This window comes from Schistocerca cancellata, chromosome 2 (genome assembly GCF_023864275.1).
Source record: "Schistocerca cancellata isolate TAMUIC-IGC-003103 chromosome 2, iqSchCanc2.1, whole genome shotgun sequence".
In the NCBI taxonomy this organism is placed as follows: domain Eukaryota; kingdom Metazoa; phylum Arthropoda; class Insecta; order Orthoptera; family Acrididae; genus Schistocerca; species Schistocerca cancellata.
The window spans coordinates 1,081,829,424-1,081,973,602 of NC_064627.1; the positions used below are offsets into that span (position 1 = coordinate 1,081,829,424).

A 144,179-nucleotide genomic window follows, 5' to 3' on the forward strand; every position below is an offset into this window, starting at 1 on the left:
GGACGGCCTTGTGACTGTGGATGTGGCGATGTTAGTGTTCGAGGGTGGCCGGATGCCCTACCTGTCATTACCACGTACCCCCTGGGACGGATTTAGTGTACCCCAGCTGCGTCTAGTGTAGGCCATGAAATAGGGTGGACGTTTTGCAAATGTCTGCGAGTCGTGTAACTGAGGAAGGACGTGGGGAACAGCCCGATATCCACCTAGTAGGACGTGGAAAGCCGCCCTAAAACCACACCAGGCTGGCCGGCATACCAGCCCCTGTCGGTAATCCGGCGGGCGGATTTGATGCGGGGCCGGCGCGCCTACCTGAGTCCAGGAAGCAGCGCATTAGCGCCCTCGGCTAACCTGGCGGCTCCTCAACAAATCTGATGAAAGATATTATTGCACAGTGCTGTATTTTTAAAGGGAATTAATTCCTCACTACTAGTGTACACTCACCCTTGTAAATATTAGTAAGAAAATTACATTCCGCTTGAGCAGTTGTTTAGAGGAACTTGAAGCAGTTGTTTAGTGGCACGTGATATGCAACGGTGCGACAAAAAAGTATTAAAAAGGAAAAAATCTATTTGTATTATAGTGCTTCCCGAAAAGCCAAGTGAGACACAGTACACGTCATCCACCTTTGACACCGACTGAACGTGGTCTGCATATGTGGAATACGATACTGCAGTGCCTGTGCTAACTTCCTCTGAAGTTACGTGCATATCCAAAGGAACAGGCACCGCTTCGTAATACAGAAAAACACCGGCACCGCAATATCATATTTATCTGAAGACACCGGGCAAACGACTGACAAGTGAAATGTCTCCCCTGTACGGGAACATACACAATGGATGAACGAATACAAGCTGTAGACGCATGGTTGACGACATGTGGAGGGTTTGGGTCTGGCCATGAGTCGTGAGCGGATAGCCAAGGCAAGCGCTTGCGAAGAGCTGGAACTGTGGGTTCGAGACCCGGTCGTCGACAAATTTTCTTTGTCATCATTCCATTACACAGCTGACGGTTGTCCATATTTACAATTGCCAATACACTAGCTGTAAATATATCTGGAAGGACAGGAGATGTTACGTCTGTTTATGAACATGTCTAATAACTACGTTAGTGCAGTGGTTATAGTGATAGAAACGGCATTTGGAAGAGAAAGTCGTAAGTCGAATTTGGACACTATGCTCAATTCGGCAGCAAAATATTTTACTGAAAACCCTGATACGCTTGCTGAGAGAAAATGACTGAAATGTGGTTTAAACAAAGTGTTGTAGTGAGATATAAGCTAAGAAAAGAATCTGATCTCAAACTAATTTTATAAGTATCCACTAAATAGAATTCAGCGTTCGACAACTAACAGATTGTAACAGGTCCATTTACTGATTAGTAATATCGTTAAATGGCGTTATACAGCACCATCTATGCTAACAGTCGCAGATATTACAAATCTGTGGCATTCTGCGGGGTGCTCGTGAAACTTGCGTAGAAAAGTACATTGAAAGCAGGAAAGTAATACCAGTAACTAGTATGCTGAATGATGAAATACATAGCACAGAATCAATAATGACTTTTGGAGATAGTCTGAAGATTAAAATCAAAACAATAACCGAAAAGCGATTACAGTCAGCTGAACGCGTGAACGAAACAGCCATCTCAAGGTTGCTAAATCCTAGATTCAAAATGGTTTACTATGTTCGAAGGTAATGAAAACGATAAAGTTCAAATAACAGTCCGTGGAAATAACCGGCACATCTATACATTATTGGGAAATAGAGTATTTAATCACAAACAATTTATGGAACGGACATTATAAAATAGAGCAAGAAAAAAGTAAACGCAAAGTGGAACCGGGATGAACTTCCAATCACAGTTGACTTATTATCCGATTGAGTGCTTTGGTTCAAATGGCTCCGAGCACTATGGGACTCAACATCTGAGGTCATTAGTCCCCTAGAACTTAGAACTACTTAAACCTAACTAACCTAAGGACATCACACACATCCATGCCCGAGGCAGGATTCGAACCTGCGACCGCAGAGGTCGCGCGGTTCCAAACTGAAGCGCCTAGAACCGCTCGGCCACACAGGCCGGCTGATTGAGTGCTTTCTAGATCTTAAGTAAGATCAATTAGAAATATGTAATCGCATCATCAGTACATCCTATTCAAATCTACCAGAATTGGAATGAAATATTTGATTTGTAGAGTCTGATCTCCAGCATTTCCACCAACAATGTTTCAGCTGTATATGTGATAAATATTGTTTTTACAGTCTGGACACAACGTTATGGGTGTTTAAAGTTAATGTTACTATATTTACTGATTTGTAAACAAAGATATTGTATGTATTTGTTTGTTTCTATTCAGTCTGGAACCGCGTGACCGCTACGGTCGCAGGTTCGAATCCTGCCTCGGGCATGGATGTGTGTGATGTCCTTAGGTTAGTTAGGTTTAAGTCGTTCTAAGTTCTAGGGGACTGTTGACCTCAGATGTTAAGTCCCATAGCGCTCAGAGCCATTTGAACCATTTTTGTTTGTTTCTATGTTTCATCACGTAACACTGATGTTAAAAATATTGATGTTTTAGTGTCGATTATTATCAGCCAGTGATCATAAGATGTCGATGATGTAATCGAAATCAACATCGATGATGTGCCAATATCGCGCATCCGTAGTAACGACCCGATGGGACAGTACTGCAGTCACAAGGTGTATCACTTTGTGGCCGTCGCACCCGGTACAAACTGTGTGAGATTTTTATCAGTAGTTCGTGGGCAAACAGACAGAGCTCAACAGCGTTAATTGCAACTTTTGCGAGCGGCAGCGTTGAGTAATGGCAGGAGGCGTGACCGCGCAACTGTCGACCTTGATTCCTCCCTCCCTCCCTCCCCCCCTCCCCTGCCCCCTACCGCCCACTTAATTTCACAGTTATTTCCGTTGCAGGTATTCTACCGCTCATCTCGCCTCCCTGGTGCCATTATATACAGCGCGGACGGCGTCTGGTGTCACTCCAGTAGCGACTCGACACCAACATGGACGGCGCCCGCTGTGTATCTACCGTGTCCCTGCTGCTGCTGCTGGTGGTTGTCGTCACTGCTACTGCCGGTGAGTACTGTCTCATGTTTGAGGAGATTGTTGTATACCAAGACAAAAATAATCAGTAAAAAACACTACCAGAAAAAAGTACAACCTCGAACAGTTCATTGTATTGTCGATTGAGGGGACACTGTAGGAGTAGATCATAACAAGACTAAGTGAAACACACCGTCATAGTAAAGGGTACCTGAAAAGCCGCGTCATTACACTCTGCATAACCCCCCCCCTTCCCACCCCCTCCCCCTCGGTCCATCTCTGGGGCCACGAAGGTGTGTATTCTTGCATGAAAACGATCACACATGTACCGAATGGCATCCTGCGATGGAATTTCACCAGCAACTTGCGACTTTTCTTGCAATTCGGCAGTGGTTCTTGCAGGACCTGGAGAGCGAGTAAGTACATGTTCAACTCGTGATTTTTTTGATCAGTGCACTTGGTGTACTCCACCAAGAGCGCGTTCTGTCGCAGCAGTTGTGTGAGGATGTGCAGTGTCCTGCTGAAAAAGCACACAAACGGCCGTAGCTATGGGATAATAGCCTATGCAGTGTAGCGGGGACTTGTTATTTTACCCTGCAGAAGCACCAGACATGACCGGACTCGCGAAAGGTGGCCCCACGCCCCTCCATGAAGTCTAGTAGGTGATTTGTCGGTGGTGATGTAATGTATACTGGAATAGGCAGCTCTCCAGTTTTGCTACATAGCTGAATAACCATCACCCAGATACAGAGAGAATCCACTCTCATCACTGAAGGCAGCAGAGTGCCATTCTACTCTCCGATCAAGCCTTTTACGACGCCAGAGTACACGTGGTTCGCAGTTCGTGGTGGGAATGGTAGCCTGAGTAGATTCACAGGTGTTCTTAGTCCTATTCCAAGCAGACGATTCCCAATAGCCCCTGATGACACAGCAGGTGGAACATGTGTCAGATTTCTTCAGTGAGTGACGTTAGATCTTGACGTGTGTCTGTACTACGTCGTACACATATGTGGTACTGTTCTACACACGGCTGTAGAAGGCAGCGACCCACCATCAATACACTGTGCCCAACATATCAGCAATCCGTCAGTACGTCTATCCAGCTTCCTGCACGTCCACAATGCTACCCTGTTCAAATGGCTGAAGCTATTCAACAGGAGTATGCACTTGCTGGTGGGCATGATTTTTACCCTTCAATGAATGCTGCAAACACTGTTCACCCATAAAGTCAGCACAGTTACTGTCTATAGAGTAGAAACAGAGTGTACACAGACAAGATTCTGTGCGCCATCTGATCGCTGATGACAAACACAAATGATTCACTAACACCACAATCCCTCCGTACGCGCATATTTTACTCTCCGGTGCCACTGACCACAGTCCCTGAGAGTGCTGCGTCTTTATTTCCGGCAGTCTACAAATGTGGCCTTTTATTACAGCACAGCCATTGATACATTCAGCACAAGATAGCCATTACCATACTCTACAGTCCCGGCTCCAAAATTTCTTAGGGAACCTTTGCACGCCACTCGCTGTCTGAGATCTCTTCGAAAACCCGTAACTTGATTCACACATTTTGAAAACTCAATGGTAATACTTGTTTTGTTAAACGTTGTTTTGCACTGGACATTCCTTATGTTTTAGTACATATGTCTTTGGTTCTTTAAGCGTCCTTCCAATACATAAGCCTAACATTTTTTAACTCCTTTAAAATAGGAAACAAAATTATAAAAAGTTTCTTTTTCACTTGCACGATACTGACTGCCGAAATATGTATGGAACGGATACATTCTCTGAAGAATGCGTGGCAATGATGAATTTAATCGTTTATCTTTCCATAACGACGTCTTGTATTTCTTCTTTTTTCCAGGCATCTCTACAAGACCAACAACACTAATAACTTATCCCGATACATTTGCTTAACTCTGTGTCAGAGTTTAGGACTATGGGTACAGGTGCGAAAGTCTTCCGTGCTACTGCCGTCACAGCCTGTCATCTGCAAGCTGCCACGTCGTTTACACGGCATCCGCGTGTGTTTGGAACGACCCTTACTGGTATGACTCCTCTTGACTTGTAGGTTCTATCCGTCGGTGGCAAGATTTCACTCTGCCTTCAGTTTACTGGCTGAGCTGCCAATTAAACATAATGCGCGTGCTCCACAATTTTCCTCCTTCATTCGTTAAAATTCTTCATTGATACAGTTAGAAACATTGTCTTTTACTCCTGTTCTAAAGCTTTCTTTTGCCTATCTGAGGAACGATTCTTATAGTGATACATTGTTTCCTTAATACCTTCCCGCTATCACAATTTTCTCACCTGTTAACTGAAAATACAATGCAGTTGCCGTCACATAGTATTCCAACTTATTGTGAAAGATATAGATGAGACCCCTGTCATGTTGAATGGTATATTCCACCCAACAGTTTATGTGCAGACTATTTAGCTGATCAGACCGGTGCAGGATGTGATATATATGTGAGATGGCCAGCCAAGTGATCTGGCCGGTACGTTTTGAGAGTGAGTTAAGTTAGAGCAGGAACGCATGTGATGGATGTACTCTTCGTCCTTATTAATTATTTCATTCTCCCCTCGGTGAGGGAAAGGACCAGACAGAGGTTCAGGGCACTTTGTTACCCCTGGGGTGGGAAACTATATCACAAATGCACAAGAAACGACAGTGATCAGCGATATGAGGATGCAGAAGCCAACGGAAACCGTGTATTAAAAGGAAATAATGTGTACCGCAGGACTAGTGATCTGCAATTGGAAAGTATCATGATGATCTCTCCATCTACAAAAGAGTCCTGATTCGCCCGCCATTCGGATCTTCGGAAGGGGACTGCCAAAGGGCAAGAGATGGGATTACCAACGAAAGTGTAGTACTCTACGAGACGAAGAGTCTCATGCCAGAAGTTTGAACCTTGTAGTAAAGCTGTAAATTAAAATGGAAACGCTCATTCCAGATATAGTTGGGCATAGTGAAGTGAAATGGAAGTAAGATGAAGGTTTTAAGTCCGACAAATATAGGGTAACATAAACAGCGGCAACAAATGATATAACTGGAGTAGAATTCGTCATGAATAGGAAGGCAAGAAAGAGAGTGATCTACTGTCAGTATCTGGGTGATAGTTTAGTCTCATCAGATTCGACAGCAAACCCAAGGCGGCACCACTATTTCACGCATACATGACGAAATCGCAAGCCGAAAATGGAGAGGCAGAGGAAGTACATAAGGATGTTGAACGAGTACTTTAGTGTACAAAGGTAGATGATAATCGAATGATCATAGGAGATTGGAACGCGGTTGTGGGGGAAGGAATAGAAGGAATGTTTACCGGTGAATATGCCCATGATACCAGGAATGGGAGAGGAGTAAAACTGATTTCTGCACAAAATTTCGACTAGGAACAGAGAACTCATAACTGCCCGGATAGCTGGACGTATTAAAGCGCCGCTTCCGGGACGGGAATGGGCTTCGACCTTTTATCGAATTAACAAGTAGGGTTGGTGTACCGTCCAGCCTGGTTGTGGTTTTTAGGCGTTTTGTAAAGTCCCGCTAGGTGAATAACGGTCTAGTACTCAATTCTCGTCTCAGTTACACGATTCGCAAATATTGTAAGACATTCGTTCACTTTCACATTAATTAAACTACACACAGACAATTGTGGTACACATATTCAGTCCAGATGCCGACTTGCGCAGATCCCGACAAAACCAAGAGAAAGAGTAGACAGAGAGCAACACAGAATCAACGAAAACAAATAAAGATAGCTGTCACATGAAAACAGAGTGCAAGAAGCAACGATACGACAGAGGGTTATGGTGTTAGTGGTTTATTTTTCACTATCCTTGTTAGTTTGTTACTTTCATGTTCCATGGATCATTTTGCATGATAAATCGTTGTGATGTGGAACGATTCATTTTCCATTCATATTGGAAATTCATTTGTCCATTTATTTGTACTCTAAACATCACCATATACATACACATACACACACACACACACACACACACACACACATATATATATAATATATATATATATATATATATATATATATATATATATATATATATATATATATATATTCCTCGCCACCATATTTTAGACATTTCAAACATAGAAATTGTTCTACGGAATAGAAGCAGTTGTCAAGGGGAGACGTTTATATCGCTGGGTAAGTGGCCAAACATTTTTGTTCCAGCGTTGTTCACTCCTTTCTGTGCTAAAGACAACCTTTATGTTGAGTAATGAATGTCTTTCTTTTCTTCTAGTATTATAATTGTATACTTCATTGTTCCTTTTGAACTGTAGTAGAGTATTAACAACAAACTTCGTGAGGGAATAAAAACACTGTGAAGCAGTAGTCAGAATGCCAAACTCCTTAAACAGATGGCTACAAGATGATCGCGGGTGAGCACCACATATTATTCGTACAGCACGTTTTTGGGCAATGAAGACCTTCTTTCTTAAAGATGAGTTACCCCAGAACATATCACCTTACTGAATGAAAATAAGTAAAATATGTCAACTTACTGATTTCTCCCTCCCAAAAATTTGCTATGATACTAAGTGGAAATGTGGCCAAACTAAGTCGTTTTCGGAGTTCCGAAATGTGTTTCTTCCAATTTTAGTTCTCATCGATTTAGACACCTAAGAATTTTGAAGTTTCCAAGCTATGTATTATTTCATGACCATGTGTTACACATATCACTGGTGCATTACCCCTAGAGGCGCAGAACTGAATATGATGTGTCTTCGTGAAATTCAGAGTGAGACCATTCGCAGAAAATCAGTCAATTATACTTTTGAGAACTTTGTTCAACATGTCTTACATTTCTGTATGTATACTGGGAGTGATTTCAATACTGGTGACATCAGTAAAACGAACGATTCTGCTTATTGTACATTATACGATAGCTGATTTACATATATGAGAAACAGTAGTGGGCCTACGATTGAGACTTGGGGAACCCCATAGGTGATTTCTGCCCAGTCATAATTATGTCCTGGATTTTGTTGGTTGAATTACTATTAAGTACAACTTCCTGCATTCTTTTGGTGAGATATGACATGACCCTTGCTTGGCAATACCACAAATCCCATAATCTAGGATTATACTATGATTCACACAATCAAATGCCTTGGATATGTCACGGAAATACCTATCGGTGCTATTTTGTTAATTAATGTTTGTAATACCTGCTGTGTGAACATGTAAACATCATTATCAGCAGAGCAACACTTCTGAAACTGAATCTGTGAGTTACTGAGGATATTATTGTTGCCAAGGTGAGATACTGTTCTGGAACTGTAGTTCTAGAACTGTAGTTTCTCAAAAATTTTGGAAAATAATATCAGCATTGAAATAGGTCGGTAGTTACTGACGTCTCTCTTGTCACCTTTCTTACATATGGGTTTAACAACGGCATATTTTAGTCTCTCTGTAATAATGCCTTGGCGATCAGATAGGGCTCAGGAGGCCAGTCTGTGTGCCCCCTATTTGGGCTCTGAAGGCAGAGACTGTGCTGAAGAACAGTGTTTGCAACATTCATTCTAGGGTACAATCACACCCCGCCAACGAGTATGCACTCCGGTTGAACAGTTTCAGCCCTTTAAACGGGGTCACGTCGCGTGTCCGGTGGGAGCTGGACGGACATATCGTCGGATTGCTGCATGAGTTGGGAGGAACGTATCGGTGGTGCTTTGCTGCTTTCACCTGGGACAAGAACGCAAAATCCCCAAGATTGGCAAAGTTTTACAGAAGTTCGAAATAAGGCAAGTACTTCGATGCGAGATGCTTTTAATAATTTCCATAACGAAGTTCTGTTTCGAAATCTGTCAGAAAACCCAAAGAAATTCTGGTCATACATAAAGCACACCAGTGGCAAGACGCAATCAGTACCTTCACTGCTCGATAAAAACGGTGAAGTCACTGATGACAGTGCTACTAAAGCAGAGTTATTAAACACGGTTTTCCGAAACTCCTCCACCAAAGAAGATGAAGTAAATATTCCTGAATTCCAATAAAGGACAACTGCCAAGATGAGAAACATAGAAGCAGATATCCTCGGAGTAACGAAGCACCTTAAATCACTTAAAGAAGGCAAGGCCTCCAGTACAAATTGTATACCAGTCAGGTTCCTCTCAAAGTATGCTGATAAAATAGCTCCATATTTAGCGATTATATACAACCACTCGCTCACAGAAAGATCCGTACCTAAAGACTGGAAAATGGCTCCAGTCACACCTATACCCAAAAAGGGAAGTAGGAGTAAAAATGGTTAAAATGGCTCTGAGCACTATGGGACTTATCATCTGAGGTCATCAGTCCCCTAGAACTTAGAACTACTTAAACCTAACTAACCTAAGGACATCACACACACCCATGCCCGAGCAGGATTCGAACCTGCGACCGTAGCGGTCGCGAGGTTCCAGACGGAAGCGCCTAGAACCGCATGGCCACATTGGCCGGCGAAGTAGGAGTAATCCGCTGAATTACAGGCCTATATCACTAACGTTGATTTGTAGTAGGGCTTTGGAACATATACTGTATTCGAACATTATGAATTACCTCGAAGAAAACGGTTTATTGACACATTGTCAGCACGGTTTCATAAAATATTGTTCTTGTGAAAACACAACTAGTTGTTTATACTCATGAAGTAATAAGTGCTATCGACAGGGGATGTCAAATTGATTCCATATTTTTAGATTTCCAGAAGGCTTTCGACACCACTCCTTACAAGCGTCTTCTAACCAAACTGCGTGCCTACGGAGTATCGCCTCAGTTGTGCGACTGGATTCGTGATGTCCTGTCAGAAAGGTCACAGTTCGTGGTAATAGACGGAAAGTTATCGTGTAAAACAAAGTAGTAACCGGCGTTCCCCAAGGAAGTGTTATAGCCCCTGTATTGTTCCTGATCTTTATTAACGACATAGGAGACAACCTGAGTAACTGTCTTAGATTGTTTGCAAATGATGCTGTCATTTACCGTCTTTTAAAGTCATCAGATGATCAAAACGACTTGCAAAATGATTTAGATAAGATATCTGTATGGTGCGAAAAGTGTCAATTGACCCTGAATAAGGAAAAGTGAGAAGTTATTCATATGAGTACTAAAAGAAATCAGCTAAATTTCGATCACGCGGTAAGTCACACTAATCTGAAGGCTGTAAATTCAACTAAATACTTACGGATTACAATTACAAATAACCTAAACTGGAACGATCACATAGGTAATACTGTGGGTAGAGCAAACCAAAGACTGCTATTCATTGGCAGAACACTTAGAAGGTGCAACAGGTCTACTAAAGAGACTGCTTACACCACGCTTGTCCGCCGTATTCTGGAGTATTGCTGTGCGGTGTGGGATCCGCATCAGGTGGGACTGACGGATGACATCGAAAAAGTACAAAAAAGGGCAGCTCCTTTTGTATTATCGTGAAATAGGGGAGATAGTGTCACAGACATGATACGTGAATTTGAGTGGCAGTCACTAAAACAAAGGCGTTTTTCGTTGCGACGGGATCTTCTCATGAAATTTCAATCACCAGTTTTCTCCTCCGATTGCGAAAACATTCTGTTGGCAACCACCTACATATGGAGAAATGATCATCACTATAAAGTAAGAGAAATCAGGGCTCGCTCAGAAAAATTTAAGTGCCCGTTCTACCCACGTGCCCCTCGAATGTGGAACGGTAGAGAGACAGCTTGAAATGGTTCATTGAACCCTCTGCCAGGCACTTTATTGTGAATAGCAGAGTAATCACGTAGATGTAGATGTAGGTGTAGATGATTTGTGTACCATTTCCATGCAGTTAGAACAGGTTGAGTTACCATGAGCCACTGGGAATCGTCTGCTTGCAGCAAGATTAAGATCACGTGTGCCTTTCGACAGGCTATTACTGATACCACGACACCGCCAAGAATGAATGGTTTGGTGTCGTTAAAGAGAGTGGAATGGCGCTCTGTTATCTAGAGTAATGAGAGTACTTCCTGTCTGTGTGAGAGTGATGGGCGTACACGTACGTGGGGCGAGCCTACTCAGCGACTTACTGCAGAGAGCGTCCGCCAACGACAACCAGGTCCCATACCAGGCTTCATGGTGTTGGGTGTCATCGGTTACAATGAAGACGCACGTCAGGTCTTAATGACAAGAAATACACTCCTGGAAATGGAAAAAAAGAACACATTGACACCGGTGTGTCAGACCACCACCACCTAAAGAGAAGTCCGCGGCGCGCTATTGTGACGTCACGCAAAGCGGGCCAGGGTTGGCTTGGCGCTGCGCTTAAAGAAACGAGACGCACGGCCTGCAAATCTTTGTCAAACGGTTTTACAGAACCTATTCCGTAAAAAATAATTAATTTCTGAAATACTTTTAGCTTTATATGGCAGCTTCATGATGAAGTGCCAATCATTTCGATAATGGTCATAACTATTGTGGTATTTCACAGATAAGTATCAAATTTGAGAACGTTGCCATCAAAAATAGGGGTCGCTATGAATTTGTGTTTGATGCATATTACACATTCTATTGCTGAGTATGAAATACAGATGAGGATTTGAAATTTTCGTAAAACTTTGGATCAATATCTGCTTCCAATCTCGACAAAATTGAGCATCTGCAGAAACTTCACTTCCGATCGCAACGCGCGGGAATGAAATATTCATAACGCCTGTCATATCTCGTAAACCGCTGGAGATAACGAAACGAGATCTTGGCAAATGATACCACGAAAAGAGGAGAGTACTTTGCCGAATGGTTAAAATAAGTAACTTTATCAATCGCGATATAGCAGAAACTATAGTTTATAATTCTTTTTTACCGGTAATGTAATTGCATAAGACTTATCAATAGCCAGTGAAAACGTACGAGCGCGGGATGTAAATAATATTGCGATATACATGATAAAACAAGGTACATTTGTGGAAAATACACTGTGATAAAGTACATTCTTTCTGGACCAGACAACTATTATTTACACTCACTTGAAAAATTCTGCACTAATACAGTGTATAATATTAAATTCCTCTGCCTTTAGTATCCTAAATAAATATTGTGTAGCTGTTTACAGAGCTCCCTCAGGAAAACTGAGTACATTCCCCAAGCAAACAATCACTTTTAACTCACCTCACAAAAACAATTATGCGTTGTTATTGTAATGTAAATTTTCTTTCCTGTAAAAATATGGCAGATTTTGAGCATAAGTCAACAGTGAAAATCTACAAACCTTCAGCAGACATTTGCAACAGTTGGAATGAGACAATGTGTCAAGCTAAAAACGTCAATAATAAATTTAACCTATTTCTAGATTAATTTGTTCCATTGTTTGACACATCGAAAAATAAAACAGATATGCTTCATACAGAGAGATCGCCTTTTAAACATGAAAACAGCAGTTTCGACATTCGTTAGCACTCATGCTAACTAATGCGAGAGTGAACAACAACACCCACTCACAAATAGAGAATAAAACGTATCGGTAATGGGTAACAAAATACGAACTGCAGAGAAATTTAAACACGAATAAAAAGTAACACGAGCCACAAATTTATATTTCGTTTTCAAAATGAAAGTAAAGCCACTTGATAACGAATACTAGGCCTATTTACTGCGAACTTTTGCTCACAATTTTAGTCAAATGTATCCAAAATGCAAGATATTCCACCAGAAAAAAATAATAATTGTACTAGGTATATAGTTTTTACATACCTTCGTGTGCTCAGTGGATTGGAAATTGTCCCGATGAATCGCCGAAAGACATTTCCAACGCAGATTTGCATCTTTCGGAATGGAAAACAACATTACTTTCGGTCGAGTTCCGTAATTCCCACGACACCTTGGCACCCAACACTTGTAAACCATGTTCACAGTAGCTTCACTACACGTGAACACTGTAATCGCTAGTTTTAAGCACGAATATAGCACTCGATCCAACAAACGTGTAGATAAACAAACGCTTCGAAACACAATATGGTGGCCCACTTGGAGTGACGTCACGGCCTGCTATGAATTTCGCGCCGCGGCCTTGTCTCTAGGTGGTGATGGTCAGACCCACCATACTTGCTCCGGACACTGCGAGAGGGCTGTACAAGCAATGATCACACGCACGGCACAGCGGACATACCAGGAACCGCGGTGTTGGCCGTCGAATGGCGCTAGCTGCGCAGCATTTGTGCACCGCCGCCGTCAGTGTCAGCCAGTTTGCCGTGGCATACGGAGCTCCATCGCAGTCTTTAACACTGGTAGCATGCCGCGACAACGTGGACGTGAACCGTATGTGCAGTTGACGGACTTTGAGCGAGGGCGTATAGTGGGCATGCGGGAGGCCGGGTGGACGTACCGCCGAATTGCTCAACACGTGGGGCGTGAGGTCTCCACAGTACATCGATGTTGTCGCCAGTGGTCGGCGGAAGGTGCACGTGCCCGTCGACCTGGGACCGGACCGCAGCGACGCACGGATGCACGCCAAGACCGTAGGATCCTACGCAGTGCCGTAGGGGACCGCACCGCCACTTCCCAGCAAATTAGGGACACTGTTGCTCCTGGGGTATCGGCGAGGACCATTCGCAACCGTCTCCATGAAGCTGGGCTACGGTCCCGCACACCGTTAGGCCGTCTTCCGCTCACGCCCCAACATCGTGCAGCCCGCCTCCAGTGGTGTCGCGACAGGCGTGAATGGAGGGACGAATGGAGACGTGTCGTCTTCAGCGATGAGAGTCGCTTCTGCCTTGGTGCCAATGATGGTCGTATGCGTGTTTGGCGCCGTGCAGGTGAGCGCCACAATCAGGACTGCATACGACCGAGGCACACAGGGCCAACACCCGGCATCATGGTGTGGGGAGCGATCTCCTACACTGGCCGTACACCACTGGTGATCGTCGAGGGGACACTGAATAGTGCACGGTACATCCAAACCGTCATCGAACCCATCGTTCTACCATTCCTAGACCGGCAAGGGAACTTGCTATTCCAACAGTACAATGCACGTCCGCACGTATCCCGTGCCACCCAACGTGCTCTAGAAGGTGTAAGTCAACTACCCTGGCCAGCAAGATCTCCGGATCTGTTCCCCATTGAGCATGTTTGGGACTGGATGAAGCGTCGTCTCACGCGGTCTGCACGTCCAGCACGAACGCTGGTCCAACTGAGGCACCAGGTGGAAATGGCATGGCAAGCCGTTCCACAGGACTACATCCAGCATCTCTACGATCGTCTCCATGGGAGAACAGCAGCCTGCAATGCTGCGAAAGGTGGATATACACTGTACTACACACCGGAAGCAGCTACTAGGGTAGCAGAGTACGTGTGGCGTGCACACGGGGGTTTTTTAGGTTAGAGGGACCCCCCCTTGGGCGAAACGATAAAATACCTGACGGCTTACCAGAGAGGACATTATCATCGTTGATAAAGAACGTCCGTCCTCAGAGACCAAAAACAGGAAAAGTTAACGTAATATTGGTAAACTGCAGGAGTATCCAGGGCAAGGTTCCTGAATTAGTATCTCTTATTGAAGGAAATAGTGCGCATATAGTATTAGGAACGGAAAGTTGGTTAAAACCGGAAGTGAACAGTAACGAAATCCTAGACACAGAATGGAATATATACCGCAAGGATAGGATAAACGCCAATGGTGGAGGAGTATTTATAGCAGTAAAGAATTCAATAATATCCAGTGAAGTTATTACCGAATGCGAATGTGAAATAATCTGGGTTAAGCTAAGTATCAAAGGTGGGTCAGATATGATAGTCGGATGCTTCTATAGACCACCTGCATCAGCAACCGTAGTAGTTGAGCGCCTCAGAGAGAACCTGCGGAACGTCGTGAAGAAGTCTCGTGATCATACTATTGTAATAGGGGGAGACTTCAATCTACCAGGTATAGAATGGGATAGTCACACAATCAGAGCTGGAGCCAGGGACAGAGACTCTTGTGACATTATCCTGACTGCCTTGTCCGAGAATTACTTCGAGCAGATAGTTAGAGAACCAACTCGTGAAGCTAACGTTTTAGACCTCATAGCAACAAATAGACCGGAACTTTTCGACTCCGTGAATGTAGAAGAGGGTATCAGTGATCATAAGTCAATGGTTGCATCAATGACTACAAGTGTAATAAGAAATGCCAAGAAAGGAAGGAAAATATATTTGCTTAACAAGAGTGATAGGGCACAAATCGCAGAATATCTGAGTGACCACCATCAAACGTTCATTTCTGAGGAAGAGGATGTGGAACAAAAATGGAAAAAATTCAGAAACATCGTCCAGTACGCCTTAGATAAGTTCGTACCGACTAAGGTCCAAAGCGAGGGGAAAGATCCACCGTGGTATAACAATCATGTACGAAAGGTACTACGGAAACAAAGAAAGCTTCATCATAGGTTTAAGAGTAGTCGAATCATAGCTGATAAGGAAAAGCTGAACGAAGCGAAAAAGAGCGTAAAGAGAGCAATGAGAGAAGCATTCAACGAATTCGAACATAAAACATTGGCAAACAATCTAAACAAGAACCCTAAAAAGTTTTGGTCATATGTAAAATCGGTAAGCGGATCTAAATCCCCTATTCAGTCACTCGTTGACCACGATGGCACCGAAACAGGGGACGACCGAAGAAAGGCAGAAATACTGAATTCAGTGTTCCGAAACTGTTTCACTGCGGAAAATCGTAACACGGTCCCTGACTTCAGCCGTCGCACGGACGCCAAAATGGAAAATATTGAAATAAACGATATCGGAATTGAAAAACAACTGCTATCACTTAGTAGCGGAAAAGCATCCGGACCAGACGAGATACCCTTAAGATTCTACAGTGATTATGCTAAAGAACTTGCCCCCTTTCTAGCAGCAATTTATCGTAGATCGCTGGAAGAACGTAAAGTACCTAGCGACTGGAAGAAAGCGCAGGTCGTTCCCATTTTCAAGAAGGGTCATAAATCAGATGCGAATAATTATAGGCCTATTTCGCTTACGTCAATCTGTTGTAGAATAATGGAACATGTTTTGTGTTCTCGTATTATGACGTTCTTAGATAATACAAATCTCCTTCATCATAACCAACATGGATTCCGCAAACAGAGATCATGTGAAACTCAGCTCGCCCTATTTGCCCAAGAAATTCACAGTGCCGTAGACACTGGCGAGCAGATTGATGCCGTATTCCTGGACTTCAGGAAGGCATTTGATACGGTTCCGCACTTACGTTTAATGAAAAAAATACGAGCTTACGGAATATCGGACCAGGTTTGTGATTGGATTCAGGATTTCCTAGAAGAAAGAACACAACATGTCATTCTTAACTGTTCAAAATCTGCAGATGTAGAGGTAATTTCGGGAGTACCGCAAGGAAGCGTGATAGGACCTTTATTGTTTACAATATACATAAATGACTTAGTTGACAACATCGGTAGCTCCGTGAGGCTATTTGCAGATGACACGGTTGTCTACAAGAAAGTAGCAACATCAGAAGACTCGTACGTACTCCAGGAAGACCTGCAGAGGATTAATGCATGGTGCGACAGCTGGCAGCTTTCCCTAAACGTAGATAAATGTAATATAATGCGCATACATAGGGGCAGAAATCCATTCCAGTACGATTATGCCATAGGTGGTAAATCATTGGAAGCGGTAACGACCGTAAAATACTTAGGAGTTACTATCCGGAGCGATCTGAAGTGGAATGATCACATAAAACAAATAGTGGGAAAAGCAGGCGCCAGGTTGAGATTCATAGGAAGAATTCTAAGAAAATGTGACTCATCGACGAAAGAAGTAGCTTACAAAACGCTTGTTCGTCCGATTCTTGAGTATTGCTCATCAGTATGGGACCCTTACCAGGTTGGATTAATAGAAGAGATAGACATGATCCAGCGAAAAGCAGCGCGATTCGTCATGGGGACATTTAGTCAGCGCGAGAGCGTTACGGAGATGCTGAACAAGCTCCAGTGGCGGACACTTCAAGAAAGGCGTTACGCAATACGGAGAGGTTTATTATCGAAATTACGAGAGAGCACATTCCGGGAAGAGATGGGCAACATATTACTACCGCCCACATATATCTCGCGTAATGATCACAACGAAAAGATCCGAGAAATTAGAGCAAATACGGAGACTTACAAGCAGTCGTTCTTCCCACGCACAATTCGTGAATGGAACAGGGAAGGGGGGATCAGATAGTGGTACAATAAGTACCCTCCGCCACACACCGTAAGGTGGCTCGCGGAGTATAGATGTAGATGTAGATGTACTAGTGCCGACATTGTCCATGCTCTGTTGCCTGTGTCTATGTGCCTGTGGTTCTGTCAGTGTGATCATGTGATGTATCTGACCCCAGGAATGTGTCAATAAAGTTTCCCCTTCCTGGGACAATGAATTCACGCTGTTCTTATTTCAATTTCCAGGAGTGTATTTATCTGGACCTGAAGGACAAATTATTTACGCAAATCATCTTTTCTTTAGATTTATTTTCTCAAGGAAATGTAATTAAATTAAATAATCTGAAACAGTATACAGAAATATTTAACTGGAGTGTGAGGACGCCTGAGGAAACCGCACTGTCACGGATTAAGAACGAGTTACGAGAAGTGTTTGAATAAGATGGGTACATCCCTGAGCAGCTCTTCTTGTTGAATAAAAATCTTTCGGTGTAAATGCCGCGTCAATTCAGGATAAAACTCCAAGCTTTCGACCACTACCTCCATGGTCGTCGTCAGGGCTAAAACTGACTGTCGTGAACTAGCGAGGTTCCCACTTTTATATGCAAAGGACGGCTTCTGATTGGCTGGAATATGTCATAGCAACAGCGATATGGCGCGTAGAGAAGTGGTGCCCTCTACTTCCATAGATGTAGTTACTATCCTGTGTTGCTTGCAGCGCCATCCCTTGAATCCCTGACGACGACCATGAAGGTAGTGGTCGAAAGCTTGGAGTTTTATCCTGAATTGATGCGGCATGTGCACCGAGAAATTTTTTCTCAAGAAATACGTCGCGAAAGACTTCGTAGCTCTTGTTGTTGTTGTTGAGATCAGGCAGACGTCATGGACTGCCAGTCGTGAGTTGTCAGTTAGTGAAGCATTATGGGAATGGTAGGCAACGTTGCATCGTATTACGTACAAATGCAATTGTGCGTTCTCATTATAATTAATAATAAGCGAGTTACAGAAGAGAAAAAACCGTATCAGAAATTAAGTCAAGTTGTGTCCAAAAAGACTCTTACAGAAAAGGAATTCTGCAACAAGGAAATGAAGTCCATATAACTGCACGGTGACCGAACGTCTACACAGGATCCGACGAAAATTTCATACGTCGTCGTCTCTTAGGCAAAGTAAGAGATCAAGGTACTGTCGTAACTGATGAGCATAACTTAAAACAATAGGGAACACTTCTGTAAGATTATCCACAGGTATCACAACTTACAAATATAGGCGTATACTGACATTTACATAATCAAATAACATCTGTTCATTACTCACTTTTAATAATATAATTAGATTTTTTATTAGATCCTGCTACAACAACTAGCAGTCACATTTGACGAGCCTGCGGGATAAAGTAGCAAGTACCCGCTATATTGCACAGGTTGATGTGTATCTTCGATAGAAAGGTGACATGCTTCTTCAGCAGAAGAGCCAATCTGCTCTTCGTTGTGTAAAACAACTGCGCTGGCCAACAAGTTCACCAGATCCCTCGCCAGTTGAGCACGCATGGGGCGTGACTAAGTGGGAACCTCTCCGTTCTCCAGAGCCTGCAAAATTGCAACAAAAGGCGCAAAATGCTTGGGAGGACACTCTACCGCAAGATGCCATCCGATTGTTTGCATGCGAAAATACACGCCTGCATTGCCGCAAGAGTGACGTGCGCCGTGTATTGAGCGACTGTTTGGGCAATCTTTCCTGCGACAAGTCTGTATCATTTTGTGTAAATTTGTTGTCATACTCTCCTAAAATGATGAACTACCTATCACATCATTTGTGATTAAAATGCGGCATTGTATATACTGAAAGGTAGTACAGACATTGCATCACCATGGATATATTGGCAAGTACTTCTGTCAATGGAACGGACAAAAGTTTCTCCTGGCGGATACACTTTTCGAACAACTTACGAGACTTCAGCCAGGTAAAATTTACAGAGATAGTCGATATTTCGGCGTGATTACATCCCGCCATTTTCAACGCACAAACTGCAACGGACAGGCAAATTAAAAACCTCGGTTCTTGAAGTAATTCAGGAAAGATAACACACTCACACTGAGCACTAATGCCGCCAAAGATGACCAAACTCAGAGATATCGATAGTGAAACAACGAACTAGCAGATGGGGTAACATTGACTCCTCCCCTCTGTTTTTTCAGAAGGGAGAGAGCAGCATTCCTAGCAGAGTTCAAACAAAAACCTCCATAACTGTTTACAAGGTTGCTCGCTAATTTAATCTCAACTGCCTCCTTAATAACACTGTCCTAACAGCTGGACGTGCACGCCAATATCTCGGTATTGTTATATAACACAGGGTGACCACTAGCCAAGCAACGTTCGGCAATAGCAGATCTACTTGGCTGCTGTAATCGTGTGTGCCGTTGATGCTCAGTACATCGGTCCTCCACGGTCCTAATAGTGTGACCAATATATGGTACGCACAGCTACAAGGAATGCGATATACACCCACCTTACGCAAACCAAGCTCATCCTTAACCGAAGCCAAAAGTACTCTAATTTTAGATGGAGGACGGAAAACACATTTCACATTGTACTTCGGTAAAATACGACCGATCTTGTTGGAAGTGCTTCCTACGTAAGGCAAAAAGGCAGTAGATTTAGATGTCGACTCAGTTTTATCATCAATCACCCGATACACAGTTTGTCGATAGCGCAACAAATGTTTCACCATATAATTTATTAAGACATACACGCCTAGAGTAAGAAACACAGCTTTAAGACAGGAAAGCTGGTGTTCAGTGGCATACCACGTCAGTCCAAAACATTTCAAGGTTGTATTAATAAAAAAAACCATAGAAAAGCTGAGATGGTTGTTGTAATGATTCAAGCGTTCTGCACAGGCTCCCTCGACTTGAGTACTACACACAGAACGTTCATAAAGCCAAGGGGACCTGACAGCAAAGGCCTGCTTTGGAATGTTGTTCAATTACACACATTCGCACCTTTTTCGGTCTTGGCGAAATACCAGAAACCCATTCCGCACCTTTTTCTTGTGTGGTGGATTGATATTGATAACACTCATGACGATATTTTCCAGAAAAGAACTGCCAGCGTTTTACATTTGAATCCAGTTGCGGCAGGAGTCCACGCGCCGCTGGTTTTCTTCCGGAGACAAAGTGTGAGGGGAAAACTTTGCACACATTTTTCTCTTCTTGAAAACTTTCTAGAGAATTTCCTGAATAGGTGATTGAGAGATTTTCAGTTAGCTGATCCAACGGTTTGTGACATAAAGATATTGACACAATAAGACTGCACATGGATGGACGGTGTGTATAAGAAAAGCTAATACAAGAGCTGCAAGAACGTCACGTAACCCGACAGGTAAATGGGAGATGGCTTTCATAGCATGAAGACCTTGTAAACAAAGCTGGAATTACTCCCGGTAAAAAAGGATAAACCGTGAAATGTCAGACGCTGCAGTGGTCGATTACTCCACAGGTGTTGACTTCTAATTGTGGTCAGATGTACGCTAGAAACAAACTAAAGAGAAGCTCAACAAATATTATCATTAAAGAGTTCTGTGCCATCAAGTACACACAAAAAGGAGTGAAACCATCTCGTGAAGTTCTTCCTAAGGAGCTTGCATATTTCTCAATCACAAACAGCTAAAACAAGCATGTCACGTCAAGATGAGTGGCACACTTTTAAAGTAACATCCGAGTGCGGCAGTGTGGTATCGTATCCAGTTGTGTCAGAAGCACACCGTGTTAATATGGCGATCATTAGGGACGAAATCAATGAACGAGAACGAGGGATAAAAATCAACTGTGTGTCCACACTGAAGGAACTATACCAGCGCTCGTCTGGTACTATCTGGGACCCCACTGAGATGAGTGATCAGTAACTCGATCTCCACCGTTTTCGAATGTGGGTCGAATCATTGGAACAATGCGCTGTCTGTCTCGACAGAGACGCTAAATTGTTTACTGCGAGACCGGAATTTATTGCATATATGCACTATGTCTCTACAAAGGACTAGAGAAGACAAATGAACTGCTTTAATGAAACCTTAAAAGCTCTGTTCAAACTGGCACATTAGCGTTCGTTTTTAACTCAGAATTTTTATTATTCTTAAATTTCGCAAAGACCGTTTTCTTTCATTTGCTCACACCACTTCGGGCGAGCTATACTGATGATCACCTAATTATTTCGTGAATACCACTTCAAAAAATACTAAGAAGGAAAGAACTGAGTCAGAGATTTCGTAGCAAATTGTACTGTTACTTTACACATCAACAAAGCGCAGGGGGTTTCCGCTGTTGTGTGGGTAAACTACGAGAGGTAAACATTCCGTAGCTAATCGTCAAAGCCCACTACTTATACGTTATGCCCCGCTTCGGAAGCTTTGATACTTCATCAGGTAACAATTTAAGTTTTACCTGAGGGGCATTGCTGTTAGAAAACCAATAATATCGAAAATTATAAATAAGATTTAAACATACATCTTTTATTACAAGAACAAAATGAAACACCGCATATGGTGTAGTATACCTATTTTTGCCTGAGATCTCGTACCAGCGTACTAGAAACGTTTCTGATGATTTTGTCTCCAGGCTCACTGAGACGGGATGAAACACTAATCGTAGTGCCTGCAAAGTGTGAACGCTTCGCGGTCCCCAGAGCACAGCCACGATGAACCTGGAAGCCGCGAGGTCAAGCTACGAATTACTGTACGGGCGATGTGACGTTATCAGTATTCTGAGTACAACATATTACGTACGAGTCCGTGGCTGAAATATTCACATGAGAGCAGTACGAACATTTCCGGCCAGATGACAATCTTCTGGTGTCGCGTTGTGTTTGACGTAGCCAAACCGAGATTCCCCTCAACAATACAGTCACCACCAAACAAAGTATGGGCTGCACTTCGAGCGAGTGTACTCTGTTACGACTGACATTAACGACATAAATCAACAAAACACATTCACCCAGGTATCAAATATATCCTTGCTGCAGCGGTGGTCCCTTGATTTTCCATTACTTCGACCGGTTGCCGATGGGACTTATTGAGTGCTATACCACCAAGCAAGCACCGTTAGAACAGTTCTAAAAATACCACTGTGATTGTTTTCTTGAAAAGCAGAACTAACTGTTTTCTAGTCTTCAGTAATTTCTAATTTAATTATTTTACGAAACACGAAACACTGAATATTATTTAGAGGTAAAGCTTCATGCTAAACAGGTCCTGGGAATAATTTTAAGAGCAACATGGTGGCATGTACTGTTACGCAACCTACATTTGACTTCCTTGTTGGCGTTCAGTGGGGAAAGCAACCACTGTTTCAGATTAATGTACGTATCTTTACTGTTACAGATGCCACGGCTACGAAATGTAGAGTAGAGGAGTGCCCCAACTTTAGAGCCATACGGTACCACGAGGAGTTGGGCTGCGTACGCAGTGATGACCCCAGCGAGTGCTGCCCTACGAGCTTCAACTGTAGTAAGTATCGCACTGGAAGTGAAGGCTTCAGCCATTAATGAAGATACTTACAGCGTGAGCCAGGAATATGTCATATTCTTGAAAAGCAGAACAAACTGTTCTCTAGTCTTCAGTTGTGCGCAGTAAGTATCACAAAGACCGCGTCCAGAAATCCTACCGAAACTGTTCTTTGTTTTCCCCTCTGTCCTTAAGCCTCCATATGAGCTAAAATTCCCCCACTGTCCAGTCGCGACATTTTCGCGATATTTGTTTGAAGTAAGATGTGGCTTGACTCTACTCGAACCATACGCTCTCGGAACTTCCAACATTAAATCTCGTCATGATGCACAACACTTCTCTTTTAACGTCTGCCACAGGAGTTGAGTGACCATCTCCTTAAGGCTCTCGCGCTTTCTAAAGAATCACGTGAAAGAAATCTCGGCTGTAATTTGGATGTCTTCTCTTAATCTTACTTAGAGATAGGAGCAATACCTAAGGGCTTTTCTAAAGACAGTGTTACGTGTTGATCCCTTCGTGCGTGCACAGAATTCCAACGAAGGCCAGTGTGTTATCTGCCTTTCCTACAACCACTTCTAGAGAATGCTCTGTACGGAAAGTGACTCATTTAATAGCTGTGACAGTTCTCAGTTACTGACCGTCAATGATGAATTCAAGCAATGAGCCTTACTTCCCATTTACATACGTCACTACGTCACATTTATTTAGGCTGTGCCCGCAGCAAGCATCGATATTCCACAGTTTATTCTGCATTTCGGAACAGTTTTTGGGTGCTGCAACTTCCCTACATTCAACAACACCACACACTTCAAGCCGCATGGAGTAGCAATGTCCTGACACATTTTTTTTTTAAACCGAGTTAAATTAACAAACGTAAAGTGATAAAACTCTGATGTCGTTGCCACTCGCATTATGGTAATAGTAAGTGAGCTCAAACACATTTCAACACGCTAGTCAGGCTACGAGCGGTATATTACCTAATTATTTTATCTGTCTTGACAAGAAAGTGAACTGCACGACAACGTGGTCGAATACCAATGTAGCTTCGTGCACGTGTACAACATCGGCGGCTGGAATGGTCACCTGAGTGAATTAGTGTTATTCGTGCTTGGTTTTGTTACCAGTCCTAGTAAAGCACATAAGTGGCTCGATCAACGTCAGATATTGAGTGATCATTGGGAAGGGCACGGTGACATTGAGTACTCACGTGAGACAGCACTATCAGCACCTGACGCAATTTGAAAGGGGCCTCATTTTCGGTTTCCATTTGGCCAACTGATCCAATCACGCAATACCCGGTTTTATGGATTATTCGCACGTGAGAGCGGCCCGATGTTGGCCTGCATGGTATACTGAGGGCAGGCATCCTCGTTGTCAAAGTTCTGGCCTACCATGTCTGACCACCACCAGGGAGGATCGTGTTGTTGTGCACCAGGCACGCCTATATCTGTCATCCAACAAGAAGTCAAGGACTCCCTAGAACATTCCGTGTCATACCATATCATTGGCTCGAGACTAGCACCTTCCGGACTAGAGAACTGCCGTCCATTGTGTAGGCTACAGTTCATAGGACGAACGGCTGCTTTAGGATTGGCGTCGCATTGTGTTTAGCGATGAATCACGATTCACCACTTCCCCAGATCGTTGGCGAATTGGTGGCGACCTGGGGAAACGTTCCATTCTTCCAGTGTTTCAGAGAGTCGCCATGGTGTGGGGAAAAATCAGCTATGATTTCACGCCACGCATGATGGAGATTGAGGGAACTCCATTGGCATAATAATACCTCACTAGCATCCAGTGTTCTCATGTTCTTACCTATACTGCGACAGTATTGTGGCGCCGCTTTTCAACAGGATGACGCTCCATTCATGGTGCCTGTCTCTGTGAACATTCTGCATGTCGCTGAGCTGCTCCAGTGGACATCTAAAACCCCAGATGACTTCCAAACAGAGCATGCATGGGACCAGCTTGGACGTCACCTGTGTCCCAGCGCCAGTATCCAGGATGTCAAGGACCAATTACAACATTTGTGATGAAGCGTGCCTCAGGAGAAGATAGACGGGCTTTCCGACATCCTTCCTAAACTAATCAGTGCATGTATCCAGGCGAGATGGGATGTATTCAGTTAAGTGGGCTCATCAGCAAAATCTTGGTGAATTTGACATCATTTTGCAATCAGTGATGTAACGGTACATTTTATTTCAATACGTGAAGTGTAATTTCGCTTCCTCTTCCCCTTCTGGGTATTTCAGTTCTTTTGTCAGACAGTCTATTTGGGATTTCAGGACGTTTTTTTCAACAGCTATCCCAGTTCACTTTTCCTCTTTGGTGTGTATCGGATTTCGGATTTCTATTTACAAATGGAAAAAGGTAATAACAGTCTTGGCTATCGTAAAAAATGGCAACATTACTGTTACAGAAATGCAAAATTATATACGAGAATCGTAATTAGGGCCGCGAAACTCATATGTTGTTGCTTATTCTGTGATTATCAACTGTCACTATTTATGTCTATATGAAAATGTAAGACAGTAAGAACAGATTATAGGTTCACGACTGTGTCCTGCCTTTTAGCTTGGAGGAAATGGTTCGAATCCTAGTTGGTGGAATAAATTTTGAGTCCTCGTATTTCGCTGGCAGCGAAAAGTTGCCAGCCCTTGACGAAATTCAATCCCTCCTTGTAGTGTGTCATGGACTGATGGCGAGTGACACTTTCGACTGTGATCCAGCACTCAGATAGAGACGTTAAGCATTGTGGACATACTGCTGGCATTCGAAAGGTGTAGCCGATTTGCCAGCACCGACATTGTCCTTTCCTTCTTTCCTTACCACCGCCGACATAAACACGTTACTAAAACCGTACACACGCTCCTCAGAGTCACCTCTAAAGCCAGATACACTGAAGACACAAGCTATACACTTCGTGAATAAAGATGCCATTGTCCAGGAAAAAAGAAAGCCCTTCCAAATAGGCGGCAGATCTACAGAGTGTGCACTAATGAGAATTCTTTACACAGTGTGGTTGCTGGAAGAAAATTCACACAAAATCCTAACCAAATCAGCTGGAGGAGCATCCATTTCACGAAAACAGAAAAAGTTTCTGTTTGAAAAATGTAGGGAACTGGTAGGGAAATGGGACGGTTAGTGATGAAGTCTTCTCGGGTCATCAGCCGAGTCAAGACTGTTTATGTGGTAATGTTTCTACAACTTACCTATTTTAATTTTCAGGTGAAGGGTCAGGCTCGTGTGCTGTCCTGTTCTTTATAGCCGCTGGACCGCTGGTTCCTCTGTCTCGTCTGCGTCGACAGCGCCAATAGCGGCGCGCCCCCAGAAGAGGTTTCGCGGCCCGTGAGTGTATGTGTGTGTGTGTGGGGGGGGGGGGGCATGGTCACATGGTCAGTGGTGGAGGGGGCTCTCTGCATGCTGAGGCGTCCGGGTGTCCCATCCTGGTGGGGACCGACCCATCCATCCACTACTTCTGCCGTTTTCACATCGTCTAGGCCAAATGGAGAGCCAGCCGGATTGGCCGAGCGGTTCTAGGCGCTACAGTCTGGAACCGAGTGACCGCTATGGTCGCACGTTCCAATCCTGCCTCGGGAATTGATGTGTGTGATGTCCTTAGGTTAGTTAGGTTTAAGGAGTTCTAAGTTCTAGGGGACTGATGACCTTAGAAGTTAAGTCCCATAGCGCTCAGAGCAATTTGAACCATTTGAACCAAATGGAAAAATCTGCAGCGTCAGAACACAGTCCTACGAAAACCATATATTTGATTTTGAAAAAACACAGCTGCTGTGCAGGGCGAACAGGTTGTGGGATTCGATCTTTAAGGCTGTGGAGATACGAGTCCATGATGACCTTGTCAACTGTGGTAACAAAATGGCTCTGAGCACTATGGGACTTAACATCTGAGGTCATCAGTCCCCTAGAACTTAGAACTACTTAAACCTAACTAACCTAAGGACATCACACACATCCATGCCCGAGGCAGGATTCGAACCTGTGACCGTAGCAGCAGCGCGGTTCCAGACTGAAGCGCCTTGAACCGCTCGGCCATACCGGCCGGTTCAACTGTGGTAACACTTTCTAACTTAGCACAGCATGGGAAGCAGCGGTAACAAAAATGCAACAAGAATGTTCCAGTGCAAAACCGGTGAAGGCAGCGGATGGGATGGACGGGCCTCATCAGAACGCGACGCCCGGACCCGCCAGCATGCAGGGAGCTCCCACCACCACCGGCCGCAACTGCCCCGCCCCCTGGCACGGGCCACGACACCTCTTCCGCAGGCGCGCGATTGGTTCTGTCCACGCAGAGAAGGCAGAGGAGCTGACGGTCCTGCGGCTATAAAGACCCAGACACGACACGAACCCGACACTTCACCTGAAGATGACAAGGGGGAAACTTGTTGAAATATTTTCTTCACTCGGCTGACAACCTGAGAAGATTTCATCATCTAGATTCGACAAGGAAGACTACATTCGGATATGGGATACTTTACGTTTAATATTTTTTGTAAAATGCTTCTTAAAGGTATAAAAAAAATCTGCTTGTAGTATAACCTTCCATACCTTACATGAAAAGGACTTCAACTGTATGTTATGTACGTCTGACATTTTTTTCAATGAAATGCTTGCTTAATTCCCATTCTGCCCTGCTCGCGAAGCAGAAAGAGAAAAGGCAATTTTGTTGTGAAACCACTGCATATATCTTTAAATTATTAAGAATATAATCTTGAAACTTAGATAAAATTCTTTAGTGATCAGTTTAGACTAAGAAATATGGAATCTTCAAAAATATCGTCAACAATAAGAAAACACTGTAATGTCATCTTGAAAAATGCAGAATTATTTTTAGTGATTACTGCTACTTTTACTCGTATGTTGTTGCATTCCATCTCTCGTTCCCCATATGCTGCGAATGTTCCCCATGTTCCCCATGTGCTGCGAATACACAGAAAGATAGATCCTTTATCATTTAGCTACAAAATAGCAGGTCAGCAACTGGAAGCAGTTAATACCATAAATTATCTGGGAGTACGCATTAGAAGTGATTTAAAATGGAATGATCGTAGCCCGCATCTCGTGGTCGTGCGGTAGCGTTCTCGCTTCCCACGCCCGGGTTCCCGGGTTCGATTCCCGGCGGGGTCAGGGATTTTCCCTGCCTCGTGATGGCTGGGTGTTGTGTGCTGTCCTTAGGTTAGTTAGGTTTAAGTAGTTCTAAGTTCTAGGGGACTGATGACCATAGATGTTAAGTCCCATAGTGCTCAGAGCCATTTGAACCATTTTTTTTGAATGATCATATAATGTTGATCGTCGGTAAAGCAGATGCCAGACTGAGATTCATTGGAAGAATCCTAAGGAAATGCAATCCGAAAACAAAGGACGTAGGTTACAGTACGCTTGTTCTCCCACTGCTTGAATACTGCTCAGCAGTGTGGGATCCGTACCAGATAGGGTTGATAGAAGATATAGGGAAGATCCAACGGAGAGCAGCGCGCTTCGTTACAGGATCATTTAGTAATCGCGAAAGCGTTACGGAGATGATAGATAAACTCCAGTGGAAGACTTTGCAGGAGAGACGCTCAGTAGCTCGGTACGGGCTTTTGTCAAAGTTTCGAGAACATACCTTCACCGAAGAGTCAAGCAGTATATTGCTCCCTCCTACGTATATCTCGTGAAGAGACCATGAGGATAAAATCAGAGAGATAAGAGCCCACACAGAGGCATACCGACAATCCTTCTTTCCACGAACAATACGAGACTGGAATAGAAGGGAGAACCGATAGAGGTACTCAAGGTACCCTCCGCCACACACCGTCAGGTGGCTTGCGGAGTATGGATGTAGATGTAGATGTAGATGTATTTTCTAGTTTGCGAACAGACAACATAGTATGCCTAGTAGTAAGTGCTATAACTCAGTCTGCCAAGCTACACAAGTTCCTTTGTAAAGTCTCTGTGGTAAGCCAATTTTTTCTGCTAGTTGATCGGTAGGTATCAGACAATGAGATGTTTCATCGTTGCACTAAAACGTCAACTTTGTAGTTGGTATTAGTCTTAGCTCTACGACAGCACCTCCAACGTTGATTTGGAAATGTTAAACTTGTTCTTCTAAAAGCCCTGTTTCAGAAGATAATTGAGCTCGAACTCCCATTTCAATTGACCTATTATACGACTGGTGTCAATCATAATTTCTAATGTAAGTTCACACCATCTGAAAAAGCAAGGGAAAAAAGAGATAGGTAGTTTGGAAACTACTTGCACCAAGAAATCATTGCGTAGAACTCCACTCTATCCCATGCTGCCTGTCCCGTTTCACTCCAAAAGCACATTTCAGTTAACAACCTTTAAGGAGCATAGTAACTGACGCATTTAAACATGATGCATAACTAACGTACAGTGAATGTGGAGTACTTTAAGATTACAACCCATTTACGTGCGTACAGTTAAAAATTAACGGTTTATCTTTATCTTGCATTTAAATGCGCCATAAGTTATAAAAACGCAACTGAAATTGTGATGGGAACAATTTACTCCAAGTTGAAATCGCTGTCACATTCGCTACCATTGAGAGACGTAACAACATCTCATTCAAATAGGTTACGGGAATCCCATTTTATGAAACCGCACAAACCTTTCGTGCCACGCTGTCTCGTTGTGCCCAAGATCCCCTAACTGTGTCCAAAAATGTCATTTGTTATTGTGTGAGGCTTAATATTTACAGAAAGTTACTATTTTCCTAGGTTCACTTCTTTCGGCAGACAAGATGATGTGCTACTATAGAGGTACAATGTTACAACTTGGCGCAGAAACTGGGGATGAGCGAGAAGACAAATGCATACCAAGCTGTGAGTGCGCGAAAGACCCATACGGAACAAACGGGTAAGTGGAAGTTCTTATCTGCTCTGACCCTGCATCACTTGTAATTACGCTTTTTACACTAATTTGAGCGTCCCGATACATGCCAAGCAACATACATGTTCAGCCGTCGTATTAGCTGGAAACAGGTCAATTTCGGTAACAAAAATCTTAAATCATATGAGACACTGAGAACACACGACAGCAATAAGCACCGATATCGCAAGTATTGCGCAAAACATGTCACAAATTACGCGGAGAATAATCATTTGTAATTCTTTGGAACTTTATTCCATGACATACAGAGCTCTTTATGATATTGTTACTCATTTCAGTACATCGTGGTTTTAGAAAGAAACGCTCGTGCGAAACTCAGCTCGCCCTTTTGTCAAGTGATATACTGAGAACTATGGTCGAAGTGTAACAGGCAGATCCCATATTTCTACAGGGTGTTACAAAAAGGTACGCCCAAACTTTCAGGAAACATTTCTCACATACAAATAAAGAAAAGATGTTATGTGGACATGTGTCCGGAAACGCTTAATTTCCATGTTAGAGCTCATTTTAGTTTCGTCATTATGTACTGTACTTCCTCGATTCACCGCCATGATTTTATACGGGATACTCTACCTGTGCTGCTAGAACATGTACCTTTACAAGTACGACACAACATGTGGTTCATGCACGATGGAGCTCCTGCACATTTCAGTCGAAGTGTTCGTACGCTTCTCAACAACAGATTCGGTGACCGATGGATTGGTAGAGGCAGAACATTTCCATGGCCTCCACGCTCTCCTGACCTCAACCCTCTTTACTTTCATTTATGGGGGAATTTGAAAGCTCTTGTCTACGCAACCCCAGTACCAAATGTAGAGACTTTTCGTGCTCGTATTGTGGACGGCTGTGATACAATACGCCATTCTCCAGGGCTGCATCAGCGCATCAGGGATTCCATGCGACGGAGGGTGGATGCATGTATCCTCGCTAACGGAGGACATTTTGAACATTCCTGTAACAAAGTGTTTGAAGTCACGCTGGTACGTTCTGTTGCTGAGTGTCTCCATTGCATGATTAATGTGATTTGAAGAGAAGTAATAAAATGAGCTCTAACATGGAAAGTAAGCGTTTCCGGACACATGTACGTGAGGAATGTTTCCTGAAAGTTTGGCCGTACCTTTTTGTAGCACCCTGTATATTTCCGGAAAGCATTCGATACTGTGCCCCATTGCAGGCTATTAACGAAGTCAACGAGAATATGGAATACGTTCAAAGATATGTGAGTGGTTCGAGGCCGACTTAAGTAATACAACCCAGTATGTTGTCCTCGACGGCGAATGTTCGTCCGAGACAAGGGTATCGTCAGGAGTGCCCCTGGGAAGTGTGATTGGACAGATGTTGTTCTCTCTATACATAAATGATTGCCGGCCGCGGTGGTCTAGCGGTTCTGGCGCTGCAGTCCGGAGCCGCGGGACTGCTACGGTCGCAGGTTCGAATCCTGCCTCGGGCATGGATGTGTGTAATGTTCTTAGGTTAGTTATTTTTAAGTAGTTCTAAGTTCTAGGGGACTTATGACCTAAGATGTTGAGTCCCATAGTGCTCAGAGCCATTTGAACCATTTTACATAAATGATTTGACGCACGGGATGGGCAGCAGTCTGCGGTTGTTTGCAGTGGTGTACGGTTAGGTGTCGATGTTGAGCGACTACAAGAAAATAAAAGACGACCTAGATAAAATTTCTAGTTGATGTGATTAATGACAGCTAGCTCTAAATATGGAAAAATGTAAGTTCATATGGACGAATATGAAGAACAAACCTGTAATGTTCGGATACAGTGTTATTAGTGCCCTACTTGCCATGGTCATGTCGGTTAAACATCTAACCGTTACGTTGCAAACCGATAGGAGCTGGAACGAGCATGTGAGAACTGTGGTAGGGAAGGCGAATCGTCGACTTCGGGTTATCGAGAGAATTTTAGAAAAGAGTGGTTCACCTGTGAAGGAGACTACATGTAGGACGCTGCGACCTATTCTTGAGTACTGCTCGAGTATTTGGGATCCGTGTCACGTCAGATCAAAAGAACTCATAGAAGCAGTTCAGAGGCGGAATACTAGATTTGTTACCGGTAGGTTCCGACGATACTTAAGTGTTATGGAGATGAATCGGCAATTCAAATGCGAATCCTTGGACGGAAGGCGACGTTCTTTCCGAGAAACAATATTGAGAAAATTTAGAGAACCGGCATTTGAAGCTGACTGCCGAACCATTCTACTGGCGCCAACATGCATTGCACGTAAAGACAACGAAGATACAGGTGGACCTGTTCCATACCGACGGTTCCTACGGTCTTGCAGGGCATATCAGCTGCGCTTCTTTACCGTCCGTTTCGGTTGTAGCTGAAGCATTATGTTTTATTCCTCTTCACAGAATGTAAGACCTGAGGATGATCTCTTAGAAGATCGAAACTGGTCTTCTAAAAAAAAATAAACAACTTAAATTCGATAACGACTGTGTATATCGAAATAAGTAGTAGTCACAGGAAAATTTCAAATGGTTTTAATGGCTGTGAGCACCATGGGATTTAACATCTGAGGTCATCACTCCCCTAGAACTTAGAACTACTTAAACCTAACTAACCTAAGGACATCACACACATCCCTGCCCGAGGCAGGATTCGAATCTACGACCGTAGCGGTCGCGCGGTTCCAGACTGAAGCGCATAGAACCGCTCAGCCACACCGGCCGGCTGGAAGATTTCAATCAAGGCCGGCCACTGCACACCAAACCTTGGCAGCGTTTGAGCCAAGGTTAGGAGTGTCTTGGTTTTGCTCGTTCCTTCCCGGAAGTATTCGGTAAAGCGCGATATCTCATTTACACTTCGTTCATCATAAGAATAAACCTGGTGTAAACAAACACAAACGCGATGACTGGTCAGCTGCCGTAGCTCTCATACACTGGTGTTGTTCCGCTCTTGGAAGTTGGTCCAACTTATGATTAGATATCTTAGTACTCTGTCGCTTTAAATGAAACTTCAAGACATTCTGGTGTATTCTTAATCATACTTCCACTATGTAATTTTCATTCCTAAAATCGTGTAGTTACAGTCTCTGTAGACGCTACTTGTGCTCTGATTGTCTCGCTGTTATCACGTACCGTCAAAACGGATGACACTGCTTCCCGCTTCGTAGTGAAACACGCGTGCGAGACATCGTTAGTGGCGAGAAAAAGTTGTTGTTAATGTTTCTCACAAGATGACACAACTAAATCTGCTTTGACGTTTCCGAGAAACATTATGTACTAAAAATAAGATACCAAATTCATAAGGAATGCGAGGTGTAATTGGCAGCGTCCTAGATCGACATTTGCGTTTACTGGAAAGTAGTAGTTCAAATCGTCTTGTAACCTACAATTTTTTTTGTTTGGTTTGAATACCTAAGTCGTTTAAATATGTAATTCATCACATCCATGGTAATAAACTCACAGTTAACCATTCCTTTTCAAGAAAAGCTCTCGTCTTCTAGTTCCTGGGCCGGCCAGTGTCGCCGGGCGGTTCCGGGCGCTTCAGTCCGGAACCGCGTGACCGCTACGGTCGCAGGTTCGAATCCTGCCTCGGGCATGGACGTGTGTGATGTCCTTAGGTTAGTTAGGTTTAGGTATTTCTAAGTTCTAGGGGATTGGTGACCTCAGAAGTTAACTCCCATAGTGCTCAGAGCCATTTGAACCATTCTAGTTCCTAATTACCAGCGCACGCGAAATTTTGGTTTTCATTGGAAATGCACATTCTTAATTGTCAATATTTTATGAAAGATTGTTGAAGTTAAGAATACATTACACAATTAAATTTTTTGGAGGAAAATAAAAAATCTAATACATTTTGTTTGCATTATCCCATTGTCTTGTAGGACAGATTTAGTCTTACACGAGCCAGGGTGATACGCGCCGTAGAAACACGGAGGACACACTGTACAAATGATGCATTTTTACTGCTGTCACCGTAACACTGCAATCTGAACCCAACAAAATTGATCTGCAAACAAGTTAAGGGATTTGTCGCGAGAAATAGCAAAACATTTAAGCTGCCAAACTTACTGGACCTAATGCACGAAGCTTTGTGACACGTCACTGCCGAACGATGGCGAAATACAGAACAGCACCTCACAAAATAATAGGAAACGTCGATTTTTTGGTGGTTTGGGATTCTATTGCTGAACGCCTCGTTATCAACGTAGGAGTCCGATATGGAAGGAGTTCCGAATTTACCGGACGACTGTAATCTATTCAGTGGTTTCAATATTTAACTACATGGTGAAATCCCAGTAGTGCGGTTTTACACCACACATAGACAACGCAAAAAAAAAATTACCCTTGTTAAATTCAGGATTTTTTATCACTCTTGTATTTAATTACAATACCGTTAGCTAAGATCGAGAGCATGTTATGTTGTCCGTCCCGACACCTAAGAAACACATCGCCTGAGTTTTACCACATATTACTTACTTCCGTTTAAAAATTAAATCACATTCAGAGCTGTTCTCTGCTCGCATCTTTTGACGTCTTTACTGCAACTGCTCACATCACTGCAGGTTAGTTTGGTCGCTTGCCTGGCCAGTGCTGTCCAAGTTAAATGTGCTAGTGAAACTGTTGCCCGTATTATAGCTGAGTCGATGTATGCGTAACGCACATCATAAAACGTGTCCTGATTATCGTAATTGACTGTACGGGGGACAGTTTACCTTCCGCTCCTCTTGAAACGATATCCAAAGAAGTTCCAGGAAAGGCGGAAGAATACATAGTATAATGTATACATGCGGTTTATGCTTATGATGAACGGAATACGGTACTGCGGTGTGGCATTTTTCGGTCGGCACAACTCTCTTCAGCTCGGCCGAATCCTGGTACCAGCGCTATTTACCATTCGCAATTTGCTCGTTGTGTGAAGAACGTTCACAGGTCCAGTGGATGTTTCCGCAAAAGGGGGCAGTCCAGCGTTCTATCGTCAGAAACCTTTAAAAATGAGTGGGAAAGACAGATGAGAGGAATGAGATCTCTCAGTAACTATTACTCAGTCACCTTAGAAACGGGTACTGCAAATTTCCTATGAAACGACATTGCAATATCAAGCAGAAAGAATTCAAACATATAGTTGACAATGAAATAGCAAAAAGTTACAACAGTTGACTGACGGGATTAATCGTTCAGTAAATCAAGGAGCACTTGAAGCTAAATTTTCAGGAATGCAGCACGAGAAGGAATTGGTGACACGAATAGGACAATTTACGACATTGGACGCATTATTCCACTGTCAGTTGCAAATGTTTTCGATGCAGTTTATGGAAGAATATGGAGACATTATAGATTACCGAAAAGTATGTTCCTTACGTCAAGTGACATTCCTGGAAAGATTTTTCCGTATAAAACTCGGTATTGTTGAATTAATGAAGGAAGAGAGACGCAGGAACGAAGACTACAACACCCTGAATCAATTATAGACCCCGCATTTTAAGTTTCCTTGACTACCCAGGTGCACACGATAAGAGATTCCAAACAACTACTTTCTGATTTGTTGGGGATACACTTAAAAAGAAATTCTTTTCATAGAACGGATGTATTCAGATAAACACTATCCTGTTCCATAAGCTCACTAACTTAAAAGCAAATGGAAGGTTTGAAGAATTAATTGGAGCCTTGAAAGAATTATAAGGATAGTTTGCTTTGAGGATACTCTCAGTCGTACATCTGTTTTCGAGGCCGATTCCCATTTCCGTTGAGATGGACTTGGGTAATTCCAGTAGGACAACGCGACTTCCCACACGTCCATAATTTCTACAGAGTGACTCCAGGAACACTATTCTGAGTTCAAACACTGCCGCTGGCCCCAAACTCCTCATACATCAACATTATTGAGCGTATCTGGGATACCACGCATCGTGCTATTCAGAAGAGATCTCCATCCCTTAGGGATACCCTTAAGCATTTATGGACAGCCCTGCAGGATTCATGGTGTTAATTCCCTCCAGCACTACTTCAGACATTAGTCGAGACCATGCCACGTCGTGTTGCGGCACTTCTGCGAGCTTATGGGGGTCCTTTACGATAGTAGGCAGGTGTATCAGTTTCTTTGGCTTTTCAGTGTACGTGACTGCATGTGGCACTCAATTTCATTGTAATTGCTGTCATTATTACATCTTCTGTTTCTGATCCATTTACTTATTTTACTGTCTCTCCTAATAACTGCCAACTTTCTTCTCTTTATTTGCAGCTGAACAACCATAAGATTTTGAATTTTGTATTTCTCCACCAAAATCAAAAGTAGTTAATGCTCATTGACTTACACTTTCTGTTTCACACACAACCTGTTTACATAGAGCCTATTCATTTTACGAAATGCATTGCACGGCCATGTTCACTCTGCTGTTTACTTTGTCTGTATTGTCCTCAGCTGCCCTACATACAGCCATCCACCTGTTCTATGGCTTAATTGTCACATTGTATAATTTTCCATATCTTGCTTATAGAATATTTGATGTCAGTCATACTTTAAAACGTGTTTTTTGAAACTGGAGTAAACAATACAATGGGGGTCAGCAAGTGAAGGTGGTTTAGGTAAATTCCATTAAGACGAAATCCTTTTCCCTCAAATAGCTTAACTTTGTTTATGGTCGTTGATAACTATTTTGCTGGTATTGAACTCCTTGTGTAGCTCTTCTCGCAGTGGTTAATTACTCATAGTCCTGATAAAACATACGGAAAGTACAACACTGTTTATACTCTTCAGTAAACTATCTCACAAATAGTCACATCTTTATTTCTCAAGCGCTGTTGATACAGTATTATATGCATCCTATGTATATGAATCGTCGTATTCCATAAAAAGTGTAATTCATATTTATTGCGATATTATTTCGTTCACTCTGTGAGTAGTAATACTCTATACAGATTGTTCAGAAATTCCCATTACGAGCTACTAGGACACGTAAGTAGAGTGAGTTCATAATATTTTGCATAGGAACGAATGTCTGGAAACATATCTTTTTCGTGGTACAACAGTTTGAAAACATACTTTCCGGGTAGATATTCAACAGGGTAGTGATAGTGAGGAGCAGTTATGTCGTATTGGCTGATGTCACTTGACATCCATACTACCTCTCTGACCTGGTTCGAGCCTCATTCACATATCTGTGAGTGTTAGAGTGACATGACTGAGTTCACCTTTGCAGAATACATCAACATGACTCTTCTGAACGGCGAAGAGTTGCTCGTCGCCTTTATCAAGATAGTTCTCCACAGCGTCCATCTCCATCGCATATCCTTTTCACCACAGGTAAGTAACGAGAAAGGGAACCTCAGCAGGTTCCAAGGAGATGCAACACACTCAAATTGGAAGAAGCCGTATTGCATCATGTTGAAGAGAACACGTCAGCTAGCTAGTACACGAGCAACTGATGTACTGCGTTACGCCTAAACAATCAAAGTGGTCACGTTACCAACCTGTTCTCAAATGCTTTAGCACGTAAGCGGTACTTTCCGGGATATGGGTTCCCATTCAAGATAATATCTATTCACCACTCTCAACAATTTCTATAATTGTGTAGCGGGAATCTCCGAACACCCTGTATGCAGTAGTCTATCGTCGCTTCAGTATAGCCACTTGTGAAGTGAAACTGAAGTAGAAGTTAAGAAAACGGAGATATAAGAAAGCCAAATAAAACCACACACGGATTACGCTAACATTAAGAAACTCAAAGGTCAAAATGTTTGTTGTTGTTGTTGTTGTGGTCTTCAGTCCTGAGACTGGTTTGATGCAGCTCTCCATGCTACTCTATCCTGTGCAAGCTTCTTCATCCCCCAGTACCTACTGCAGCCTACATCCTTCTGAATCTGCTTAGTGTATTCATCTCTTGGTCTCTCTCTACAATTTTTACCCTCCACGCTGCCCTCCAGTACTATATTGGTGCTCCCTTGATGCCTCACAACACGTCCTACCAACCAGTCTCTTCTTCTAGTCAAGTTGTGCCACAAACTCCTCTTCTCCCCAATTCTAATCAATGCCTCCACATTAGTTATGTGATCGACCCATCTAATCTTCAGCATTCTTCTGTAGCACCACATTTCGAAAGCTTCTATTCTCTTCTTGTCCAAACTATTTATTGTCCACTTTTCACTTCCATACATGGCTACACTCCATACAAATACTTTCAAAAACGACTTCCTGACACTTAAGTCTATACTCGACGTTAACAAAAATTTCTTCTTCAGAAACGCTTTCCTTGCCATTGACAGTCTACATTTTATATCCTCTCTACTTCGACCATAATCAGTTATTTTGCTCCCCAAATAGCAAAACTCCTTCACTACTTTAAGAGTCTCATTTCCTAATCTACATTCTATTCAGTATCCATAATATTGTCCTCAAGTACATCGCCCTTGTATAGACCCTCGATATATTCCTTCCACCTTTCTGCTTTCCCTTCTTTGCTTAGAACTGAGTTTCCATCTGAGCTCTTGATATTCATACAAGTGGCTCTCTTTTCTCCATAGGTCTCTTTAATTTTCCTGTAGGCAGTATCTATCTTACCCCTAGTGAGAAAAGCATCCTTACATTTGTCCTCTAGTCATCCATGCTTAGCCATTTTGCACTTCCTGTCGATCTCATTTTTGAATCGTTTGTATTCCTTTTTGCCTGCTTCATTTACTGCATTTTTGTATTTTCTCCTTTCATCAATTAAATTCAATATTTCTTTTGTTACCCACGGATTTCTATTAGCCCTCGTCTTTTTACCTACTTGATCCACCGCTGCTTTCACTATTTCATCTCTCAAAGCTACCCATTTTTCTTCTAATGCATTTCTTTCCCCCATTCTTGTCAATCGTGTCCTAATGCTGTTCCTGAAACACTCTACAACCTCTGGTTCATTCAATTCATCCAGGTCCCACCTCCTTAAATTTCCACCTTTTTGCAGTTTCTTCAGTTTTAATCTACAGTTCATAACCAATAGATTGTGGTCAGAGTCCACATGTGCCCCTGGAAATGTCTTACAATTTAAAATCTGGTTCCTAAATCTCTGCCTTACCATTATATAATCTATCTGAAACCTTCTAGTACCTCCAGGGTTCTTCCATGTATACAACCTTCTTTTATGATTCTTGAACCAAGTGTTAGTTATGATTAAGTTATGCTCTGTGCAAAATTCTATCAGGCAGCTTCCTCTTTCATTTCTTAGCCTCAATCCATATTCACGTACTACGTTTCCTTCTCTTCCTTTTCCTACTGTCGAATTCCAGTCACACATGACTATTAAATTTGCATCTCCCTTCACTACCTGAATAATTTCTTTTATCTCATCATACATTTCATCAATTTCTTTATCATCTGCAGAGCTAGTTGGCATATAAACTTGTACTACTGTAGTAGGCATGGGCTTCGTGTCTATCTTGACCACAATAATGAGTTCACTATGCTGTTTGTAGTAGCTTAGCCGCACTCCTATTTTTTATTCATTGTTAAACCTACTCCTGCATTACCCCTATTTGATTTTGTATTTATAACCCTGTATACACCTGACCAAAAGTCTTATTCCTCCTGCCACCGAACTTCACTAATTCCCACTATATCTAACTTTAACCTATCCATCTATCCATTTCCCTTTTTAAATTTTCTAAGCTGCCTGCCCGTTTAAGGGATCTGACATTCCACGCTCCGATCCGTAGTTTTCTTTCTCCTGATAATGACGTCCTCCCGAGTAGTCCCCCCCCTCCCCCCCGGAGATCCGAAGGGGTGACTAATTTACCTCCTGAATATTTTACCCAAGATTACGCCATCATCATTTAACCATACAGTAAAGCTGCATGCCCTCGGGAAAAATTACGGCTGTAGTTTCCCCTTGCTTTCAGCCGTTCGCAGTACCAGCACAGTAAGGCCGTTTTGGTTAGTGTTACAAGGCCAGATCAGTTAATCATCCAGACTGCTGCCCCTGCAACTACTGAAAAGGCTGCTGCCCCTCTTCAGGAACCACACGTTTGTCTGGCCTCTCAACAGATACCCCTCCGTTGTGGTTGCACCTACAGTACGGCCATCTGTGTCACTGAGGCACGCAAGCCTCCCCACCAACGGCAAGGTCCATGGTTCATGGAGGGGGGGGGGGGGGGGGGGGGAAATTTCTATGAAATTTAATTTGAGAAAGGTATAAAAATTTATTGTGATAGATCTTGCTGAGTGATTCAAGTCCACCTAAATGAAACAGTCTGTTGCTGACATTTAAGTAGTTGACATACGAGGCCATGCGCGATGTAAAGCTAATCTTGCAAACCTGTAACCTGTACGTATGAACACTCGCCTTCCAGTCTTGTAACTTGTGTTGCATTTTATAAATGAAGGGAAAGTACAATCGACTCACTACGATCAATTAACAAGGATATTAAAAGTAATGGCTGAATCCCACTGGTGCAATATAAGTGAAGGTGACAATATGATCACTTGCTCTAACGTCTCCTCCTCCCTCTATCTTCAGGTAAATATTTGCTTCCTGGGAACGATCTTCCTGTCTCCCAGACAGTGGCAGCATCGGATATACTGGAATCTGTAGGAGGTGTAGGAACGGGGAAGGTGTATGACAAAGTAGGGAGAGGAAAGAAGTACCAGACAAGCATCAGAAAGCCAAAAATGCAACTAATTTCGGTATACTACCTCAATTAGACAAAATAAATTTGAAGCAGGCTTTTCATTGTGGCAAAGCCAGCAGTCCACAACCCCGGATTTTTCCAGGTAATACTTGTAGTATGTTCTCCACAGGAAAGAGAATTTATATAAAGAAGAACGGAAATTATGGATGAACAAGTTGGTGCCATCCCCTCGCGTTAATGAAGAAAAGACGCGTAGCATCACTCTGAGAAAAAAAAAAATGCACCGCATATACGCTGGCGCGAGTGATCACGACCCCGAATACATCTTCTGGGGCCCTGCTCGATTTCTACCACGACTAAGCAGCAAGTGTGACTGGAAGGTGATGGAGGCTAGAACATACTCTAAGGTAAGTTGGCGGTAGTCTTAGACACCGATCTTGGTAGACGATCAACTCCAACCAGACAGACGAGAGACTACAGCAGATGAGGATGGATATCGAGCCTCCGCTGTTTTTACTTCCAACGTGGGGAGTCTCGACCGTTAAAACATACTTCTCGCCAAAATTTTTCCAGGGGAGGCCCAGCTGCTCTGTCCCGATGCACCTTTGCGGTGGGGCGGCGATGTTCTCCAGGCTCTACGGTTGAGTATTTCATTGCGGCACAACCCGAGTCCGCCGATAAACAACGTGTTCGTTCTGTGACAGCGTGGCCACGAAGCAAATTTGGACAAAATGATTTTTCTTTTGTTCTGGAATTTTCTTAATAAGGTGTTTCGCAGGTACCTGTAATATTAGTATCTGTTTCGATAGCTTAAATATACCTGCATTCGGTAATCTAACCATGCAGGCTCATAAAAGCCATACAATTTATGTAAAAATTTCTTAGATCGTCGCTGAGCAGCGACCACCTGATATTTCGAAGAATACCGTACGCGCCACGGCGCGGAATACGAATTCTTCATAAATTGTATCAATAGAGATATTTTGTTTTTCTTATTTTTTTGACAGCTGAAGAATTGTAACCCTCTTTTGTTAACTCAGTCGTGATATTTTTTTTAAGGACGGCGGACGCGTATATGGTGTGGTCCGCAGTCACTAATTATTTATTAGAAAATATTACTATTGTTCAGTGCTATGTAAGAATTTATGTGAGCATCTAAGATGAAATATCGAAGACGTTAAAGGACTTTATTTAAGAAGACAGCCAGAAAGATAGAAAATTAAAATTGTACGGAGCCTATTGTTAGCAATGCTGACTACGGTAATTAAACAAGTTATTGTGCTCTCAAATGCAGTAGTGCCTGCTTATTACTTAAAGTATTTCTATGATATCCATCTCCTATTAATGGCAACAGAAATAACGGTGTTTTATTTAGTTTTCATACAGCTACCAGGGACCGACTGCATGTCGGCAAACGTCGTAGTTAAGGCAGAAGGCGCATTGCTATTTGCCTTGTTTCTGATTTAATTCCAAGTTCTTTTGATTTGTGGTGTAGTATAGTGAAGAAAATTTCCAGTTCTGTCTGGTCACTTGCCCGCGAAAGGCAAAGGTCCCGAGTTCGAGTCTTGGTCGGGCACACAGTTTTAATTTGCCAGGAAGTTTCATATCAGCGCACACTCCGCTGCAGAGTGAAAATCTCATTCTGGAAACATCCCCTAGGCTGTGGCTAATCCATGTCTCCGCAATATCCTTTCTTTCAGGAGTGCTAGTTCTGCAAGGTTCGCAGGAGAGCTTCTGTAAAGTTTGGAAGGTAGGAGACGAGGTACTGGCAGAAGTAAAGCTGTGAGTACCGGGCGTGAGTCGTGCTTCGGTAGCTCAGATGGTAGAGCACTTGCCCGCGAAAGGCAAAGGTTCCGAGTTTGAGTCTCGATCGGGCACACAGTTTTAATCTGCCAAGAAGTTTCATATCAGCGCACACTCCGCTGCAGAGTGAAAATCTGATTCTGGAAACATCCCCCAGGCTGTGGCTAAGCCATGTCTCCGCAATATCCTTTTTTCAGGAGTGCTAGTTCTGCAAGGTTCACAGGAGAGCTTCTGTAAAGTTTGGAAGGTAGAAGACGAGGTACTGGCAGAAGTAAAGCTGTGAGTACCGGACGTGAGTCGTGCTTCGGTAGCTCAGATGGTAGAGCACTTGCCCGCGAAAGGCAAAGGTCCCGAGTTCGAGTCTCGGTCGGGCACACAGTTTTAATCTGCCAAGAAGTTTCATATCAGCGCACACTCCGCTGCAGAGTGAAAATCTCATTCTGGAAACATCCCCCAGGCTGTGGCTAAGCCATGTCTCCGCAATATCCTTTTTTCAGGAGTGCTAGTTCTGCAAGGTTCGCAGGAGAGCTTCTGTAAAGTTTGGAAGGTAGAAGATGAGGTACTGGCAGAAGTAAAGCTGTGAGTACCGGGCGTGAGTCGTGCTTCGGTAGCTCAGATGGTAAGTTCGGCGCTAGCGGCCGTGCGAAGCGGAGGTCCGAGACTTCCGCCCGTGCGGCGTGTGCGAGTTTTATTTACTTGTGGACTTAGTCTGCGCGCGGGCTAGTAACAACGATCATGGCGAACAAGTACAGGAAAACTACATTACGATTCAATTTCTGCAAAGACTACGAACGACCAAAGGCTTTAGCAGTGGAACGATTCATTCGAGAGGACGTCAAGATACCGCCAAACGATATTGTCGGAATTCATCTGTCCATCGTTAGTCCCACGGTGTATGTTAATATGGTAAATGACGCAGCGTGTGAGAGAATTCTACAGGCGACAAAAGCAGGTCTCCGATTTTGCCATAGTGACGGGAATGTCGGCACGGTAACTGTAGAACATGCTGGTCTGGGTGTACGGACAATACGTGTTTTTGAGCTGCCATTTGAGCTCCCGGCTGACGAAGTTATCGAGGCTTTTAAGCCATACGGCACGGTACATGGTCACACAGCAGAACGCCAGACACAATTCGCCACGTACCCAGTTCTTAACGGAGTGCGACAGATCACTATTGATCTTCAGAAGCATGTACCGTCCTATCTGACAATTGGTGGTTGTCGGGCGGTGGTGATTTACGATGGTCAACCACGTACATGTTCTGGCTGTGGCCAGGAGTTACACCTCAGGTCGAACTGTATGCAACGGCGGATTACGCAACTGCCTTCAGATGTGCGGGAGCCGTCGCCGGCGATGACAGTACTACCGATCACCTATGCCAAAGCCTTCACTGCGTCCGCTGATGACCGAAAAGACACAGCCCTGGTGGAAGAGCAAGATGGCACTCTCCGAAACATTGTAGCAGACGTCGGGATGACAGAGGATGCTGCTCCATCGAGCATACAATCTACGGCGACAACATCAGATGAGACCGAGCTCCCACCAAGCACAACGATAGTACACGAAGCAGTTCCAGCCACTACGGACGCTGTTCCGTCTGGAACGCACTCTGTGACGACAACATCAGTTTCGACCGAACTCCCGCCAAGTACAACGATGGGACTCGAAACAATTCCTGTTCCTACGGATGCTTTTCTGTCGGGCAGCCGTGATTCCCTACAATCTGAGGACACGGAAGGAAGATCACGCAAACAACGTTCCCCGAAAAGGAGGAAACGGCGGCGACGCACGACATCTCCTAGGGATGACTCCCCTTGCCCCGACGACGATGTGCCTGTGGACCAAGACGACACAACAGCTTCTACGAAACAGGATGAGGCAATGGAAACTGTTCGATCAGACCCGCAGCGGTCTGTCACATTGACGGTACCGGGACGTGGTGATGCTGAAGAGGAATCACAACCAGTTGGCTCTCCAGACGCAGAAGCTGTGGCAATGGACACGAATAAATCACTGCCTGCAAAGATGTGGTATGACGATATTGAGGAGGCGCCGGACGTCATACAGAGGCAGCCGGCACTCACGAAGACGGCCTAATAATTGCTGAAGGTGAAGGGAGAGGGGCGAGAGAACGTCTTCTAACTCAGCCCCCAGCGCCGATGCAGGGAGATGTTGTTGCGCATCGACAGAGTGGGATTCAACGCCATGCGAACCGTATTGCGACATTAAATACAAATGACGTGCGTTCACCGGCCAAAATACACCTACTGAAGGAAACGATTTGGGCATCTGATGTGGATATTTCTTTGCTGCAGGAAGTCCACATAGCTGCACTCCCATACATCGCAGGTTACCAATCCTATTCGTCACATGGAGATCACAATGGGAGTGGGGTGGCAGTTTACGTGCGAGATGGCTTCCCAGTGGAAAACGTGTGTTATCTTCCGTCGGCCAGGGGAATGGCTTTCACGACGTTTGGGACACGCATCACCAATCTTTATGCACCGTCGGGAAACAATCGGCGGCGGGAAAGGGCGCGATTTTATGCAGAAGACATTGCCCCACTTTTCCATGGACGTTATGAATGTGTAATAATTGGTGGAGATTTCAACTGTGTTCTCAGCCAGAAAGACCAATGGCCGCAAGCAAACATCAGCCAAGAGTTGCGAATCGTTGTCAACGACCTTGTACTTAGTGACACGTGGGAATTACGACATGGAGATGCACCGAGATACACCTATGTGACAAGTCATTCGGCGAGCAGATTAGATCGCATTTATATCTCACGCACTCATGCAAATGATGTCCAGGACGCGGAACGCTGGCCATTGGCATTTTCCGATCACAGCGCTTACATCTGTACGGTGCTTCTTCCCCGTAGAGAGGTGTGGAACAGTAAGGCCCCGTGGAAATTGAACATTCAACATCTACATGATCCTGAATGCCGTCACCGGATCCTTGAGACATGGACGATGTGCGAGCGAAGGGTTGGAAGGTATGCGACGAAGCTTGATTGGTGGCTGACTTGTGCTAAACCGGCGCTTCGCCGTACGTTCATCTCATATAGCAGGGAGATGGCAGAATGGCGCCGCCGTACGACCGACTTTTATTTTGCAGCGCTGCGCGACCTGGACGATGGTCCGCCAGGGCAGGACGTCTGGATCGAACGCAAAAGGATAAAAGCTAAACTAGTGGCTTTAGCTCGGAAACATCTTCAGGGAACCATGGTGCGCGCCAGATGTCACGATACGATACTGCACGAGATTCCTTCCATGCACCACGTCGTGAATGAACGAAAGCACCGACGACGCGTTTTGGTACGGGAATTAATTACCCGCGAAGACCGAAGAGTGACGCGTCAAGCGGACATTGTCTCTGCATTCGTCGACCATTACCAACACATCTATCGGGAAGAAGCAGCCCCTGTCGATGACCTCGAACGTATAGCCACGTACGTCTCCCGTACACTGACGGTGGAAGCCGCGGGAACCTTACTGGAAGCCATTAGCTGTGAGGAAGTACATGATGCGATCGCAAAGGGTGCGTTGAATCGGTCCCCAGGCATTGATGGACTTCCTGCTGAATTTTATCGAAAATTTCGCAACGAAATGGCACCGCGATGGACGGAAATGTACAACGAGATGTTAAATTCCGATGCGCCTATTCCACCGGCTTTTATGGAAGGCCTCTTGGTGCCAGTACATAAACCGAAGCCAGGAATTACGGTCACACATTATCGCCCCATCACCCTGCTTAATGCCGACTATAAGATCTTTGCACGGTTGCTAGCGTCCCGATGTCGTATGTTAATTCTTAGCGTTCTCTCTCCAGAACAGACGACACCGGGTGGATCGGTGAATGTGCAAACAGCTACTGGCGAATGCCGTGATGTGATAGCGCTGGCGGAGGAGTGCCGGCTTAAAGCGGCGATGGTGGCGGTTGATTTTGACAGTGCTTTTGATAAGGTGCGCCACAACTATCTGTACGCTGTACTGGAACAAATGGGATTTCCAGACCGTTTTACTGGTCTCATTAGAAGGATTTATGAGGGCTCACAATCCTTGGTACAGGTTAATGGGCGTATAGCAGGGCCCATTCAAATTCGACGATCCTTTCGCCAGGGCTGCCCTCTTTCGATGCTGCTGTTCGCGATAGCGTTGGAACCATTAATTGGGAGGCTCGCAAATTCTCTTTCTGGGATGGAACTGCGGGGCTACACCTTCAAATGTCGTGCCTATGCGGACGACCTCCTGCTGCTCGTTCGTTTTGAAGAAGAGGTGAAGACGATCCTTGAACTGTTGCTGGACCACAGTGTGACGGCGGGTAGTGCAGTGAACATGAACAAATCGGCAGCAATGCCTGTTGGAAGGAGCCTTACGCCGGAAGAAATCAGTCCGTTTCCTTATGTGCAACGATTCCGCTATCTCGTCATAGACTTTACCTCATCTGTAAAACATACTGCGGCAGTTAACTACCGACGTATTTTACAGACAACACGTACCATGGTCCGACAACATCTCCTACGGCGCCTTGATCCTTTGCAGCGAGTCGAATATCTGAACACTTATGTGGTTTCTCGAATGGTGCATATTTCGCAGATCCTGCCCCTACCACTCACGCTCGGACGTCGACTTCAATCAGCATTAGGCTATTTTGTGATGATTGGATCGCCCCTCAAGGTGCGATACACAACGCTCACGCTCCCTACGGACAAGGGGGGACTCGGACTTACGAATGTTCACTGCCGAGCGACGGCGCTCCTTCTAGCCACGATGTACAAGCAATGGCGTAGCGGGCGTGATTCCCTTACATCCCGCCTACTGGATCTCCTAGTTCCAGCGTCCCTCACACCTCCGGTAGCGGTGGGCAACATTACGCCACATTTTGCGCATGTATCAACATTTATCGTGGAGCTTAGTTATATCAGAGACGAGCTTCCGCGCACGAGACCACCATGCGCGAAGGATTTTTATGTTTGGCTGCAACGACGGATAAGTCGTAACGTCATTGAACTCAAACACCCCAAGTTGCATTGGCCGAAGATTTGGAGACATGTGCACCAAAAATTCCTTCCTACCTTCGTTCGGGCACTGTGGTTCTCTGTCACCTGTGGCAAGTTCAACACCAACCAACGACTCTATGCAATTGGACTAGTGGACACTCCGTTATGCCCGAAATGTCGCCAAGTGGATGACGACCATCACCGCTTAACTTGTATCGCGGTGGAGGACGTATGGCTCCTAGGAAGACAGATGGTGGCTTGCTACCTCCGTGTGACCCCGCAACATATTACACCTGCTTCCTTCTTACATCCGGAGAGTGACTACTTTCCGGCGACTAAATCACACTCGATCATCTGGGTCAAAGGTTGGACGATCGCGTACTTCTATGGGGACGCTGCCAAGTCGCGACTCGACTTTTGGTATTTATGCAGCAAGCCCACAATGAGGTTTATAGATGGTCACACTATCGGAAAACCTTTGCCAGCTATCTTCAGGCAGTCTTCCTCGACCCCCCACGCAGTTGGGATGTGCCGTGTGCAGTCAGTGTGCACATTTGACAGCTGATACTGAATCTCACGCTTCTCTCACCGCTCCATATATAATGCTCATACTATACCATGAAATGATCTACATGTTCCTATTAACAGAGTGATCTTTATGGAAAATAAATCAATAAATAAATAAAAACGACATCCCTGTATCCCTGTTCCTTTACATTTGTGATTTGTTTTACAATGACTTTTTTTTTGTTTTTGCAGAGGATGCAAAAAATAAAAAAAATAAAAATAAGAAAAAAAAGATGGTAGAGCACTTGCCCGCGAAAGGCAAAGGTCCCGAGTTCGAGTCTCGGTCGGGCACACAGTTTTAATCTGCCAGGAAGTTTCATATCAGCGCACACTCCGCTGCAGAGTGAAAATCTAATTCTGGAACATCCCCCAGGCTGTGGCTAAGCCATGTCTCCGCAATATCCTTTCTTTCAGGAGTGCTAGTTCTGCAAGGTTCGCAGGAGAGCTTCTGTAAAGTTTGGAAGGTAGGAGACGAGGTACTGGCAGAAGTAAAGCTGTGAGAACCGGGCGTGAGTCGTGCTTCGGTAGCTCAGATGGTAGAGCACTTGCCCGCGAAAGGCAAAGGTCCCGAGTTAGAGTCTCGGTCGGGCACACAGTTTTAATCTGCCAGGAAGTTTCATATCAGCGCACACTCCGCTGCAGAGTGAAAATCTCATTCTCAGAGTGATGTTTTAACAAGGGTTTCATCCTCGACGCTTCCTTAGCAAGAAGCAAATAATGCCATTTCCCTGCAAAAATTGTTGATCTGTTAATACAGAAAACAAATGTATAGTACTGTCTTATCATCTACTGTATGAATTGCGAATTAAGTTGTGGTATTTTGAAAAAATTTAACCGTAATAAAATTTCCGTAATTTTACCATTCAGCTACATTCGCTCAGTATTTGAGAAAAGAAGGATAGATTATTTCAAGCACTAAAGAAATAAATTACCAAAATGAGGAAGGACAGGAACTAACAAAATTTTTACATTCCATAAAGAGATCTGATTCATTATCTGCTTTAGGTTTTCGGTTTCATTAGTGTTGATTGTAACTCGAATTTCACACTACAACTTCAGACTATGTCTCTGAAATTGATACATATCAATAAATACAAAACCTACTTCTTTAAAATGAAGCCAGCAAGTAGTTGCTTAGTAACGAAACAGATGAAACTGCCTAAAATGGTGATTCATTTTCATAACAGGGGAGAAGCAGCTTTCAGGTGTCCCCTTACCGACTGTGTAGTATTCGCCGTTCCTCGAGATCAAGAGGATGTCTGTTACGTCACAGACGCTCTGGATGCGTGTTGTCCAACTGGGGTACGCTGTGGTGAGTAACTACAACTAAATAGATTCTTTGTGCTCATTACAAATATGGGGGTTAACTAAGTAGTTCTTCAACTACACTGTTTGCACAACATATTATTTACAAGGCCGCACAAAAAACACAGTAATAATACCAGGAATTTCTACATACGTTCTTGCTTTCTTGGCGACATCAGCCAATCTCTCAATCGTCTTATAGAGAAGATTTTAGGAAAATCCTGTTACACGTTTTCTTAGCACAATAATGATGCCGAAAGGATCATGCAGAAATAGACTTGTTAAGTTTGTCTCTACTAAAATTTGAACACACGTATTTGTTATGAAACGCAGATTGCAGCTGAATACATTGCTGAGAGGTAGGAAATAAAGGAGGTGGGACCTGGATAAATTGAAAGAAGTAGAGGCCGTTGAGGGGTTGGAACTAATCATTAAGCAACGATTGACTGAAACAGGTGAAAGGAATCCAACAGAAATCGAATGCATGGCTTTGAGGGATACTGAAGGATACTGATCAATTAAAAAAACAAAGATTAATAGAAGTCCTTGAAGAAATAACGACATGTTGAACTCAATCGGAAAAGAAAGATGTTTAAAATACAACAGATAAAGCAGGCAAAAGTGAATGAAAATGTTTAAAAAATTTGATCGACAAACTATAAAATGGCCTAGGTGGAATGGGTAGAGGATGTATGCAAGGCTGTATATTAATACATGACTTGAAATGAAACGGAACTTGTTGTCCCGTCCCATATTTTTCTCAGTAAATTCCGGTACAGGAGGATTATAGCGAGAGTGTTTTTACTCGGCAGAAATAAATCAGTGGGTAACAAGCAAGAGAGAATGGATCAAACGGTGTCGATTTATTTATTTATTGATTTTATTACGTGTGTGCCAAGTTTCCTTGTGCGACCTGGGCTGTATGAATGAGAAATTATGCGAAGTAGCAGAAAGATTCAGACAGATGTTGTAGCTCTGCATGAGTACAGTTGTTCTGTGGTAGGATTGTATCAACCCCTTAACGTGAACAAGCTTGGCAAAGAAAGTATGTAAGTCAGATCAGAGAGGTCGCGAAGATACGAGTATAGGTTTTCTCTGGTTGGCGAATCACCCCCTCCACCACCTTTTGAACGAGCAACGGTTAGACGATGTGGCCACAGGTCCACTGGTTCCTGGGTAGCGGCGCTGAGCAGACGTGGAGGTATTACATTGTTTCAAATCTGTTCGTTACTAAAGTCCAGATGTTGAAATCAGGAGTGTGTTTATTTTAGTAATTTGGTGAAATTTCAATAATAATTTTGCCTTTGTGCCTTGGTCAGGCACACACCAAGGCCTTAAGCTCATGGTCGTTTATTGCTCTGTGCTTTACAAAAGTTAACTCATTTAATGTGTTTTAATGTGGTGTTTCTTTTACAGTGATATTTTGGGGGATTTTATTATCTATCATATATTTTCTTTGTGTACTTCGTTTCCCACCAAGTGGTGGGTTGGAGCAACCGCCACATTGGTAATGTGCAGTTTCGGTTTGAAAATGTAAAGTAAGCAAGTGAATAACTATACCGTAGTGCGTGCGTGTTAGATAGGGAAGGAATAATCTTGTATGTCGGTATTTTTGCATTTCTGTTGGCTACCGCAACTTGGCCACATGTGTGGAATAGTATCAAGATAATAATTAGTGAATGTTTCTTGTGCCCTCCATAACTATTTGATTTGCTTACAATGGATTGTGTTACTTAAAATATACGGTTTCAGCTCTCGTATCTAGGAAAAGTTCTGATTTTAACGCCAGTTGATGGAATAAAGCATTACAAAATTTTCCCGTCATATGATAATAAATGTCCTGGTCCCCAGCTCAGTAACGTGGTGTTGTTTCGGAACGCAGGATTAAACAAAAATTGGCAGTCACAGCCAAGTGCAGCATTTGCTACCCCCTCTTCAGCGTACGTTTTAATGAAAATTGAAATATTTAGGCAGATACTCTTCCGCCCTGACCGAGTTCACTTGTAGTGTCTTTGCTGAATTTGTTCTGCGTAACCTGTAGTAATTAAACGTAATATCAGTAGAAGGCGTGGGTTTAAGTATAATTGTATGCCTGCATAAAATTCCACTGAAGTCAGGTCTGCACTCCCCTCTCCCTTTCCATAATTACGCGGCGAAAGAAAATTATGTTGACTAGAGAGACCAGCTGTGATGATGTGTAATATGAGAGTCCCTGCTGTTGCATAAGAATGTGCAGTAACTATTCCAACACATACACGGCTAGTTGTTGAAATGCCATAGGTATTAAATAAAAATGAATTAATATATGTTCTACAGTGAGTATTTCCTTCCTTCATCATAAAGAATAGGTGAAACCTAAAGTTAGTCTCTAATTCAGTGGCATGCTGGGTCGACAAATGAAAGTAAATAAAAGCTCTAATCTACCTATTAAGCCCTGCATAGGTGTCTTCTGTAGTGGTCCTACAGATTGCGTTATCCGTTATCTTGAAATTTTTAGAAGAGCTACAAAAGATAAGTGAACTTCAAGACAAGGTTAAAAAATAAATAAGTAAAATAAAATAAGATGAACTGGATGTACGTGAGAAGAGCGTGATACAGCACTAAAAAGGCACATATTGAAACAAAGTAGGGGAATAGACTACATTGCAACAAATCATTGCGATCCTTTGTAGAGCCACCTATTGTGCAAAATTTACCAGACTGGCGAAATACCCCCAGATTTCAAGAAGGATGTAACTAATCCCTATTCCAAAACAATGCGTTTTAATATGGTCATGGCTGCAAAATATTTACATAATTTATTCAGAAAAGAGTTGGAAATCTTCTGGAAGCCGACCTCGCATAAGGTATGTTTGGGTTGTGGAGAGATGTAAGAGCGCGCAAGGGAATTACACTGGCGTGAAGAAGCTTAAGAACGAAAATAACCTTCGCATGGTGTGTCACTGCAAAGTAAGAAAGCTCGATGATATTTGGACCGAACACAGAAGGAACTGCTACAGTATAGTACAGAAGGTAACTGAAAGAAATACGTAATGACACGTAAGGAAATGGCACTTTTATTCAAAGACAATAATGTCATTGAGGTCATCGCGATTTATGATCGTCCCCTGTACATTACAAAAGTCAGGACACGATTCGGACGGTAATGCACGCTCTGCAACATGCTGCCATAAGGACGGTAATTTCTTACCATAAGGCAATCCGTTCCGCCAGCAGCTCTGATGGTAGCTGCTGAATGATCATAGGAGGACGTTGTCCCGCTGCAGTACGCCTCCTCAACGCATCCCACACGTGCTCATGCACCGTCATGCCTCCCCACACCACAACACCTGGACCACCAAAACGATCATGTTCGACTATGTTCCTGGTGTCATTACGTGTTCCCACTCCTCGCCGTATGCCGGTACATCTAGCATCGTCAGACATGAACGTTATGGTGGGCAGAATGTTATGGTGTGGGAAAGCATAATTCGCACTGGCGTACTAATCTACAAATCCTTAACCTTGTACACACACCGGTCAACGATATTCTGAGAATTTAATCCTTCTCCGTGTGCATCTAGTCGGGGGTGCATTCGTCCTTGACTTCATTTTCGTGGATGACAATGCGCGACCGCTTCTAACAGATCAGGCGGAGAAATTCTTGGAACGCGTGCATCGAATGACTGGCCTGGCCGTTCCCCCGACATAAATCCCATATAGCACATGTGGGATGCATTGGGCAGACGTAGTGCAGCGCCCCCACGTACACCATTCAGCAGTTGGCACCCGTGCTGGTGGATGAATGGAACGGCCTATCACAAGAACTCTATACCAACCTACTGGGCAGCATAGGAGCACGATGCAGTTCATGCACTACCGTCTGTGGTGAAGACACACTTAATAAAGGACCATGTCTCACTTTTCGTAATGTCTAGGTGACCATCATGAAATGCTTTGACTGCAGTGTAACTATTGTTTTGGTATAAAAGTGCCATTTCTGTTCGCCTTGTTGCGTATTTCTTTCAGTTACCTTTGATACTATAGTGTAGCCGCTCTTTCTATACATGGTCCAAGTTTCATTGAGCTATTTTACTTGAGAGCGGCACATCATGCAGAGGTTGCTTTCATCCTTCCGTTTTGTATAGCTAAACTAAAAAAATGTGCCACAGAAAGTACAAAATACTGTCGTTGATGAAAGCCAAATCTACATTTACATCATTTATAGATTTATATAAAGCTTTTGACAACGTTGACTGGTCCCAAATAAAAATCTCAAGCTCATATAGATAAAGACTGGGATCGAAAAGTTACCTTGTACAGAAACCAGATTTTAGTTTCGAGTCAAAGAAAGTGAAAGGGAAGCTGCAGCTGAGAAAGGCGTGAGACAAGTTTATATCATGGTCCCGATGTTATTCAGTGTGACTCAGCATAAGCTTCCCAGCTGTTAAAACAGTCAGAAATGGAAAAATTAGTTTTTAGGTACGAAAAACTTGGTGCTCAGACATCTGAATCCTTCAAGAATGCGTTCTGTAAAATGAAGCCTGATGAATGTAAACCTAAAATGTTAGTATAATTATATTATAACCAAACCCCACCTCTAGCACCCCTCTCCACACCCTCCCCTCTACCACCACTCCCTGCTCACTCAAAAGCCACCGACAACTTATCATTTTAGCGGTCATTAAAATGAAACAGCCGTTACAGCCAGTACAGTATTCTGACGAGCTTTAAAATGAATCACCCAATCACAATGTAGCAGTCAAATTAAGCAAACTTCACTTGAAATTCGTAAAAATTGCATCATTTTCAAATATATTTGCCAATATTACAGTATTTTCATGCTGAAAAATACGCTAATTTCAGTTGAATTGTATAAATATGGTACAATTTTCAATGTTAGTTGCAAATAATACAGTGCTCTCTTGTAAAAAAAAAATGTGTAACTTTCAATCAAATGAAAGTTACACATTGGACAAAAGTATAGAAACATCAAAACCAGTACAGTTACCATGTCCAATGTGGTGTAGGAAAACTCATGTCATTCAGAACACCTTCCAGTTGTCTTAGAATGGGTTAAGACAGATCCTGGATGGTTTTCGAGGGCATATTAGACCTTTCTTACAGCAAAATAGTGTCAGGTTCAGGTAATGATGATAGATGTGGATAGCGCTCATGCAACTTCCTCTCTAAATGGGACCTCAATTTGTTTTGCAATTCCAGCACATCCTCAGAGACTCAGTTATGCACTGGCTATTGATACTGAGATATGGTGACTGATGGCCAAGGGAGATGTGACAATTCATTATTGTGCTCACAAAACCAGTCATAGACAACGTGATCTATGTGAACAAGGGCCTGCTTGTCTGGGAACACAGAATCACATTTGGGAACAACATTGTACTGTTGACTTGATAAACCAAATTCAAATGGTCCAAATGATTCCAAGCCCTATGGGACTTAACATCTAAGGTCATCGGTCCCATAGACTGAGAACTACTTAAACCTCACTAACCTAAGGACATCCACACACCCATGCCCGAGGCAGCATTCGAACCTGAGACAGTGGCAGTAGCGCGGTTCCAGACTGAAGCGCCTAGAACCGCTCGGCCACAGCGGCCGCCTTTTATAAGCCAAAATGGTCACACAATCCTTGCAACTAACGTGACGTTGCAGAGTAACCATGGGGCACATGTAATACTACGATATCGCTGTCCAAATCATCACCAATCCCCAGCTGTATTCCATCCTTGGGACGTAAACTTGGCCAGAAGTTGGGAACTGTGAAACTTTACTCATCCCATCAATTGACTTTCTCCCATTGCTCTACTATCCAGGTATCGTGAATTCGGTTCCACGATTTCCTGTTTGGAATTTACATAACTGGTTTTGGAATTGCAGCTCAAACTGCAATTCTCTGCTTCTGTAGCTCCCTTCGGGTCTTTTAGTGCTGACAAGACTCGTGAGTGTAACATTTAGTTCTGAAATGACTTTTGTAGCTATCTCCTGTGATTTTTCGTCACAGTTCTCTTCAATAATCCTCTGTCACGACCACTCAACACACATTCGTCCCAGTTGTACCCAAATAGAAGGTGTTTTCGCCTTTACCTGTATACGGTGTATATCTTCGATACGGTACCTCTTGAAACACCAAACACTTTGGCTACCTTGGCCATGGAAACACGGTACGAGCACCAACAATATGGCCAAATTCGACGTCACTTAGCTCTCACATAATGCACTCATAACTACACACAACACTGGGAGCACTGCTCTGCCCACGACCAACATTTGAAACCTACTGAGCACACTGCACACGTGCTGTTCATAGTCAAATACAAAAGCGCAACCTGATGGCTTGGCTAGCACCCCCGTTTATGTTGAAGCAGGCATTTAACACATTGTTTCCATATTTCTGTCCAACCATTTTACACTGAAGAGCAGAAGAAACTCGTACACCTGCCTAACATCGTGTAGGGCCCTAACACGCATACGTGTCACAGGATGACCTGGCATGGACTCGACTAACGTCTGAATTAGTGCTGGAGGGTACTGACACCGTGAATCCTGCAGGGCTGTCCATAAGCCCATAAGAGTGCGAGGGGGTGGAGATCTCTTCTGAACAGAACGTTGCAAGGCATCCCAGATATGCTCAATAATGTTCATGTCTGGGGAGTTTGGTGGCCGGCTGAAGTGTTTAAACTCAGTGTTCCTAGAGACACTCTGTATCAATTCTGGACGTATGGGTTGTCGCGTTGTACTGCAGGGATTGCCTAAATACGTCGTAATACACAATGGACATGAATGGATGCAGGTACTCAGACAGGATACTCACGTACGTGTCACCTATAAGAGTTGTTCCTAGATGTGTCAGGAGTCCCATAACACTATCTGCACATGCCCCACACCATTACAGAGCCTCCACCAGCTTCACCAGTCCCCTGCTGACATGGGGTCTCCATGCATTCATGAGGTTATCTCCATACTTGTACACGTTTATCCACTAGATACAGTTTGAAATGAGACTCGTCCAACCAGGAAACATGTTTCCAGTCATCATCAGTCACATGTCGGTGTTGACGAGCCCAGGCGAGGCGTAAAGCTTTGTGTCGTGCAGTCATCAAAGATACACGAGTAGGCCTTCCGCTCCGAAAGCCTGTATCGATGATGTTTCGTTGAATGGTTCGCACGCTGATATTTGTTGATGGTCCTGCATTGAAATCAGCAGCAATTTGCGGAAGGGTTACACTTTTATCATATTGAGCGACTCTCTTTAGTTGTCGTTGGTCCCGATCTTGCAGGATCTTTTTTCAGCCGCAGCGGTGTCGCAGATTTGATGTTTTACCGGATTTCTGACATTCGCGGTAGATTCGTGAAATGGTCGTACGGCAAATCCCAACTTCAGCACTACCTCGAAGAAGCTGTGTCCCATCGTTTGTGAGCCGAATATAACACCACGTTCAAACACACTTAAATCTTGACAAACCTGCCATTGTAGCAGCGGTAACCGATCTAACAACTGCGCCAGACACTTGTTGTCTTATACAGAAGTTGCCAAACAAAGGGCCGTATTCTGCCCGTTTACATATCTCTGTATTTGAGTACGAATGCCTATACTGTTTAATAGTCGCTTCTGTCTATTTGTCATTACTGCGCTATTACCACCATTTCTGTTCTACCCTTGTATTTGGCACCACTACATCATTTTCACATAGAAAAAATACCAAAATTTCACTTGTATAGTGTAAAAACGCCTCGATACCCAAATACATTTGCAAATAATGCAATATTTTCGTGTAGAAAATATACGTAAGCTTCACTTGAATTGGTGCACGAAAAAAGACATTACCAAGCGTCCTGACATTAACAGCCAAGTTATTTCACTTTAACTGTGTAAACTGAAGCCATTCAGCAGACACACACACACACACACACACACACAAAAGAGAGCGTCTGTGAATGTCTTTGTTTTTGTGTCATGTTAGAAAGTATCCATTCACAATACAGTGTTTCCACAAACTTCTCCTTCATAGAGGTATGAATCGATCACTTGGAGATCACCCAACCAACCACTTTCGACTGCTTTGCAAGATCACCATCCTAAAGACACAATTAGATCACCGGAGGCTCTTAGCAAGAATTCTGCTTTGTCAGCAAAGTTCTGCGTCTTCAGTAAAAATTTCCAGCTGTGCTGAAAGTCAGAATTATTATTTACGTCACTTTGAAAGTTATGCATCCATAATTCATATTTCGAAGTGAAGGATGCTCTAAAGTATCTGAATGCTCTGAACTTTTTGCACCTTATTCAAAAGTACGCAACAAAAAAATTACATTAAGCTTCACTTGCAGACATGCAAATTAAGATGGTATAAAGCACAATGGAGCCTCAAATTAATTATTTCAAAAAGCTAAATTATTCTATGATGATTGTCAACGTTTCACAAGGCATCTGTGCATCTGAGAGAGCGAAAACGCTGACTGAGCATCCACAGTTTGTTTTACAGTTATCTCTCTCTCTCTCTCTCTCTCTCTCTCTGTGAGTGTGTGTGTGTGTGTGTGTGTGTGTGTGTGTGTGTGTGTGTGGCTGGGTGTGTGGGTGGGTGTGTTTGAGTGGGTGTGTGAGTGGATGGGTGGCAAATGGCACCAAATTACACAATCGATGTCAAGAAGCTTGCCAACACCTTTTCTTATGCTACTGATTCGTGTTACGTATTTTTATACATGGAAATACTGTAGTATTTCCAAATATATTTGAACATTATGCCAGTTTAGGTGAAGGATGAATAATTCTCCGCTTGAAAATTAGTACTTGGGCATGTTGCCACATTTCACAATTCAAGTGAAGTTTATTTTGGTATAGGAATTCTGTAGTCCCAGGAAATATATATGAATGTGGTACAATTTTTTGTAATGTAAGTGAAGTTTACGTAATTTTCTGTACAATAATAGTGTTTATCTTTTAACGTAACACCAGTTTATGCAATTCCAGTGAATGCTATCTAACTTGGTTGCTACGCTGAAGATGGCTGCTACATTTTAAAGTCCGCTGTAACAGTAGGCTGTGATCGGCTGCTTAATTTTTATTTCATTTTATCGGCTGCTAAAATACTACGCTGGGTGTACCTGTCGGCGGAGACTGGACGGGCGAGAGGGTGGGAGGAGAGTTGGATAGGTAGAGCAGGGGATGGGGGAGAAGGAGGGGTGGTTAGGTGGAGATTACGTAATGCGTTCAATGTTATTGCCCCTTCTCACTGAGTTTCTTGATGTGCTGTATAAAAGGTCGTGACTAGGTGCACTTGAATGCCGATAGATGTACTACTTAAAATCTCGTTTACTTCATTGTATTATTGTGATTAGAAGTATGTGGCACAGACTAAATGGGACCCGAATCTATAACAGCAAAATAACTATTTTAAGTACAATAAATGTACCACTAACAGTGATTAATATTGTTATGAAAAAGCCGGCCGCGGTGGTCTAGCGGTTCTGGCGCTGCAGTCCGTAACCGCGGGACTGCTACGGTCGCAGGTTCGAATCCTGCCTCGGGCATGGGTGTGTCTGATGTCCTTAGGTTAGTTAGGTTTAAGTAGTTCTAAGTCCTAGGGGACTTATGACCTAAGATGTTGAGTCTCATAGTGCTCAGAGCCATTTTTGTTATGAAAAAAACATTGTACTCGATATTTTTGTCCTTATGTACATAAAAGGTAACTGCAACATACTAAGAGGGTGATTTCTTGCCTATGTCATACTAAGCATAAATAAACATTTCATGTTGATAAACTAAATAGATGTGCCACAGAATTATTTGTATAAATGAGATAGAAAAATATTTTGCCCTTACAGTTAATCAAGCAGCTGTTGTTTCTCTTTCTTTGGTATTAACATCGTTGATGTTTATGTAGCTTATCAGATTATGCCAAAATTTGGTGTTTGCCACAGTTTTATATTGGATTTATCAAACGGAGTGTCCTCTCTGGCTCCTTAGCGAAACTAATGTGCTGCCTTGGTGTCGACATAATTTATTGCGGTGAAGAAGGTTCCATTGCTAAAAAGATGTTACTATGCAGTATAAACGACACTATTCGCATTCACCTGACAAATAACACAGCAGTGTAACTCGCCATGTGCTGGTCGCGCTGCTGTCACAGTGGATAACAAATACACTCCTGGAAATGGAAAAAAGAACACATTGACACCGGTGTGTCAGACCCACCATACTTGCTCCGGACACTGCGAGAGGGCTGTACAAGCAATGATCACACGCACGGCACAGCGGACACACCAGGAACCGCGGTGTTGGCCGTCGAATGGCGCTAGCTGCGCAGCATTTGTGCACCGCCGCCGTCAGTGTCAGCCAGTTTGCCGTGGCATACGGAGCTCCATCGCAGTCTTTAACACTGGTAGCATGCCGCGACAGCGTGGACGTGAACCGTATGTGCAGATGACGGACTTTGAGCGAGGGCGTATAGTGGGCATGCGGGAGGCCGGGTGGACGTACCGCCGAATTGCTCAACACGTGGGGCGTGAGGTCTCCACAGTACATCGATGTTGTCGCCAGTGGTCGGCGGAAGGTGCACGTGCCCGTCGACCTGGGACCGGACCGCAGCGACGCACGGATGCACGCCAAGACCGTAGGATCCTACGCAGTGCCGTAGGGGACCGCACCGCCACTTCCCAGCAAATTAGGGACACTGTTGCTCCTGGGGTATCGGCGAGGACCATTCGCAACCGTCTCCATGAAGCTGGGCTACGGTCCCGCACACCGTTAGGCCGTCTTCCACTCACGCCCCAACATCGTGCAGCCCGCCTCCAGTGGTGTCGCGACAGGCGTGAATGGAGGGACGAATGGAGACGTGTCGTCTTCAGCGATGAGAGTCGCTTCTGCCTTGGTGCCAATGATGGTCGTATGCGTGTTTGGCGCCGTGCAGGTGAGCGCCACAATCAGGACTGCATACGACCGAGGCACACAGGGCCAACACCCGGCATCATGGTGTGGGGAGCGATCTCCTACACTGGCCGTACACCACTGGTGATCGTCGAGGGGACACTGAATAGTGCACGGTACATCCAAACCGTCATTGAACCCATCGTTCTACCATTCCTAAACCGGCAAGGGAACTTGCTGTTCCAACAGGACAATGCACGTCCGCATGTATCCCGTGCCACCCAACGTGCTATAGAAGGTGTATTCAACTACCCTAGCCAGCAAGATCTCCGGATCTGTCCCCCATTGAGCATGTTTGGGACTGGATGAAGCGTCGTCTCACGCGGTCTGCACGTCCAGCACGAACGCTGGTCCAACTGAGGCGCCAGGTGGAAATGGCATGGCAAGCCGTTCCACAGGACTACATCCAGCATCTCTACGATCGTCTCCATGGAAGAATAGCAGCCTGCATTGCTGCGAAAGGTGGATATATACTGTACTAGTGCCGACATTGTGCATGCTCTGTTGCCTGTGTCTATGTGCCTGTGGTTCTGTCAGTGTGATCATGTGATGTATCTGACCCCAGGAATGTGTCAATAAAGTTTCCCCTTCCTGGGACAATGAATTCACGGTGTCCTTATTTCAATTTCCAGGAGTGTACAAGCTGAAGTGTCGCGTCTGAGTGCGTTGGACTGTGCTCGTAACCACACACCACGAAAATTTAATTTACTTTAATTCCAATGAGAAAGATTACTGTATCTTTGTCTTAAAAGAAATAATAATTACTTTTACAGTAAACGATATCGAGAATCCTCAGGATGTGGCCGAGTGTCCATATAATGGGAAGACATACCGCGAAGACCAGCGCATAGATGGTACTTATTTTGAGTGCAAGAAATGCGTCTGCAAAGAAGGATTTGACGGTAAGTGAATGACCTCCATCCTGCAGACGTACCACCCACAGTGGTATCGATGTTCTAGAGATTCATTAGATGTATCCAGTCCATGTATAAATAGTGCGACAGTATGTGCTGTGGATATTGAATGTTGATGTTGTTTCAAGTAGTTCTATAAAAGTTTGTCTTCCTCTTTGTTGGTAGTCATATTCGTCTGATAAATTTTTGTGTTTTTGACAAGTTTTATCTGCATACACGTTAGTAATTTTATGTCGTCAGTGAGGTGTATCAGCGCAGTTGTAGTACCACACGGATTGCGTATTTGAACGTAACCCGGGCTTGTATAAATTCTGTCCATAAAATACGAAGTGCGTAAAACAAGTGGGATACGAATAAGCTGTGACCACTAAAGGCCACTGTGACAGGTTTCCCAAAACCTAACTATTATAAAAGACAATGTCTTGACTGACTGATCACCACCCATCTCAATCAGCTAAGGTAAGAAATATGAAATTTGGAGAGGGTGTTGATGTTATACTGTAGAGGTTGTTTAAGAAGTGATGTTTCAAAATTCCTCCATAAGGGGGTGAAATAGGAAATGAAACGTTCTTTGAAATTACATCGATATTAAGGCAGTTTGGAAGGTAGACCTACGGAAATTGGTATTTGGTCTCCCGGTAAGAAATAAAGAAATACACGTTTCAGCGTTTTTAGACATTTAACCCGTATGGTGGTGAAGTAGAGGGTACAATTTTTTTTTAAATAAGCTATTATTAAAGAAGTACTAAAGTATTTTTAAAGCTATACCTATGAAAATTAGTATTTGACTTCTCAGTTACCACTACAAAATACGTGATTCGCTGTTTTTTTAGAAATTCAACCTCTATGATGGTGAAACAGGGGATGATATTTTTATGGAAATATTTTATTAGGCGAGCATTTTTGAAAATAAATCTATGAAAATTTGTTTTTGTTCCCACACAAGAAATACATAAGGGAACACGGACAGCACCAGATGGAAATACAATAAATCAAGAAGACCATACACTAATTGATGCAAGGTACAAGTCAGACTTACTGGATGTAAGGAGTTTAAGAGATTTAGATACAGACACGTATGAATTCCTAGTTTGGACATGGGTGAGAGCAACAATTTCTAACGAAGTGAAAGGAACCTGGCCCGAGACTCAGAAATATGACATCCCAGCTTTAGATTCACAGGAAGCAAAGGAACGATACCAGGAGAGAATAAACCAGGCCCTTGAAAACGCTGGAGAATTTAACAACATTGAGGATCAATGGGAAAAGATCAAAAAGACAGTCCAGACAGTAACAAACGAGATGCCTGGGAACAGCGTAAGGCAAACAGGAACTTCGTAGTTCGATACCTAATGTGAAACATTAACAAATGAAAAAACATATAGTACACAGAAGTACATTACAACCACACTGTACCAGGAAGACAGTAGAAGACTATAAAGGAAAACAAACTGAAAAAAGGACCCGTCAAAGGAAAAAGAGTGAGTAGATGAAAGCAAATATCAAGAAATGGATCTCCCGAGAAGTGCAAACGAGGCAAGGAAATTTTATAGAGATGTGAATAAGGCATGGAAACCTTTCATGGGCGGAACAAGTTTAATAAATGATGAGAATAGCGAAATTATAAGTGAAGAGAAAGAGGTATGTGAGAGGTGCAGTAACTACTTTTATAAACTGCTTAGCCCGAGACCAGCTGTACCAAGCAACCTAACAGGAAAACAGGAGGAAGAAGATCCATATAACAGTATTGACCTACTTAACTTAGAAGAGCTGAGAACAGAAATGAGGAAATTAAAGAACAACAAGGCGGCAGGAACGGACGCTATTCCGGCAGAACTTTATAAGCATGGAGACACTGAATTGGAGATGAACAACCTGAAACTGGTTAATCTAATATGGAAAGAAAAGGAAATACCTCAAACTTCTGAAGAGGGACCTATATGCCCTATATATAACAAAGGAGACCAGATGGAATGCGGTAACTGTACGGGGATCACACTGCTTAATCTGGGATATAAAATCCTCTCTAACGTACTGGACGACGGACTCCTCCCAATAATAGTGAGGGCAACGAGGCCGTACCAGTGTGGATTTATCCCCAGTAATTCGACTATCAATCACATATTTGCCCTAAGACAAATTATAGAAAAAAAACAAAGGAATTTCATCATTTTATTGATTTTAAAGCAGCGTACGATAGCACAGACAGAGAGCAACTATATTAAACTCAAGGTGAACTGGGCATTCCAAAAGAACTGATAAGGGTAGTAAGGAAGACAATGACAGAAATGCAAGGTTGCATAACAACTGGGAAAACGTTGTACAAAATACTTTGGAAATTCAAAATGGAGTACAGCAAGGTGATGCACTGGCATGCCTCCTATTGAACGCCGCCTTGGAGAAGGTGATGAGAGAAGCAAATTTCTTGAATAGGGAAACGATATTTTATAACTCTGTGCAGACACTGGCCCAAGCGACACAGTAGCAAGGGAATGGAAGAAATATTCGCTGCACTTGAACAGGCTGGCAGGAACATAGTGTAATAACAACAACGCTGTACTATTGTACATACAAGTAAATTTTTTTCCATCTAATTTTTCGATAAATTAATGTAATCGATGTTCTGATTTCATTTCTTTTTTGATTCATGTCATTATGTTAAGAAAATTGTAAACAAGTTTCAATGTGAATATTATTGTTCATGTCAAATGTCAAGCAATATTGAAATGTAACAAATGTGGAAACTATTGTAAGATGTTTAAAATTGTAACTGTGCGTCTGGTCCATACGTAGGCAATGTGTTAGGATATGTAGAATGCAAAACCTCGGGTGAATACCCGGCTTGTAAGGAAGCGGTAAAAGGTGGATGGCAGGCGAGCGCGGGAAAATGCGCACGGGCGCTGCACGGCACAACGGGCTCAGCAGTAGTAGTCGGAGTTGGGCAATGGTCTGAGCAACACGTTCTGGAACGAGGAGGCTCTCCTGGAAGACGTAGTTTCATTGAGCCTCGGGTATGCCGCTCCAACGCCCATACAGCATGGCAAAATTCCATAGGCACTAAACGGAAAAGTATGGCGACGCTAAGAAGAATTAAAGTGCCGATACGTCAAGAGCCATAGCTGTGATCGTATGTGTGCTCTGTGCCTCGCCATCTCGCCGCTTGCCAATCGCCGCATCGATACAAACAGGTTGAAACTTTTAGTACTGTGCTAGGTAAGCTTAACGCTATTTTGTCGAAAGTCGACACATAAAAACAGGTTCCCTGATCTCATTCTGAATGAACAGACAGAGTCAGTTAACACCCCCTTCCTAAATAACTTTGAAGAAGCTTTCACTTTTTTACAATAACTTAAGCATAATATTCCTGTAAAAACATTCAGTATACAGGCCCCCAAAAACTGCTTATATGTCATTGAAACATTGCATAATGAAAACATGTGCATTGCTTATCATGTCATACGTATATTAGAATTTATCTTCTAAAATGGTAACAACTAATTAGTTACACACAGTATTTCTGTACTACATATAATGTTTGTAATCTTATTTGCATGTAATTTTATTTATTCCGTTTTACATTAATCTCATACAATAGCAAAGAGATATTTTACTGTACCCATATAGACTATTCAGCAACTGTAAGTTAACATCGTTATGACTGTAAGCTCTTTGCAAATATTGTTCTCGTTTGTAATATGAAGCTGGGCCACGTTTTGTAAACGTTATTCGTGTGTGCTGCGTGTGTAATTAAGATGATGAGGTTGAAAGTGATGTATATTGACTGGAATAGCACTCACATGGTGCATATTGAAAAGTGTATTAAGCTTGCGCTCGAAAACATAAACGCACGAATATTTCGTCAGGCAGAACTACATATCTCGTAAGTACAATAACCTGCACGTTTACTAAGTTTAAAACAGAAAACTATCTCATGAGCAATTAGATTTTGTAAAAGAAGTAAATCTTTTGTAAAAATACCATTACCGATATCACAACAAAAATATTTCTTTTCTTTCCCAGTGCAGCAAACGAATAACAAAAACAAAAGTAGGTCCAACTTAGAATCCATCTGAAGATGGATTTGTAAAGAAAAATCCGAAACCGGTCATGGTCTGAAGATAATAAACCTTTTTTAAACCATACATGTGGCTGGTAGCTGTTTTTTATAAATTATAAATTTTAGTACTGTATTCGTATGGACCAGTGTTACTTTTGTTCCATACTGTTCAATAAAACAACTTAAATTTTACCAGAACTGTCCTATCATTTAATTATCCTCACAACTAACCTAGATAGGGTCCTTTCCAAATGTTGTGCAATCCGAGTGTCCCGAGATGAATAATTAAAATTTGTGTTAATAATAATTACCTGCAGACCTAGCTATGTTAGAATGATGTTTAAAGAACTCTTTTGTTAATGAACCAGTAAATGGATAACGAAGGTCTCACAAAGTTGGAAGATAACTTTAATATTGATTTAGAAATGAAGTTTAATTATTTTGAGACAGGTATAAAGCTATTTAAATAAGCAGGAAATAAGATAAAAAGTGTAGTAACTCATATATTGGAAATCTTGAGCGCATAATGACTTCAGTAATCAATTTTTTTTAGACAGTGATCATAACAGTTTCAGCGTCCCCCCCCCCCCTTTTTATTCATTTGAATTCCGAAGTGCTCTAAATTGATTTAACCACCAAAAGTTAAAGTCAATATAAAAGCCAAAGTTTATCTGTGTTTTATCTTTATTAAAATTGACATTTTGTTTGTGGCTCGAAATTACTATTTCTAGGGTAACCTATGCCCGATTTTAATCAGATCAATAGACAGTACGAAGTTTCGTGGTAAACATAGTGTAGTGTTATGTATTTATGGTTTATCCATATCAGTACAGAAAGTGAAAATATCAGTTCAATAGATTTTCTGGCTCTAAAATTTACTATATTATGCAGTGTTACTACTAGTTGTTTTGCAAGAATGTACATCAACTTGCACAGTGAAGAAACTCAGTTAATGCCTAATTAGGCTGGCGACCGTAATGTTAACAAATTGGTAGCATCTGCTGTGTTGCTTTTTGTCCGTCCTGACGTGTAGTTGTATTTCGGACTTACTTGACGTATCATTGTTATTACAGAGTGGGTGTAAGTCTGATTTGCCTCCATTCAGGTACACGCGGTCAATATCTATACTAAAATCCTTTCTCATAAGGTGAAGCCCGTTAACTTACCATAGTAAAGGCTTTAATGAGTATCGTGTGCCAATATCAATAAACAGAAAACAGTCCGCCACCGTAGCTGAGTGAACAGAATGCCGCTTGACATGCCAGGAGGCCCGGGTTCGATTCCCGGCTGGTTTGGAGATTTTTTTCCGCTAAGGGAATGGGTGTTTGTGTCCTCTTCCGCGTCATCATTTCATCCTCATCAACGCGCAAGTCGCAGAAGTGGCGTCAGCTCAAAACAGAATACTTGCACCAGGCAATCAGGTCCACCCTCATGGAGGCCCTCGGCACACGACATTTTATTTCATTTTCAGCAGAAAACAAAATACCTAGTTGCTGGGAAAACATACAAGGAGAACATGCCAGCCGAAATAACAATAAGAAGAAACACGTTTGAGACAGTCGATCATTTCAAGTATCTGGGCTGGATTGTAATCGGGCTATATGATACCTCATATGAAATTAAGCAGAGGATAATTGCAGCCAATGAAGCTCATTTCGCCTTAACAAAGCTTTGGTCTTCAAGGATCTTGACTAGCACCAAAAAACTAACAATTTATAAAACACTGATCAGACCAATGCTTAAATACACCTCCGAAACCTGCTCCCAAAGACAAAAATGGAGGAGGAGATACAACAATGCATTGCAAGCCATCTACAAAGACGCGCCTATTAGAAGAACTGTGAAATCATCTAGGCCGAGGTTGGCTGGACGCGTGCCATGGACGAATGATACAGGAATACCAAAAAAAGCTTTACAAGGAAAGCCAGGTACACAGAGAGGACGTGGTCAATTGAAAACTAGATGGGAGGACGCAGTCATAGAAGACCTTCGGAAGATGGGCTACAGCAACTGGAAAATGTGCAAGGAACCAGGATAAATGGAAGGAGATAGTTGAAGAGGCCGAGATTCATCATGACTTGTAGAGCGCAGAAGAAGAAGAAGAAGAATACATTACTTCAAAGTTTAGTAATCACTACCTAGCAGCTGTGTAGAGTCTGGCTGAATTCTGTAAACAAGAGAATATACAGCTAAAGTCAAAAAGGGAAAAGTAATTTCAGCAGCACGGAATTCAGTTATTGTGAACGGCGAAAACTCAGCGTCGTTGGATCAATACAAAAACTTTTGTTTTCCCAACTAAATTAGCTGAGCATGTCTTTACACAAATAAACATTCAGAACAGATGAAATGAACATGAGGGGTTCCACAAAGTAGTGACTTGAACTTGCATGTATTGGTAATAATTGAAATTCTTTCAGTTTAAATTATTTTTTCCTGCGTCATTAAATTTACAACAGTTTTACGAACGCTCCACTTTTGCAGGAACCTTGGATGGACCCTGGTGCAAGAGACAGACGTGTGAGTACTCCCTCTTTCACAGGGCTTCTGAACTAAGGGAATGTGCGCCGGTATTCCTTGAGGGCGACAATTGTTGTGCTTCCAGATTTCACTGCCGTAAGTATTACTACTCAGTTTACCGTAAATGCCTCAACTAAAAACTAACCATTAAGATTAAAGTGCCACTCAATATACGTTTGTAAATAAGACTGTTTGTGAAATGAGTCAGTGATGATAAAAGTGGTAATATATATGATAGAATTATCACTGAAAATGTTTTCCAATTATTTTGATATGAAAATTTAGGTGTACCCAAGGTACAGTCATCGGTCTCCAAAGTGTTGACACAAAACTTTTGGAACAAATCAGTTGAGTATTTTCGAAGGCAGAAACTACCCAATGAAAGGATTGGCGTCAAATTTTTTGCTATACATGATCCTGTGAACCCAGTATCGCGGATTAGCAAGTTTACCTACTGTTATCTTTCATTCATGGTTGCATTCCTTATTTTTCAGTTAGTTGTGTTGGCTCACAAATTCTCGGATGCAGGTAACTTGCCTAAAGAAACTGCCCACTTCAGGAAAGTGTTCATAGAAAAATGAATATACCACAGAGCATATGAACTGGGCACCATCAGCAAAAGCCGAAATCCAGATAGTCGATAAAATACAGAATATGCCCTCAAAACCTCTAGATTTTCTTTAAATTGTTGCATAATCCGTGGAACCTTATTTCCACTTGTTGTCATGGTCTGTGTGTCACCATGATCTTTGCGCATGCATCGTTTATATCTAGTGCATTAATCAATTGCGGGACGGGGCAGGTCTTCGTTATCAACCACACCTGCTAGCACATCAATCACCCTACTGCGGATGTGCCACAAGCCACTCCCCCCCCCTCCCCCTGCCACACCTCTTTTACACAGTGTGCTGTACACCTCAGAAATTCCCAGAAGTCTCCCCCCTCTCAACCCTCCATCGTACCTCCGGCAATATGGTGACAACACCCGTTACCTTGTTACTCATCACCCCTCACAACTATCTCATTTCTTCCTCCAACGCCACTTGAGTCTCCTAATCGAGTCATGCAATACGATTTAAGTAAATCCGCAGAACAGCTCTGCCACCATGTTTTGTTGCACCACCCTGATTTCCCTCGTCCAGTTTCACACTTCTCCGTCAACAGCCAACCTTTCGCAATGATTAACACGTAGGTTGAAACTTCCTGGCGGATTAAAACTGTGTGCCCGACCGAGACTCGAACTCGGAGCTTCTGTAAAGTTTGGAAGGTAGGAGACGAAATACTGGCAGAAGTAAAGCTGTGAGGACCGGGCATGAGTCGTGCTTGGGTAACTCAGATGGTAGAGCACTTGCCCGCGAAAGGCAAGGTCCCGAGTTCGAGTCTCGGTCGGGCACACAGTTTTAATCTGCCAGGATGTTTCATATCAGCGCACACTCCGCTGCAGAGTGAAAATCTCATTCTGGAAACATCTCCCAGGCTGTGGCTAAGCCATGTCTCCGCAGTATCCTTTCTTTCAGGAATGCTAGTTCTGCAAGGTTCGCAGGAGAGCTTCTGTAAAGTTTGGAAGGTAGGAGACGAGATACTGGCAGAAATAAAGCTGTGAGGACCGGGCGTGAATCGTACTTGGGTAGCTCAGATGGTAGAGCACTTGCCCGCGTAAGGGATAGGTCCCGAGTTCGAGTCTCGGTCGGGCACACAGTTTTAATTTGCCAGGAAGTTTCATATCAGCGCACACTCCTCTGCAGAGTGAAAATCTCATTCTGAAAACACGTAACTTAATTAAATGATAATTAAATCAAGACCCTACGCTGCCGACAGGCGTTCATATACATCAACGGAGACAGTTGAAAATGTGTGACCCGACTGTGACTAGAACCTGGGCTCTCCTGCTTACATGGCAGACGCTCTGTCCATCTGAGCTACCGAGGGTACAGAGGACAGTGCGACTGCCGGGACTTATCCCATGCATACTCTCCATGAGACCACGTTCCCAACTTAATGTCCACACACTACATTTGTAGTGCCCCTGCCCATTACCATCTTCATATACGTTAATTAAATATAAACCTCGATAGAAAGCTAACATAGAAAGCACACACCTTGTCATCCAGCAGAAAAGCCCAAAACCGACTAAAATTACTAAAACCACGAACACACTATACATAGGGTTTAAACACTTCTACTATTATCTTCATCTAGAAATTACTCATCCTTTCCATCCTAGCTTATGGTAACACAGCCTGGATCTCCACCTTCTCTAAAATCTACACATCCCTTCAAATCGGGCAAATGCATGCACTCCACCTTGCCTTGCACATCCTATACCACCTCATCGACTCTCTACATCTTTTCTTGGGGCACATTCGGAAAAACTCATTTACGACACATAAATCCTATGCACTAAACACCATTCCTGGTGTCCTGCTGTGCCAGTACATCCATGCACCTTCATGAACCATCCGTCAGTATCCAATAACGAATTCCGCCCTTAAATATACCCTTTTTTCCAGTCCTAATCACAACATTCCACCTCACTCCACCTTTCCACTTTCCTCCCTCTGGCTCCATGACCTCCTCTTCCATGGAGCTGCATAGTTATACTTATCAGCCGGCCGCGGTGGCCGTGCGGTTCTAGGCGCTCCAGTCCGGAGCCGCGCTGCTGCTACGGTCGCAGGTTCGAATCCTGCCTCGTGCATGGGTGTGTGTGATGTCCTTAGGTTAGTTAGGCTTAAGTAGTTCTAAGTTCTAGGGGACTGATGACCACAGCAGTTGAGTCCCATAGTGCTCAGAGCCATTTGAACCATTATACTTATCATTCCACCTCCATCATAATCATTTTCATGCACCATCAACACCATCATTACACCACAGCAGTATCAACATTACAATCAGTCTTATTTTTTAACTGTAATATAATATGATCTACAAAGTTTTAATGTTCAAAAAACATTTTGGACGAAAGACTCAGAGAGGACAATCGTCTTGAATCTGCTATTATGTGTAGCCTAATAATGTGGCACATATCTGAGAGAACAGCTATATTCCAAGGTAAAACTACATCTTATCAACTTTAACATTCTCTGTGGAAATAAGTCGGAAGAGGTAAATGTGGGGTACACTTAGACCTACATGATCTAACTTACTTTACGTGGAGCAAAGTACATTTGATGTACAATCCTTTCCTTTCTCTCCTGTGATGTTCTCGAATGATGAGTCGGAAAAAGGACAGTACGTATAACTGCACATGAGCTCTGATTTTTCCGACTTTCCCTCTCATGAACATTTTGCAAGACTTTTGTGGGAAGATAATATATGTTCCTGGCCACTTCTTGGAACATACGTACTATTAATGTTAACGTTAGACCTCCTCATAATGTACAATTCCGCTATTGTAGAGTCTGCACTTCATAATTCAGTGAACATTTCCGTGATGCTCTACTACTTACTAAATGAACTCGTGACGGTAAAGATAGTTCTTCGTCTGTTAGCCCATCCTGGTAAAGAAGCAGTAGATCTATTCGTCAATCGGTCACTCCAGAGTTCATTTTAAGCTTTTCCTTTGTTGAGAGTTGCATTTCCGTAGAGGCCCATCAATGATTCTCTGATTGACGGTTGATTTGGCGATAACTAATTTTATTTGGTACACCATTTATAGTACATCGTCGTTGTTAATATGTCTAGCGACAGATCTCAAACACAGTGATCTAACAGTAATTGTTATTTACGTTTATTTCTACAGATTGCAATACCGTTATTCATGCTGTGGCTTAACTGTTAGGTCCTGCAGCAACTGTCGATTGGCAACATGTGTCCTTCCATTTCATTATAATTTTCTGATGTTACGGCTTTCTTACGCGTAATAGCGTTGCTCATAAACAATTTCACAACATATTTGTTGTCTGCGGAATATAAGTCAATTTCTACATGGATCACTGCCGTTACCTGAAAAGGCCTGGTATTTTGGCGCCAGTCTTGGACTTGCTTGATGCGGGATTCCACGACTTGTCTCCTGTACTCATCTCTTCATCTCAGATTACCTCTTGCACCCAGTGTCTACAATTAACTATATGATGTATTCTCTACTCGATATTCCCCCCCCCCCCCCCCCCCCGCCCCTCCATATAATTTTTACGGTCAACACCTCCCTCTACAACCACGGAAGTTCAAAAATGGCACTATGGGACGTAATATCTGAGGTCATGAGTCTCGTATTTTTTTTTCTTTCTTTATTGTGATTTTAACACGTTATACAAAGGCGGGCTGTCAGCAGCACAATACGCCGCTCTTCAGCCTTGAGTTTGACAACAAGTAGTACAGAAAGGTGCCACAGAGAAGACAGTCAAAACGGTGGGCAAAAAATGTAGACACTAAAATCGAAAAAACATGGAGCCGTTCACGCTGGACGAGAAACAGCACTAACACTAGGCGACACGGTGCACATAACATGGAGGATGGCGACGGCATGTGAACGGTGGTGGCGTGACGGCGAACAACACTACACACAAACAAAGGCACACACACGGAACACTGACGGCGACGATACCGGCGCGCGAATGGTCACTGAGTGTGTACGAGTCTGGGGACCTGCCGAGAGAGGAGGAGGAGGAAGAGGAGGGGAATGGGAGAGGGGAGAGCAGAGATGCCATGGGCAGAGGAGAAAGGGGGAGGGAGGAAGGGGGAGGGGAAGCCTGGGTGAAGAGGGGAGGAGGGAGGGGGGAAAGGAAAGAGAAGGGAAGGGAAGGGAGGGGGGAGGGAGGGAGGGTGCCTAAAGGAAAGGACACAGGAAGTGGGGGGGAGGATCAAAGTTGATAGGAGGGGTAGATGGAGGGGAGGAGGACAACATCAGGGAGGGGGAGCTGGCGGACCTTGGGAGAGGGTAAGGAGGGTGGAGAGATGGAGACCGGGTGGGACGTGTGAATACAGGCACAGCAGCGGGCGGGGGTGGGAGAGGATCGGGGAGACTAGCTGGTGAGGAGGATCGAGTTAACGGGAGGTGTACAGGATCTGTATCCTTTCAAGGAAAAGGAGGAGGTGGGGGAAGGGGATGAGATCATACAGGATCCGTGTGGGGGAGGGGAGACGGATGCGATAGGCGAGGCGGAGAGCATGGCGTTCATGGATTTTGAGGGATTTGTAAAAGGTAGGGGGCAGAGATCCAAGCTGGATGTGCAGAACAAAGGATGGGGCGGATGAGGGACTTATAGGTGTGGAGGATGGTGGAGGGGTCCAGACCCCACGTATGGCCTGAGAAGAGCTTGAGGAGACTGAGTCGGGAGCGTGCCTTGGCTTGGTTTTTTCCGGAGGTGGGGAGTCCAGGAGGGGCGACGGTCGAGGGTGACGCCAAGGTACTTAAGGGTGGGAGTGAGGGTGATAGGACGGCCATAGATGGTGAGATAGAAATCAAGGAGGCGGAAGGAAGGGGTGGTTTTGCCTACAATGATCGCCTGGGTTTTGGAGGGATTGACCTTGAGCAACCACTGGTTGCACCAAGCGGTTAACCGGTCAAGATGGGATTGGAGAAGGTGTTGAGAGCGCTGCAGGGTGGGGGCAAGGGCAAGGAAGGCGGTGACATCGGCAAACTGGAGAAGGTGGACAGGGGTGACGGCGGCGGCATGTCCACCGTGTACAATAGGTACAGAAGGGGGGAGAGGGCGGAGCTTTGGGGCACACCGGCGGAGGGGAAAAAGGTGTAGGAATCTGTGTTATGGATGGTGACATAGGAAGGACGGCGGGAGAGAAAGGAGCCGATCAGACGGACATAGTTAATGGGAAGGGCGAAAGTTTGGAGCTTGAAGAGGAGACCGGAATGCCATACGCGGTCATAAGCACGTTCGAGGTCCAGGGAGAGGAAGATTGCGGAGCGACGGGAATTAAGCTGGTCAGAAAGGAGATGAGTGAGGTGAAGGAGAAGGTCGTCGGAAGAGAAGGACGGCCGAAAGCCACACTGGGTAACGGGAAGGAGGTGGTGCTGGCGGAGATGCTGGTGGATGCGTCGGGTGAGGATAGATTCCAGGACCTTGCTGAAGACCGAGGTAAGGCTGATGGGACAGTAGGAGGAGACGACGGCGGACGGCGGTTTGCCAGGTTTAAGGAACTTGAGGATACGGGAGGTTTTCCACAGGTCGGGGTAGTAACCGGTGGACAGGACGACATTGTAGAGCCTGGCCAGGGTGGAGAGGAAAGAGACAGGAGCTTCACGAAGGTGACGGTAGGTGACACGATCGTGACCAGGAGCGGTGTTGCGTTTTGTGCGGAGTGTAGCAATGAGATCCTGTGGAGTGATAGGGGCAATGAGTTCTGTGTGTGCAATGTTGTCCAAGTACTGGAAACCAGGAGCGAGGGGAGGGACAGATATGTCAGTTCGGTCGCGGATATCCGGGAAGAGGGAGTAATCCAACTGGGGATCATCGGGGATGGAAAACACATCGGACAGGTAGGAGGCAAAGTGATTGGCCTTACTAAGGGCGTCAGGGAAAGGGTGATCATCATGGAGAAGAGGATAGTAGGGGTAGTGTTTAGTTTCCGGTAAGGCGACGGAAGGCTGACCAGAACTTGGACGAGTTGATAGGTTGGGTAGCATTTAAACGGGTGCATGTCTGTCGCCAGTCCTGGCGTTTCTTAGCCGCATCAGTCCCCTAGAACTTAGAACTACTTAAACCTAACTAACCTAAGGACATCACACACTTCCATGCCCGAGGCAGGATTCGAACTTGCGACCGTAGCGGTCGCGCGGTTCCGGACTGTAGCGCCTAGAACCGCTCGGCCACCCCTGCCGGCCCACGGAAGTTATTTTTTCATGTTGTAACACATGGCTTGTCATCCTTTTCCTTCTTCTAGTCAGTGTTTTTCACATACTCCTCTCCTCGCGGATATTGCGTAGCAGCTCCTTGTTACTTCAGCTCGCTTAATAAGAGAGTATAAAATTCTAGCGTAAAACGAGTTCCACATATCGTAAGAGAACTGCCTGAGGTCTCCTGAAAGATCAGTGAACAAATATGCTACTGTACTGTATATTCTAGATTTACATGTGATGAAATGCCCCTAGGGTGAAAAAGTTCTCAGACCTGTTTACATGTATAATTTCTGTTAAATAGCTTGTAAACCTCATATCCTTGCGCCGGGTATCCGAGCGATCTGAGGCGCCTTGTCACGGTTCGCGCTGTTCCCCACGTCGGAGGTTCGAGTTCTCCCTCGGGTATGGGTGTGTGTGTACTTAGCATTAGTTACTTTAAGTTAGATTAAGTAGTGTTTAAGCTTAGAGACCGATGACCTCTGCAGTTTTGTCCCATAAGACCTTGCAGCGTGGCGGGGTTTAATTTCTCATGTCTATTCGTCGTTGTCACTGTGCAAGCTGCAAGTTAAAATTCACCTACCTCAGAGCAGCGTCTGCTCAATGTCCCTTCACTCGGCAACGTAGATACTTACAACATGATGTAATAGCACCTAATATGTATTATTACTGAGGCCACTCAACTCTAGTTATGAAAGAAAGTTCTGTAGAAATATTGTCATCCAATTTTATCGGGCAGTAACAAAATGGATTGGCTTCTGAAAAATAGTGTCCGAAATTTCCACTCAACAATGTTTGTTTTGTCCTTAATAACCATAAAAACGTGCTATTCAGTCCACATTTAAACAATTGGCTATTTCCTTCCAGTCACGGTTCCTAAATATTTTTCACATGCACAGCAGCCAGAAATCTGTCCAAACCCGAACCAAATTAAACAGCGTTTTCACAGTCATTAATTTCACCACTAATATCACTTATTACATTCAGTCCTTATTGTGAATTTCTAAAAAGAAACTGCTCGCCAAAAATTCTCAGTACTTAAATACTGAAACATGCCATGTGGATACTATGGAGGCCAATATTTCACATGCAAATATCTGTCCAACAGATTTAGTGGAAACCTTTGAAATTTCGCCAAGCAGTCCTCAACAACAACTGCTATCGACTTGGCTCACCAATAACGCAAACAATAAGTAACTCTTCATCTTACACATTATTTTTGCTAGCACTAGTAACATGACCATCCGTGTTCGAAGCTAGCGAGCGACTCCCTTCTTCCAGCCTCACTCCCAGTATATCTTTCAGGTAACGAGTGGGAACCGTCTCAATTCTGATTGGCTGACGATACTGACGGCCAATGAGAATACTCGCTCATGATCATCCTCGCGCCAAAACTGGCCTGCACCAATCCTTATTCACAGTCGCATTTGAGTCCATCTGAAATGCATATATTAATGTTCAATGAACGTAAACGAAAAGACAATAATTCTGGAAATATTCTTTAGATACAGATTTTACTCCAGCTGACTTTCTGGCTGCTCTGTTCCAATAGCAATCACACCTAGACATACGTCATCAGCAAAGTGATGATGATGTTTGGTTTGTTTTGTGGGGCGCTCAACAGCGTGGTTATCAGCGCCCGTTCACATCATCAGCAAAGTGGGTAAATCCCCTAGGATCTTTTTCCCACGACAGGCTTGTGCAACCCTTACAGGTTACTTAAGACGGTATGTAATACAATACTGAAATTTGACAAATGTCCCACATACACACTCATTTACTCACATGCTCACATAACATATAATAAAATAAATATTTATTTTATTAGTTCTTTCTGAAGTTACTCTAGATTTAGTACTACGAAAATTGTAAGGTATTTGAAATTTTTATTTATTATTTTTTCCCTTATTGAATTTCGATTCTCCCCGAGGGGAGCGGGCTGGCAGCAGCTTAGTACGCTGCTCTTCAGCCTACAAAATTTTTTAAACATATGAAGATAAGAAACAAGAAAAGCAGGTGATAAAACGATTACTTAAATTATAAAACGGCGGAAAATTGTGGAAAGTTAAAACATAAAACAAAGGGTGGGCGATGCTAATAAAACACGCAGGAAACAGACAGGTGAAATAGTAGACAGACAATTAAAAAACACGGTGACAGTCTGGTTTCTGTTCGCAGGAGATATAAAAATCGCACTCTGCGACAGTATGATACCCGTTCGCAACACTTCGGAAAAGACGCACAACACTGGAAACACTGCAGTAAAAAGGCGGCACGAAGATGACACACCACAGGCAAGAGCAGATAGGGGGGGGGGGGGGGGCTTGAAATTTTTAAATTTCAATTTCAATTAAATAATTCTATACCCTGATACTTCAGGTGACTATTTCAATTGACAACCAAAAACAAGTCATAAATGTTCTCATGTGAATTTTCTTTCTCAAGTGTAGTTTTCCTGACTTTAAAGTAATTTTTCTATCTCCGAAAATATGCCCGCTAGAAAGCTGAGACCTTCACGCCACCATTCTATTAATAACAAAGTGCACTATACAAATATTGAAAGCGATTACACAAAAACTGCTATCCTTTATTAAGATTGTTATAGGTGGTGAATGTACGCGTTCCGTAAGAGACATTGAATAGCTTTCCCACTGCAGGCAGTGACAAATGCACGTGTGTCTCCCGGGTAGTTACATACAGCAAGCTATCCTGAAACAAACGTTCGTTCGGAACAACTTACGATGCTACAACCTTACCGCAAATTTCCAAAAAACTTCTGATTAAATGTAGATATTCCATACAGTAAGCGAAACACCTTTCACCTTGTTTCACAAAACTTAATTTCGTACGACCCAGATTTCATATTGTAAGCCCGTTTTCCAGTACGTAACGGCTGCCAAGCACTCATCAATCTATCGCTTCAGGACTTCCACCCCGCCTGGATATCTGCTCCCCCCCCCACTCAAATTCTATAAGTCCCTCCAGATCCTTGAGCATCACTCACTCTGCCTCGCCTTCCTTATACGCCTCCCATCCCCCATGCGGATCCTCTATGACCTCATTCCTTTCCCCCATCTGCTCCTATTCCTCGAACATATCCACATACTATACACCTCCAGCCACCTCGATCCCCCTCACCCCCTGGTTGCTCCTCTCCTCTCCTCTCCTCTCCGCTCCTCTACTCTCCTCTCCTCTACTCTTCTGTCCTCTCCAATCGCTGCCCTCTGCCACGCCTTTACTGTTGTGTCCCCCCTACCCTCCATCTCTATACCCTTCATCTCCTTTCCCAAGGTGGCTTCCATGAACTCCCCCTCCTGGATGATGCCTTCTCTCCTTCCATCTATCCCTCCTATCAACTCTGATCCTCACACCCCCCCCTCTCCTTTCCTTCGTCCTTTCCCTGGGCTCCCTCTTCCCCTCCTTCCATCCTGTTTTCTCCCCACACCAAACCTCTCCCTACCGTCCTTCTCCCCCCTCCAAAGTCCTTTTGTATTCCTCTCCTCTGCCTTCTCCACTCCCTGTCGTGTCTGCCCAGCACCCCCCCCCCCCCACGCCACTCTTATGGGTCCTCATCCTCCATCGGCTCCTTTTCCCCTTCCCCTTCCCCCCCTTCGCTTTTACTCTCCTTCCCCCCTTTTTATTTTCCCATCATCTGTCCAGTTTCCCCCCACCTGCTCTCGGCTGTGGTACGTTATATTTACAGACTTTTTAGTGCAGTGTTCCAGTGAATGTTCAGTGTTGTTTCGTCTTTCCAAAGTGTTGCTAACAGAAACCATGCTGTTGCTGAGTGTGAATTTTATTTCTTTTGCGAACAGAAACCAGACTGTCACCGTGTTTTTTAATTGTCTGTCTATTACTTTACCTGTCTGCTTCGTATGTATTTTATTCGCGTCAACATCCCTTTGTTCTATGTTTTAAGTTCCACTATTTTCTCGCCATGTTACCATTTAAGTCTCCGATTTTATCGCCTGTTTTTCTTATTTATTCTCTTCATCATTTTAAAAAAAAGTCTGTAGGCTGAAGAGCAGCATACTACGTTGCTGCCAGCCCGCCCCCTTCAGGGGGAATCGAAATTCAATAAAGGAAAAAAAAAGGACTTCCACTATGCCTCCCATCCCCCATGCGGATCCTCTATGACCTCATTCCTTTCCCCCATCTGCTCCTATTCCTCGAACATATCCGCATACTCTACACCTCCAGCCACCTCGATCCCCCTGACCCCCTGGTTGCCCCTCTCCTCTCCTCTCCTCTCCTCTACTCTCCTCTCCTCTACTCTCCTCTTCTCTCCAATCCCCTCCCTCTGCCATGCCTTTACTGTTGTGTACCCCCTAACCTCCAGCTCCACACCCTTCATCTCCTTTCCCAAGGTGGCTTCTGTCAACTCCCCTCCTGGATGATACCCTCTGTCGCTCCATTTATCCCTCCTATCAACTCTGATCCTCACCCCCGCTCCTTTCCCTGGGATCCCTCTTCCCCCCTTCCATCCTGTATTTCTCCCCACCTAACCTCTCTTTGCCTCCCCTCCCCCCAAATCCTTTTGTATCTCCCATTCCCCACTCCCTGTCGCATCTGCCCAGCACCAACCCCCCTCTTATGGGTCATCGTCCTCCATCGGCTGCTTTCCCCCCCTCCCACCACTTCGTTTTTTCCTCTCCTTCCCCCCTTTCCTTTCCCGTCATCTGTCCAGGTTTCCCCCATCTGCCCTCAGCTGTGGTATATCATATTTTGTGCCAATTTTGTAGTGCTGTCTTCAAGTGAATGTTCAGTGTTGTTAATCTTTCCAAAGTGTTGCGAACAGAAACCATGCTGTTGCTGGGTGTACATTTTATATCTCTTGCGAATAGAGACCAGACTGTCGCCGTGTTTTTTTCTAATTGTGTGTCATTTCTTTTACCAGTCTGCTTCATATGTATTTTATTAGCATCATCAACCCTTTGCTCTATGTTTTAAGTTCCACGATTTTCCGCCATATTACCATTTAAGTCTCCGATTTTATCGCCTGTTTTTATTATTTATTATCTTCTTCTTTCTAAAACAAAATCTGTAGGCTGCCAGAATGATAGGGGTTTCTGTCGACTAAACTTATTACGAAACAGAGAAATCAATTTTCTGCAGCCAAACGACATACATTAGGCGTGAATAGTGCCAAACATAGGCTGGAATAGAATTATGTGCATAGCAGGTGGTATCCTTTTGTTAACGATGTCACAATTTACTAAATCTCATTTCTAAAATTTACACCGTCGTATAAAGGGATTGAATAATTAAAATGAGTGTGAAACTTCAGTAATAAGTGCCGGGATACACGCATCTGTTTTTTATTTACTGATGATGTCAAATTTTCACCCGTTCCTCCTATGTGCAGGATTTCTACATTTATTAAATATATGTGTTTTTGACCAACGCTATCTTTAACAATGGATGAAGCTGACTTCCTTAATTTCCAGCTCCTTTGGTGTTCTACTAGCATGCTACAGACTGACCTCCTAGTCTGCCATATAGCACACTCTTGACGTGTCATTTTATAAAACCCACGTTCAACGATGGTAGGGTATTTAACTCCGAACTGAAAAAACATCTACCTAATGTCCATGGTACACATAAAAACACAAATCTTTTTCCTTCAAGATGTTTCTATCAGAAATATTACGAATAAATTGTAAATCGCAAAATTTTCGTTTTGGTCTGTCAATATTATCACTGGGTACCGTAGGAATCAGGCTTGCTTCTTCCGCGTTTTATTCAGAATGTTGTCAGTAACATGGGATTTCAGTTCAGTGCTTGTAGTTATTGTTTTTGTTTTGATATGTTCCTGGTCGTTGTCTCCTTGGGGCACGGGGTTAGAAAGGAAAAGGGCTATTGTGTGGTGTAAAGCAGCGTGTATGTAATCTATTGCATGAGAAGAGGAAGCTGCTTCGAAAGTGTCAGTACAGGAGAATTTACTGTAAATTTTAAATGTGTGGTTCCTGCTTTGTATCTGAAGATTGATATCTAGGAAATTAAAGGTGGAAACCCCTAACTCGATACTGATTTACATCCCAAGCCGCCACTGGCTCATAATATCCAAGAACTTCGGGAGGTACCTAACAGACACTTTTCCACATACGAAAGCTGTCTTCAATATATATGTACCAATAAATTACTTCTTTTGCCAGTGGTTCAGTCCTAGGAAATTCAGAAAATCACTTGTACCGGAAATTTGTGCTAGCAAGCTTCTAGCGATGAGTCGTTTGTCCGACAATCTGATTTCTTGTAATAGTTCTCTGTAAAACAAAAATTATTTTGTTTTAAGCAACATTCTAATGTGCGGAATATGCTCAATTATTCTTCAGGATTAATATTGTGTATGCACAATGATAGTGAGAAACGCCTATCAAATATTTGGAATCAGCTGTGTATCAGGAAACGTACTTACAACATGAAACCTACGTCTACATAAGCAACCAGTTGCACAAAATAAATTTTATTTCGTTGTCGATATCAAAAATACATTGCCCTTCTTCAGACAATTATAACTGTGGTAATTTTTTAGGGCAGATGTGGACTCTGACCAAAATCTGTTGGTTATGAACTGTAGATTAAAAGTGAAGAAACTGCAAAAAGGTGGGAATTTAAGGAGATGGGACCTCGATAAACTCACTAAACCAGAGGCTGTACAGAGTTTCAGGGAGAGCATGAGGGAACAATTGACAGGAAAGGGGGTAAGAAATACAGTAGAAGAAGAATGGGTAGCTCTATGGGATGAAATAGTGAAGGCAGCAGAGGATCAAGTAGGTAAAAAGACGAGGGCTAGTAGAAATCCTTGGGTAACAGAAGAAATATTGAATTTAATTGATGAAAGGAGGAAATATAAAAATGCAGTAAAAGATGCAGGCAATAAAGGAATACAAACGTCTCAAAAATGAGATCGACAGGAAGTGAAAATTGGCTAGAGGACAAATGGAAGGATGTAGAGGTGCATATCACTAGGGGTAAGATAGATACTGCCTACAGGAAAATTAAAGAGACCTTTGGAGACAAGAGAACCACTTGCATGAATATCAAGAGCTCAGATGGAAACCCAGTTCGAAGCAAAGAAGGGAAAGCAGAAAGGTGGAAGGTGTATATAGAGGGTCTATAGAAGGGCGATGTTTTTGAGGACAATATTGTAGAAATGGAAGAGAATGTAGATGAAGATGAAATAGGAGATATGATACCGCGTGAATAGTTTGACAGAGCACTGAAAGATCTGAGTCGAAACAAGGCTCAGGGAGTAGACAACATTCCATTAGAACTACTGATGGCCTTGGGAGAGCCAGTTCTCACAAAACTCTATCACCTGGTGAGCAAGATGTATGAGACAAGCGAAATACTCTCAGACTTCAAGAAGAATATAATAATTCCAATCCCAAAGAAAGCAGGTGTTGACAGATGTGAAAATTACCGAACTATCAGTTTAATAAGTCACAGCTGCAAAATACTAACACGAATTCTTTACAGACGAATGGAGAAAGTGGTAGAAGCCGACCTTGGGGAAGATCAGTTTGGATTCCGTAGAAATATTGGAACACGTGAGGCAATACTGACCTTACGACTTATCTTAGAGGAAAGATGATGGAAAGAGAAAACTACGTCCCTAGCGTTTGTAGACTTAGAGAAAACTTTTAACCATGTTGACTGGAAATCTAAAGTTGGCAGGGTTAAAATATAGGAACCGAAAGGCTATTTACAATTTGTACACAAACCAGATGGCAGTTATAAGAGTAGGGGGTATGTTGAACAAGCAGTAAAGGAAACAAAAGAAAAATTCGGAGTAGGAATTAAAATCCATGGAGAAGAAATAAAAACTTTGAGGTTCGCCGATGATATTGTAATTCTGTCAGAGACAGCAAAGGACTTAGAAGAGCAGTTGAACGGAATGGACGGCGTCTTGAAAAGAGGATATAAAATGAACATCAACAAAAGCAAAACGAAGATAATGGAATGTAGTCGAGTTAACTCGGGTGATGCTGAGGGAATTAGATTAGGAAATGAGACACTTAAAGTAGTAAAGGCGTTTTTCTATTTGGGGAGCAAAATAACTGATGATGGTCGAAGTAGAGAGGATATAAAATGTAGACTGTCAATGGCAAGGAAAGCGTTTCTGAAGAAGAGAGATTTGTTAACATCGAGTATAGATTTAAGTGTCAGGAAGTCGTTTCTGAAAGTATTTGTATGGAGTGTAGCAATGTATGGAAGTGAAACATGGACGATAAATAGTTTAGACAAGAAGAGAATAGATGCTTTCGAAATGTGGTGCTAAAGAAGAATGCTGAAGATTAGATGGGTAGATCACATAACTAATGTGGAGGTATTGAACAGAAATGGGGAGGAGTTTGTGGCACTACTTGACAATAAGAAGGGTTCGGTTGGTAGGACATGATCTGAAGCATCAAGGGATCACCAGTTTAGTACTGGAGGGCAGCGTAGAGGGTAAAAATCGTAGATGGAGACCAAGAAATGAATACACTAAGCAGATTCAGAAGGATGTAGGTTGCAGTAGGTACTGGGAGATGAAGAAGCTTGCACAGGATAGAGTAGCATGGAGAGCTGCATCAAACCAGTCTCAGGGCTGAAGACCACGTCAACAACAACAATTTTTTTAAGTAATCGTCAGTTTTCTGACTGGTATGATGCTGTCCGCCACGAATTCCGCTCCTTTGGCAGCATTTTCCTTTTCCTCTCAGAGTAGCAATTGTAACCAACGTTCTCAGTTGTTTGCTGGTTGTATTCCAATCTCTGCCCTTCTCTACAGATTTTACTCTCTACAGCTCCCTCTAGAACTATGGAAGTTATTCCCTGATGTCTTAACAAGTGTCCTATCATACTGTACCTTCTTCTTGACACTATCTTCCATATTTTATTTGCCTCACTGATTCTGCGAAGAGCCTCGTCATTCATTATTTTATCAATCTAACTAACTCTCAACGTTCTTCTGTAGCGCCACATCTCATATGCTTCGATTCTCTTCCTTTTCGGTTTTCTCACAATCCATATTTCACTACAATACAATGCTGTGATCCAAACGTTCATTCTCAGAAATTTCTTCCTGAAATGGAGGACTATGTTTCATATTGGTGGATTTCTCTAGGTCGGGATGTCCTGTTTGCCCGTGCTAGTCTACTTTTTACGTCCCCCTTTATGTCTGGCCCTTTCAAAGTATATTTTCTCCTCTTGCGATTCTAGAATATAGTGTTGGCTACTACTAGCTCAAACTTATTGCAGAAATCAGTTAGGCTCTCTCCTGTATCTCTCCTCCTACCAAGCCCATATTTTTCCGTAATTCCTTTTTGTATCTACTCCCTTACAACCGCGTTGCAGACCTCATGGCTATTAGATTATCGTCTCCTTTTGGGTACTGAAGTACCCGTTCTGTCTCTCCATCTCCAGCTTGTGATGTCGGCTGTTTGTACTAACTCCTTTACAACCGCATTGCAGACCCCATGACTATTAGATTTTCGTCTTCCTTTGGGTACTGAATTAACAGTTCTATCCCTCCATCTTCTGCTTTCGATGTCGGCTTGTATACTTGATTCTTATGAGAAAAATCCTGTAACTGTCAGCGAGCGTCAAAAGTGAGCGGGCGTGTGCAGCGTATTTCTGTAGTCATGTGGATCATAGCGCGTGTACAAATGTTCTATGAGAAAGGAAAAGAACAAGTGCACACATCATGCCAGAAGTGGAGCCAAACAACTTCAATTTTTCTTCTTTAATTCAGAATTCATAGTTTCATCAGTAACCCAAATTCGTGTAAATTAAAATTTAGAGCTCTATCGAAAACCATTTTTATAAATGTTAGCGTATTAAATTTATTACTGGTTTTTTTCTTTTGTTTTTACAGCTTCAGCCGACGATAGCGTGGTGAGACACTCGGAGTCTACAACAGAGAATGAAGGTCAGTCCCTCTCTTTTAACGCTGACCGTAATGCTTCGAATCGTGCTTTTGTAGTATTTGTATGACATCGGGTGGAGGGCATAATATTGTGTTGCGTGGATTATCCAAACAGTGTTACTATAGCGCCGATTCTAATTAAACTATGCCAACGTATAATGTGATACGGATGCAATCAAATGCTATAAAATCATATTATTAGTTTGTCTAATCATGAGACAACTTGTACAATCATAGCAATGAATTTCATCAGGCATTAGTTCCAATACCTAAACACAGCACACTTTTTGACCTCGTAGTGCGCTTCTATGTTTTTGTACCCCTTGGAAATACACGATAATATTCTGCAAACAGGCACAAATTATCACTGTTTAAATATACATTTATTTCATTAAATCATTTTAGAAGTATCTTCATCATTAATACTCATAAAAAAGAAAATCTCAGTAACTTGTCTATAATTGCATATATACTTTCAAAGCAAATTCGCGATGCTATAGTTCAGGAATGAGTTCTCGGATTCTCAAGGAAACAAAACCTAGTCGTTACCACGTGGGCCCACAAGTACCGTATTTCAACTAATTAAAAGTCTATTTATCGAGAACCAATTTAGAATTACGTTAGTGTAGGGCAAAACGGTTGGAGGGATAGTTGTCACTGTCCTGACGGCTTACACAGTTACAACTGGTAGCATTTGTCCATGAGACATGTGCTACATCGAGACTCCCTATCCAGAATATGCCTCCAAACTCTAGTGGCCGCGACATCAAACAGCCACTGAACTCTGTGAGAACGAAAGCAGCTGCTTTCGTAAAAACGCAGCAACATTACCCAATTCAGCAACGATCTCTGGAAGGCAAATGGCAGCTGCAAGAGTCCGCTGCACGCTACACTCCGAAAATCCAGTCATTTATCCCCGCTCTTTCTAACGATAAAGTCTAATGGACACGATGGTGCGTCAGCAAAAACTTACCCACGAAGTTCTCGGACAAATGGCTAGCATACTGAGAGTGGCAACTAAAGAGATGTTTATGTCACTGGCCCCTGCTCACCAGAGGTGGGACGATTAGTTATTCCACTAACTGCAGCTAACCAGCTCCAAATTCGCGGAATACGGCAATTTGGCGTGCATTAACAATGAACAGAAACGACAAACAAATCAGTGCGAATTCGAGCAAAAGATGACGAAACGTGCCCTACAGACGTACGTCGTGTTTTACGTTACTGTTTCAGTGTATCACTTCTCTTCGCCACTACAATTAGCAATCACTAAATGGTGAATTCAGTAGCCACGTCTACATTTTTCACTAAGACTTTCCTTTCGTAATACATCAGTTGGATCCTGAAGTTAATGTGCTCTAATGGCCCATCCACCAGATGAAATTTGTGTCGTTTATTTCCGCACTCTATAACGCTCGAAGGACCTATAACGTGCCTTTACTCGCCAATGTACATGAAGGTTGGCAATTAGGTCCGAAGAAGACTTTCTAACGAACGAATATAGCTATTTATATCCCTATCGTTGCCGCACAGGTTTCTATTAAGTACAAGAACGATCTAAATATAGAAATGGTAATAAGTTAATTATTCTCTGCAAATAGTAATAATTTTGAATAATCAAATGATTGAATAGATTTAGATTGCAAATAATTATGGTAGCCAGCACAGAAACGAGCACAAGCTAAATTTGGGTAGTGACTGACATGAGTTTGAAATCACGTGATAACTGGGAGGGATTAACAATGCAGGAACTGAACACTCGCAGGAGCTTAGATGTTAAAGCCACGTGTCACATGAACAAAATTATTTTAATTTGAAATACACTGATATTATTTATAGTTACGAACACCAGTTACAGGTAATAATCAGTAAAACTTTGTTTAAAGTTTACTTAATTACAGACCTCACAGTAATGCTCTCTGTTTAAAAATTTGCAAAATCGCTAAGTGCACTACCTTAGTAGCTTCTTCTCAAATTAAAATAGTAAATTGTTTCATGTACAGCAAAAACCTTTTGGCAATGTCAACGTTGCAAAGATATAAGCACATCAAATTCATTGTGAAACACAATATAAAATTACTCTGGCTACAAAAGCATCAATACACTTTTTTCAATTAAATATAAATTGTGTTTAACTCACTTTGGTTTGACTTATTGTCTATAGCAGTAGTGCAACACTGCAAGAAGAACTATAATTACTACTGCCTCTGATTCCAATAATTATCTGAATGAATGTTAACTGCAAAATTTATTGACGTTATCTTCTTTTGTTTACTCCTTTAACTTGTGATTTTCTCGTTAGTTTTCGTAAGAGGGTGGGACCCTGCTAATGGTTAATGTCTTGGGTCAATTAGCTTCAATCACTAAGTTTATGATTTGACTAAACTACACTACAATCTTAAAAAAATTAACTACACCGGCAAGTCTTGTTCAGAACTACAAAGTAACTGATTTCACCTTACGTTGCAATGTGTTATTTCTGGTGCGATGTAACGCTTTTTATTGTATCTGTTATTGTCAAAGGCTCTTCTGTTAGCAAGCAACTTGAATAACCATGAGCGACACAATAATCTTCTTTAATTATCAAATCTTGTTATAAACATGTACTGCGCCCATACACGTGCTCTCTCATGTATGTATTTTGCCTTCCGACATATTTCAAAACCGACTCCAGAGAAATGACCATTTGGCATTAGCTCGCCAACACTTCACGTTAGTATTCCACCAAAGATGATTCGCAACACTCTAATTTGCCTTCCCTACTACGACTGCGCACGCCGTGCCAACGATGCTATTGGTGCTTGAAAAGATATTCATTGGTCGACGTAGACTATGGATTTCCCTGACATCGCCAGCGCGTATACTACAAACCTTTGACAGAATTATTTATTACTTTTTCTTCTAGCATCATTCATAAACACTAAATCTTGACAAGACTGCTAAGTACATATAGTTACAAAAAAATGGTTTTAAAATCATGGAATAAAGCGGCTGTAAAATACACGAGGCGCCATGTTATAGTGTTACAATCTCTCTGAGAAAACTAAATGAATACTAAAGCCTCTAAAGACACTTCCAGTGAGCATACACAATTTGTGCGTAAAACTGCAAGTCTGTTAAGATTATCCTGTTCAGTGACCTACTCTTAGACATGGATGACTGGCAGTTCTTTATGAGGTAGCCTTCCTGTCATTCACCTTAAGCGATTTAGGACTACCAAAGGAAACTTAATTGTGGATGGCTGGACGGAGATATGAACTGATGTGGGCCCAAAAGCGAGTACAATGGCTCAACCACTTTTCCTATAGACACCACGTCGGCAGTTCGTGGCCTCGCGGTCGCGTTCTCACTTCCCGAGCACGGAGACCCGCGTTCGATTCCCGGTGGGGTAAGGGATTTTCATCTGCCTCGAGATGTCTGAGTGTTTGTGTTGTCCTAATCATTTCATCATCATTTATGAACGTGGCGAGATTGGACTGAGCAACGGTTGGAAATTTGTACTGGCGCTGATAACCACAGAGTTGAGCGCCCCACATAGTCATCATCATGTAGACAATACGTTGCAATCAGTCTCCATAATTTATTCAGACGCGTTAATAATTAGGCGACTGTGTGTCTACTGGTGACATTTTCCGCATGTTACCTTCAAAAAAGACAACTCCTGATGACTGTTTTTAATTGGATCTACATTTTCTGGTACAGTACTGAGTTTTTGTAATTTATCGAGTGAAGGGATTCAGTGGTCAGTGGTAAGGCACTGGACGCATTTACTTAGGGACAGTAGTTCACATTCCCTACCGCCCTTTCAGATTTGGGTTTAACATGATTTCTCTAAATTGCCTTAGACAAGTATGAGGACGGTTCGTTAAGGGCACAGCCGGATTCATTTCCACCGCTGCTTACATCATCGACAACAAGACATTGGAAACCAACTTTCCTTCTCCCACCAGTGTTTTAATGTATGCTCAATGAATTGTTTCTTTCAGAAGAAGCTGAAAAAAATACATATCGCCCCATAACATGCCTACCAACAATATACAAAATATTAACTTCAGTCATTACACAGAAATTAATGACACATACAACACAGAACAAAATTATAAATGAAGAACAAAAAGGCTGTTGCAAAGGAGCACGAGGATGTAAAGAGCAAATGATAATAGATGCAGAGGTGACATATCAAGCAAAAACTAAACAAAGGTCGCTACACTACGCATACATTGATTACCAAAAAGCTTTTGATAGTGTACCTCACTCATAATTTCTACAAATATTGGAAATAAACAAAGTAGATCCTAAATTGATACAGTTCGTAACATAGTAATGAAAAATTGGAAAACCACACTCAATATCCAAACAAATTCAAATAATATCACATCACAGCCAATACAGATTAAGCATGGAATATACCAAGGAGACTCATTAAGTCCTTTCTGGTTCTGCCTTGCTCTGAACGCACTATACAACATAATAAATAATACAAATTATGGATACAATATTACTGGAACATACCAACACAAAATCAGATATTTGCTATACATGGATGATCTAAAACTACTGGCAGCAACAAATCAACGACTCAACCAATTACTAAAGATAACAGAAGTATACCAATGATATAAATATGGCTTTTAGAACAGACAAATGTAAGAAAAATAGCATAGTCAAGGGAAAACACACTAAACAAGAATATTACATATTGGATAACCACAGCGACTGCATAGAAGCGATGGAAAAAACGGATGCCTATAAATATCTAGGATACAGACAAAAAATAGGAATAGATAACACAAATATTAATGGAGAACTAAAAGAAAAATATAGACAAAGTATTGAAAACAGAATTGACAGCAAGAAACAAGACAAAAGCTATAAATACCTATGCTATACCAATATTGACCTACTCATTTGGAGTAGTGATATGGAGTAACACAGACCTAGAAGCACTCAATACACTTACACGATCACAATGCCACAAATATAGAATACATCACATACATTCAGCAACAGAAAAATTCACATTAAGCAGAAAGGAAGGAGGAAGGGGATTTATCGACATAAAAAGTCTACATTATGGGCCGGTAGATAATTTAAGAAAATTCTTTCTAGAACGAGCAGAAACCAGCAAAATACACAAAGAAATCACTCATATAAACACATCGGCTACAACATTGCAATTTCATAACCACTTCTACAACCCTTTAGATCACATAACATCAACAGATACAAAGAAAGTAAATTGGGAAAAGAAAACACTACATGGCAAGCACCCATATCATCTAACACAGCCACATATCGATCAAGATGCATCCAACACATGGCTAAGAAAAGGCAATATATACAGTGAGATGGAAGGATTCATGATTGCAATACAGGATCAAACATTAAACACTAGATATTACAGCAAGCACATTATTAAAGATCCCAATACCACAAATAAATGCAGACTTTGCAAACAACAAATAGAAACAGTAGATCACATCACAAGTGGATGTAAAATACTAGCAAATACAGAATACACCAGAAGACATGACAATGTAGCAAAGATAATACATCAACAACTTGCCATACAACATAAACTAATAAAACAACGCATTCCGACGTACAAGTATGCACCACAATATGTACTGGAGAATGATGAACAAATTATACTGGAACAGTATCATTATAACAGATAAAACAACATCACATAACAAACCTGACATCATACTCACCAATAAAAAGAAGAAATTAACACAACTAATTGAAATATCCATACCCAATACAACAAATATACAGAAAAAAAAACAGGAGAAAAAATTGAAAAATACATCCAACTGGCTGAGGAAGTCAAGGATAAAGTTGACATTATACCAATTATACTATCAACTACAGGAGTCATACCACATAATATCCACCAGTACATCAACGCAATACAGCTACATCCAAACGTATATATACAAGTACAGAAACCTATAATTATTGATACATGTTCCATTACCCGAAAGTTCCTAAATGCAATGTAACGTATACCGTACAGTTAAAAGAAAGTCACGCTTGGTCAAGGTCCGCGTCACTTCCCATTTTTAACCAGACATAACGTCTGAAAAAGGAAAGAAATAATATTATTAATAATAATAATAAAGACAATAATGAAAATAATGAAAGTGGTATATAGAAAAAAGAATTTATAGGTGCAGAAAAAGATGCTTTCTCATACAGCGAGTTCAGGTGGAAAAAAGTTTAATGAGACTGCACCACCTAAGAATACTGGCAAATGATGAAGGTCTGGTTGGAAAGAAGTCTGTACGGAGGTACTGAACGTGTACAAGCACAAAGGTAATCCTTATTGTTGCTTCATTAAATACTTCATTATCAGTCTTCCGAAGATGCGGATGTTATCCTCCTCTGATACAATGCGGGAGGTTATTCCCGAGTCAGGCCCCGTCTGCTGAGTGTGGGTTATTCGCAGAGGTTCACGTACCCCAAATCGAACGTTCTGTTTGTTCACAACACCGTTACGCAAAAGCAAGCTTCGTCAGAAAACCATGTGCTCTGGAGCACGGCCTCTTGGTCTTGCTCTATTGCCCACCTTGCAAAATGCAGTATCCGTTCCTTATATCTCGCAGTAAGCTTATGCGACGCAGTCATCTTGCATGGATACAAGCGAAGGTAGGATTGAACAATTCTTTGTACAGATCGGCGAGAAATTCCCGACTCGGCCCTGGCTCTTTTTGTTGATTTACTCGGACTACGAGTCAAAGCCACTCGAACTGCTTCAATGTTTTGCGGCGAACGTACGGTACGTGAATGTCGCCGCTGACACTCCAAAACAGATGCAGTACCTTCGAATATTTATGTAATCTGTATTGTCTGTGGGCTGGAAGTCCACCGGCTGCCGAAATGAGCACGAAATCTTCTCTGTGTCTATGTAACACTGTTTGTCGCCGCGAACAGTAATACAATCATCATCTTTAGTTCGACGGTCAACCGTCCTTTGTCCGCCATCGCGGCAAACTGAAAGGGAGGACTCAGAACGGAAGCAATGACCTCGCAACGACATCTGGCGTAATTTTCACGAACTGCACAAAGTTCAGCGTACAATTTGAAAGCTAATGCCCAAATAGTATACTTGTAGGATCAAAAGACAATCGTGTGACTTATCGTGCGCCACCCTGTGTGATTAAAGAGATCAGAGACTCGAACATCACAGGTATGTCGAACACTGACATACATAACCAGTTCCAGGCGCAGTAAGAATTCCTGAGAGACCTTGCAGGATAACATCGCTGTAATCGATCATTGAAAGTATAAGTGTCTGACAATTTTCTTTTTCAGGTCAAGAGGAAAGAGCTGTTTGTACTTTTGTAGGGCACAGAGAGATGCTGATACAATCTTGCGCATTACCAGATTTAGATTTTCATCTTTTATTATTCCCAGTGTCTTTGCTGAGAGGATGGGTTGATGAATGTCCCATTTAGGATTAAAGATGGTAAGGATTACCTATCTATATCCCTGCCTAATGTACGTAGAGTGATCAGCCGTTACCGCTTGGGTTTTGGATGGGTTGAGACTTAACCCTATATTCTGTGCCCATTTTGATAGTGCACACAGATCACTAGTGAGATTCTCGATAGCTGTCTTCAGGTACTTTGGTTTTGGGCTTTGATACAACAGGATGTCATCAGGTTACATGTGGTGAAATTTATGACACATCATTGACGTAACTAAAAGACTGTAGGACCTTAAGCAACCCCTGTTTCGAGGCCTGAGGGAGAACACTAGTGGCTAAGAAGTAACTGAAGATATTTGTTATAGTGGACAGCAGTGAGCCAATAATAAACTTTATCATTTTCACTCTCAATCAGATGCTGATGTAATAAGCATGATGGCGTTATTGCCGATATCGCAAATAACGAGCTTTGTATAGAGTTTTCCGTGGTTACAGTCTTTTATGCCCATAAAGTAATCAATCAGGTTCTGCTTCGTTGGCGGTTAATTTGTGGTTTTATATAATACGAAGTACCGTTTCAGTTTCTCAGCTGGGACAATGAGATCAACTGCAGGTTTTTTTCCTTATGACACCCAGTATATTTATGTTGTCGGTTAATGTATGGGCATGCCTGAGTATCGCATTTGTTGTATCTGGACTGACTCTGTTTCGGATCTGCTTGTAATCAATGTGATTTTCATATGTAGGGTATAATTTGTTTCCCCATGAGCAGCGTCTCTGAGATTCATAAGCTTTTTTAATCGATCAGTTATGGAATATGCCGGTTGCCTTCCTATTTTCCCGGTCTTTGGGGAAGTACGTTTGTTAGTAAAACCATTAAGTTTCTCGTTCAGGTCTGATAAGAAAATAGAAGACGCCCCCATACTACAAGAGCGATTCAAATGAAAACCTTAAAAGTCACATAAAATATCGGAGAGTAGTGTGATGAGGTTAATAGGTGGCAGTACTGTTCCTGGAGGTCCAGAAAATGACGAATAGGTGGTGGGAGTGATGCTACAAACGCAAGATAATGCAGTATCGTCCACAACAAGATAGCCACACCACAGTCAACATGTAACGTCAGCGTAGAATCTTGCTCAGGATGAACTGAACTTCGATAAGCTGTCTGCAAAATGCGTGCCAGTGTCAAGTGACTGCCTAATTGAAAGACCATCACGTCGACGCCTTAGAAGAACTTTTGCATTATTTCCACATAGCAGGTGATGCGGTTCTGGGAAAAATTGATGCAGGCGATAAGAGATGAGACCACCTCACTATCCTGGAATGAAAAGGTCAAGCAGGGAATGGAATCACAGCTGATCCCCAAAACCTTATAAATTCCACACGAAACTGTCTGTTGGAAAAGTCATGCTCATTCTCTTGTGGGACGCAAATGGAGTAATTATACAGTAGAGCATTATATGCATAGGGGAACGATGGTAACCAGTACTTCTTATTCAAACATGCTGAAAAATCAACATCGTCGTGCAATCAGGAGTACGAGATGAGGACCTCTGATGTCAGAATTACTGCCACAACATGACAACGCCCGTGAGATTGTTGAGACTAGTGACTTTCATCTGTTCAGTGCACTCAAAAAAGCAGTTGGAGGCAGACAGCTCAGAAGTGACGAACAGGTGAAAACTATAGTGCGTGACTAGCTACACACATGAACAAAATAATTCTTTCAACATGGTATCTACGCACTTCTGAACTTGTGGAATATGTGCATTCAACATCAAGGACATCACGTCTAAAAATGACATGTAAGTTTTTTGTTCATTTTTACAATTAAAATGTTATAGTACTTTTAAGGTTTTCATTTGAAACACCCTTTCATTTTCAGCGCCTAAGTTGCAGGTTCAGATAACTTAAGTTTTTGGAAGTCTCTGGACATTCTAATGAGTGAGACTTAAAAACTATGTCATGAGAAGCCATGCCAGGCGCAGATATTTGATACGTATAAATTACTCTCTTTGAGGATTTTGATGCAAATATATCTATGAGAGTGTGACTACAGTTCATATGATGTCTGAGAGCAAGCTGAAGAAGCGATACATTTGAAGAAGAAAGCATCTGCCTAAATTGCACACTGGAACGAGGTTCTTGTAAAAAAATATAATGGTACGCTCACATGTCGATTCGAGACACCAAAGAGATGTTTCGAAGCAGGTCAACTCCTACTGTAGGAAGTTTATAGAAGATTCCTATCACACACTTTGTATTGAAGGATTCGATCTCTATAAACATATATTCCCCCACTTGTTTATCTTTATTTCCGTAGGATGCGTGTAGTAAAGAAGGTGATAAATCGGAGCATATTTATTCCCATACCCCAACGCCTAATCTCGTTACGTCTTTCATGTCTTAGAAAGGTGTAGCCATCTAGATAAAACAAACTTCAGGGAATACCTGGTTTGAGCCAGGTCTTGATAAGGTAGTCGGGATGACAATAATTAAACCACAGGCATTTTTCTTTGTGGCGATATTTTCACGATATTTCAATTGCTAACGTTCTTCTCTGAACGTAAAAATATTTTGTTGTCGTTAACCTACACAGGGAGAAATGATCATCACACTAAAATCAGGCCGGCCGAAGTGGCCCAGCGGTTCTAGGCGCTACAGTCTGGAGCCGCGCGACCGCTACGGTCGCAGGTTCGAATCCTGCCACGGCCATGGATGTGTGTGATGTCCTTAGGTTAGTTAGGCTGAAGTAATTCTAAGTTCTAGGGGACTAATGATCTCAGAAGTTGAGTCCCATAGTGCTCAGAGCCATTTGAACCAACTAAAATCAGAGAAATAAGAGCATGTACAGAAAAATTTAAGTGTTCCTTTCTCCCATACTCTGTTACAGAGTGAAACAGTAGAAAAATAGTCTGAAGGTTATTCGAAGAACCCTCTGCCTAGCACTTACGTTTTAGACGCAGAGTAGTCATGTACATACACTCCTGGAAATTGAAATTTGAACACCGTGAATTCATTGTCCCAGGAAGGGGAAACTTTATTGACACATTCCTGGGGTCAGATACATCACATGATCACACTGACAGAACCACAGGTACATAGACACAGGCAACAGAGCATGCACAATGTCGGCACTAGTACAGTGTATATCCACCTTTCGGAGCAATGCAGGCTGCTATTCTACCATGGAGACGATCGTAGAGATGCTGGATGTAGTCCTGTGGAACGGCTTGCCATGCCATTTCCACCTGGCGCCTCAGTTGGACCAGCGTTCGTGCTGGACGTGCAGACCGCGTGAGACGACGCTTCATCCAGTCCCAAACATGCTCAATGGGGGACAGATCCGGAGATCTTGCTGGCCAGGGTAGTTGACTTACACCTTCTAGAGCACGTTGGATGGCACGGGATACATGCGGACGTGCATTGTCCTGTTGGAACAGCAAGTTCCCTTGCCGGTCTAGGAATGGTAGAACGATGGGTTCGATGACGGTTTGGATGTACCGTGCACTATTCAGTGTCCCCTCGACGATCACCAGTGGTGTACGGCCAGTGTAGGAGATCGCTCCCCACACCATGATGCCGGGTGTTGGCCCTGTGTGCCTCGGTCGTATGCAGTCCTGATTGTGGCGCTCACCTGCACGGCGCCAAACACGCATACGACCATCATTGGCACCAAGGCAGAAGCGACTCTCATCGCTGAAGACGACACGTCTCCATTCGTCCCTCAATTCACGCCTGTCGCGACACCACTGGAGGCGGGCTGCACGATGTTGGGGCGTGAGCGGAAGACGGCCTAACGGTGTGCGGGACCGTAGCCCAGCTTCATGGAGACGGTTGCGAATGGTCCTCGCCGATACCCCAGGAGCAACAGTGTCCATAATTTGCTGGGAAGTGGCGGTGCGGTCCCCTACGGCACTGCGTAGGATCCTACGGTCTTGGCGTGCATCCGTGCGTCGCTGCGGTCCAGTCCCAGGTCGACGGGCACGTGCACCTTCCGCCGACCACTGGCGACAACATCGATGTACTGTGGAGACCTCACGCCCCACGTGTTGAGCAATTCGGCGGTACGTCCACCCGGCCTCCCGCATGCCCACTATACGCCCTCGCTCAAAGTCCGTCAACTGCACATACGGTTCACGTCCACGCTGTCGCGGCATGCTACCAGTGTTAAAGACTGCGATGGAGCTCCGTATGCCACGGCAAACAGGCTGACACTGACGGCGGCGGTGCACAAATGCTGCGCAGCTAGCGCCATTGGACGGCCAACACCGCGGTTCCTGGTGTGTCAGCTGTGCCGTGCGTGTGATCATTGCTTGTACAGCCCTCTCGCAGTGTCCGGAGCAAGTATGGTGGGTCTGACACACCGGTGTCAATGTGTTCTTTTTTCCATTTCCAGGAGTGTATATATGCTCGAAACAATGTTAACACGTTAGTTAAGTTATGGCTGACTAATATCTACAACAACAATATAAACTACTCACTGAACGAGTTTACATGTTTTTATCTCCTAAGTCAGAGACTTCGAGTTTATTTGTGGTCTAAGAATTTTTACTAAGAGTATGTAATTTGACACAATATATGTGCATGTACATTATTCAGTTGTATTTGTGTCGTTATATGACAAATTTATTGAAAGGTCCTCGGAAACCTAACACTTAGATTTATACTTTTGTAGTACCACGATTAACGTGTTAAGTTACAACCTGTATGTTCTGCCAGGCCTACCCAGTATCTAATCACTCTACGCTATTTTTGTTAATGCTATCTTCATTAATGCTGCTAATGCTATGTTAATTGAAATTCATCTACTTTTAAGTTTTTGGGCACTGTTTCCTTTATTGATGCTTACTCATACTGATGTAGTCTCCACAATATTACAGATCATTCCTGTAAATAAACGCACATATGTTTATTAATTAACCAGTTGAAGTTTGAGCAATGTATTCAAAATTATATAATTTTGCCGAGTAATAGCTAGTGTTCCTTACGGGCTCCAATAAAGGTTTTAATGGTTATATTAATCCTGTTCCTAATGTAAAGATAGTTACTGTTAAGTAACTATAATTCCACGCGTGCATGCAGATGACCATCAGCGGTGCTCGGTACATAGCTGCTCGTAGCAGTTAGTTCCGGTGCAGCTCTTGCAGCCTATGGTCTTCGTCTGCGCAGTGGTGCCTGCTGTTTCCCATCAGCTCAAGTGATGTAGATTTATGACTGGGTACTACGGTGCTACAGTTTTCTACTTGACATGGCCAAACTGAAGCATGCAATATTTTAGTGTCACTGGCTTCTGAAGAAGGCCAAATTATTTTGGCTGAAACTTGGGTAAAGATTGGTTTATTTGCAGCTGAGGCTGAAGTGTTACATGTTTACTTGCGGTGCTAACTGATCTTTTTTCCATTTTCGGTACCCACCGTTATCCTACCACATTTGTCTGTACGATTTGTAGCCCATAGCTCGAAATTGCATTGTACGAAATGTACAATCCTCTCGTATCACCAGGTGTGACTTCTGGAGTTTCTTCTTCTCTCTAAAGATTTCAGATGTTTTGCTTTGGAACACAAGCTTCGCTATTACAGGTCTAGGCTTTGTAGATCGTGGCTTGTTATGTTTCCCACTCTCTGACTACTATCAGTGACATGCAGTGTCACCTGTCGGCCCTAGCTTCTCACAGACAAGATTCATCACTCATTCATCTGTATTCTATTCTCTGGAACCCTAAACAGTCTGAGATTATTGGACTCTGATATTCTTGACATTCATCAATAAGAATAGTCTGACTTCTGTAGCAAACTAAATGAAGTTTTTGACAACAATACAGGCAGTTTAGATATGGTAATGATGCTGTTTACTGCCATACCAAAATTGTCTGTATTATTTGTCAAAAACGTGTGTTAGTTCAATAAAAGCCAATATCATAGCCAGTCAGACACTACAGTGACTTCATGCTAGAGTGTCACTCAGCAGCTTGTCATCTACTGGTGATAATGCTAACTGATGTTATTGTGCAGTGGAGACTACATGACCCATCACCCAGCGTATATAGTCATATTAGAGCAGAAGTATAACAAATTGTCCCATAGTTATTCATGTTACAGCAAAATTACAAAAACTGCCCCACAAAGAGCCATGTAATAGGAAAATTCTAACAAATTAGCCTATAAATCATGATGTTACACCAAAATTGTAACACATTTGTCCACACTTCAACATGTTACAGCAAAATTGTGTGATATTGTCCTACACATTACCATTATTAAGTGAAATTATAACAAATTGTGCCATATTTCACAATCTTACTTAAACGTTTTAACAAATTACTTCATACATCACAATGTTAAAGCAAAATTTATGCTAAATTCAGATTGCTCAGAGAGTTATGAACGTGGCAGTAGCTTACACAGACTTTTTAACATTGTGTCAATAACTTAAATTTCAGGTCATTTAGCTACATTAGGACACAGATCTAATATATGCATTATTCAAGCCGATGGGATGCTTTTGAACATAGCAACAATTTATTCAAAATTCAGATTTTCCTAATACTTCTGATCATGGTAATAATTAAAGAAAAACACCATTGGTTCAGATACCTGTAAAGTGTATACAAAATGTACAACATTCAGATACCTTTGAACATGGTCAAGATTGTGATGGCTGTTTCATTCTATTAACTGACGAGTTACTGAATTGGAACGATCACACAGATAATGTTGTGGGTAGAGCAAACCAAAAACTGGGACTCATTGCCAGAACACTTAGACGATGCAGCAGGTCTACTAAATAGACTGCTTACACCACGCTTGTCCGCCCTATTCTGGAGTACTGCTGTGTGGTATGGGATCCGCACCAGATGGATCTGACGGACACATCGAAAAAGTTAAAAGAAGGGCAGCTTGTTTTGTATTATCGTGAAGTAGGGGAGATAGTGCCACAGACATGATACTTGAATTGGAGTGGCAATTATTAAAGCAAAGGCGTTTTTCGTTGTGACGGAATCTTCTCATGAAGTTTCAATCACCAGTTTTCCCCTCCGATTGCGAAAACATTCTGTTGCCACCCACTTACATAGGGAGAAATAATCTTCACGAAAAAAATAAGAGAAATCAAGGCTCGCACAAACAAATTTAAGTGCTCGTTTTTCCGGCGAGCATTTCGAGTGTGGAACGGTAGAGAGACAGCCTGAAGGTGGTTCATTGAACCCTTTGCCAGGCATTTTATTATGAATAGCAGAGTAATAACGTGGATGTAGATGTACTGAACTAGTGAAATATTTTGTCGTGGCAGTATTGTTGCTGATAATGCAGACATTTTTCTGACAATACTGCATATGAGATTATTGCTACCAAAGGATCTTGCTTCTCCATACAAAGGGTGTAAATTTTAAGTTGACAAACCAGAATAGCACGAAAAATAAGCTTCACACGAAAAAATGTGTAGAATCCAAAGTTGTTTATTTTCGAGGGGGACATCTGCTGGTGTTAAAATTAGCCTGCTACCTCAACCCCCTGGGGATGGGGCGGGAGGAAACTTTACAATTTCTAATGGAACCCCCATTTTTTATTGCAGAGTCAGGTTCTACATAAAAAACTACGTGTTTTGTCTTAAACTTTTTTCTATTCTTGGCAGTTGGCGCTGTAATTCTAGAAAATCCATGTTCTCATTTATGTGTGGAAAATGGTTACGGATGAATAAAAAATACTTATTTACTTCGTGAAGTTTGATTCGCTAAAAGTAAAACTCTCCCTCTCTCCCCGTAGGGTGGGGTTTGAGAGAGAGGATTTAGAGTTTTACAAATGTTGATCCAAATACTATATTAATTTTTTCCGCAGATTCGGATAAGTTTTGTTTGTTTCGTGGTCATGAGGCCACACAACTTTTAATTATCAAACAAATCATGTGACTAGCTAACTAACTAACCGAACATCCTACTTACTAAGGAGTGAACTGAGTTTTTATTTATCTGTAACCATTTTCTACGCGAAAATGAGAACATGAATATTCTTAAATACAGCGCCAACTACCCAGAATCATAACAAATGTTTAAGACAATATGTACGTAGTTTCTTATGTAGAATCTGATTCTGTAATACAAAATGCAGGCTCCCATTTGAAACTTTGAAGTTACCTCCCGCCCCAACCGCAAGCGGGCTGGGGTGGCGGGCTAATTCTAGCAGCAGTAGATGTCCCCCTAGAAAATAATCAACTCTGGATTCTGCACATTTTTCCGTGTTAAGCTTATTTTTCGAAGTATTCTGGTTTGCCAACTTAAAATTTACACCCTGTAGTCAACCCATGTGTGTCATGTCATGTGTTTCCCCTGCCAATGTAAGACCTTCAGCCGTAAGTTCAGCATCGAAGAGCGGTGGAGTTGCTATTGCTCTACAACACCTTACATAACTTACTTTAAGTGGAAAGATTCATTGTGCACTTTTTACATCTGTCAGTGTGAGGTAAGCTGTCATGAAAAATTCCTTGTGATTTGTAACTGTATCGATAAATTCTACTCTATTCTGTCAAGTATAAGTTTCAATATTGAAATTACTAAACAAAAGAATAGACTTGGTAAACTGATTTCTTTCATATCGTGTGAACAACGCTAGTAAAAATCAGTAGCTTGCAAGATGAATGACTCAAAATCAACAATACCTCTATCAACAGTCTTTTGTATCTGTGGGTAACAGTCGGTGTGAGTTTTAGGGAAGTCATTTCATGCATAGTTTGCTTTACTTTTAAGTAATCACTTTATTTTATTATTTATTGTTTTCATTATTATCTGTTATTATGACATAGTAAAAAGGAAATGTTGAAATTCATACAGAAAATATACTCCACACATGTGTACTGTGGGCCTAGCGTGTGATGACGTTGCTAGTAATGGTTTCGTACAACCATAGTACTGTAGTTACGTGAATAACCTGCGTTTCGTATTAACGCAGACCTTGAGTCGACTTGTAAAAAGAGAAAACAATGCTACAGTTACGTCGGTTTTGTTACTATGACATCATACAAGACATTGCAATACGTTAGTGTAACTATTTAAAATGGAAATACTGGTGGTGTGGTCAACATCTTAAATAGTTTGCTGTGATTTTGTTTTATAATGCCTAAGGGGGTGAAATTAGCTATTCACAAAATAATTAAATAAACTGGTTGTTTCAAACTGAAGAATACCCAGTCCAGGAGAATGAATTTCGTCTGACACCTGACTCGGCAGTTTTGGTATCCCCAGCTTCCATAATCAGTTTGTATCGAGTATTTTGGATCTATGACAATGTGTGTGTGTGTGTGTGTGTGTGTGTGTGTGTGTGTGTGTTTGCATTTGTGTAGATGTGGCAAGACCAACTATATATGTATAAATGGCAAACGGGTATACACTTTGCTGTTACATTGCAGATGACCGGTGCTCTTTCGGAGACCACAGACTGAACACTGGCGATGAGCTTCTGGTCAGCACCGACGGCTGCGTCAAATGCAGATGCGACGTTCCTCCATTCATAACTTGCACCAACAGAGCAGATCCTGCATGCGAGTGATGTAAATGTGATCTTGTATTACTTACCCATTACAGGGAGAAAAATGATAGAAAGACACGTAATGTCATGAAAACTAAGAATCTAATAAATAACAAACAAACAACTGCATTCTGCTAGCAGTATATTTGAAGGAAATTACCTTCCCTCCCCCCGCCCTGGTCATACAACGAAGGTATTTCAAAAATCAAGGTATGCATTGTTATTCTGGTCCAGTAACTGCATTATACTTCAAAGTGACTCAGACACTCGATATTAATTTTCCACATAGCCTCTGTAAACGACTATCCAAACTCTTTACCAGTCGTCCAGTTCCTAGGAATGCATTACTTGCAGACATTCGAGAACCACCGAGTGAACGTCCTCGTCTTTGGAAAATCTGCTGCTGCTGCGAATCAGATCCTCGTCTGCTTGGACGTTGTCTGTGGTTGACAGCGATGGACTATCTTTCCTGATCAGCGTAACACACGTCTGTGCAGTTTTGGTGAGTTTTCTTTATAACATTTCATTTCAGCTGTAAGTGACACTGCATTTGACCCACACACTGCGGTAATTTCAAGTGAATCTGTGAAGAATTTAGATGTTTTACCCACAAGAGCTACAAGGCCTATTAGAGAACGTTTCCACTTACGGCGTCATTTGATTCAAACCCTTTGATGATTCACATGCTAACCATACCACTCAATAAATGTGTCTGCAGGGAATTCAGAACGTGTACTATCTTCTGACAATGCGGCACACAAGTTGTGCAATGGTCTTGGTGTGGGACATGTATAACTTACCTTTTGATGTCGCCACATGCTGCGACAAAATTCTGTAATACCGTGCAGCTGTAGTAAAGTACACACAGCTTTCAGTGCAAATATAAAATTGTTCTTCCAGTGAGTATACATGTAAATAAAAAAATAGAGTGAATGTGTACAAAACCGTCAATTTACTCCATATTAGCTGACTGACCGAGTCTTCTTACTGGTTACTCGTTGTAGTAATTTGGACACTCAAATTAATGCATTTCCAATCTGATAAAGGAGGGAGTTGGCAATTTCTTCTTCCAAAGGATGTGTAAGATGTAGTGTGAGAATTCCGGTAATCGTGAGTAGTGTTTACATAGTTCTTTGTTACACAGATGTTCTGAACAACGGTGGAAAGAGCTGGTAGTATGCACCGTACTGTTATCTTAAAACAACAAGGAATGGCAGTAGACGGGTTATGCTGCATTCAGATTCTCAATTTAGGTTACCATTGATCGAATAAAAGCGCTGCCTACCTTTATTCTAATAATAATAATAATTAAATCGGTGTTTGCTAAATGAGTATGGGGTACTATCCGTTCCTTAATTCTTCCTACCATTACCTATGACATTGGTTTGTTTGAGAACCCTGATTTTTCAGTAGATGGAAGGAATTCTACTAGTCTCGTTTCTTCCTTGTTGTAATTGTATGTGCAATGACGTACAAAAAATGATAAATTTACTGAGGTACGTGGTGGCCGTTTTGCTAGCCAAACATTAAGACAGGCAGAGGAAAAACGCTACAGTCTCAGCATGACTACACAGTGGCGATCGACTCCATGACGATTTATGATATAGAACCGAGTTAATTACACTCTTTGGATTTCTTTGTTAAAATAAAATACGCAATGAAGTAGGTGGTTCTACATCTGCGGGGATCACAAGGTAAAATAGATCTTGAGAGTGAGTTAGACCAACTGTAGGTCATGTACTCGTACGATCAAAATGCACACAACGAAACTCTTCTTCACAAAACACAGTAGCTATACACCTTCGACAAAAATTGATACTATGCGGCTCATCACACAAACAGGAAAGCATTAATACACTTCGTTAAGCTAATCGGACCTATCGGGGCGATTAAGGACTGACTTTCAGGAGTGAATCAAGAATTAACAATCTGAATTGCCGTTACTTGACACTGCCGGGATGAGATGCCGTGGTCCATCTCTCCCCTGACGTTTCGTCTTCGACTGCAGAAGGCATCTTCGACTGCAGAAGGACAACCGGCGAACTGCAACGAGAGCACGAGTGAGCGCCGTGCAACAGGCACGTGAACGCCGACCCTGGTGTGATGAGTGGCGAAATTTAGTGTTTTAGGATGAGTTCTGCTTCAACTTGTCCTACAGTATGCAGCGTATGCGTTCGGCGCCGTCAACTGTCATTGTGGACGCAACCGGGAAGACTGCATTGCTGGGCGGCATAGCGGACAAACACCAGGTGCGATGGGTCGCGGCGCCATTACTTTTAACATTCGATCTCGCCTACTACGTCTTGAGGGCAATCTGAACAGCTACCGCTACGTCATGGAGGTTTTACAGACCGAGGCACTGCTCCTCCTGCAGGCCGTTCCATACGGATATATTCAGCAGGACAATGCCCACCCGCATGTGGCGAGGAATGTGCAAGTCTTCTTCGAAGGACGACGCGTACCTTTGATTGCCTTTCCTGACCGTTCGCTTAACGCGTCGCTCATCCAACATGCCAGGAACATACGTAATAAAATGGAACACCTACAGCAGTCTTTTAGATGTTACTTATTATATCGCTACCAGTTTCGGTGATTCAGTACACCATCTTTGCCCCTTGACCGCCGCTGACGGGGTTAAATCCAGTCGTGTACCTGATTCGATCATTGACCAACATCTATGAACTGGTTTCTGTAGACTGTAACAACGATGTTGTGTCCCATCCATCAATACATCATTGTTCAGTCTACTGAAACCAGTTCATAGATGTTGGTCAATGATCGAATCAGGTACACGACTGGAGTTAACCTCCTCAGCGCCAGGTGAGGTCTGAGGATCGTGTATTGAATCACTGAAATTGGTAGCCGCATAATAAATAACAGTGAAAGGACGGCGGTAGGTCTTCCATTTTATTGCTTAACTGAACGGCCGAAGCCCGTCAGATCTTCAATCAGAAGGATGGACGCACAAAAACTGTTTGGAATTTGGGCGGTCTGCAACTCGTTCGTTCATGGCCTCTTGCAGCCACAGTTGAAACTTTGTGGACGTGCCAGCAAACCGGGTGGCAGAGTACATCCCGGCAGCAATTCAGGCGCTCTTTGATTCCACGCCGCGACGTACGAAAATGCAACTATTTATTTTCGCCTGGCTTGTTTCTTCTTAACCATTTGTAATTTTCAGAGAAACGTCATGAGCGGCGAATTTTGAATAAAAGGTGCACATTTCTCTGGTTTCCATGTTAAACTTTGCTTCTTTTGCCAAAACACAACGGAGTTTACATAGTCTCACCTCACTAACCTGGTGTGTAGACAGAATTGCGACACAATTCTGAAACAGTGTTTACTAAATGAGTAACTGAGGAAAAATAAGGTCATCAGCTTCACACACATCCTCGGCAGAAAAAACGTGTAACGTCTTCACTTATGGCTCTATAGCTATCATCCCTAAGAGCTAACTATCTGTATCTACTTCATTTATTGATTTACGGCTTTTTTATATATGTTTCATTCTGTAAATGTTTGTCAGAATGTCATATCAGCCACAATTACATGACAAATGAACACAGCATGAAAACTTCATATTTTGTCATACTTGTGTATTTGTTTAATGAACAGTTTAGTATTTTGCCAGTAACTTTATTTAAATTTTGATTGCAAATGCCACTGAAAAACCTGTGCTAATTCAGTATATACTACAGTTGAAAAGGTAACCTAAAGATTCTTCTGAGAAGAAGTCATAAATAATAATTGTTGAAATAATATTTAACGACAATTCGTTGTCGTTTAATGTGAGCACACTTGCGCAGAAACGCTACTTATGAACCAACAGTTACTTATATTTAGTGTAAATGATTTGAAGGTAACCAAAATGTTTGAGAAATTTCTTTATTTGAATTTCTTGTAATATATTATTTTAGTCTGGGAAGTGGTCAAGATCATGTCTGTAATTCATAAGAATGACGTATTTTTAGAGGGGTTGCCTTTCACCCAATGTAAAATCCGATACCAGTGGAACACTATGGGAGTGAAGTGGAGACTGGGACTTTTCGGGTGAAGAGGTCAAGGGAGCGGTTCTGCACTCTATGTGAAGATCTTGAAGAAGGCCCACCTGCCTGCAGTAATATGCCTGACTCAGTCCTATAGGTGACTGACTCTGGGCCGTGAATGGCCACTGCTATTCCCTAATTTCTCAAGGAACTTTAGTTTCGAGAGGTCAGAATGTGCTGCAGACTAGCTTCAGTGTTCATTTCAATGGTAAATATAATGAAGACTCAGATATTTACATACCTCCGAGTTTTTTGAGTCTACCGGTTTTCTGGAGGTTACAGCATTTATTTGTCGCGAATGTGACACAAGGCAAATCGATCTGTTTGTTGTGAGTTGATATTGTTGGCTCCATCACCCCATCCTCTGACATATTATCTATTCTCATAAAAACGCGACGCATGTATGAGTGGAGTGGAGATGGGAGGCACAAAATCCTAATTGGCCAGGTTTCCGTAACAATCCTTCTACATAATGTGATAATATAGTCTAATTTCTTCTTTTCATGTATATCAATATTTTGAAGTTTATGTATCTTTCCAGTAATTACCAAGTCGATCTCACGTCTAATCGCTACCTCTTCATCCTTACATTGTCTTCTCTGACCCTACCTCCCCTTAGTTAACCTTCCACACGTTCTCGTTGTTCGAAATACAGCTTTAATGAGCTGGTTGGAATATGCCTTTGTCGTGGCTACCTCCACTAACGATATTGGAAGTTCTTACGGAATATCGCCTTGTTTCGACTTAACATCTTGTAGCCCTCTGTCAATTTCTTCTTGCAACATCACATCTTTTATCCGACCTTCATCTACGTCTCCTTTCCTTTCTATATTACCTTCAACTACATTTCCTTTATACAGCCCGTCTATATTCCCCAACCATCTTCCACCTTTCCCTCCTTTGCTTAGTACTGGTATTCCATCTGAGCTCTTTATATTGATGCAACTACTTCTCTTTTCCACAAAGGCTTCTTTAATTTTCCTGTAGGCAGTATCTATGATTCCTATAATGGTTTACTTTTCTACATCCTTACGTTTGTTCCCTAGTCATTTGTGCTTAGTTATTTTGCTATCTTTCTATTTCATCCTCCGGCAACTTAACTATTTCGTCTCTCAAAGTTACCTATTCGACTTCTAAAGTGCTTTCTCTGTTGTAGCCTATCATTTCCTAACGCTCCCTCTCCCACTCTCGACAGCCTCTACTTCTTTCAACTAATCCAGGTAATTTCTCCCTAATTTACCACATTTTTACAGTTCATTCAGTTTATAGCCACCCGCTACACTTCGGGATAATTAGGACTTAAACAGTCCGTCTACCTAGAGTTAAGCGTTGAGTGGGAAAGGCATCTTCTCCGAAGAAAAAATGAAATCCATGAAATGTAGGTGCAGTTATAACCGAATCGCCAGTGCTCTGTACTTGCAGCAATGAAGACAAAAATTAAACAACTCGGTTAATGTTAAAGGAATATAAAATTTGTCTGGATAGAGCCACAGTATTTCGTTAAATTTGGAAATATTTATAAGTTTAGTTAATGAATGAAATGAAGTTAACTGTCGACAGCTCACTAAACGAGCAAAATTACCGTCAATATAATCACTGTCTGTTAGTGGTGAAAAACGTACCTAGGAATGCTTACTTTTGTCCCAAAATTGGTTAACTTTGCTCTAGCGTGATAAAAATGGATATGTCACAGTGAACAACTACGTTTCAGTTATGAAGCAGCTCATGGAAACCAATTAGTAATAATCTAAGTACAACAAAATTTCATCAATAATAAACGAGTAAATCTAAAAGTATGTGAGGTCACTCCTTGTAGTGCTAACGGTCTTTAATTTTACTCAGAACGTTATTTATGTTTATTCATTACTAAGCTCTGTCATTTATCTGGAAAGTTATGGTAATGATATAGCATCATTCAGTAATAACTCTCCTGTGAGTTACAGTTACGTAATTTGCTAAGTCAAAATTTAGCTTGTAGAAAAATGGCAAAGCTTGTGACCTCATTGGTTTCTTGTATCTTCAACTTTTATTACTATACATTTACAATTATTGCTACTCACCTTGTGTAGTTACTATTATTATTGGCTAAAGACAGTTCTGACTGATTGTAGTTGCGTAAAAATTGAAACTTATTTGTCCATGGAAAATACAACAAGAAACATCTTTCACTCAGTTTTACTTCGTTAAGTACTGTCTTTCAAATTACTGTTTACAGACTGATGCACTTGAGTTAATTATTGTTTCGCATAGTATTGAAATGATTATTATTATTATTATTAATATCAATTCCCCGTTAAAAAGAGCGCTAAAACACAAGTTATTTTCGTGGCATTATTTTCTGTCACTTCCTTTCTTCTTCCCAAAAACCTCTCACATATTCACGATGTTTCTTCTTCGGGACTTCTGTCCGCCTTTTTCCTGTTTTCTTCTCTTTGGGTGTTTGGTGAAATGTCTGTTTTCTGATTTTTTCTTTGTATTTTTCCTGTTGTCATGTCTTCTGTAGAGGTGTGCAGTTTCTGGAGGTCTTCTAAAATTCAGACACGTCTGTGTGGCAGCAACTGTTACTCTGTCAGCTTATAACACTATCACTGCACCGTTTAGTATACTAATACAATATTTATAACCAATTTTGGTATTTAGATGCACTTAATGTTACCCTCCCTGAGGATTTCAGAAAAGTGACCGAGTAATACCTAATGGTTTTAGCTTATCCAACTTAATATCAATGTTACTGAAGGACACAGAAAGTGACAGATCCAATTTAGAAAATGTTTTAGCTAATCACGTTTACTCAAATGAAATAGAATACGGTCGCCAGCCTAATTAGGCATTGAAATGTGAAACATTTCTGTTAAATAAACAGTAAATAGTTTTGATGGAAAAAGACACATCCTTTACTTGTTTCTCACGGAACTGCAACGAACCCTTTTACAAGCAGATAGTGGATATAACTAGTTTCAGTAGGTCATGCAAGTTCTCACAAACACAACTGACACTTTAGCACTCATCAACAGTAAATACTTTACCAGGGATAAGTTATTTAATCGTCACAGCAGTTGCGATTCATTGCTAAACTAGAAATGGACAAGGGCCTAATCTTACTTCATCAGATACTTTCTACACAACACAAACTTGATTAAAATTCACTTGCATTAAGATTAACACATTCCTTACTAAGCAATGTTGTAACTGTTTTTGTGAATAAGGGCTCTCATAGCACCTTTACCTTCAGTAATATAAACAGTAAGTGGGGCACTCCCAATCTGATATTACACTTTTTATCACACAATGTGCACAAAACTTAACGTAAACTTCAAAAGCGATTAGTATATTCATTAATAAAGTAACTTTATGCATTTTGAACAACTTACAATGGGTGCCCTTAATCTTGACTACTATTATAAAGCAAACTGGACACACTTTTCTGAAGCAAATTAAAATCAGTTAACTTTGGTAGCACTCTTTCATGAATTTAACTCACCTTACATGCTTTTTCAACAGTTAATGCAGCAGATATTTTTACCAGGTATTGTATTTCATTCTACCCTTGAGAACATTTACTTTAACTAACCTCAACGACTTGTTAACTGTTCGTCATCAGCACAGTCATTTACTTTTATAGCCAGAATTTAAGCAAGTAATATTTAAAACCACAAAACTTTAAACTGAGGATTTCATAAAAGCAACACAACTTTAACAAAATCCGCAGTAATTTAGGGAACTTTTTGCACTCAGTTTCAAGCAAAAGTAATCAAACACTTGTTTCTGATTATCAGTTCTCATACTCAGTGCACTCGGAAATCATTGGTCAGAAGGAGAGGATCCTAGATGTGTTATGATAGAAAACAATTCAAGGTAGGTACAAGAATTTACCATAATTTACCTTATATTTGTACATACTAAATGTGCTGATCCAACACTTTACAAAAGTTCGACTTCTCCTCTCTTCTTAAGTGATTACGCAATGTTGGTGGCGAGTACATGACGATAAGTGGACTTTCCGTTGGAAGCAATATGCTCTGTTATTTTCTTCTTGGCGACTATCATGAGCTTTTATGGTAATTTCCAGGAACAGAGCAATGTATTAGAGCTATTCATCCAGACGAGGCTTTTCCATAACGACTCCAAGCACTGAAAGCCTCACTCGGCATCTGCACAATGAACCTTCCAATTACTAGCTGCCGACCGTACGGTGGCTGACTATTGTTCCACCTTTTCGCTTGCACCACCCACATTTTGCAAGCGCTAACTCAGTTTCGTTTCAGAGGGGAAGTATAACAAGTTTCCATTTATACAATTCAAAAGTCCTAAGTGTCAATCAGCATATAAATAGTTGTATATTCATACCTTTTACAAAATCTTTCATTTACACTGCACTGTACTGAACTGCTGGCGCGCTTGCGCGCCCAGCGATAATCCAACTGCTAGTTCACTATACTTTTTCACAATATCACTTCGCCCTGACTAGGCCAGTGTGTCTACTTACAACTAACTTTTATTTAACTTCACAATAAGAGAACATTCAGTCTCTTCATAGAAACATTAGTACGCTTATTCGCAAAGTATGATTCATAGAAAAAAATACGAGGGTTGCCGAGCAAGTAATGCACAGCATTTTGTTTTTCTTAGCCGAAAATAATGCTACGAATGCGAAACGTTACGTATGTGTTATTTGATGTCTCCCAAGTGAGCGCGTCAAGTTTCCGTCACTTCCGACATATAGCGTAGCTACAGGACGGTTTATAAATGGTGTCTGTATGTGATGTTCGTAACAAGTGACGTGCCGTCATTGGATTTCTGACTGCAGAGAAAGAAACTGCGGGGAATATTCACAAACATTTTCACAAAGTCTAAGGAGCACCTGCTGTCGACAGTACAGCTAGTCGCTGGGCACAGAGGGTGAGGTCATCATAAGGCGGTTCGGCGGAGCTCCACGATTTTCAGCGGTCGGGGAGACAATCCACGGCTGTCACACCTGACATGTTGCAGCGAGCTTCCACTTGTTTGGACCATTAAAGGACGTCACTCGTAGAAGACATTTTGAGGACGACGAGGAACCACTGGCTCCGCCACCAGGACAAGAATCGGTAGCCATAGGACATACACGCCTTTGTTTCGCCCTGGAGAGAGGCCATAGGAGATAACGTGGAAAAGGCGGGTGTGTAGATAAAACACCATTCTTTCGTATGTGCAATTCTTATTATGCTTAATAGAGATTTATTGAAGAAGAAAATGGGGTGACTTACTTTCTGAGCAATCCTAGTATATCAACAAGTAAAACTGCAAAGAAAAAATTTCGTAGTCCACAGAGTTGTTGTGCTACAAGTTGTGATCTATAGTTCATAAGAAATAATTTGTGGTCAGAGTCCACGTCTGCAAGTGGAAACAGAGTTTAAAATCTGGTTCCTAAACTTATAACTTACCATTATGTAACCAGTATGAGACTTTACACTGCCTCCAGATGTGGCCCACAGGTACAACATTCCTACATGATTCTAAAACCAAATGGTGGCAGTGCTTTGTGAAAAATTCTACCAGGCGCCGTCCTCTTTCATTCCTTCCCCCCCCCCCTCCCAGCCCATATACATCTGCCATTTTTTATTTCTTCATTTTCCTGCTACCGAATCCCTATCTCCCACCACTGTTTAATTTTCATCTCACTTGACTATCTTATGGCATGATAAGTATCTTAAATCTCTTCCTCATCGCAAAGATAGTTGACAAATAAACCTTCACTGCTGTCGTGAGTGTTGGTTTCATGTTTATCTTGGCTGTAATAATGCGTTCGCTATGCTGGTCGTAGTAACTTACCCGAATTCCTAATTTCTTATCCCTTAGTAAACCTATTCCTGCATTACCTCTATTTCATTTTATATTCATAATACCGTATTCACCAGACCGAAAGTCTTGTTCTTCCTTCCACCGAACTTCGCTAACTTTAACCTATCCACTTTTACGTTTCCTCACCTAACTGCCCAGTTAAGGGATGTAGCATTTAATGATCCAAGTCCGTAGAATGCAAGATTTGTTTCTCCTGATGACTCCATTCTCCAGAGAAATTCACTCCCGGAGATCCCAACGCGAGACTTTTTTGCCTCCAGAACACATGTATCTTTTCTTCATTAACTGAAGACTTTCGTACTAGGCAGTGCGTGATTTAAATCAATCCGCACAAAGAAATTTACTTCCATTCAAGTAATTTTTCTGCCAGACCAACGAAAACATATGTTGCAGCAGTATTTTTGATAATAACGCTTTTAACATATAACTAACCGTGAATATCGGTTTTATTCGTTGCACGCAAATGCCTCACATTTCGAAGTTGATTAAGCTCAAGAAATCAAAAATCTTGATTTTTACACGAGCTGATCGGTTCGGCATTTCATATTGTTCAGATTAAATTCCCATCGTTTAAATAAATATCGTGGGGTACCATTAGTACTCTGAATGAATTAAAGATAGCACTTTACTTAAAACTGAATAAGACTACGTCAGTTTGCCGACGTCTTCTCAAACACCTAGCTGTCCCACCAAATATGGCACATAGAGAAAAGTAATCCAAGTATGGAATAAAATACCCTTAAATTGCTGATAATGCTTAAGAAAAACAGCATTAACTAGCGATCTGACTAAAGGAAATATAGGTAGCAGCTGTTAATGGAAGGCCTGCCTTTTCAGTCAGACCACTGCTAGAATCAAATTGTCCACAATCATCTTTATACATTGACGAGCCAAAACATTATGACCACCTGCTAAATACTTCGTTTGTCCGTCTTTGGAACTAAATACATCACTGATTCTGCGTATCAGTGTTCCGACAGTTTGTTGGAAGGTTGACGGAAGCGTGTGGCATTAGATGTCTGCGCACAGGTCATGTAATTTACCAAAGTAACGGGCCGCTGATCTCCATACGCGGTGATGGCGCCCGATGGCAATTCAGATGGGTTCGATTGGATTTACAGCAGGCGAATTTGGTCACCGAAGCATCAACAGCAGTTCACTATAATGGTTCTCAAACCACTGTAGCACGGTACTGGCTCTGAGGCACGGACAATTATACTGCTGGAAGATGACATCGCCGTGGGGGAGACATCAAACATGAAGGGATGCAGGTGAGTCGCAGCTGTCAGCGTATCTTCTATTACTGTCAGAACACCCATGTAAGCTTAGGAGAATTTCTCTCGTAGCAAAATACTGCTTGCACCAGTCATCGTCTGTAACGCGTTGTGCGCTCCGAGCCGCCGTCCACCTCAGTGGCGTCGTTTGTGGAGACGACCAGCGACCGACTGTCGAATCCCATTGGTTTCGTGCCCACTGCAGTCGTTGAACTCCCTGGACCAGCAGGACAGAGGAGATGACGTTTGTGGAAAGGCGCCAAAATAAATTACTGTCAGTTACACTCAGCATATAAATTTTATTAGTTAAAACACACAGTAACATAAGCAATAATCAAAACTCTTAAGGTTTTAGCGAAAGAGCTTCTTTGATTTGATTTAAATCGGCTGAAATGCACATCCGAAAATCGAGGGCCCAAGCAAGGAATTGAGGTACAAGAGTTCTACCGGAAGTTTCACTTCTTTCAAAAAAAATTTTTTTTTTACTTCAATAAAAATAGGCTGAAGGCCAGACATTAAGCAATAACAGTGTTACGGCCTAAGGCCAAAACATAGATTTTCAATGTTAATTCTAAGTAGGCTGAAACCCTGCTGAAGGCCATAAATCACCCAAACAATTTAACGGCTTAAAGCCTAGAAAGAAGGGCTTTCAATTTAACAGGCTGAGGGCCTTAGCTTCAAACATTTCATGCAAACTCGGCTGAAGGCCTCATATCTACATCTACATCTACATCCATACTCCGCAAGCCACCTGACGGTGTGTGGCGGAGGGTACCTTCAGTACCTCTATCGGTTCTCCCTTCTATTCCAGTCTCGTATTGTTCGTGGAAAGAAGGATTGTCGGTATGCCTCTGTGTGAGCTCTAATCTCTCTGATTTTATCCTCATGGTCTCTTCGTGAGATATACGTAGGAGGGAGCAATATACTGCTTGACTCTTCCGTGAAGGTATGTTCTCGAAACTTTGACAAAAGCCCGTACCGAGCTACTGAGCGTCTCTCCTGCAGAGTCTTCCACTGGAGTTTATCTATCATCTCCGTAACGCTTTCGCGATTACTAAATGATCCTGTAACGAAGCGCGCTGCTCTCCGTTGGATCTTCTCTATGTCTTGTATCAACCCTATCTGGTACGGATCCTACACTGCTGAGCAGTATTCAAGCAGTGGGCGAACAAGCGTACTGTAACCTACTTCCTTTGTTTTCGGATTGCATTTCCTTAGGATTCTTCCAATGAATCTCAGTCTGGCATCTGCTTTACCGACAATCAACATTATATGATCATTCCATTTTAAATCACTCCTAATGCGTACTCCCAGATAATTTATGGTATTAACTGCTTCCAGTTGCTGACCTACTATTTTGTAGCTAAATGATAAAGGATCTATCTTTCTGTGTATTCGCAGCACATTACACTTGTCTACATTGAGATTCAGTTGCCATTCCCTGCACCATGCGTCAATTCGCTGCAGATCCTCCTGCATTTCAGTACAATTTTCCATTGTTACAACCTCTCGATACACCACAGCATCATCTGCAAAAAGCCCCAGTGAACTTCCGATGTCATCCACCAGGTCATTTATGTATATTGTGAATAGCAACGGTCCTATGACACTCCCCTGCGGCACACCTGAAATTACTCTTACTTCGGAAGACTTCTCTCCATTGAGAATAACGTGCTGCGTCCTGTTATCTAGGAACTCTTCGATCCAATCACACAATTGGTCTGATAGTCCATATGCTCTTACTTTGTTCAATAAACGACTGTGGGGAACTGTATCGAACGCCTTGCGGAAGTCAAGAAACACGGCACCTACCTGTGAACCCGTGTCTATGGCCCTCTGAGTCTCGTGGACGAATAGCGCGAGCTGGGTTTCACATGACCGTCTTTTTCGAAACCCATGCTGATTCCTACAGAGTAGATTTCTAGTCTCCAGAAAAGTCATTATACTCGTACACAATACGTGTTCCAAAATTCTACAACTGATCGACGTTAGAGATATAGGTCTATAGTTCTGCACATCCCTTCTTGAAAACGGGGATGACCTGTGCCCTTTTCCAATCCTTTGGAACGCTACGCTCTTCTAGAGACCTACGGTACACCGCTGCAAGAAGGGGGCCAAGTTCCTTCGCGTACTCTGTGTAAAATTGAACTGGTATCCCATCAGGTCCAGAGGCCTTTCCTCTTTTGAGCGATTTTAATTGTTTCTCTATCCCTCTGTCGTCTATTTCGATATCTACCATTTTGTCATCTGTGCGACAATCTAGAGAAGGAACTACAGTGCAATCTTCCTTTGTGTAACAACTTTGGAAAAAGACATTTAGTATTTCGGCCTTTAGTCTGTCATCCTCTGTTTCAGTACCATTTTGGTCACAGAGTGTCTGGACATTTTGTTTTGATCCACCTACCGCTTTGACATAAGACCAAAATTTCTTAGGATTTTCTGCCAAGTCAGTACATAGAACTTTACTTTCGAATTCATTGAACGCCTCTCGCATAGCTCTCTTCACACTACATTTCGCTTCGCGTAATTTTTGTTTGTCTGCAAGGCTTTGGCTATGTTTATGTTTGCTGTGAAGTTCCCTTTGCTTCCGCAGCAGTTTTCTAACTCGGTTGTTGAACCACGGTGGCTCTTTTCCATCTCTTACGATCTTGCTTGGCACATACTCATCTAACGCATATTGTATGATGGTTTTGAACTTTGTCCACTGATCCTCAACACTATCAGTACTTGAGACAAAACTTTTGTGTTGAGCCAACAGGTACTCTGATATCTGCTTTTTGTCACTTTTTCTAAACAGAAAAATCTTCCTACCCTTTTTAATATTCCTATTTACGGCTGAAATCATCGATGCCGTAACCGCTTTATGATCACTGATTCCCTGTTCTGCGTTAACTTTTTCAAATAGTTCGGGTCTGTTTGTCACCAGAAGGTCTAATATGTTATCGCCACGAGTCGGTTCTCTGTTTAACTGCTCAAGGTAGTTTTCAGATAAAGCACTTAAAAAAATTTCACTGGATTCTTTGTCCCTGCCACCCGTTATGAACGTCTGAGTCTCCCAGTCTATATCCGGCAAATTAAAATCTCCACCCAGAACTATAACATGGTGGGGAAATCTACTCGAAATATTTTCCAAATTATCCTTCAGGTGCTCAGCCACAACAGCTGCTGAGCCAGGGGGCCTATAGAGACATCCAATTACCATGTCTGAGCCTGCTTTAACCGCGACCTTCACCCAAATCATTTCACATTTCGGATCTCCGTCAATTTCCTTCGATACTATTGCACTTCTTACCGCTATAAACACGCCTCCCCCTTCACTGTTCAGCCTGTCTCTGCGGTATACATTCCAATCTGAGTTTAGGATTTCGTTACTGTTTACGTCTGGTTTCAGCCAACTTTCTGTCCCTAGTACTATATGGGCGTTGTGATCGTTTATTAATGAGAGCAGTTCTGGGACCTTTCTATAGACGCTCCTGCAGTTTACTATTAGCACATTAATATTGTTATTCCCTGTTGCATTTTGCCTACTCCTATCTTGCCGCGTCTCAGGAGGCGTCTTGTCGGGCCTAGGGAGGGGATTCTCTAACCTAAAAAACCCCCATGTGCACTCCACACGTACTCCGCTACCCTTGTAGCCGCTTCCGGCGAGTAGTGCACGCCTGACCTATTCAGGGGGACCCTACATTTCTGCACCCGATAGCGGAGGTCGAGAAATTTGCACCCCAGATCTCCGCAGAATCGTCTGAGCCTCTGGTTTAAGCCTTCCACTCGGCTCCAAACCAGAGGACCGCGATCGGTTCTGGGAACGATACTACAAATAGTTAGCTCTGATTCCACCCCGCGAGCGAGGCTTTCCGCCTTCGCCAATTCCGCCAACCGCCTGTACGAACTGAGGATGACCTCTGATCCTAGACGGCAGGAGTCATTGGTGCCGACATGAGCAACAATTTGCAGTCGGGTGCACCCAGTGCTCTCTATCGCCGCCGGTAGGGCCTCCTCCACATCTCGGATGAGACCCCCCGGTAAGCAGACAGAGTGAACACTGGCCTTCTTCCCCGACCTTCTCGCTATTTCCCTAAGGGGCTCCATCACCCGCCTAACGTTGGAGCTCCCAATAACTAATAAACCCCTCCCCCCGTGTGCCTGCTCGGACCTTGCTGAAGGAGCAGCCACATGTCCCCTCACAGGCAGAGCGGGCGATGCCACATGGCCAGCCTCCACATTGACCTTCCGCCTAGTGCGCCGCGAACGCCGCTGAACCCGCCACTCCCCTTGGGGAGAGGGTGGCCCAACCGCGCCCGGTACCCGCGAAGATGTCTCGACAGCAGGGACAGTGGGTGAAGCATGTAACACCTGGGGTGTACCTTGCGACGCACCAGACTCCCCACTGCCGCTACACTCCGAGGCAGCAGCCTGAAGACGGCTGACCGCGGCCATCAACACGCTCAGCTGTTCGCGAACAGTGGCCAGCTCCTCCTGCGTCCGTACACAGCAGTCACACATCCTATCCATCCTAAGGAAACAATTTACTGAAGAGAGTTAGTCAACCTTTAACTAGACTGCTAATTCACTAAAGGCGGCTGCTTATTCACTAAACTGTGGTTGCTAGCCACTTCTTGTAGAAAACAATGAAAATAGCACTACCTGCCTCTGGACTGTATTGAAAACAAACTCTAGCACTACTGGCACTAGGTTGACTACAGGGACTCTCTCTTACTGTATTCAAAACAAACACGAAATCTGTGGAACACTATTAAGAGCACTCGAAAATTAAAGCTTCCTAAAAGCAAATACACACGGAAGAAGAAGTGACAAGTAAGAAAAATACAGTTCATACTTAAATTAAGGTAGCTCGCTGCACAGCAGACGTGAAGCAGGCGGCAGTTACGACGACACTGACACTGACTATGGCTGACATAGCAAAGAATAACAATGTTATGACTTAAGGGCAAGACCAAGATTTTGAATTTTTAGTCAAGAGAGATTAAAACTCGGCTGAAGGCCACACACACCATGCAGAAAACAATTTTACGGCTTAAGGCCTGAAAGAACAGCCTTGAAATTTAAATAAGCTAAAACTAGGCTGAAGGCCACACATAGTACTTAAAAGTAAAAAGGAAATCAATATGTAAAACATAAGGAGCGGCGCTCTGAAGGTTCCAGGGGTCGGCCTGGGAAGTGACACTAACGCACGCTTAGGTGAGGCAGGCAGCCCGACCGACAAGCTCTCAGTCAGACGGCAACGCAACACCAAGGGACGGTTCACGACCGACTGACAATCCAACCGATTTCCAGCGGTCAGATCCAACTGCACAGATAATGGAAAATAACGGCCGATGAAGAGTAACCGAGATACCAGTAACTTCAAACTGGACCTCACCAACATCGAGGCATCAAACATCAGTCAAGACGATATTAAAAGAATCCGAAAACACAAGTCACAACTGTCAAATCACTACCGGAGGCTGCAGATTCTAGGCAAGAAGCCACGGCCGTTGTGGCCAAGCGGTTCTAGGTGCTTCAGTGTGGAACCGCGCGACTGCTAGGGTCGCAGTTTCGAATCCTGCCTCGGGCATGGATGTGTGTGATGTCCTTAGGTTAGTTAGGTTTAAGTAGTTCTAAGTTCTAGGGGACTGATGACCTCAGATGTTAAGTCCCATAGTGCTCAGAGCCATTTGAGCCTAGGCAAGGAAACGCACGACTTGTTATCACACGCGTCATGGGCTGAGAAAACAACAATCCACAAATAACGAACAAATAGTAAAAGTCGAGTTTTAAGAACAGGTAATTAATGACTCAACTTGAGGATCCTGCTTCGGAAGAAGGCGAAAAGTCGCTCACACAGCTAGCGCCTCCAAATGCAACAGCGCGTGCCCGCCGCCAAAAGCCCCGGCCTGGCTTCGCGCTGTGGAGACTGCGTCGGTGCTCAGTTCCAACGAACCAACAAGATGCAACCACATCCCGACTCGGAAAATGGTGTTCATCCTGAGGATCCAAGACGTCGTCGACTGAGACGATCGGCCGAGCAAACGACCAACGGCAGACCACCTTCGCCGATAGCGGTCCCGGCGAATACCAACACCATACGGACCCGACTGTTGCTGGCTGCCAACTGCGAACTCTTCCCCGACTGATACTGGTGTCCGTGATCAGAAGTCCACATGTCGCCATCCGACGACCAGGCGGCCGACCGACCAACGGCCTTCCGTCTGCGTCGGCCACGGTCCCGGTGCGTACGTGCACCGTGCGGACCCGCCTGCTGCTGACTGCCAACTCGGTGCCCGAGTACTGCTGCGAACTGAACTGTCTTCCTTCGGACGGACGACGTCCCGGAGACACTGGCTCGGACCCAACCATGAAGAGAGAACACAACCGATACCTTTGCACAGGATGGAACCGAGTCAAATACACGTCGCAATGAGACGACGGACCGAACGACCAACCAACGGTCGTCCCCGCTGGTACTGGCTGTGCGGACCTCACTGGAGCTCCGTCCCCGTCTGCCCTGCTGCTGCGTCCCGACCGACCTCCTGGTCTGACGCCGACTTCACTGCTGGTCCGTCTCTAACATACGAGGTGCATTCAAGTTCTAAGGCCTCCGATTTTTTTTCTAATTAACTACTCACCCGAAATCAATGAAACTGGCGTTACTTCTCGACGTAATCGCCCTGCAGACGTACACATTTTTCACAACGCTGACGCCATGATTCCATGGCAGTGGCGAAGGCTTCATTAGGAGTCTGTTTTGACCACTGGAAATTCGCTGAGGCAATAGCAGCACGGCTGGTGAATGTGCGGCCACGGAGAGTGTCTTTCATTGTAGGAAAAAGCCAAAAGTCACTAGGAGACAGGTCAGGTGAGTAGGGAGCATGAGGAATCACTTCAAAGTTGTTATCACGAGGAAACTGTTGCGTAACGTTAGCTCGATGTGCGGGTGCGTTGTCTTGGTGAAACAGCACACGCACAGCTCTTCCCGGACGTTTTTGTTGCAGTGCAGAAAGGAATTTGTTCTTCAAAACATTTTCGTAGGATGCACCTGTTACCGTAGTTCCCTTTGGAACGCAATGGGTAAGGATTACGCCCTCGCTGTCCCAGAACATGGACACCATCATTTTTTCAGTACTGGCGGTTACCCAAAGTTTTTTGGTGGCGATGAATCTGTATGCTTCCATTGAACTGACTGGCACTTTGTTTCTGGATTGAAAAATGGCATCCACGTCTCATCCATTGTCACAACCGACGAAAAGAAAGTCCCATTCATGCTGTCGTTGCGCGTCAACATTGCTTGGCAACATGCCACACGGATAGCCATGTGGTCGTCCGTCAGCATTCGTGGCACCCGCCTGGATGACACTTTTCGCATTTTCAGGTCGTCATGCAGGATTGTGTGCACAGAACCCACAGAAATGCCAACTCTGGAGGCGATCTGTTCAACAGTCATTCGGCGATCCCTCAAAGCAATTCTCTCCACTTTCTCGATCATGTCGTCAGACCGGCTTGTGCGAGCCCGAGGTTGTTTCGGTTTGTTGTCACACGATATTCTGCCTTCATTAAACTGTCGCACCCTCGAATGCACTTTTGACACATCCATAACTCCATCACCACATGTCTCCTTCAACTGTCGATGAATTTCAATTGGTTTCACACCACGCAAATTCAGAAAACGAATGATTGCAAGCTGTTCAAGTAAGGAAAACGTCGCCATTTTAAGTATTTAAAACAGTTCTCATTCTCGCCGCTGGTGGTAAAATTCCATCTGCCGTACGGTGCTGCCATCTCTGGGAAGTATTGCCAATGAACGCGGCCTCATTTTAAAACAATGCGCATGTTTCTATCTCTTTACAGTCCGGAGAAAAAAAATCGGAGGCCTTAGAACTTGAATGCACCTCGTACTTCCAGACTGACGACGACAGTCACTGAAGAGATGGTACGAAAGTGCACTTATCGATAAGCCCTGCTACTGCCACTCGCGGGCAAGAAAGGCAGGAACTTAGTGACGCCAGTAAATGGAATAAGAAAACGAAGCGGCAGTACCATAAGAGAAGATGACAAACAATAAGCGGCATGAACGTGAACCGCGCAGGGCTCAGTCGTAACTGACGATGTCGTCGGGTCAACATGTGAATACGTAGGCGTGGTTCGGTGTGGAGCTCCAACAATGTACAATGAACAGTGTGCTCTGAAACGCTTATGCGTGCACCAGCTTTGTGCTCTTTCTGCAGAGATACCACAGATCTTCCACGTTCTGTCAACAGTGGATGGATTTTCCACTATATGGACCGTAGTAGCAGTTTCACTGTTCTCCTACCTCTTCCGTAGATGATCACGACAGCACCACGTGAACTTTCGACCGGCTTCGCCGTTACCGAAATACGCGTTTACAGGCTCTGCCCTATGTCAAAGTCACTCGTCCCAATGGATTTCCCCACAAACAGCTTTTACGTTCGCTATCATGATCCCCCGTAGGTATCTGCTCCGCTTACATACTTTTGCTGCCGCATCACGTGCCCGCCACGCCACCAAGCGGCATCCAATGTCGCGGTAGTAATGTTTTGATTCATCAGTTTATGATCTACTTAAAACGACAGAAGAAAGTTGCCGCGCGGGATTAGCCAAGCGGTTTCAGGCGCTGCAGTCAAGGACTGTGTGGCCGGTCCTGGCGGAGTTTCGAGTCCTCCCTCTGGCATGGGTGTTTGTGTTTGTCCTTAGGATGACTTAGGTTATGTAGTGTGTAAGCTTAGGGACTGATGACCTTAGCAGTTAAATCCCATAAGATTTCACACACATTTGAACATTTTTGAACAGAAAAAAAGTGGTCAATAGTAAAGTATTAAGAAAGTAAGTTCAAACCTTGTTTTATATACAGCTACAAACATTTGAATACTTAACATAGTGGCTCGTCCGAGCACATTTCAAAAGGGCAGCAGAGACGTTAGCAGACTGAACGTACCTGCGCTCTGATTGTTAAAACTGAGGTCTTCATTTAGAGATAAAATAACATAAAATTTATTATTCTTAAATCGAAAATAAAAGACTGAAGATAATCCTAATACTAAATTGATTCTACGATGAAATCTCGTCATACAAAGAACTAGTAAACATCACATAGCTATTGTTGCACGTTTTCTAGACGTTCATGATATGTGGGTTAAATAACGCTACTTAAAAACGGTATTCGCGTAGGGCAGACTGCATTGCATACGTACTAAACTGTGAAGTGTATAGCAGAGGGTGCCTACCACCCCACCGAATATTAGGGTTTCTTCCATTCCATTCGCGCATTGGCCGAGAGAGGAATGACTGATTAAATATCTCTCTAGGTCCTATTCTAATCTAGTCTTCAGCATAAATGACGTGAATCAAATGAATCATATATGTCTTCAAGCGATATTCAAATGAATTCACAATCCAAAACAGCTATAATCATTTCCTGTCACTTAAAATAGAGTAACGAAGAACTTACATGAAGCGAGACGTTAACAACGCTCATGACAGCAGTTTTCAGTGACCTATGTTCTTGCTCAAGTACTGGATGAAAGTCGGAGGGAAACGTAATCAAAAGTCATACAACTTGTGTAGTCATGACCAAATGCTCCAAATGCACGTCACAGTTTAGTGGGAGGTCAGCGCCCTGGGAACTTTCTGAAACGAACTGGCGCATCCAGGCGTCTATGGAGAGTAAAATCCTGAGAGCAGAGCTGACGAAAAGTTATGCAGAGTACTCCGAGCGAAAAGGGAGGATTGCGGCGTCTCATCAGAATTATATTGTTCTGTAAGTCGCGTCTGCGGAGTGGAAAAAAAAGAAAAAAAGTCAAGCTGCAAGAGAGGTTTCATAATCACATTGCAACCCACCTTCCTCTTCTTTTCCTCTTTCTGTTAAACCGTCGGTCGTTTAAAGTTTTTTGTCCTCCACCACATTTCTTTACTGTGCATCTCAAGTTCGTTCTCTCTGTATTCCTGCGACATCTCGTACCTTTTATACTCTTGGCGCATATTTTAAATTTTTGTGGTATTGTGTCTTCCTTTCGCTACCGTACCACTTCCACATCTTTATTTATTTCAGAAAAATATACAAAACCGTTCATCCTCTACTAAGGTTAAGCCCCCTGTATAGGTCTTGTTATCATCTGTATTATTCCAGGAGTACTGCGAAGTTATCTCCCTCTGGATGTTTATGCTACTACCAGACTCTTACGCTGGATTTTTTCCATATCGGCAGTCTCCGCATATTCCTTTAACTACTAGTCGAATATCTACAAATAACTATTTTGTTCTATGTATGTAGCAGTAGCAACCTGTTTGCTCTTCTGATATTGTTATTTGGCTCCTAAACAAAATTTAATTTCTTTTAAGTAGCGAATGTGGTTTTTGCATGTGCATTTAGGTAGACTTCAACACATTTCCCTCACAGAAAATCTAGTTTCTTTTTAAATAATGATGGCTTTCAGGCAACTTCTCTGCCGAAACTCTGTTGCTCTTCATAAAATTCAAACTAATCAGTTGTAATTTAAGGGGCTCCGGAACGCCCTATACTTGCAATGTTAAAATAACGCTTATAAATTACATCTTTCCTCACAAAGTGTTTGAGGTAGGAAGTTGAACTTTTTACAGATTATTTATTGGAATATGGGCTACAAATTAACACAGGGATTTTCCAAAATTTTAGTTCAGTTATTAAAGATGATTTTCTTTTCAATTGTAATGAAAATTCACAACATTTTTTTGTAATTTTTTATTTATATATTCAAAAATATACAGTTTTTTGGAAAAAGGCTGTGTTAAATTATGCAGAAGGTACTGTGTAACATTTACTGAAAGTTTGAAACAAATATGTTTGGAAGATCCTTAGAAAACATGTAATTAGTATGAGAAAATAAAAGTTTTGGGAATCGAGCGACAAAGATTGGATTAACTTTTTAGTGCATTCCAGGTCCATAGGATGGATTATCTTCATCCTCTGCAAACTCCTCCTCCAGCTTCCTCTTGTTCCTCCTCCTGTTTACTCTTGCTTGTATTTCTAGACTCTTTACAGCCCTGTCTGCAGCCCGAAGGCGTTCCTTGTCTAAAGCAAGCATCGCTCGTACCATGTTAGAACCTATCTTCATTCCCATATTTCTAGATACCTTGCACCTTACAATGTTGCCATCATTGAAAGTCGCAACAGCATCATACACACCAAAGTGAAGTGTTTCTATGCCTTCAAATACAGTCTTGGGGATTCTCGACCATATAACACTATTTACACTTTCATTGGGGTTTTGAGTTTTTCCGTGAATACACTTTTTCAACAGTTCAGTTATTATTATTATTATTATTATTATTATTATTATTAATTATTAATAATTGGTTAATAATAACACCATTTGACAGCAGTTTAACAGCGCCACAGTGGGTCACGCCCATGTAGAACACATTTCAAAAAATATTTAAAAATAGTTGTAGTCTTCGGAATTGAATAAATTATATATCTATTAAAAGGTAATAGTCTGCAGATTCAGAAAACGCAAAAAAGTAAAAATTGAACTTTTCATGATTTTGAGCCTTTCCGGAGCCCCTTAAATTCTAATGGGTGGACTGGTAAATAGTTTGCTGTATGAGACTGTCATCATACTAAGCTTATATCCTTCTGTCCCTTATTCTGAGGATCCTCATAGTACATTTCCCACCATTTCTCACAAATATTTCGCACAATATTTCGCAGAGATACGAGTACATTTTCGTCTCTGTCACATAATAAAGAAACGAGCAAAGTTACGTTTACACAAGTCCTACACAAGTGATGCGCAAGGTAAGGGCGCGAGACGTTAAGGAATGTTTAAGCTACGGTATGGTTAAATATTTGATAGTAAATATGAAGGACAGTCAAATGAAAATCTAACACCCGCCACAACGGAACCATGGACGGTTACCATCAAAAGTAATCACCACATGCGTTAAGACATTTGTCCAACTGGGACACTAGACGATCAGTTCCTGTTTCGTAGAACGCGGTCGGCCGCTGACGGGTCCACAACCGCGACCACTCTTGCAGTTCTTCGTGTGACTGAAACTGACGTCCACGCACGCGTTTCTGCAGGTCGCCAAATATCTGAAAATCGCACGGTGAATCATTCGATGGAGGATGTTGAAGTGTTTCCCAAGCAGATAGCTGAAACGTAGCCATCGTCCGATTGTGCTGTGTTATCATTAAACAGGATGATTCCGTGTGTGACAGCATTCCGACAGCTAGAGGGGAAACAGTAGAGCCAACGATGGGCAACATACCACATCTCTCCCGCTAAAGAAATCCAAAGTTGTTCACACAAGCTCCAGGAAGGTAACGACGATCTTTTTCGACTATAGGGGCCCTCTGCTCGTCGAGTTCCTCGAGCGCCGAACCACAACCAATGCTCAGCGCTATGAAGACACTTCGCAGAAACTGCGACGTGCCATAGAGGCGAAACGCCCAGGAATGCTGTCGGACGGAATCGTCCTGTTGGATGGTAATACCGCCCCCCAACTGAAAACTAGTAGACGGCTACGCTTCAACGATTTGATTTGGAAACCGTGCATCAGTCTCCGTACAGCCCAGGAAGTTCACTGTGTGGTTTTCGCATCACTGGTGACCTGAAGAAAGACGTACATGGATATCGGTTTCAGACGACGAGGAAGTGCAAGAGTGAGTGCGGCTGTGGATCAGTCAGGGACCGACGGCGTTCTACAAAACGGCAATTGAACATCTCATCTCCCAATGGAATAATTGTCTTGAGGTGTGTGGTGATTACTTTTGAATGGAACGATTTCATGGGCTCGTTGTGGCAGGTGATCGGTTTCATTTGACTTCCCTTGTATCGATTATTGAAGAGACTGATTGTAATCAAAACCATGTATTTAATTTGTTGTGTCTAGACAAGACAGCCTAGACACAATGAGAGGAAGCCGAAAGGCACGCGCTTAAACTCACGCAGGCTGGCGTGAGGTCTGAAACAGGATACGTAATGAATGCTATAAAGAAAAGTACGTAGCTTCTGGAATACTTAACTTTAATCCACATTTGTAGAACATCGCTCTTGATGATACATTAATTGAATCTCAATATAAATTGAATACGGCGCCTTGCTAGGTCGTAGCAAAGGTAGCTGAAGGCTATGCTAACTATCGTCTCGGCAAATGAGAGCGTAATTCTCAGTGAACCATGACTAGCAACGTCGGCTGTACAACTGGGGCGAGTGCTAGTACGTCTCTCTAGACCTGCCGTGTGGCGGCGCTCCGTCTGCCATCACTGACAGTGGCGACACGCGGGTCCGTCGTATACTACCGGACCGCGGCCGATTTAAAAGGCTACCACCTAGCAAGTGTGGTGTCTGGCGGTGACACCACATAATTGACTTCACACTTTACGAATTGTAGTCTTTTGTTTCCTTAGCACAATCGTCCCAGTTTAACTTCTCCAAGGATGAGACGTAAAGGTGCCTAATATCTTGCTGTCTAATGATGCGCCGTACCACCTCGTCGAAAAACGAAACATAGCATTGATCTTATTATTATTATTATTATTATTATTAAAGTGAAACTCGTTTTCTTATTAAAGGTAAAAAACGCCTTCTTTGATTTCAGTAATTTTCAATAAGTGACAACTGTCTCAAATTGGGCACCTATAACTCATAATCGTCTTCATTCAGTGTATAGCAGGCTGTGGTGTCATCTTGAACGTGGTCTTCACAGTTCTCTCGTATCGAATGATCAAAGTACCTCCAAGCTTCCCGAGATGGTCAGCTCAGCTAAACGCTACTGGAAGATGGGTCGATTACACTAGAAAATTTCTTCACTGGGTTATTTCTGTACCACTAACGTTCCCGATTTTCTCTTCCCGTCACGTAAAACACCTGGGAAGAGCAGCTGCTGATCAGCCTCCTTGAGAGCTCAAATCTAATTTTACCTCATGGCGTCTCCGCGAAGTACTTGCAGCCGGACCGCAGTTTTGCAAGTAAACCGTTCTGCGTCGCGCAGACTTTCTATTATAGTGCCTGGCATTTATACTGGATAAACATCTGCGTGATGCGTTAGCGCTTACTACTCAAATCTGTAACAAAAAGAGCCGATCTTCCGTGGTTCTTCTCAATTTCCCCCACAAGTCATGTTTGGTAAGAATTCCCTACTTGGAACTCAAGTATCAGTAGGAAGAGGTTTTTGCGAGGTACCTTCTTCGCAGTTGTACTGCATTTCCCGAGAATTCTTCCGATGAATCTTACAGTATCAGCGCATAACTAATTTGGAAATGGAAGCTAGACGCCAAAGCACAAAAAATGACAAGCAAATAGACTTCTCACGACAGAAAATATGCACTGGAATTAAACGACGTAAAAATAAGAAATTGACAGGGCTAGATGCGATATACACTCCTGGAAATTGAAATAAGAACACCGTGAATTCATTGTCCCAGGAAGGGGAAACTTTATTGACACATTCCTGAGGTCAGATACATCACATCATCACACTGACAGAACCACAGGCACGTAGACACAGGCAACAGAGCATGCACAATGTCGGCACTAGTACAGTGTATATCCACCTTTCGCAGCAATGCAGGCTGCTATTCTCCCATGGAGACGATCGTAGAGATGCTGGATGTAGTCCTGTGGAACGGCTTGCCATGCCATTTCCACCTGGCGCCTCAGTTGGACCAGCGTTCGTGCTGGACGTGCAGACCGCGTGAGACGACGCTTCATCCAGTCCCAAACATGCTCAATGGGGGACAGATCCGGAGATCTTGCTGGCCAGGGTAGTTGACTTACACCTTCTAGAGCACGTTGGGTGGCACGGGATACATGCGGACGTGCATTGTCCTGTTGGAACACCAAGTTCCCTTGCCGGTCTAGGAATGGTAGAACGATGGGTTCGATGACGGTTTGGATGTACCGTGCACTATTCAGTGTCCCCTCGACGATCACCAGTAGTGTACGGCCAGTGTAGGAGATCGCTCCCCACACCATGATGCCGGGTGTTGGCCCTGTGTGCCTCGGTCGTATGCAGTCCTGATTGTGGCGCTCACCTGCACGGCGCCAAACACGCATACGACCATCATTGGCACGAAGGCAGAAGCGACTCTCATCGCTGAAGACGACACGTCTCCATTCGTCCCTCCATTCACGCCTGTCGCGACACCACTGGAGGCGGGCTGCACGATGTTGGGGCGTGAGCGGAAGACGGCCTAACGGTGTGCGGGACCGTAGCCCAGCTTCATGGAGACGGTTGCGAATGGTCCTCGCCGATACCCCAGGAGCAACAGTGTCTCTAATTTGCTGGGAAGTGGCGGTGCGGTCCCCTACGGCACTGCGTAGAATCCTACGGTTTGGCGTGCATCCGTGCGTCGCTGCGGTCCGGTCCCAGGTCGACGGGCACGTGCACCTTCCGCCGACCACTGGCGACAACATCGATGTACTGTGGAGACCTCACGCCCCACGTGTTGAGCAATTCGGCGGTACGTCCACCCGGCCTCCCGCATGCCCACTATACGCCCTCGCTCAAAGTCCGTCAACTGCACATACGGTTCACGTCCACGCTGTCGCGGCATGCTACCAGTGTTAAAGACTGCGATGGAGCTCCGTATGCCACGGCTAACTGGCTGACACTGACGGCGGCGCTGCGCAAATGCTGCGCAGCTAGCGCCATTCGACGGCCAACACCGCGGTTCCTGGTGTGTCCGCTGTGCCGTGCGTGTGATCATTGCTTGTACAGCCCTCTCCCAGTGTCCGGAGCAAGTATGGTGGGTCTGACACACCGGTGTCAATGTGTTCTTTTTTCCATTTCCAGGAGTGTAAAATCAGTTAAGCAGATGTGTGTTCTATTAACAGCTTCCTGCTTCATTTAGCAATATTGCGGAGGAAGGTAGGATACCACGACGCTGGAAAACAGTATTACAATTCCAATAAGAAAATTACATAATTACCGGGGAATTACCGTGGCAGATATCACCTTAAAACGGTCTACACCAGCGATTAGAGGCAGAATACTGAATTCTGTATTGAAATAGCAGAAGAGCAGCAAGGAGTCAGGAAAACAGGAGCACACTAGATGCTATTTTTGCTCTAATACATGTTATAGAGAGTTCCATAGAGTTTAATTGCCCAGCGTACCTGTATTCCGCTGACTTGTCAAAAGCCATTGACAGGATTAGTAAAGATATATAATAGTATTGGGACAGAGCCGGCACCATTCCAAAATACCGAATGTATCCGGCACGTGTTGCCTCTCTAGTCGTTATTACCGTAGCGGGTTGCGACATAGAGAGAGTCCATTCCAAAGCATCGTTAGTAGACAACAACAAGGTCGCACGCAGTGTATCCGGCAAGTGTTGACTCTCTAGTCGTTATTACCGGCGCGGGGTTGTGACATAGAGAGAGAAACCCTTTCTGGAACTCGAACCCTGCTCCTCCTGGGTGGAAAGGCCAAGTGCTCCCACCTAACACAATTAAACCACCAGACACACATGGAATTGATGGGAAATTAAAAATGCCGGAGCCCTTTCTGGGACTCGAACCCTGGTGCTCCTGGACGGAATGCTCAAGTGCACCCCCAACACATGAAACCTGTCTAGATGCGGGAGAGGAAGGTTAGGTTAGTGTACTTTATTTATTTTGGTCGAGAAACTGACGCAAAGATCGATCCTAATTGCGTAATTCATCACAAAGATAGGTCCTAATTACACAACTATATGCAAAGCACTACAGAAGGACGGCATAAAATCGCAATACGCCGCGAAAACTGACGATACCATACAACTGGTGTTATCCTGCCAAGAAAAAAATTCGCAGAACCACTCGAAACCAGCGACAGAAACATCGAAACTCTACCCTACACCTACAAGCTGCCAGAGTCGATATTAGCTAACTTTGAGACGAGTGTATTTCCTGCTTTTCATGTATGCGTGTTTCTACTGCATTACAGAGAAGTTATTATCAGAGTTTTTTTTTCTTTGTATACGTCTACGGCATTGCATGTTTCGAATTCTTTAAGTTCAATGGGCTCCATGTACAATTAATCTAAAATAGAGTGATGGTAGTACTGCTGTCTGGACGCTTCCATATGAGGTCTACTTTTTTCGTATTTGGTCTTCGTGGTCCTTATGCCCAATTAATGTTAGTTGCAGTAGAGTCGTTTGGTAGTTACCTTGAAATGAGGGTCTCTAAATTTTGTGTTTACAGTTCCTAGGAAAGAACACCGTCCTCCAAGGACTTCTGTTTGAGTTCTGAAAGCAGCTCCATGGCACTTACAGGTAACAAATCTAGAAGCCATTCGCCGAAATTCTTCAACATGACCTAGAACGGATCAATCCTACCAGTGAAGTAAGCAGGACGATAGTAATACTTCACCTGAAAGTTACTGGTTTATTATTCCTACTCATCAGCATTAACTTGCATTTTTTCCGCATTTAAGGCTAGCGACCATTCATCACACCAAATGGAAATTTTGTCTAAATCGTCTTGTGTCCTCCTACAGTCACTCAGCTTTGATGACTTATCGTTGACCGCTGCATCGTCGGCAGACTACTGACCCGCCAAATCATTTAAGTATAAAGAGAACAGCAGCTATCCAATTGCACTGGGCTGCATATTGGATATAGCCACCCTCTTATCTCTGAGCCTGTTACATATGCTCGTGCCTTCGTTAACGGGATGCGATGGGAGATCGTGTCATATACCTTCCTGAAATCTAGAATATGTAATCCACCTGTTACCTTCCTTTATAGTTCTAGATATATCACGTGAAATAAAGGCATGCCGAGTTTTGAACGAATGATGCTTTCTAAAATCAGGCTGATTCATCAACATAAACAGCTTAGCCTCAAGAATGTTTATTATATTCGAACTGAGAATACGTACAAAGATTCGGGAGCAGTCCGAAGTTAGGGATATTGGTCTGTAATTTTGCGGTCTGTTCCTTCATCTTTCTTGTATACTGGAGTGACCCGCGCTTTATTTCTTTCCTTTATACCATTCGTTTCGATCTTCGTGTTGGACGAGAAAGAAAGAGAGAGGGAGAGAGAGAGAGAGAGGCGGGGTGATGGACCAATTCCCTGGAGTACTCCTTCTAAAATCTAACAGGAATGCCATCCGGACCAGATGATTTGTCTGTTTTTCAAATCTTGACGGTGCTTCCTTATGTCAGTTACACATCTTCCATACGGGGGTCCGTCCGAAGGTCAAGAGACTGCATGTTTGTACGGTTTTCATGCTTGAACGATGTCTTAAACGTGAAATTTTAAACTTAGGTTTGGCTTTTGCTAGCTTTAACTGCCGCACCAGACGTGTCAACAAGGAACTGAATGGAATCCTTAGACTCGCTTACCGATTTTACACACGGCCTGAAAGTTCTCGGCTCCCTGCCAAATCTTTTGCTAAGTTGTGACGGTGGCAGTTACGTGCTTCACGCATTAATATTTCGGCAGCAGGCTAATGACTTACGAGGCCTCGATTCAATCTATTAAACGTGCTTGATTCTATTATTCTATTCCCTACAGCTTACAGCCATGAAATATCGGTCAAATTATACATCATCTTCGTTTTCCATTAATGTCGATGGTACTTCATTCCTAAATATACGGCTTACAAGTAGTATTGTTTAGTGCTCGACGCAGTTATGAGTACCGGTAACTACAAGCGAGGTTCATTACAAAAGCGATTCATTACAAAAGCGATACTGTCTGACTCGAAATAGCCAGGTATCTATGACAGGGTATGCTAATACACAGAAAATTCGGTGCATAACTGATTCTTTGTCTATGTGATGCACAAAACTAATTTCATTTTGTATTGATGTTATTTATTTATTTATTGATTTTAGTTTCAGAAGCTATCCCCGATAGCTCCGCATCGCCGTCACCACTACCATCACTGCCAAGATGGTACTTACTTCCGGAGGAGGGGTATGGAAAAGATGATAATGATGACGATGATGATGATGTAATATTTCTCTGTGAAATAATAAATATCGACTAAAAGCACTACATATTTTGGAACACAACCTACGAGCAGCTTAGAGACAGAAGTGATGACACTTTCTGCGGGACCTGACCATCATTTTGCAGAACAATGCTCAAGCACGTAGAGTGCAAACTGTTACTGATTTGTTTGACTGATGGGAGTGCTGAGTGCTGTACCACCTACTGAGGTCCCCTGACGTAAGTCCTCGTGAGTTCAACTCGATTTCTGACTGAAGGAAACACTTCACGGCATTTGCTTGACGACTGCTGCAACTCATCGATTAACAGACCGCGCCACTCGAACTGTCGACACATGTGACACTGCTAAGAGCATCACTGGCAAGGGTTATACACTATGCTGGAGACTACTTTGAAGGTCAATAAAACTTTGAAAGACATATTTATTTTGTACGAGCTGTAAGTAAATAGTTTCCACTGTTAAATTTACAATCCTCGTATATAAACTCTCTCCTAGTATCCACCATCTTCTACAAGACGAGTCCCTTACAACAGAGTATACCACAGAGGTGCATGTGTGTTTGATGCTTTAGAAATACGCAGTGTGTTGCCTCTACAGTTGCTAAATTCATCATAGCATCCCCAGTGAGTAAATGATACACTGTCACTGTTGCGGCCAAAGATGCCAATACAGAGATAGAATGTATTGTACTTAAACTGCCAACAGCCTTGTTCAGTCTATTTCAGTAATGTCCAGCCTCGTACCTATCCATATATCCTCAATTTACACTATAACTTTGATGCCACTGGCTGATCTCCATGACAGCAGCAATATCTCCCTCCATGTAATACTATTACTTGGAGTGCAATAAGACTCTCTTCACCAACTGTTCGGTGTTGTAATCAAGGAAGAAATTAACCGCATATTTACCTTCTCAGAGGAACCGAAAGTATAGGAACACTCGGATTACGTTTCGCAGACTCATCCATCATTCAATTTGATTTCGTTTGGCTCCCATACAGCTCAGCTGATGACGCCATTCTTACGTGCTCTCCGTCCCACTCAGCAACTTGTGTGATGAAGACGCTCGATCTGCTCACCACACAACGAATTCAACCACTGATGGTGTTAAAGATTAATATGTTTTAGAACAGTTAGTCTAATTCTGAAGACGACGCTAGTTTGACTGATTATGGCATTGGTCTTCCGCTCCTAGTCTGCTTCTGTCTGTAACGGCAGGCTCAATTCAACGTCATGCTTATCTGTTGAACAAAACAAGAGTTAGTTTTACACGTTACAACAAGTAAAAATCAGTGATAGTGGTCAAGGTTCATGGATGGACTTGAGAGCATCTATCTTTTGTGATGACCTTCATTATCATCCTTTAAACTGACTGGCGTGTTGTTTTAGCGTCTCTGCTTAACTCAAATAGTTAAGCCTAGACTCGGCTAGCGTCGCTAATACGTCTCTACAACACTCCTACTGCCCAAATCATCAATAAGCTCTGTCGATCACGCTATTGCGTGCGACCAGCCACCTGATTTACGTCTTTCTGTGACGGCTCAAAACTCGTCTTTTCACACAAAATCCTCATCGCACCGATTACGAATTATCCATGTTTGATGCGTCCCTATCGCCTAATTTCGATTGACTGGCCACCGGATAGTCGTTTTGATCACCGTACTCACACTATCAACACAACTGAGATAACAGGTGCGTCTCGAACACTACTGCGTCGGACAGACCACCTCATAATTATCACCCGAAACACCCACAATCGCCATACGCCGATAACGCAACGGGTGGGTCCTGAACACTACCGCATCGGACGTCATACCCTGCACTCGTCTCAAGAAACGCAACACATTCGGTGGGACGCAATATCCACCTACCACATCACAACACGCTCAACACACCCCAAATCCATCCACCACAGAGCCAGATTTTATCCTGAAAGCTCTCCTGTCCAATAGCCTTGCCATAAAATTTTGTATAGGAAGTTATCTACATAAGACAACCCCTTCTATAATTAATCTAATACTTCTAAATATTGTTTGTGTCATAGCTGAAGCAAATTTTCTATACTAAGCGACCCAGTGCTCCCCATACAACAAAATTTAACATCAAACACATAATATACACACAATCAATACCCAAATTTTCTATACTAAGCGACCCAGTGCTCCCCATACAACAAAATTTAACATCAAACACATAATAGACACACAATCAATACCAAAATAAGACAAGCACATGAAAATAGGAAAATAAATACACACAACATAAAACAAATAATCACAAAACACAAATAAAACACTGCCTATACTAATACAAATAAACATCGCCAACAAGTCACAAAATCTAATCTAATTATACACTACTTTGTTCCCGGCCGCGTTCTTCCGCTGCCGAGTGTGCCGCCCTAGTCATTCTTGTCTGTTTTGCGCAGTTTGCGTACGGCCACGCGGAGACGGCTACTCTGCATTATATATGGGGTGAAAATGGTGTTATTTCTCGGAGCACATCGATTGCTGAGTTGTACCGCGAATCCACCTTGAGCGCTATTATGGCCCGATTTTCCGAGATGGAAGTACGTGGATCCGCTAAAGCGCTCAGCAGTATACCACACCTCGACATCCATATACATGTCTATGATCCAATGAATGGAGGGTTCAGTTATATTAAACTCCCTATAGATATTGAGAAAAAGCAGGCGTGCATTAATGTTCAAAATAAGTATGATAATGCGTGTTTTGCATGGTCAGTCCTGGCTTGCGAGAGAAATTACAATTACAATTACAAACATCATCCCGAGCGTCCCAGCAGTTACAAAGTCAAAGATATTAAGAGACAGTACAACTTTGATGGAATAGAGTTCCCTTTAAGAATCCAGGACATACCTAAGTTTTAAGCTCAGAATACCGCAATATCGGTCCACGTTTGTGGCTTGGAGAGGAAAAGCAAGTCAGATGAGCAGAACAAGCATACAGTAGTAGGCCCCCTCCATTTCTCAAAATTTGCATGTGAGCGAGAGTTGCATGTCAACATGCTGCTCTTCTCCAAACGTGATAATTATCACTACGTCTGGATCAAAGACATGTCCCGACTCATTTCCTCCCAGTTAAGTAAAAATGAACATAAACAACATATTTGTATAAGGTGTTTGAATTATTTTTCATCTCAAGAGTTATTAGCGACACATCTATTAGATTGTGCATGCATGGACCCGGTACATGTTGTTATGCCCACTGAGGAAAATAACTTCATTAAATTTAAAAATGCTCACCACCAGCAGCGTTGTCCTTTTGTTGTGTACGCCGATTTTGATGCTTGCTGGCTCCTATTACTCGTTGTGAAGGGAACCCCTTAGCCTCACACACAACCTTCACACAAAAACACGTACCTTATGCGGCTGTGTTCCAAGTTGTATGCGCATATGATTGTAAAACTTAATAGCTATCAGTCTTATGTAGGGGGCGATCCGGCGGTTTGGCTTCTCACTGAGCTTGGAAAACTTTCATGGCAAGTTCACAAGCTCTACAGCATCAATATTCCCATGACCAAATCAAAGGAAAATGATGACTTGTATGAAAAGGCTGTTAATTGTCATATTTGCGGGCTGGCCTTAGATAGAAAAGCTGAGACTCCTCGTAGAGACCATTGTCATCTTACGGGTAAGTTCCGCAGTGCAGCCCACAAAGCATGCAACTTGAAGAAACAATCCACAGTGACGCGATAATAATGGACAAACATTATCCGTCACAGGAACGTAGGTGGAACCAGGGTAATAATAACTGGAAACCAACCAATAAAAATGGAAGGGATCAACCAGTGCAGAACTGGAGAGCGAGTGAAGACCGCAATCCAGAACCTACACAAATAATCAAAATACGTCCGGCGAACCCTGGCCGTACGCAAACTGCGCAAAACAGACAAGAATGACTAGGGCGGCACACTCGGCAGCGGAAGAACGCGGCCGGGAACAAAGTAGTGTATAATTAGATTAGATTTTGTGACTTGTTGGCGATGTTTATTTGTATTAGTATAGGCAGTGTTTTATTTGTGTTTTGTGATTATTTGTTTTATGTTGTGTGTATTTACTTTCCTATTTCATTGTGCTTGTCTTATTTTGGTATTGATTGTGTGTATATTATGTGTTTGATGTTAAATTTTGTTGTATGGGGAGCACTGGGTCGCTTAGTATAGAAAATTTGCTTCAGCTATGACACAAACAATATTTAGAAGTATTAGATTAATTATAGAAGGGGTTGTCTTATGTAGATAACTTCCTATACAAAATTTTATGGCAAGGCTATTGGACAGGAGAGCTTTCAGGATAAAATCTGGCTCTGTGGTGGATGGATTTGGGGTGTGTTGAGCGTGTTGTGATGTGGTAGGTGGATATTGCGTCCCACCGAATGTGTTGCGTTTCTTGAGACGAGTGCAGGGTATGACGTCCGATGCGGTAGTGTTCAGGACCCACCCGTTGCGTTATCGGCGTATGGCGATTGTGGGTGTTTCGGGTGATAATTATGAGGTGGTCTGTCCGACGCAGTAGTGTTCGAGACGCACCTGTTATCTCAGTTGTGTTGATAGTGTGAGTACGGTGATCAAAACGACTATCCGGTGGCCAGTCAATCGAAATTAGGCGATAGGGACGCATCAAACATGGATAATTCGTAATCGGTGCGATGAGGATTTTGTGTGAAAAGACGAGTTTTGAGCCGTCACAGAAAGACGTAAATCAGGTGGCTGGTCGCACGCAATAGCGTGATCGACAGAGCTTATTGATGATTTGGGCAGTAGGAGTGTTGTAGAGACGTATTAGCGACGCTAGCCGAGTCTAGGCTTAACTATTTGAGTTAAGCAGAGACGCTAAAACAACACGCCAGTCAGTTTAAAGGATGATAATGAAGGTCATCACAAAAGATAGATGCTCTCAAGTCCATCCATGAACCTTGACCACTATCACTGATTTTTACTTGTTGTAACGTGTAAAACTAACTCTTGTTTTGTTCAACAGATAAGCATGACGTTGAATTGAGCCTGCCGTTACAGACAGAAGCAGACTAGGAGCGGAAGACCAATGCCATAATCAGTCAAACTAGCGTCGTCTTCAGAATTAGACTAACTGTTCTAAACAATATTTAGAAGTATTAGATTAATTATAGAAGGGGTTGTCTTATGTAGATAACTTCCTATACAAAATTTTATGGCAAGGCTATTGGACAGGAGAGCTTTCAGGATAAAATCTGGCTCTGTGGTGGATGGATTTGGGGTGTGTTGAGCGTGTTGTGATGTGGTAGGTGGATATTGCGTCCCACCGAATGTGTTGCGTTTCTTGAGACGAGTGCAGGGTATGACGTCCGATGCGGTAGTGTTCAGGACCCACCCGTTGCGTTATCGGCGTATGGCGATTGTGGGTGTTTCGGGTGATAATTATGAGGTGGTCTGTCCGACGCAGTAGTGTTCGAGACGCACCTGTTATCTCAGTTGTGTTGATAGTGTGAGTACGGTGATCAAAACGACTATCCGGTGGCCAGTCAATCGAAATTAGGCGATAGGGACGCATCAAACATGGATAATTCGTAATCGGTGCGATGAGGATTTTGTGTGAAAAGACGAGTTTTGAGCCGTCACAGAAAGACGTAAATCAGGTGGCTGGTCGCACGCAATAGCGTGATCGACAGAGCTTATTGATGATTTGGGCAGTAGGAGTGTTGTAGAGACGTATTAGCGACGCTAGCCGAGTCTAGGCTTAACTATTTGAGTTAAGCAGAGACGCTAAAACAACACGCCAGTCAGTTTAAAGGATGATAATGAAGGTCATCACAAAAGATAGATGCTCTCAAGTCCATCCATGAACCTTGACCACTATCACTGATTTTTACTTGTTGTAACGTGTAAAACTAACTCTTGTTTTGTTCAACAGATAAGCATGACGTTGAATTGAGCCTGCCGTTACAGACAGAAGCAGACTAGGAGCGGAAGACCAATGCCATAATCAGTCAAACTAGCGTCGTCTTCAGAATTAGACTAACTGTTCTAAAACATATTAATCTTTAACACCATCAGTGGTTGAATTCGTTGTGTGGTGAGCAGATCGAGCGTCTTCATCACACAAGTTGCTGAGTGGGACGGAGAGCACGTAAGAATGGCGTCATCAGCTGAGCTGTATGGGAGCCAAACGAAATCAAATTGAATGATGGATGAGTCTGCGAAACGTAATCCGAGTGTTCCTATACTTTCGGTTCCTCTGAGAAGGTAAATATGCGGTTAATTTCTTCCTTGATTACAACACCGAACAGTTGGTGAAGAGAGTCTTATTGCACTCCAAGTAATAGTATTACATGGAGGGAGATATTGCTGCTGTCATGGAGATCAGCCAGTGGCATCAAAGTTATAGTGTAAATTGAGGATATATGGATAGGTACGAGGCTGGACATTACTGAAATAGACTGAACAAGGCTGTTGGCAGTTTAAGTACAATACATTCTATCTCTGTATTGGCATCTTTGGCCGCAACAGTGACAGTGTATCATTTACTCACTGGGGATGCTATGATGAATTTAGCAACTGTAGAGGCAACACACTGCGTATTTCTAAAGCATCAAACACACATGCACCTCTGTGGTATACTCTGTTGTAAGGGACTCGTCTTGTAGAAGATGGTGGATACTAGGAGAGAGTTTATATACGAGGATTGTAAATTTAACAGTGGAAACTATTTACTTACAGCTCGTACAAAATAAATATGTCTTTCAAAGTTTTATTGACCTTCAAAGTAGTCTCCAGCATAGTGTATAACCCTTGCCAGTGATGCTCTTAGCAGTGTCACATGTGTCGACAGTTCGAGTGGCGCGGTCTGTTAATCGATGAGTTGCAGCAGTCGTCAAGCAAATGCCGTGAAGTGTTTCCTTCAGTCAGAAATCGAGTTGAACTCACGAGGACTTACGTCAGGGGACCTCAGTAGGTGGTACAGCACTCAGCACTCCCATCAGTCAAACAAATCAGTAACAGTTTGCACTCTACGTGCTTGAGCATTGTTCTGCAAAATGATGGTCAGGTCCCGCAGAAAGTGTCATCACTTCTGTCTCTAAGCTGCTCGTAGGTTGTGTTCCAAAATATGTAGTGCTTTTAGTCGATATTTATTATTTCACAGAGAAATATTACATCATCATCATCGTCATCATTATCATCTTTTCCATACCCCTCCTCCGGAAGTAAGTACCATCTTGGCAGTGATGGTAGTGGTGACGGCGATGCGGAGCTATCGGGGATAGCTTCTGAAACTAAAATCAATAAATAAATAAATAACATCAATACAAAATGAAATTAGTTTTGTGCATCACATAGACAAAGAATCAGTTATGCACCGAATTTTCTGTGTATTAGCATACCCTGTCATAGATACCTGGCTATTTCGAGTCAGACAGTATCGCTTTTGTAATGAATCGCTTTTGTAATGAACCTCGCTTGTAGTTACCGGTACTCATAACTGCGACGAGCACTAAACAATACTACTTGTAAGCCGTATATTTAGGAATGAAGTACCATCGACATTAATGGAAAACGAAGATGATGTATAATTTGACCGATATTTCATGGCTGTAAGCTGTAGGGAATAGAATAATAGAATCAAGCACGTTTAATAGATTGAATCGAGGCCTCGTAAGTCATTAGCCTGCTGCCGAAATATTAATGCGTGAAGCACGTAACTGCCACCGTCACAACTTAGCAAAAGATTTGGCAGGGAGCCGAGAACTTTCAGGCCGTGTGTAAAATCGGTAAGCGAGTCTAAGGATTCCATTCAGTTCCTTGTTGACACGTCTGGTGCGGCAGTTAAAGCTAGCAAAAGCCAAACCTAAGTTTAAAATTTCACGTTTAAGACATCGTTCAAGCATGAAAACCGTACAAACATGCAGTCTCTTGACCTTCGGACGGACCCCCGTATGGAAGATGTGTAACTGACATAAGGAAGCACCGTCAAGATTTGAAAAACAGACAAATCATCTGGTCCGGATGGCATTCCTGTTAGATTTTAGAAGGAGTACTCCAGGGAATTGGTCCATCACCCCGCCTCTCTCTCACTCTCTCCCTCTCTCTTTCTTTCTCGTCCAACACGAAGATCGAAACGAATGGTATAAAGGAAAGAAATAAAGCGCGGGTCACTCCAGTATACAAGAAAGATGAAGGAACAGACCGCAAAATTACAGACCAATATCCCTAACTTCGGACTGCTCCCGAATCTTTGTACGTATTCTCAGTTCGAATATAATAAACATTCTTGAGGCTAAGCTGTTTATGTTGATGAATCAGCCTGATTTTAGAAAGCATCATTCGTTCAAAACTCGGCATGCCTTTATTTCACGTGATATATCTAGAACTATAAAGGAAGGTAACAGGTGGATTACATATTCTAGATTTCAGGAAGGTATATGACACGATCTCCCATCGCATCCCGTTAACGAAGGCACGAGCATATGTAACAGGCTCAGAGATAAGAGGGTGGCTATATCCAATATGCAGCCCAGTGCAATTGGATAGCTGCTGTTCTCTTTATACTTAAATGATTTGGCGGGTCAGTAGTCTGCCGACGATGCAGCGGTCAACGATAAGTCATCAAAGCTGAGTGACTGTAGGAGGACACAAGACGATTTAGACAAAATTTCCATTTGGTGCGATGAATGGTCGCTAGCCTTAAATGCGGAAAAAATGCAAGTTAATGCTGATGAGTAGGAATAATAAACCAGTAACTTTCAGGTGAAGTATTACTATCGTCCTGCTTACTTCACTGGTAGGATTGATCCGTTCTAGGTCATGTTGAAGAATTTCGGCGAATGGCTTCTAGATTTGTTACCTGTAAGTGCCATGGAGCTGCTTTCAGAACTCAAACAGAAGTCCTTGGAGGACGGTGTTCTTTCCTAGGAACTGTAAACACAAAATTTAGAGACCCTCATTTCAAGGTAACTACCAAACGACTCTACTGCAACTAACATTAATTGGGCATAAGGACCACGAAGACCAAATACGAAAAAAGTAGACCTCATATGGAAGCGTCCAGACAGCAGTACTACCATCACTCTATTTTAGATTAATTGTACATGGAGCCCATTGAACTTAAAGAATTCGAAACATGCAATGCCGTAGACGTATACAAAGAAAAAAAAAACTCTGATAATAACTTCTCTGTAATGCAGTAGAAACAAGCATACATGAAAAGCAGGAAATACACTCGTCTCAAAGTTAGCTAATATCGACTCTGGCAGCTTGTAGGTGTAGGGTAGAGTTTCGATGTTTCTGTCGCTGGTTTCGAGTGGTTCTGCGAATTTTTTTCTTGGCAGGATAACACCAGTTGTATGGTATCGTCAGTTTTCGCGGCGTATTGCGATTTTATGCCGTCCTTCTGTAGTGCTTTGCATATAGTTGTGTAATTAGGACCTATCTTTGTGATGAATTACGCAATTAGGATCGATCTTTGCGTCAGTTTCTCGACCAAAATAAATAAAGTACACTAACCTAACCTTCCTCTCCCGCATCTAGACAGGTTTCATGTGTTGGGGGTGCACTTGAGCATTCCGTCCAGGAGCACCAGGGTTCGAGTCCCAGAAAGGGCTCCGGCATTTTTAATTTCCCATCAATTCCATGTGTGTCTGGTGGTTTAATTGTGTTAGGTGGGAGCACTTGGCCTTTCCACCCAGGAGGAGCAGGGTTCGAGTTCCAGAAAGGGTTTCTCTCTCTATGTCACAACCCCGCGCCGGTAATAACGACTAGAGAGTCAACACTTGCCGGATACACTGCGTGCGACCTTGTTGTTGTCTACTAACGATGCTTTGGAATGGACTCTCTCTATGTCGCAACCCGCTACGGTAATAACGACTAGAGAGGCAACACGTGCCGGATACATTCGGTATGGAATGGTGCCGGCCCTGTCCCAATACTTATAATTCAAAGCTAGAATTATCTACCACGTATATTCTTATCTATTTTGTTTATGCACATATCACACGATTCGTACTGTTTACAGTCGTCTACCGCACTTCGTATCATCTCTTGCTCTAGCATACTGAATGGGTATTTTCACAAAAGACTCCTCTTCAGCAGAGACGATATGCATGATTCTTCATTCCAGATATTTAGCAGCTTTTCGCTGTATTTTTTTTTCCTTCCAACAACTACGTAAGTAGTATCTTTTACAGAAATTTGCCGATTTTCCTATATCTGACTGTACGGAGAGTTGGCGATTGCGGTGGAGATGTATTATTCTTGATCTTCCCAGGAAATAAGTTACCAACTATCACTTTTAACTGATTCAGGAGCCACACTGCCTGTCACATTAATGTCGTCACCTGTCAAACGCCTTCTGCAGCGCCGTCAGCTGCGAGGGGTGCATGGAGGGTGTCACTGTGGTTCTAGGAGGTACCGACGGGGATGTAGAGCCGTGCTGACCTCACCGCCGTGGCTAGCTGGGGTAGGTTTCTCGGCTGAGGACCGGTGGCACCAACAGCCCGACATAGGTGGCCCCACACACTCTCGATTGTGTTTCAGAGCGAGGGTTTCTGGACAGGGGAGTAGGGTAAACTCAGCCTGGTGCTCTTCGAAACATGTTGCGTTGTCGTGCTGGTAGGTGCCATCGTGGCGAGGAAAATCAAACTGCATATAAGGGTGGTCATGGTCATAAGGAATAGATGCAAACTAGCGTCTATCCATTGCGCTCTCCAGAATGACGAAATCACCTAGAGAAAGCCATGAAAACATTTCCCAGACCATTACGATCCCTATTTCAGTCTGGATTCATCCGAAGATTGTGGCAATGTGTTCGCTTTCAGATGTTTCACACCCTAAAGGTGCATTAAATTGATTCAACTGAAAAGTCCGCCTGTCGCTACATAGTGCAAGTCCAGTTGCTGCAATGGCGTGCAAATTCCAGCCTTCGCCACCGATGAACAGCAGTGCCCATGGGACCTTGAACCGGGCGCCTGCTGCGGAGGCACATACGCAGCAACGTTCGCTGAACGGTCATTGAGGAGAAACTGTTGGTAGCTCCTTGTTTACGCTGGATGGTTAACTGCTCAACATTTGTACGTCTCTCCGCTCGTATAAAATCCCAACCGTCGTTAATCGCCCGTTAATAGGCCCGTGGCCCACCACAGTTACCTCGGAGTCGGTTTAGGATAGCGCCGTTTTGCCATAGACAGTATGCTTTACCCACGACGGCACGAGAATACACTCCTGGAAATTGAAATAAGAACACCGTGAATTCATTGTCCCAGGAAGGGGAAACTTTATTGACACATTCCTGGGGTAAGATACATCACATGATCACACTGACAGAACCACAGGCACATAGACACAGGCAACAGAGCATGCGGCACTAGTACAGTGTATATCCACCTTTCGCAGCAATGAGGGCTGCTATTCTCCCATGGAGAAGATCGTAGAGATGCTGGATGTAGTCCTGTGGAACGGCTTGCCATGCCATTTCCACCTGGCGCCTCAGTTGGACCAGCGTTCGTGCTGGACGTGCAGACCGCGTGAGACGACGCTTCATCCAGTCCCAAACATGCTCAATGGGGGACAGATCCGGAGATCTTGCTGGCCAGGGTAGTTGACTTACACCTTCTAGAGCACGTTGGGTGGCACGGGATACATGCGGACGTGCATTGTCCTGTTGGAACAGCAAGTTCCCTTGCCGGTCTAGGAATGGTAGAACGATGGGTTCGATGACGGTTTGGATGTACCGTGCACCATTCAGTGTCCCCTCGACGATCACCAGTGGTGTACGGCCAGTGTAGGAGATCGCTCCCCACACCATGATGCCGGGTGTTGGCCCTGTGTGCCTCGATCGTATGCAGTCCTGATTGTGGCGCTCACCTGCACGGCGCCAAACACGCATACGACCATCATTGGCACCAAGGCAGAAGCGACTCTCATCGCTGAAGACGACACGTCTCCATTCGCCCCTCCATTCACGCCTGTCGCGACACCACTGGTGGCGGGCTGCACGATGTTGGGGCGTGAGCGGAAGACGGCCTAACGGTGTGCGGGACCGTAGCCCAGCTTCATGGAGACGGTTGCGAATGGTCCTCGCCGATACCCCAGGAGCAACAGTGTCCCTAATTTGCTGGGAAGTGGCGGTGCGGTCCCCTACGGCACTGCGTAGGATCCTACGGTCTTGGCGTGCATCCGTGCGTCGCTGCGGTCCGGTCCCAGGTCGACGGGCACGTGCACCTTCCGCCGACCACTGGCGACAACATCGATGTACTGTGGAGACCTCACGCCCCACGTGTTGAGCAATTCGGCGGTACGTCCACCCGGCCTCCTGCATGCCCACTATACGCCCTCGCTCAAAGTCCGTCAACTGTACATACGGTTCACGTCCACGCTGTCGCGGCATGCTACCAGTGTTAAAGACTGCGATGGAGCTCCGTATGCCACGGCAAACTGGCTGACACTGACGGCGGCGGTGCACAAATGCTGCGCAGCTAGCGCCATTCGACGGCCAACACCGCGGTTCCTGGTGTGTCCGCTGTGCCGTGCGTGTGATCATTGCTTGTACAGCCCTCTCGCAGTGTCCGGAGCAAGTATGGTGGGTCTGACACACCGGTGTCAATGTGTTCTTTTTTCCATTTCCAGGAGTGTAGTTTACAATCAGCTGTTTCGGAAATGCTTCCACCTTTGACCAGAAAGCCAACCATCATGCTCCTTTGGATGTCACTTAAATCGGTCCGTTTTCACATTGCGACAGTTACTATAGGGACCACTGCTTCCCCTCCTTGACCATCCCCCACCCCACCCCATGCCACACACACACTTCAAACACCCTCCACTGGCTACTGCTGCCACCTGCCATCTATAAGCGGTTTTTCACTTGAGCGCCGAATGAGCGAGGTGGCTCAGTGGTTAGCACACTGGACTCGCATTCGGGTGGACAACGGTTCAAACTCGCGCCCAGCCATCCTGATTTGAGTATTCCGTGATTTCCCTAAATCACTTCAGGCAAACGCCGGGATGGTTCCTTTGAAAGCGCACGACCGACTTTCTTCCCCATCCATCCCCAATCCGATGGGACCGATGATCTCGCCTTTTGATCCCCTCCCCCAATTCATCCAACGTTTGCATCGAACATAGAGGGTGGTTACATTGATGTGACTTGACCGTGTACATCCACGATGAT

The 144,179-nt window shown here is 43.1% G+C and overlaps 1 protein-coding gene across 1 annotated transcript; it reads left to right on the plus strand.

Annotated features, from left to right (window-relative positions):
- Positions 1 to 2,942: 2,942 nt before the first annotated feature.
- On the plus strand, positions 2,943 to 101,002 carry LOC126149744 (kielin/chordin-like protein). Its single transcript, XM_049915831.1, has 8 exons — positions 2,943 to 3,093; positions 22,593 to 22,718; positions 29,453 to 29,591; positions 48,745 to 48,869; positions 60,560 to 60,688; positions 67,239 to 67,370; positions 83,924 to 83,977; positions 100,806 to 101,002. The coding sequence occupies exons 1-8, from the start codon at positions 3,021 to 3,023 to the stop codon at positions 100,943 to 100,945; spliced, it is 918 nt and encodes a 305-aa protein (XP_049771788.1). The 5' UTR covers positions 2,943 to 3,020; the 3' UTR covers positions 100,946 to 101,002.
- Positions 101,003 to 144,179: the final 43,177 nt, after the last annotated feature.

Excerpts from the sequence above, each read along its gene's own strand:
- LOC126149744 (XM_049915831.1), top strand. The coding sequence starts at position 3,021 with ATGGACGGCGCCCGCTGTGTATCTACCGTGTCCCTGCTGCTGCTGCTG. Across the intron at positions 3,094-22,592 it reads TGTCGTCACTGCTACTGCCG|ATGCCACGGCTACGAAATGT; the intron begins GTGAGTACTGTC and ends TTACTGTTACAG. Across the intron at positions 48,870-60,559 it reads TCCAACTGGGGTACGCTGTG|TAAACGATATCGAGAATCCT; the intron begins GTGAGTAACTAC and ends TTACTTTTACAG.